Consider the following 144,179-nt stretch of genomic DNA (forward strand, 5'->3'; position numbering starts at 1 on the left):
TTAAATTTTCCGTTTGGGCCTTTTTTTCCCTTTTTTGGGCGAACACCTTACTTTGAAAGGCAAATGGCCTGTTTCCTGTTGGAGTTAGGTCAAAAGTTAGAGCGCGTGAGTCGTAGGGCTCGAGTAGACGAACAAATTTCGTATTCGCGACATTTCTCTACGACATTCCTACGGAGCGTGGCGGGCGATTGAAAGTGTCTAGGTGGCGCTAGAGAGCCACTTTTGGATTTTCTGGAAATTTGTTGACATGAGATTGTGGAGTGCCACACTTTTGACGAGTCTTCCAAATTTGGTGAGTTTTTGAGCGTGTTTAGGGGGTCAAATTGAGGGATTTATCCGTGAAATAAATAATAATAATAATAAGAAAAAAAAACATTCGAAATACAATATATAATTTCGCCACCAGGTAGTGGCCGCGCCCCCTTCGGGGGCGCGGCCACTGTGAGAGGGTCAGGGGAGGTCCTGGATGAGTGCGGGCCCTCCTTCGGAGGGCCCGCACTTTTGGCGACGACGAAATCCAAAAGAGACCTGCCGTTGGCTGGGCTTGGGGCCCAGCCGTTGGCGAGGTCCCTAATTAACCGTTCATAGCCACCCCCCCGACGGGCAGTCTCGAGGTCCCGACCAATGCTGCTTGCAGCTTTAATTATTTTTTGGTTCGTTTTTCTTTCGCGCCGGGATCCCAAATTTGACCCCCTAAACACGCTCAAAAACTCACCAAATTTGGAACGCTCGCCAAAAGTGTGGCACGCCACAATCTCACGTCAAAAAATTCCAGGAAAATCCAAAAATGGCTCTCTAGCGCCACCTAGACACATTCAATCGTCCGCCACGGTCCGTAGGAATGTCATAGAGAAATGTCGCGAATACGAAATTTGTTCGTCTACTCGAGCCCGACGACTCACGCGCTCTAACTTTTGACCTAACTCCAACAGGAAGGCCGCTATTTGCCTTTCAAAGTAAGGTGTTCACCCAAAAAAGGCAAAAAAAGGCCGAAACGGAAAATCTAAACCATCATAGGGCGAAGGTCGTATCGGTTAAATTGAGATATACAAAAATAGAGGAGATTGTTTACTACAAATATTTAGAGGGAAATTTTCTTACCTAGTCCAGTTTAATTTTTATTAGCCGTCAAAGCTCCCCACCCCCTAATCGCCTTTTTGGCTCCTGTCATCCATTAACATGGGGAAACGGAAATTTCTCCCCCAAAATCAACGATTTTAAACTCCCCGAACCACTCTTAACTGTTTGCAAACCGTGACTCTCAGCCACAAACCGAGGGCATCGCCACGCCCACAAGACCCTGCTGAACAAGAGGATGTAACATATGTGGGGAAAATTCCAAAACAAGTCCCCAGAATGACGAGTTAAAGTGATAGAGTAACATTCTTTTCGCCCCAGAATTTAATACTGTAGCGGATGGAGCCCAATCTGCCGTTAGTGCCAAACAGCGCCCCCTGGTGTCCACAGTTTACCTCTGACTGCTTCCACACCCACACCGTCTGAACGAGGACAAAAATTCCTACAAAAGTATGGTATTTTTATCCACATACTCCCCCGATAACTATGGATTCAGAGCAGTTGTTCGCAAAGTTCTGGAATTCATCTTCACTCTCTCACACTCTAGGTCTCTCAGTTAACGATCAAAGTGACGTGCAGCTGCTGTGACAATCTACAACAGGATTGCGCAATCCTGCTCCGGGGACCGGGGGAGGGGGAGGGGGAGCATCTCAGTGACATTTTCAGGATCACATAGGCCTAGCATGTCCGTTAGCATTTTAACAAACATTATCCGATTGAGCTGAAATTTGGTAGGTGGCCTAATGGGGCCGCTGCGGTCATGAATCACTACATAATTAGCTGGTTTTGAGGCCGTTTTTTTCAAAATAAAACTAATTAAAAAAGTACTGTTTTTTAAACGCTTAAAAAATTATCATTAACTGGTCTAGAGGATCGTGGCCACCCCAACGGGCTTGAGCCACAGTTTACGAAAGGCCAGGCCGCAGGCCTGGCCAACGGCAGCTCTCTTTTGTAATTTGTACACCGCCGACAAAGCCGGGCCTCCTAGGCCCGGCACTCCACCAGGTCACTCTCATGTCCCACACTGACCTCCGTAGGAGGCCTGGCCTGAGGCCATATAATTCATGTCGGTGGAAGTTTTTGAAAAACCGTTATTGTGCCATAAGTGCTGTGTCTTTTACACTAGAATTGAAGTAAGACCACATTCAGGATCGGGGCCATCTGGGGAGTACCCAAGAGACATTTTCAGGCAGCTCGGCTAGCTTGCGGCTTAGCATGCCTGTTAGCATGCGAGCAAACATTGTCGGATTGAGCCGAAATTTGGTAGGTAGCCTAATGGGGTTGCCGCGATCACAAATCACTAGCTAATTAGCTGATTTTGACGCAGTTTTTTCAAAATAAAAGTCATACAAAATTTTTTTTTTTTTTTTTTTTATATTTAAGCAAATATTTTGAACCGTTCATAGCCACCCCCCCGACGGGCAATCTCGAGGTCCCGACCAATGCTGCTTGCAGCTTTAATTTTATTTTATTTTTAAAAATGCCACTGTTGCAGATTCAAAGATGAGAAATGTCTCACTTCAAAACTGCCTAAAGATCTTCAAATAAAAGGCTGTATTTACTCTACTAGAATAACCTCAATTGTCACCGTCAGGTTTATCAGTCATCCACTGTTTCGACTCAGTCACTTTTCATTCACACAGTCATTCACTGAATTTCAGCATTCACTGAATTTTAGTTCTTGCATTCGTACATCACGTACTTTAAATACCTTCACGATTCGCTCACCAAATATTCATTCACTCACCCGATTATTCTTTGATCGTGTTTTTCTCGGATTGAAAACTACTTTTTCCACTTTTGATTAAACAACGACAGAACTATACCAACCCACAATATTACCCACAGAAATGTATATTTTACCAGAACATAAGCCTGATGCAAAACGCGCAAATACACACGAACCACTCACACAATCACTTTATGTTAATAAAATGTTAGTAGACTGCAGTTTTCTCTAATCAGCGCTTTCTAATCTACTGCGTCCCAGACGCAAACTAAGTTTGCTAGTATTAAAACTCCAAACTTAGCGGGCCCCAGGCCCTTCTTTACAGTTCCCCGAACTTTTTGACTATTACGAATCTCAGATCCTTATTTATAGTTCCCAGAACTTTTTAATTAACATGGATCTCCAGATCCTTAGTTAAAGTTTGTCACGGATACGGACAGGACCCAAGTGCAGGACTCTGGAGGCAGGCTGGGTTCAATCAAGTCTTTTATTATAATGACAGCACAGACCGATGATTCACAGGTTGCTCCTTGACGTGAGGAGCACAGCAGACTTGACTCCAACGACTGGACAGGACAGACGAGACATGGAAGACTAGTACTGGACCGGACGGACGGGACATCGCTAACAAACAAACCAACACTGAACAAACACACAGACAGGACATATATAGGGCAGGGTGATTACCAGAAGTGGCCACAGGTGAGGTGCTGACAGCCCAGACCTTGGCCCGCCCACTCTTAAAGGGGACCTCACCCTACACCCTGACAAAGTTCCCAGAACTTTTGGATTATTTAGGATCCCAGATCCAGAGGTCCCGGACCTCGAGGGAGTTCTTTTAGAACTACCCTCCCTCGGCGAACCCCAGGCTCCCGGTATAAAACCCCGTTATTCCGCTCTCAAGTTATTCAACTTTAATAGATTTTTACCGTTTATTCTATAAAATTTAGCGACTATCGGACGGCTTTCAACTTCATGTGCCACAGAGCCAATTTAGAGTCTCCAATGTGCAGCTTTCGATGAAACAGGAAACTGCTACCTTTTTTCAAATATACCCGGGCTGGCTCTGCAAAACGGTGGGTCGAAAATCGTTACTCACCGGACCAATTCGTCCAATCTTCCTTTCGACAAAGATGCTGTTTGTGGCGCCAATTGTCTAAGTATGGTTCCTTGGAATCCGCACAGACAGGGAGTGACAATCTTTCTCCCCGAGAAGAGAGAATAGACACACAATGAGTTATAAACCTACAAACTTTGAGAATGGATTAACACAGGAGTTTATTACATAAGACAGAAAAAGTACCGGCCTTTACAAGAATATTCCTGGGCTTTGAAGCATTTCACCCCGAAAGGATTCTGCTCCAGAACCACTTCAGCAGAGAGCGACAGAGAGAGAGAGAGAGAAAGAATAAGAAAGAGTGAGAATCAGAGAGACTCTGAGCTCGCGCCGGAAATGCTGCTTCTTTCATAGTCTTCCGGTCAGTCTCCGCCTTCCTGTGGCTGTTTGATGGGGGGTTGCTTGAAGGCTGTTTGAAGGAATTGTTTGAGGGATTGTTTAAGGGGGGCTTCTGTCCCCCCAGTGAGCTTCACACAAACAAAGAACTGTAATCAACCCCCATCGCATGTCACCGGCCTTCCACCCCCGAGGCTTATCTAAGCTATTCATGAGAAGCCAGCCCAGGCGGGCTCCGGTGACTTTTAACATGGTTCACAAAATCAACAATAGATTAGTGAAACTAAACTAAACCAACATGGTGACTAAAACTAGACTAAACATTTAGATTGAGTTTGGAAAGAGTCAGCTTACAAAAAAACAATTGAAAGTACTGCACGCAGTGTCTGTGATATTACTTCAAATCAAACTATCTTATCATGCGAGACATGACAGTTTGTCTACCAAAAACATACATCCTTGACCAGATTTAAAAGATGTGCGTCTAACAAAATCAGATTTAACAATATTTATAGATCATATAAAAAGAACACAGATAGTTCAAAAAGCAATGTATTTGCAGATAAAACAGCCAAAGAAGTGGTAAGATGAAACCAGGAGCTAGATATTTATCTTCAGAATACAGGAGTAGATGAAGAAGTTTTAAATATAGATATGCAAAACCCGGTTCCAAAACAGAAAAACAATATTGGATAAGAAAATAGAATAACAAATATATTAATTAAAAAAAAATGGAGCACAGCAGAAAGAGAGTATCTATTTCTGACCAGAAGGAAAACCTGTTATGATTTGGTTTGTGTGCTGTCCCCCTCCCCCCTTTTTGTGTTCTTTTTGCAGCAGAGCAGTGTGTGGCAGGGGGTGTGGCTGACTCCTCCTGGTGCTGCAGACTAGACACCTGCACGTCATTACCTAATCAACCACAGTATGAAGGCCTGGATGTCTCAGCACCACACTGCCAGATAATTCCGTCCTGTTCGTTTCTCCTGGAGTCTCGTTCCTGGTGACCTGCTCCTCGTCGGCCAGCTCCCTGCCTCTACTGCCTGCCACCCTCAGTTTGTGAAATAAACTGTTCAACTTGCCTCCTGCTTCTGTCTCTGCTTTGGGGTTCTTTAGTTAAACGCAACAGAATTATCTGGCCACCATGAACCCCGCAGAGACAGCGAAGATAGATAGATAGATAGATAGATAGATGACTTTATTAATCCCTGAAGGGAAATTGTTTTGTTGCAGCATTCTGGTTTATAAAATACAATGGAATAGAATATAAAAAGTAGGGAATAAAAATATACAAATATACAAATATAGAAATATAGAAATATCTGGGTAGGACATAACTTAAGAAATGAGCGTGAGTAACTATAATGAGGCTCTGGCGGAGGTAGACGTGTTAAAAAGTCTATTGCCGTGGGGAGGAACGACTTCCTGTAGCGTTCCTTCGAGCAGCGGGGTTGGATCAGTCTCTTGCTGAAGCTGCTCTTCAGCTTGTCCAGTGTTTTGTGGAGGGGGTGGGAGGGATTGTCCATGATTGCTAGCAGTTTTGCCAGCATCCTGTCCTCCACCACCTCCTCCAGGGTGACAAGCTTGGAGCCAACAACAGACTCTGCCTTCCTGATCACTTTGTTCAGTCTGTTGGCGTCCTTTGCCTTGATGCCCGCACCCCAGGACACCGCAGCAAAAAAGATGGTGCTTGCGACAACAGACTGATAGAACATCTGCAGCATCTTGTTGCAGACATTAAAGGACCTGAGCCTCCTCAGGAAGTAAAGCCGGCTCAGGCCCTTCTTGTAGATGGCCTGTATGTTGGTGGACCAGTCCAGTTTGTTGTCCAGTGTGACACCCAGGTACTTATAGGAGTCCACCAAGTCCACGTCCTTCCCACTGATGCGGACTGGAGAGGGCAGGGGCTTGTTCCTCCTGAAGTCCACCACCACCTCCCTCGTCTTCTCCACGTTCAGCAGCAGGTGCTTCTCCCCACAACACTTCACAAATCGGTCAACCAGGACCCTGTACTCCGCCTCCCCCCCGCCCTCAACACACCCCACAATGGCCGTGTCATCAGAGAATTTTTGCAGATGACACGACTCAGTGCAGTACTTAAAGTCAGATGTGTATGTGGTGAAGAGGAAGGGGGACAGTACAGTTCCCTGGGGGGCCCCGACGTTACTGATCAGACGACCAGACACACAGTTCTGTAATCTCACAAACTGCGGTCTGCCCGTCAGATAGTCATGGACCCAAGTGATGAGGGGAGCACCAACCCGCATGTTCTCCAGCTTGGCCTTCAGCAGTCTGGGCTGGATCGTGTTGAAGGCGCTGGAGAAGTCGAAGAACATGATCCTGACTGAGGAGTTGGGTCTGTCCAGGGAGGAATACGCCTTCTGCAGCAGGTAGATGATTGCATCATCAACCCCAACATGGGGCTGATATGCAAACTGCAGGGGGTCTTGCGATGGGCACACCAGTGGTCTGAGGTGTGCCAGGACCAGTCTCTCCATGACCTTCATAATATGAGAGGTCAGTGCCACCGGCCTGTAGTCCTTCAGTGCAGCAGGGCGTCCTTTTTTGGGCACGGGGACCAGGCAGGATGTTTTCCAGAGTACTGGCACTCTCTGAAGGCGTAGGCTCAGGTTGAAGAGGTGCTGCAGAACTCCACAGAGCTGGCTGGAACACGCCTTCAAAACGCGAGGGCTGATGCGGTGGTGAACGCTATGGCAGTGTCTGAGGTGGAAGGTGGATGAGTTGGAGGTGATGAGGGTGGGGCAGGGGGGTGTCCACCGCAGGAGGTGGTGGGGAGCTGTGGTGGCTGGAAGGATGTCCAGTTGGTGGGAGGTGTGAAAAGGTCTGTGGTGGATGTCAACAGGGGGCAGGGAGGTGTTAGGGGTGATGGGGGTGGTGTATGGCAGGGGGTGGTGGGGGGAGGTGGGGGGTTGTAGCTAGTAGGAGCAGTAGAGGGGCCGCCGGGCGTGGAGGTGTTGGAGTTGAACCTATGGAAGAATGTGTTCAACTCGTTGGCGCGTCGTTCATCCCCCTCAGCTGCATTCCCACCTCTCCGCTGGAAGCCGGGGATCTCTCTCATCCCACTCCAGACGTCCCTGGTGTTGTTTTCCTCCAGTTTGTGTTCCAGTTTTCGTCTGAAGTTGTCCTTGCTCTCCCTGATGCTGCGTTTCAGTTCCCTTTGTACCCGTTTGAGTTCTGCTCTGTCCCCAGATCTGAATGCCTTCTTCTTTTCATTAAGAAGGGCCTTCAGGTCGCTGGTTACCCACGGTTTGTTGTTGGGGTAGCAGCGGACCTCTTTAGTGGGGATGGTATTGTCTATGCAGAACCCAATGTACTCAGAGACACAGTCAGTCAGGCCATCGATGTCTTCGCCATGTTCAAGCAGGTCCTCGCTGAGACTGAAAAATTCCAACGAGCTGTTGTTTCACAAGGAGTGCTTGTCGGACAGCAGGGCGTCGCCCTTCAGGAAGTTATGTCCACTCTACAGGAACTCACTACGGGAATGCATCAGCTCGGTGGTCGTCTGAACGAAGTTGCTGCTCAAGTTTCCTCGCTTCAACCTCTCAACCAGGCGCAATCTCCAGATCCTGACCAAGCGGCGGATTCAAATCTCCAGATCCCAGCTCCCACCGGTCCCCTGACATCTCAGCCTCATGAGCCTTTCATACCCACACCTAGCAGGTACTCAGGAGAGATAGGGATGTGTAAGCAGTTCCTACATCAAGGCCTGTTAGTGTTTGATCAGCAGCCACTCACCTACTCCTCTGATAGATCTAGAGTAGCTTTTGTAATGAGTCTACTTTCTGGGAAGGCATCCGCTTGGTCTTAGTGAGGAGGTGAAGGACGAGCTGGCAGCCAGAGATGAGACCGCTAACCTAGAGGACTTAATTTCACTTGCTATTAGACTGGATAACCGCCTTCGTGAGAGACACAGGGATAGAAGGGTCAGGTCCAGGCACTCTGTCCCTACCTTCCAGTCCAGGACCCCTCACCCGCTGGAACTACCAGCCCCTCCTACCCAAGGGTACGCTAACACCACAGAGGAGCCCATGCAGCTCGGGAGAATGGGACTCACCCAGGAGGAGCGTCAGCGCCGTTTTCGGGAGGGACTCTGCTTCTATTGTGGCCAGGCCGGCCATATTCCTGCTCAACTGTTCCGCTCGGCCAACAGACCAGGCTCATCGGCCTCGGGGGGGGGGCGCTGGTGAGCCACACTCCTATGGATCCCTCCGCCAAGCGCATTCAACTCAGGGGTACTGTGTCTTTCAACACCATTTCTCTCACAGTTCAAGCTTTAGTGGACTCTGGTGCAGATGAGAACTTCATAGACTCTGAATTTGTCTCCCAGGCCAACGTTCCTACTGAACCTCTCTCGGAGGCCAAGACTGTATATGCTCTCGATGAAAGAGTGCTAGCCAGTGTAACTCACCGTACAGTCCCAGTGTCCCTGTTGGTTTCCGGTAACCATTGTGAATTAATATCTCTCTACATAGTACCCTCTCCGTCAGCTCCACTTATATTGGGCCTTCCCTGGCTTAAACTCCATAACCCACACATAGACTGGTCCACCCAATCCATTGTTAATTGGAGCTTGTTCTGCCACTCCCATTGCTTACACGCAGCTGTTCCACCCACTAGTTTCCACACGCCTTCTACTCCTAAGCCCATTGACCTGTCAGTAGTTCCGTCTATGTATCATGACCTCAAGGAGGTTTTCTCTAAGGACCGAGCGTCATCTCTGCCTCCTCACAGACCTTATGACTGTCAAATAGATCTGATACCTGGTGCTCCATTACCTACTAGTAAGTTGTATAATCTCTCCAAACCAGGGAGTCAATGGAGACTTATATTACTGAGAGTTTGGCTGCAGGACTTATTCGCCGATCCTCTTCTCCTGTAGGAGCAGGTTTCTTTTTTGTGGATAAGAAAGACAAGTCCCTATGACCATGCATAGACTATAGGGGCCTAAACGACATAACTGTTAAGAACAAGTACCCCCTTCCACTCATTGATTCCGCCTTCAACTCCCTTAATCAGGCCACAGTATTCACCAAGCTGGATCTTCGGAATGCTTATCATTTGATCAGAATCAAGGAGGGGGATGAGTGGAAAACGGCATTCAACACCCCCCTTGGACATTTTGAATATTCAGTCATGCCGTTTGGATTAACAAATGCACCTGCTGTCTTTCAGTGCCTTATTAATGATGTTTTGCGTGACATGCTGAACAGATTTGTGTTTGTTTATATTGATGACATTTAGATTTTTTCAAGTAACCTTAAGGAGCATGTTCAGCATGTCAGACTGGTTTTGCAGCGACTCCTTGAAAATAGACGTTTTGTGAAAGCTGAGAAATGCGATTTTCATGTGTCCTCTGTCAGTTTTCTTGGATTTGTGGTGGAGAAGGGGCAAATCAAGACAGACCCAGCCAAGGTAACAGCGGTGAATGAGTGGCCCACACCTACGACCAGAAAACAACTCCAAAGATTTCTGGGCTTTGCGAACTTTTACAGACGGTTTATACGCAACTATAGTAGAGTTGCGTCTCCTCTCACCAAGCTTACCTCTGTTAAGGCACCTTTTTCCTGGTCTCCCGAAGCGGATGCCGCTTTTGTAAGGTTAAAGCACCTGTTTTGTTCTGCTCCGGTTTTATGTCATGCTGATCCTTCAGCTCAGTTTGTGGTGGAGGTAGATGCCTCGGAGTCTGGAGTTGGTGCTGTTCTCTCTCAGCGGTCAGGCACCGATCAGAAGATGCACCCCTGTGCCTTTTTCTCTCGGCAACTCACTCCAGCAGAGAGGAACTATGATGTGGGCAATCGTGAGCTTTTGGCCGTCGTCATGGCTCTCAAGGAGTGGAGACACTGGCTGGAGGGGGCTTCTCAACCTTTCCTGGTATGGTCTGATCATAAAAACTTGTCCTACTTTCGCTCTGCCCACAGGCTGAATTCCCGCCAGGCTCGGTGGGCCCTCTTCCTGGGCCGCTTTAACTTCACACTCACCTACCGTCCGGGGTCCAGAAATGTGAAGCCCGACGCCTTGTCACGCCTGTTCACTCCTGCCATCTCTGCAGATCCACCAGAGGACACCATCCTACCCTCCTCATGCATAGTCGGAGCTGCCACTTGGGAATTGGAAAAGACAGTTCAGGAGGCGCAGGGAGACCTTCCCACCCCTGCTGAGTGTCCACCAGGGCTTCTGTTTGTGCCACCTACTGCCCGGTCGGCGGTGCTTCAGTGGGGACACGGCTCCAAGGTCGCATGCCATCCCGGTATCCACCGCACCCTGACCCTGCTTCAACAACGTTTTTGGTGGCAATCTATGACAGCCGACACATGTGAATTTGTCTCAGCCTGTTCCGTCTGTGCCCGCAACAAGGCATCTCATCGTCCCCCTGCTGGTTTACTGCGGCCACTTCCCATACCTCATCGCCCTTGGTCCCACATAGCAGATGATTTTGTGACCGGCCTTCCCCCGTCAGAAGGTAACTCCGTTGTTTTAACAATTGTTGATCGTTTTTCCAAGTCAGCCCACTTTGTTCCTCTTCCCAAGCTCCCGTCTGCCTTTGAGACAGCTAATCTCATGGTTGAGCATGTGTTCAGGCTCCATGGACTCCCTCAGGACATAGTTTCGGACAGGGGTCCCCAGTTCGTTTCACGAGTATGGCGTGCCTTTTGCCGTGCCATCGGAGCCACTGTGAGCTTATCTTCAGGCTATCACCCACAAACCAATGGCCAGACTGAGCGGGCCAACCAAGATCTGGAGGCTGCCTTACGTTGTGTCACGGCCAGCCACCCTGCCTCTTGGTCCGTTCATCTCCCCTGGATCGAATACTCGCACAATACCCAGATCTCCTCGGCCACAGGTATGTCTCCATTCATGGCGTCTAACGGCTATCAGCCTCCACTCTTCCCAACACAGGAGAGGGCTGTGTCAGTGCCTTCCATTCAGGGACACCTACGGAGGGCTCGACGCGTGTGGAGGGAGGCCCGGGCTGCTCTTTTGCGAACGAGGGCTCGTAACCAGATGCTGGCGGATCGGCGCCGCGTCCCAGCCCCTGACTACAGCCCTGGTCAGAAAGTCTGGTTGTCCACACGTGACATTCCTCTGCGTTGCAAGTCCAGAAAGCTATCTCCCAGATTCATTGGGCCGTTTGAGATTGAGCGCGTCCTCAATCCCACGGTCGTCCGTTTGAAATTGCCTTCCTCTTTGAACATTCATCCTTCTTTCCATGTCTCCCTCCTAAAGCCTGTCTCCTCCAGTGATCTTTGCCCTCCGGCCGAGCCCCCTCCACCCCCCCGGGTTGTCAATGACCACCCGGCCTTTTCTGTTCGCCGCCTGTTGGATGTCCGGCGTCGGGGTCGCGGGCTGCAATTTTTGGTGGACTGGGAGGGGTATGGGCCCGAGGAGCGCTCGTGGGTTCCACGCTCTTTCATTTTGGACCCTGATCTCGTTAGGGATTTTTATGTTCTTCACCCGGATAGACCTGGTGGGTCGCCAGGTGGCGCCCTTTGAGGGGAGGGTGCTGTTATGATTTGGTTTGTGTGCTGTCCCCCTCCCCCCTTTTTGTGTTCTTTTTGCAGCAGAGCAGTGTGGCAGGGGGTGTGGCTGACTCCTCCTGGTGCTGCAGACTAGACACCTGCATGTCGTTACCTAATCAACCACAGTATGAAGGCCAGGATGTCTCAGCACCACACTGCCAGATAATTCCGTCCTGTTCGATTCTCCTGGAGTCTCGTTCCTGGTGACCTGCTCCTCGTCGGCCAGCTCCCTGCCTCCACTGCCTGCCACCCTCAGTTTGTGAAATAAACTGTTCAACTTGCCTCCTGCTTCTGTCTCTGCTTTGGGGTTCTTTAGTTAAATGCAACAAAACCTACTCTACCAAAATCACTATATAAATAAGCAGCAATAATGAGCAATGGGCTTCGCCATGCCTCAACAGGAGGGATGGTACACTAATAATATTATCAATTCTTACTAAAAAAAATAAAAAATAAAAAATTAAGAATGTTTTTTTATGTTTTTTCGAGCAGTATGTATAATCTGTATAAAACAGAAGACAAAAAAGGAGGTGCAATTCCAAAACCATAATAATAGACACATTCTCTAATTGGGTAGAGATAATACCAACAAAAACATCCAGATACTGTAACAGTAGCAAAAGCACTTTGCAAAAATAATAATCCCAACATATGGAATAGCAAAAACAATTTACAGCGACAATGGAAGCCATTCGGTAAACAAATTCATATAGACGGTAACAGAAAATGTAGGAACAAAATTTAAAAACTCATTGTGCTTATCACCCACAAAGTGCAGGACTAGTGGAAAGAATGAATGGGACAATAAAACACAGGCTAAAGAAGTGCATGGAAGAAACAAATAGGCCATGGACTAAATGTTTAGACCTAGTTAAAATGTACATAAATATAACAAGTACAAACGGTTTAACACCATACGAAATCTTGTTTGGAAGACCTTACAGGTTACCACAATTCAAAAATCATCGGGAAACGAATGATGAAGCAAACCTAGCAGACTACATGAGAAACATCTTAGAAAAACAATCTGAAAAGACAATTAACACAGTTAATAGCAGAAAGGCAAACTTGGATACATTTATCACATTGTAAAAAGGTCATCACTGCTGAGTCACCGACCTCGCCTAACGAGCAAAAGACTGATAATACGGCGGACTCAGGCGTTTAGAGCCTGGGTAGGCCCGAAGGTCAGCAGACGTTACAAGCCGTGAAGTGACTTAGCAGAAGCAGAACTGAGCAGTAATGACAAAGTCAAGCGGTTGTGTGGTCCTCAGGACCCTAACCGTCGTAGCAATCACAATGATACTTTTTGCCTTAGTGTGGTTCCTGTGGGAACCGCCTCAACACAGCAAAAGAAACCAAACGAGACCAAAAAGACATGCCGCAGTTAGAGATACAAGAGATGGATGTGATGGGAATATCAGCTGGGGATCACACCTTCACATACCGCAAGTGTATTAGACCAAAAACAGAACATAGAACAAACCAGAGACAGTATCCACTAAAACCTGATGCAGTTGAAGGAATTAGGCCAGTAAAAGCAGCCTTACGAGAAGCAGGGGTCATTATCCCCTGTCCTGACTCACCTTGCAACACCCCATTGTTTCCTGTAAAGAAACAGGCACCGTCACAGGGATGGCGAATGGTTCAAGACCTGCAAGCAGTAAACAATGCGGTGGTGCAAAGAGCGCCTTGTGTACCAGATCCACACACATTGTTAAATAACTTGAGATCAGACGCAAAAGTATTTACAGTAGTGGATATAAGCAACGCATTCTTTTCAATACCAGTACATCCAAATAGTCAGTATTGGTTTGCATTCACCTTCGAAGGGAAAAGATACACCTTTACCAGATTATCTCAAGGTTATTGTGAAAGCCCAACAATCTTTGTGCTTAGCTAAATTTGTCCCGCCGAAAGGAAGTTGTTTTCATCGACAGTTCATCAAGAAAAAATGATTATGGAAAGACACAAACAGGCTATGCAGTAGTAACAGCAACCAAAGTTCTAAAAAGCAGCAAAAACTTCACAAAATTCAGACAAAGGACCATGCTTAGTTTGCATGAGAGCCAAGCCTTTATTCTAAAATAGTGTTTTTAACTGATGAAGATTTGATTTAACAAGTAAGACAAATGAAAGAAATATGGTTAATATAACTAGATTCAATTAAATTAAATTAAAGTTATCACTTCCAACCAGCAGGTTTAGTTAATACTTAGGAAATAGGAGTAAAAGTTTCGGAAAGAGATCCTGTGGGTCTCATAACAATTTATATCAAAGAACTGAACTAAAAGTCCAAATAATAAACCATCAGATGCAATTTAAACAGACCACCACCAGGGCAATACTTTCAAACTCCAAATTTAGTGATTTAGCTGAACTTTCTACAGGGAAAGAAAAGTGTGGGAACAAAGTTAATAAACCAATAAATGAACAGACCAGGAGATATGAAAATAACTAGTCTTATGGTTTTTTACCTGTTAAAGGTCAAACTAATGCGACGGGCAAAGCCGTTCCCTTTGAATTCAAATGATGATAATTATACCTATTGATGCATCCTCGGACTGTCATCTCAGCCTCTTGTCCTCTCGACCATCGCTCTCCAGTCCCTCATCAGACTCAGACGTTGTTTGTGGTATGAAGAGAACACCTCCTGCCTGATAAGAAGGTTCAGGACAGACCCTGGTTCTCTGCAGAGATTGATGTGAGACATCAGAAACACCACCTGCCTGATAAGAAGGTTCAGGACAGACCCTGGTTCTCTGCAGAGACACTAGACATCAGGAACACCTCCTGCCTGATAAGAAGGTTCAGGACAGACCCTGGTTCTCTGCAGAGACACTAGACATCAGGAACACCACCTGCCTGATAAGAAGGTTCAGGACAGACCCTGGTTCTCTGCAGAGATTGATGTGAGACATCAGAAACACCACCTGCCTGATAAGAAGGTTCAGGACAGACCCTGGTTCTCTGCAGAGACACTAGACATCAGGAACACCTCCTGCCTGATAAGAAGGTTCAGGACAGACCCTGGTTCTCTGCAGAGACACTAGACATCAGGAACACCACCTGCCTGATAAGAAGGTTCAGGACAGACCCTGGTTCTCTGCAGAGACACTAGACATCAGAAACACCTCCTGCCTGATAAGAAGGTTCAGGACAGACCCTGGTTCTCTGCAGAGACACTAGACATCAGGAACACCACCTGCCTGATAAGAAGGTTCAGGACAGACCGTGGGTTCTCTGCAGAGATTGATGTGAGACATCAGAAACACCACCTGCCTGATAAGAAGGTTCAGGACAGACCCTGGTTCTCTGCAGAGACACTAGACATCAGGAACACCTCCTGCCTGATAAGAAGGTTCAGGACAGACCCTGGTTCTCTGCAGAGACACTAGACATCAGGAACACCACCTGCCTGATAAGAAGGTTCAGGACAGACCCTGGTTCTCTGCAGAGATTGATGTGAGACATCAGAAACACCACCTGCCTGATAAGAAGGTTCGGGACAGACCCTGGTTCTCTGCAGAGACACTAGACATCAGAAACACCACCTGCCTGATAAGAAGGTTCAGGACAGACCGTGGTTCTCTGCAGAGACACTAGACATCAGAAACACCACCTGCCTGATAAGAAGGTTCAGGACAGACCCTGGTTTTCTGCAGAGACGCTAGACATCAGGAACACACCTGCCTGATAAGAAGGTTCAGGACAGACCCTGGTTCTCTGCAGAGACACTAGGCATCAGGAACACCACCTGCCTGATAAGAAGGTTCAGGACAGACCCTGGTTCTCTGCAGAGACACTAGACATCAGGAACACCACCTGCCTGATAAGAAGGTTCAGGACAGACCCTGGTTCTCTGCAGAGACACTAGACATCAGGAACACCACCTGCCTGATAAGAAGTTCAGGACAGACTGTGGTTCTCTGCAGAGACACTAGACATCAGGAACACCACCTGCCTGATAAGAAGGTTCGGGACAGACCCTGGTTCTCTGCAGAGACACTAGACATCAGAAACACCACCTGCCTGATAAGAAGGTTCAGGACAGACCGTGGTTCTCTGCAGAGACACTAGACATCAGAAACACCACCTGCCTGATAAGAAGGTTCAGGACAGACCCTGGTTTTCTGCAGAGACGCTAGACATCAGGAACACCACCTGCCTGATAAGAAGGTTCAGGACAGACCCTGGTTCTCTGCAGAGACACTAGACATCAGAAACACCTCCTGCCTGATAAGAAGGTTCAGGACAGACCCTGGTTCTCTGCAGAGACACTAGACATCAGAAACACCACCTGCCTGATAAGAAGGTTCAGGACAGACCCTGGTTCTCTGCAGAGACACTAGACATCAGGAACACCTCCTGCCTGATAAGAAGGTTCAGGACAGACCCTGGTTCTCTGCAGAGATTGATGTGAGACATCAGAAACACCACCTGCCTGATAAGAAGGTTCGGGACAGACCCTGGTTCTCTGCAGAGACACTAGACATCAGAAACACCACCTGCCTGATAAGAAGGTTCAGGACAGACCCTGGTTCTCTGCAGAGACACTAGGCATCAGGAACACCACCTGCCTGATAAGAAGGTTCAGGACAGACCCTGGTTCTCTGCAGAGACACTAGACATCAGGAACACCACCTGCCTGATAAGAAGGTTCAGGACAGACCCTGGTCCTCTGCAGAGACACTAGACATCAGGAACACCACCTGCCTGATAAGAAGTTCAGGACAGACTGTGGTTCTCTGCAGAGACACTAGACATCAGGAACACCACCTGCCTGATAAGAAGGTTCGGGACAGACCCTGGTTCTCTGCAGAGACACTAGACATCAGAAACACCACCTGCCTGATAAGAAGGTTCAGGACAGACCGTGGTTCTCTGCAGAGACACTAGACATCAGAAACACCACCTGCCTGATAAGAAGGTTCAGGACAGACCCTGGTTTTCTGCAGAGACGCTAGACATCAGGAACACCACCTGCCTGATAAGAAGGTTCAGGACAGACCCTGGTTCTCTGCAGAGACACTAGACATCAGAAACACCTCCTGCCTGATAAGAAGGTTCAGGACAGACCCTGGTTCTCTGCAGAGACACTAGACATCAGAAACACCACCTGCCTGATAAGAAGGTTCAGGACAGACCCTGGTTCTCTGCAGAGACACTAGACATCAGGAACACCTCCTGCCTGATAAGAAGGTTCAGGACAGACCCTGGTTCTCTGCAGAGATTGATGTGAGACATCAGAAACACCACCTGCCTGATAAGAAGGTTCGGGACAGACCCTGGTTCTCTGCAGAGACACTAGACATCAGAAACACCACCTGCCTGATAAGAAGGTTCAGGACAGACCGTGGTTATCTGCAGAGACACTAGACATCAGAAACACCACCTGCCTGATAAGAAGGTTCAGGACAGACCCTGGTTTTCTGCAGAGACGCTAGACATCAGGAACACACCTGCCTGATAAGAAGGTTCAGGACAGACCCTGGTTCTCTGCAGAGACACTAGGCATCAGGAACACCACCTGCCTGATAAGAAGGTTCAGGACAGACCCTGGTTCTCTGCAGAGACACTAGACATCAGGAACACCACCTGCCTGATAAGAAGGTTCAGGACAGACCCTGGTTCTCTGCAGAGACACTAGACATCAGGAACACCACCTGCCTGATAAGAAGTTCAGGACAGACTGTGGTTCTCTGCAGAGACACTAGACATCAGGAACACCACCTGCCTGATAAGAAGGTTCAGGACAGACCGTGGGTTCTCTGCAGAGATTGATGTGAGACATCAGAAACACCACCTGCCTGATAAGAAGGTTCGGGACAGACCCTGGTTCTCTGCAGAGACACTAGACATCAGAAACACCACCTGCCTGATAAGAAGGTTCAGGACAGACCGTGGTTCTCTGCAGAGACACTAGACATCAGGAACACCACCTGCCTGATAAGAAGGTTCAGGACAGACCGTGGGTTCTCTGCAGAGACACTAGACATCAGGAACACCACCTGCCTGATAAGAAGGTTCAGGACAGACCCTGGTTCTCTGCAGAGACACTAGACATCAGGAACACCACCTGCCTGATAAGAAGGTTCAGGACAGACCCTGGTTCTCTGCAGAGACACTAGACATCAGGAACACCACCTGCCTGATAAGAAGGTTCAGGACAGACCCTGGTTCTCTGCAGAGACACTAGACATCAGGAACACCACCTGCCTGATAAGAAGGTTCAGGACAGGCCGTGGGTTCTCTGCAGAGATTGTTGTGAGACATCAGAAACACCACAGATGAGGAGCATGAGGTGGAAACATAACCTTCTCACGAGACGATGTTTTGTCCAGGACAGTTCTCATGGGAGACGCTGACAGAGGAGGACAGGAGGAGCACAGTGATCCAACTAGAGATGTTCTTAGGTGTTGATATGGAATAAAGGATAAATGGGAAATACTTTAAATTAAAAGCAATGTTGAATTAAAGGTAAAAGATTATTTAATGTTTTCTATTTCTGTTATAAAAGGGGGAATGGCAATAAATATATATAAAAGCAATAAAAAAAACATGATGAGAGTTAAAAGAACGCCTTGGGGTGCCACCGGAGGAGCTGGAGGAAGTGTCTGGGGTGAGGGAAGTCTGGGCAACTCTGCTCAGACTGCTGCCTCCGCGACCCGGCCCCGGATAAGCGGTAGTCAATGGATGGATGGATGGAGTTAGAAGATAATCTTCAAAAGACACATTTAATAATAAGGAGCACTTAGAATAAATTCTGATCACAATAATGAGGTTTAAAGTCAGTATTTCTTTGGTGGTTGATCATTAATAAAATTATCGGACTGTCGAATCTGACGTGTGATGTTGCAGGTGGATCCTGAACTGATGTTGCTGCACCGCCAACATGATCAACTCAAATTGTTTAATGTTAAAAAAAAAAAATTCAGCTTCAATAACTGCTGAGGAAAAACAAATACTTAGTTTGCATTTAAATGTTTAGGGAAAATAATTGTCGAGACAGGAACAGATGCCTTAGATAGGAGGTACTTTTGACTTTTGACTTGGATCACGGGATCCAAGATGGCGCCTCTGTGTTGGGCTGGCCGTCTCCCTCTGCTAAGTGTGTTGCTGTTATGTCTGCTGTCTGCCTTATGGAGTGTGTCACCGCTGCAGGTGTACGATCGCCTGACACTTCTTAATATTCGCGAGTCTCTGGGAAAACTGACAATCCGCGGCTCTGATGATTATTCAAAAACGCCTCCGACTTTCCTGGCGTCCATACCACCACATCTACGACGTCTCTCCTGCTGGATACCCCGCAACAGTCGCCGCAGAAGACGTGGAAAACGAGGAGGAATTCTCAACAGGCTGAAATTCTACCTGGCTTCTTCCCGTCCTGAGCCCTTTTGCCGAAGAGCTGGATCCTCCACGGATTATCGGGGCTACGATCTGCGGAGTTCCGCGGAGTACAGACGCCGGTGGCTCCGGCCGGTTCTTGGGGACGCCGGGGAGCTGCTCCCGTGTTGTCGGCCTGTACGGACCCTCCAGCGGGGCGGTGTGCCGGGGAATCTCCGCTCGCTCACCCGCTTCTCTCTCCAGACTGACCGATGCTCAACTCATATGGCGCTGATTAATTCCAGATCTCTCACAAATAAGTCATTTATCTTTAATTACTTTTTCACAACACATGACCTGGATTTCCTCCTGCTGACAGAGACCTGGTTGAAACCAGGTGATAACAGCGCCTTCTCCGAGCTCCGCCCCCCCGGCTGTTCCTTCTTCAGCACCCTGCGAGCTGCTGGTCGTGGCGGCGGTCTTGCTGCAATATATAAGGAGAGCTTCAGATGCCGAATGATAACAGCTAATAACTTTTCCAGCTTCGAACTGCAACTGTTTGTGATCGACTTCGCCTTCCCCGTGTTGTGTGCCCCAGTCTATCGCCCTTCCAAATATAATAAGGACTTTATTCAAGAGTTCTCTGAGTTCCTGTCCGATTTTATACCAAAATTTGATAAATTATTGATCTGTGGAGACTTTAATATTCATGTTTGTTGTGCAGCAAATCAGCTGGCTAATGAGTTTAAAGGCCTCCTTTAAACTCCTTTGGTCTTGCTCAGTCTGTAAATGCACCAACACATGAGCAGGCACACCCTTGACCTCTCATGGACTTTCAGTTTCCCTCAGAGAAATAGTGGACACAGCGATCTCGGATCACTTCCCCATTGTTTTTGACTTTGCTGCCCCCCCTCCTACCAATAAGCCTGTTTCTCCAGCTCGCAGACGCCGTATCTTCACCTCATGAACGGCTGGAGAGTTTGCCGCTGCCTTTAGTGACTCTCATCTGCATGCTGACAGGGGGCTGGTTTCTCCTCCTTGTCCCGATGGCCTGCTATCCAACTTTCTTTCAACATGTTCTGCAATTCTGGACTCTGTTGCACCGTTTCGGCAAAAACACACCAAAACCAAGACAGATCCCTGGCTGAACGATCACACCCGTCTGCTCAGACAGCAATGCAGACAGGCTGAACGACGATGGAAAAAGACAAACTGCATGTATCTCTTGGCTGGTTAAGGGATAGTTTGGCTGCTTACCAGAGATCTCTCTCTAAGTCCAGATATCTGTCCTCCATTATAGCCAACAGTTCTCACCAGCCAAGAGTGTTGTTTACCACTATTGACTCTATTATTAACCCTCGCCCTGCTGTCTTGTCTGATGCCTCCACCGCAACCTGTGAAGACTTTCTAGCCTTTTTTACTGGCAAAGTGGCATCAGTCAGGCGGACTATCAGTAATACCCTAGGTACGTCCCCTGATGATGTGAGTGCTCCTTCTACGCAACCTGCTGTTTTCCAGCAGTTTGAGACCATTTCTTTACCTTTTTTCACTAAGGTGGTTCGTGGCATGAAACCCACTAACTGTCCCTTAGATATAATTCCAACACAATTTTTGAAGGAGGTTTTTAATTCTGTTGGGCCCAGTCTGCTTGTTCTTATAAACACTTGCCTTAGTTCAGGGTCCGTCCCAGCTGCCTTCAAACATGCTGTGGTTAGGCCCCTCTTTAGAAAACCGCACCTTGACCCCTCTGTGCTGTCCAATTTCAGGCCTGTTTCCCATTTGTCTTTTATTTCTAAGGTCTTAGAAAAAGTTGTTTCTATCCAATTACAGACATTTTAAGAGACAAATTGTGCTATTGACAAGTTCCAATCTGGTTTTAGATCCAGACATAGCACCGAGTCAGCACTACTAAGGGTGCATAACGACATTGCCTTGTCCTTGGATGCTGGGAACCCCGCTGTGTTGGTGCTGCTGGGCCTCACAGCAGCCTTTGATACAGTCGACCATGCAGTCCTTCTATCTCGCCTAGAGCAGTATGCTGGCATCCGTGGCACCGCCCTCCAACGGTTTAGGTCATACTTGGCAAACAGGAGCTTCTCTGTAATGATTGGTGACCTCTGCTCTTCACGTGCATCTCTCCCTTGTGGGGTGCCACAGGGATCTGTTCTCGGCCCTGTTCTATTTTCCTTGTATCTGCTACCTCTGGGATCAATGATAAGAAAACACAATCTGTCTTTCCACCTCTATGCTGATGACCTGCAGATATATTTACCCATAAGACCCAATGAAAGCACTGCTCTTACAAGGCTAATGGATTGTTTTACTGATGTAAAGCAGTGGTTGGTACACAACTTTCTGCATTTAAATGACACAAAAACAGAATGCATCTTGTTTGGCACATCACCTATGGCGAATGTTTTTAAAACACACTCTGCTTCTTAAACCAGTTGCTACAAATCTTGGGGTAACGTTCGACAACGGTCTTAAATTTGATAAACGGATTAGTTCTGTGGTCAAAGCCAGTTTTTATCAGCTCCGTCTCCTGGCCAAAGTGAAGCCGTTCCTGAATGAACAGGATCTTGAAAAGGCGATACATGCTTTTATTAGCTCAAGACTGGACTACTGTAATGCCCTCTATGTCGGCCTCAGCCAGTCTTTATGTCGGCGTCAGCCAGTCTTTATGTGGGCCTCAGCCAGTCTTTATGTGGGCCTCAGCCAGTCTTTATGTCGGCCTCAGCCAGTCTTTATGTCGGCCTCAGCCAGTCTTTATGTGGGTCTCAGCCAGTCTTTATGTCGGCCTCAGCCAGTCTTCTATTACGCGTGCTGTTGTCTCTCCACTGGCTTCCAGTTCATTTTAGAATCGATTTTAAACTTCTGTTGTTTGTTTTTAATGCCATCAATGGCCAGGGTCCCTCTTACCTGTCTGACATTTTAACCCTACGTGACCCTGGCAGGGCCCTGGTTCTTCAGGTTAGCGTCTTTTAGACATCCCAAGGTGGAGATACAAACAGTGGGCCGATCGCTCTTTTGCAGTCGCTGCTCCGAGACTGTGGAACAAACTGCCCCCGACATTCACGCCATCGCTGATCTTGGCCTTTTTAAATCAAAACTGAAGACTCACCTTTTTAAGCTGGCTTTTAACTCTGCCTAGGGCAGTGGATTTTATTTTACTCTGTATGCTCTGTTTTATGATTTTCTGGATGGCGTCAACAAACTGCAGCACCGCCGCACCTCATACAGACAGCACCTGTGTTCTATTTTATTTTTTGTTTTTATGTATTTATTCTCGCATTTACTTCTTAATGTATTGTTTTAACTTGCAAAGCACTTTGGATGTCACCGGGTGATTATAAAAGGGCTATAGAAATAAAGTTGATTGATTGATTGATTTCTTTCTTTCTCAGGACATGGCGCAGGCTTATCCATTGTTGGGGAATGCTGATCATAACTCTGAAACTGGCGAGGATGATGCTTTTCTTGCCCGACTTATTCCCAGACCCTGAAGATTACGAGTAACAGTAAAACATTAGAACTCTGAGTGTAAATGTTTGTGTTCTTACAAAAATGATCTTGCAGCTGAAAATCGACAGAGCGGAGTGGCTGATTACAAGTGACTATGAGAATGTAAGCACAAGTATGGTAAACAGGAAGGAAATGTTAGAATATTATTACATAAAGTTACCATATTTATGCTTAATTCACATTCATGCCAAATCATTTGAAGCGTTTCATTCGCCGTGCAATAAGCACGGCGTCTTTGCCGTTTAATATTGTATTTTGAATACTTGCAGGAACACGCTGACCGAGACTGATAAAACAGGAGACCAACGTCCTGTTGAAACTGCCACACACATACTGAATGTTCCGACTTGTGCTTGTCTAGTGATTTTCCACTACGGTGCTTTCCTTTCACCTTTCTTCCACTCCCCACCTTCGAACCCCTAATAAAAGAGAGGAAGTGGGAGAGAGTCTTCAGAATGGGTTGGAGGTTGTGGCTGAAGCACTCTCTTGTCCATTCTCCTCGCAAGTCAAAACAAACATACCCTTGTTGTCTTGTTCTTTCTTGCAGATTTAATAAATGTCTATAGTCTAAACCTGACACATTCCTTCAAGGCCTGGCTCTGGCGCCCAAAGATAGTTCTTAGACATCATCGTAAACTGCAATAAAAACAATCCTGATTAGTTTATTATCAGTAGTATCCCGGGGTGACAAGAACAGGAGACATCTGTGATAAGTCAGACACCACACATGTAGGGTCAGATTTTCTATAACACATATCTTGCTGGCCTGAACTGCCTGAAGCAGCACCTGCCTTTGAATGGGACGAGTTGTTCATCTACGCAGACGTCCCGGTCTGGACTGATCAGCATTAGCAGGCGGTTTCTCCACTTTTCCCAGACTTTGTGGAAAACAGCCAATTTGTCATCATGCCGTTGATGATAAACTATCCTGAGATAGTTTATCATCAAACCACACTTTTTGGCTGATTTGGTGAAATCTCTTGTCAGACATCGTAGCTGGGAAAATGCTCCGTACAGATGTCTCACTCCAGAGGCTGAGGGTGGATTCATTTTTTGACTTTTTATTTTTTTGCCAGCCGAAATGAGCAACCCTGTGTAAGCCTACAGTTCCTCTGTGTCCACATCGCTCCAGTCTGCCATTGAGCTTCTCCCATGCAAGTTTGTCGTGTCCACAATGTGCTGCAGGAGTTCACCGGTCAACAGGAATGCAAAGCTGGACGTTGGGTCACTGATTGGGGCAGCAGCATAGTGTGTAGGTCCGGGAATCAAACCTGTGGCTGTACCGGAGTGTTGCACAATTTGTTGGAGACCAAAATATTTTTCCATTTTTTGAAGCCCATTCCTGCTAATCTGCTTCATCCATCTCCCCTTTGTTCTCATCTTCACATGAGTCTTCAGATGAGTCAGTGGCTGGTCTGTTTCTGCCTCTGAGACTTCCTCCATGTCAGCCTTGGAGTCTTCAGAGTCCTGGGAGGAGGAGGAGGAGGAGGAGGAGGAGGAGGAACCATCCTTGCACTCAGATTGCATGATGATGTTCAGAGCCTCCTGTGTGCTAAAACATCTTGCATCTCTAAAACGATGCTCCTCCTCTACTGGTCACATTTACAACCATGGACTCAGTGCAGCTGCAGAAACAACCAGAGAAAGTCAAAACAAAGCCCCATTTTGTTTTGGCTCTCGCCTCATATAACGGTTTGTTTGTGACTGTTGAAGACCTTTGAAGTTGAATACACACACACACACACACACACACACACACACACACACACACACACACACACACACATAGAGCGAGAGAAATGCACACGCGCATACATACACACATACACACACACACACACACACATTTCACCCTTGAAAAAAATCGTAAAAAAGTGTAAAATTTGCTGCATGGTTTGAATAGGAAAAAGTAGCACCATTAAGTGAGCAACTATAAAAATTTAAAGTTGAAAGACAGTAGTACAAAATGAAATCTTAACAAAAAGGAATGCAGTAGTTTACGTCAAAATAATGGGGGGTCAAAAATTTTATTTTCAATGGGCCACGTTTTGGCCGAAGGGTTTTTTTTATAAGGCGGTTTTTGCGTAGCTTAGCCATTTTAGGCTCATTTAAGGAACTGACACCAAAATTCTCAAGTTCTTCCAAAATGACTGTCCTTTAGAAAGTTTGTGTCACGGATACGGACAGGACCCAAGTGCAGGACTCTGGAGGCAGGCTGGGTTCAATCAAGTCTTTTATTATAATGACAGCACAGACCGATGATTCACAGGTTGCTCCTTGACGTGAGGAGCACAGCAGACTTGACTCCAACGACTGGACAGGACAGACGAGACATGGAAGACTAGTACTGGACCGGACGGACGGGACATCGCTAACAAACAAACCAACACTGAACAAACACACAGACAGCACATATATAGGGCAGGGTGATTACAGAAAAGTGGCCACAGGTGAGGTGCTGACAGCCCAGACCTATGGCCCGCCCACTCTTAAAGGGGACCTCACCCTACACCCTGACAGTACCCCCCCCTCCACGACCGGCTCCAGACGGCCCAGGCATCTCAGGATGCTGCCTGTGGAAATCCCTGATCATGCCTGGGTCCAAGATGTCCCTAGCAGGTACCCAGGCACGTTCCTCAGGGCCATACCCCTCCCAGTCAACCAGGTATTGGAACCCCCGCCCACGCCGGCGAGCTGCCAGGAGCCGCCTGACTGAAAAAACCTCCTCACCCTCTACAATACGGGGAGGAGGAGGGGCTCTTGAAGAGGGGACCAGGGGGCTTTCCCGGGCAGGTTTAACCTTCGATACATGAAAGGTGGGGTGGACGCGAAGCGAGCGGGGCAAACAAAGGCGGACTGCAGAGGGACCAACCAGCTTAATTATTGGATAAGGTCCAATAAACCTTGACGCTAGCTTCTTTGCGTCTGAGCGGATTGGCAGGTCCCGGGTGGAGAGCCACACACGCTGCCCAACATCGTAAGTTGGTGCGGGAACCCGACGCCGGTCTGCAAGCCGCTTGCGCTCTGCAGAGCATTGCAAGAGCTTGCTTCTGGCCTTAAGCCAAGCGCGCTTGCATCGCCGCACCATCGCCAGAGCTGTCGGGACACTAACCTCCGACTCCAGGGCAGGGAACAGGGGAGGTTGGTAACCATACACACACTCAAAGGGAGACAGCCCAGTGGACGAACAGGGAAGGGAATTGTGTGCGTATTCCACCCAGACTAACTGCCTGTACCAAGCCGCCGGGGTGTCAGAGACCAGACACCGAAGGATGGACTCCAGCTCCTGGTTCACCCGCTCTGTCTGGCCGTTAGACTCTGGGTGGTACCCGGACGAAAGGCTCACCGTAGTTCCCAACAGCCTGCAAAACTCCCTCCAAAACCGAGACACGAACTGAGGACCCCTGTCCGAGACAATGTCCCGCGGGAACCCATGAAGGCGGAACACGTGTCTCAGCATGACCTCTGCCAGCTCCTTGGCTGATGGGAGTTTTGCCAAGGGCACAAAGTGGGCCATCTTGGAAAACCGGTCCACTACGGTGAGGATGGTGGTAAACCCTTCTGCGTCTGGGAGACCAGTGACGAAATCAATGGACAGGTCTGCCCATGGTCGGGTGGGTACTGGGAGCGGCTGCAACAGACCAGAGGGGCGAGACCGCGAGGTCTTGTTACGCGCGCAGACAGGGCAAGCCCGGACATACTCACGGACTTCCCTGCTCATCTCTGGCCACCAGAAACGCTGTCTCACCACAAACAGGGTGCGCTGAGTTCCTGGGTGACACGACAGCAGGTTAGTGTGGGCCCATTGAATGACACTAGACCGTACCGGGGGACACACAAACAGGCGGTTGGGAGGACAACCTGGCGGCACCGTCACCCCCTCGAGAGCCCGTCGAACCTGCTCCTCAATCTCCCACGTCACCGCCCCCACCACACAGGTCGGAGGTATAATTGGCGTGGGGGAACGAGGAGCAGGATCCGGCTCAAAGACTCGGGAAAGGGCGTCAGGCTTCACGTTCTTGGAACCAGGCCGATACGACACCACAAAGTCGAACCGGGTGAAGAACAGCGCCCACCGAGCCTGCCGCGAATTTAATCGTTTGGCAGACTTGATGTATTCAAGGTTTCTATGGTCGGTCCATACCACAAACGGGTGCTCTGCGCCCTCCAGATAGTGCCTCCACTCCTCCAACGCAGCCTCGATGGCCAGGAGCTCTCGATTGCCGATGTCGTAGTTCTGCTCAGCCGGGGTCAGCCGCCTGGAGAAAAAGGCACATGGGTGCAGCTTCCCATCCTTACTGCTGCGCTGAGAGAGCACTGCCCCGACACCGACATCAGACGCGTCCACCTCCACCACAAACTGCCGTCCCGGATCTGCCACACTAAGCACGGGAGCTGAGGTGAACCTGGCCCTGAGCTCAGAAAACGCCTGTTCAGCCAAGGGACCCCAAGAAAACGGGACCTTGGGAGAAGTTAAGGCATGTAGTGGCGCCGCGATGGAGCTGAATCCCCTGATAAACCGCCGGTAGAAGTTAGCAAACCCCAAAAATCGTAATAATTGCTTGCGGCTACCCGGGGTCGGCCAATCCGCTACAGCCCTGACCTTCTCCCTGTCCATCTCCACCCTCCCCTCTGAGATGACGTGCCCAAGAAAAGAAACGGTGGGAGCATGAAAAACACATTTCTCGGCCTTGACAAATAAGTTGTTGCTGAGGAGACGCTCCAAAACAAAACGAACATGCTTGACATGACTGGCAAGATCCGAAGAAAAAATCAAAATGTCGTCGAGGTAAACGAACAGAAACTTATTCAATGCGTCTCTCAGCACATCATTTACGAGATTCTGGAACACTGCGGGAGCATTGCATAAACCAAAAGGCATCACCAAATACTCGTAGTGGCCAGAAGGTGTGTTAAATGCCGTTTTCCACTCGTCCCCTTGCCTAATCCGGACCAGGTGGTAAGCATTGCGCAAATCCAACTTTGTAAAGACCTTGGCTCCCTGCAGGCGTTCAAAGGCCGAAGTCATGAGGGGTAGTGGGTAGCGGTTTTTAATGGTTATCTCATTGAGACCCCTGTAGTCAATGCACGGCCGAAGAGTCTTGTCCTTCTTTGCTACAAAGAAAAATCCCGCCCCTGCAGGGGAGGACGAGGGTCTGATTATCCCAGCCTCTAAGCCAGACTCAATGTACTCTTTCATGGCCTGATTCTCGGGTTGTGAGAGAGAGTAAATGCGACCCTTGGGGGGAGTGGTACCTGGCAATAACTCAATGGCACAGTCATAAGGACGATGCGGTGGCAGGGATGTCGCCTTCCCTTTGTTGAACACCTCCTTTAGATCGTGGTAGCAGCTGGGAACTCGCTCGAGGTCCGGATACACAGGAACCTCCACAGCTGCTACCTTAACTCCCGACACTGACCGACAATGCTCAGAACAATCCCCTCCCCAACTCAAAATAACCCCCGACTCCCAGTCAATATGGGGCTTGTGCAAACGTAACCAAGGAAGGCCCAGGATAACTGGGTAGGACGGACTTAAACCTAAATGAAAAGAAATATCCTCAACATGGGAGGGACCGAACCATAACCGAACAGAAAGTGTCTTTTTATCAATAGAAAATATTTTGCGTCCGTCTAAAGCAAAAGCCTTCAAGGGCACTGATAACAGTTCAGTGGGGATATTATGTCTCTCAGCCCACTTAAGGTCCATAAAGTTCTCATCTGCACCAGAGTCAATGAAAACCTCAATGTCCAAGGTGGTGTCGGCATACCTCAGTTGAGCCGGTGTGAGTCTTCTTAAAGGCGCAGTGGAGGAGTTCTTAAGACTCACCGGAGCCCTCCTTAACCCAGGTGAGCCTGTCCCTTTAAGAGGACACGCTGCAGCTCTGTGCCCGTGCTGACCACAGTGCAAACACAGGCCGCTGGTCAGGCGCCGATGCCGCTCCTGCTTGGAGATGCTGGTGCGGCCAAGCTGCATCGGCTCCTCCGGAGGTTGTGCAGCACTCGGGACCTGCTCCTGCTGGAGGGCGGGGCGGAGAGGGGCGTGCTCCTCCCGCGCGCTCCTGGATTCTCCTCCCTGCAGGTCAGTCTGCCTCAGGCGATCACGGACCGTCAGGCGATTCTCCATCTTGACCGCCAGGGCAATGAGGGAGTCCAAGTCGTCGGGGAGATCCCTCAGGAAGAGCTGGTCGCGAACCGGACTGGCCAGCCCGTAGAGGAAGGTGTCCCGCAGTGACGCATCGTTCCAAGCGCAGTCTGCGGAGAGGGTGCGAAACTCAATTGCGTAATCGATCACCGACCTCCTTCCTTGATGCAGCGCTGCCAGCGCTCGAGCCGCCTCCTGTCCGCCGGGACGCCGATCGAAGATCTTAGACAGCGCGGCTGCGAACTCGTCCACCGAGTCACACAGCCGGGATCGGTGGTTCCACTCAGTGGTGGCCCAAGCCTCCGCTCTGCCGGACAGGTGGGAGATGATGTACGCGACCCTGGACCTCTCTGTTGGAAATGCGCCCGGCTGCATCTCGAAGTGGAGACCACACTGGACCAGGAAGGGTCGCGAATCCCCGGAGTCCCCCGAGAAGCGCGCAGGGCTTGAGAGCGGTGACGACGACATCACGAGGGCGGCAGCGGCGGCAGCTGGCGGCACTGCGGCGGCAGCGGCAGCTGGCGGCACTGCGGCGGCAGCGGCAGCCCGAACCTCTGGGACCGAGAGGCGGGTGATGAGCTGCTGGAGGTGACCGGTGAGTTGGTTCAGGTGAATCTCCACTGACGTGTGTCGATGTGAAAGGTCGTGGAGACCCGCCGTTAAACCAGCCAACTGCTCGTCGTGTTGTGTGAGCCGGTCCTCCTGCTGACCAACTGCTCCTAGCAGCTGGTGACCAGAGTCCGCTGGGTCCATGATGGTTGGTTTGTTCTGTCACGGATACGGACAGGACCCAAGTGCAGGACTCTGGAGGCAGGCTGGGTTCAATCAAGTCTTTTATTATAATGACAGCACAGACCGATGATTCACAGGTTGCTCCTTGACGTGAGGAGCACAGCAGACTTGACTCCAACGACTGGACAGGACAGACGAGACATGGAAGACTAGTACTGGACCGGACGGACGGGACATCGCTAACAAACAAACCAACACTGAACAAACACACAGACAGCACATATATAGGGCAGGGTGATTACAGAAAAGTGGCCACAGGTGAGGTGCTGACAGCCCAGACCTATGGCCCGCCCACTCTTAAAGGGGACCTCACCCTACACCCTGACAGTTTGAGCTCTATTCATTGAACACAGCCAAAATGGTTTGAAAATCAAAATCAAAATGGCACAAAATGTCCCTAAGAGCTTTTAAGGGTTAAGAAAAGGAATGTCTAATAATACTAAAATATAAGATATTTTAGGTGAAGTAGATTCCTGTGTGGAGGGTGGGCCAATGTTGGCACAGGGTTGCCCACTCTGATATACATTACATGACAATGAAGCAGCCTGCATCAAATTGGAACATTTCTGTCTTGATTTGTTGATAGTGAATTCTTACAGGCTGCAATGGATTGAAAATGTGGTACTCACATATCTAAGAATATTTTATCAAATTTCAAAATGTTACATCTGCACAACACCTAATTCATGTAAATGGAGCTCTTATTTTGGTTTGCCATTTCAATTGCACAAGTTTCAAATGCTTATAAATTATAACTATTCTCCTTTTGCAATCAAAAGTATGTACTGTTCAGATGATAGTTTTTTTTTCAAGCATGTATATTTGGATCACTTGTTTAGATATCTCATGTGCTGTATTATCTTTCATCTTTTCTCTTACATAAATGCTGAATTCATGCGTATAACAACTTTGCCGCTTCAAGCCAAGATCTTCGCACAGCTTGACAAATACACAGTGAACATGATGAAGATCTTCAGCAGCAGAGGAGGAGCTGTTGGAAAGAAGGTCTGCTTGCTCATGGCTCCGATGGCTAAGGCAAGTGCAAATTGTTGCATTAATAAAGTCAAATCTTTTTTTCAGTTTCACACTTGGAGTAGGGTTCCTGTATTCTTAAAATAGTTCTTTTAAATGGAATTCAACTGTTTTATACAAATCACAATAGCACTGGTTTAGTTCATGTGGTCCTAACCCTTCTGATGTTTTTTATGTTCCACGTGTGACAATAACTTCACAAAGAAACATATTAAAACATCAGTATTTGACCACGGAAGAGTATTGGGGCCACTGAAGAAAAAAAATGGAGTAAAAAAAAAAACAAATCTTCATGGCACTTCATAAAAAGTCAAAAATCAAAGTCAAGATTTTTTTTTCACGGAGATGTCTGTCCATTCCTCATCATTTGTCCATGGATGTGAATCACTTAATTCTGACTAAATAGGGTTGTTTACTGCTTATGGACATAGAACAGGATTTCCTTGTGTCCTGTTGTCTTCTTCGAGTCTCGCACAGACAGGGAGGGACAAGCTTTCTCCCCGAGAAGAGAGAAAAGGATATACAGTGAGTTAGAGACCTACAAACCTTGAGAATGGATTAACACAGGAGTTTATTACATAAGATAGAAGAAATACCCGCCATACAGCAATATTCCCGGGTTCTCGGAGCATTTCACCACGGATGGATCCTGCTTCTGAACCACACGCGAGCGAGAGAGAGAGAGAGAGCGAGAGAGAGAGAGAGAGAGAGAGAGAGAGAGAGAGAGAGCCAAGACAAAAGCTGCTACTTGAAAGACGCGCCTGCCAAGTCCCCTCCCCCTCTTGGGTGTGGCTGGGCGAGGGCTGAGAGAGGTAGCTCGTGTTACAAGGCAAACCGCTGTCCTGCTGGTGAGCTTCATTACCAAATAAGGAATTGTGTTCAAGTTTTATTGCATACACTAAAATGAGGAATTTATGGTGAGCCAGTCTCAACCAGCCACTTTTAACACTTGATTAATAAGAACACAGTTTGTAAGCATCTAAGCATCTAAGATCCGTACCTTTGTCCTTCGTACTCAACAGACGTCCACAATGGACAACGCTGCAGCTGCACTGTGTCTTATAATCCTAATACTGATAACTGTACTGTGTTTATGAGCTACATTCTATTCTGAAGTCTCTTCACTGCTTCATTCAACTGTCTGTGATGCATTTTGAAGCAGTCACATGAGTTATCCATGGAAAAAATCTCAAATTTGATTTTTGACTTTTACTGAAGTGCCATGAAGTTTTGGTTGGTTTTTTTTAGCCTCCAAATTGGTTTTTTTCTGCTTTTGTAATTTGACAGCAAATGTATTCTATAATAATAATAACATAAACAGATAAACAGAGATTTCTGATATCCACCAAAGGTTGACATGGGCTCAGGAAAAAAAAAAACAATTCCAGATCACCTCCAAAATTTTGTGGAATCTTCAATGGCCTAATATCGATTTGTGATAGAAATTTCAACAAATTCCTTGTAATGCGTAATCTTGCTCACAGACTAATATTGACTGATGATTTTATTATGTCCTTGGTAGACATAATAATAACCAACAGGTAGAAATAGGTTGAAAAGTAGTGATGGCCAAATGAGGCTTCATGAACCACTGTCTTTATTTTCTGAAGTCACTAAATGGTGGTTTTTTTATCAGTTATTTCCCAGTTCTATGAGATACAAAAGAATACAAGTACACACTCAAGCTTTGTCATGCTTCATAAACCTGTTTGCCAGGGACTAGGCTGAGGATCTCCCTTTAAGAGTGGGTGGGCCACAGGTCTGGGCGGTCCTGTTCCACACCTGTAGCCAGTTTCTGTCATTACCATGCCCTATATATGTCCTGCCTGTGTTCTCTGTTGGTCTGTTAGTCATCTATGTCTGTTTCACTGTCTGGAGTCCAGGTCGCTGTGCGCTACAGGTCGAGGAGCAACCGACATCTCTCGTCGGTCTGTACTGTCCTTGTAAATAAAGACTTGATTGAACTCAGCCTGCCTCGGAGTCCTGCACTTGGGTCCTGTCTGATACCCGTGACACTGTTCTTATTTCAAATACATTGGTCATGATTATGCAGGATGACAAAACTGTCCAATTATCAACAAACTGCTATGTGAAGAACCATAACAGAGCTACAATGCAACTGTCCATACTTTTTTTTTGGGGGGGGGGGGGAAATAATTTCAGATCGAATTGCTCAAATACTGATAAACCTTGTGTATGCATAAATGTGCTGCCTCCTATATTGTTGTCTATCATAATTATTGTACTGGGAATAAGACAGTGTCCTGAAAAATGTTTTCAATTTCAGATGCATAATCCTTTGTTATGCCTTCTTTTTTAGAATGACAACATTGAAGTCAAGAGATCATAAGATCATCAGCATCATAAGAAGTCTGTGTGTCTACCTCAACGAGGACAACAACTCACTTGTCAAGGAGGACCTGGTCAGTATTAGATTTCACTGTAAGCTTTCAGTATTTAACTTCTATTTTGCCTTTATTTCATTTTTTTTTTTTTTTAACAATAGAGCATCAACAGTGAGGAAGCCAGGAGAGAGATGGCACAGACCACCGTGGGGATTGTCCTTTTGTCTTTCACCCGCACAGAAGAGAGGACAGATCTCTTGGTTAAGGGAAGCAGCGGTGAACTTTAAATATAGTTCAACAAACCTTGAGATTGGATTAACACAGTAATTTATTATAAAAGACAGAAATACTGGCCTAACAAAGATTAGTCTTATACTTAGCCGATAAACGCGAAGGAAAACAGCCAAGGATGAAACACGTCGGCTCAGCATGAGGAGGAAAAAACAGAGAGAGTCAGGCAGCCGGAGCGTCCCTATATAAAACACGCGCTGCTGTAAATCCCCTCTTCCCATTGGCCACCGCTGGAAGGAGGCGTAAGCAACGTGCTCTCCTATTGGCGGACCTTCACACAGACAGAACAAACTACGGTACCCATGATGCATTTCGGTATTTGTCCATCATCTACAGCTCAATAACAAAACAGTCCGCCGCCATTTTAACAGTTTGAATAAGTCCATGCAGGAAGCGTCACAGTTCGGAGGTCAAAGAAAACGTCATAACTCTAACAATAGCTCTCTTGATGTGATTCTATCACATCACAAATAAACATTAAAAGAGAACAGATTAGTTTCATCTTCTGGATCAAAATGACCTGGTTCACCTGTGGAAGTTAACAATGCCATATTTACTACATCCCGTTTGTCAGGGGAGATGGCAGTGTTAATCAAACGAGTAAGAAGCTCTCTAATACATGGAATGCAACAACAAATAGAAATCAACACAGACATTACCAAAGCTTTGTAATTACCAAACATGTCAGCCAAACCGTCCCACATGAATGTATCAACTCCTGAATGATGATGAATAATAATTTTTTTTATATTGAGTGTACGCAAACCTTCTAGAGTCCTAGTTAAGGTGCCATCTGCTGTTGTGTTATTAGGGATGAAAATACACTTATCACCAAACATAGCACATACTCCTTCAGCCAGGAGCATATCAACGGCAATGCGGGTCGGATAAGCCATAGTTGAGGTTTCTTGAAGCTGTTCGTGGACGGCTGCAAAACCCATTTCTGTCCAATTGCCTAAACGTTGAACATTATAATGAATATAATTAATCCTGTCTACATTTTTATTAGGTGTCACCGGAAAAACATTGAGATATTTGGTAGGTTTTCAAAACCTGCTGCTATTTGATCAACTAATTTGTATTCATCAGGCACTCCTATCGCATCTATATAAGTTGGATCTGATTTTCCTCTCCAATCTCTTTTGTGACGTTTGAAAATGACTTTTTGGTGCACCTCAGTGCGTTGTATTAGAGTAGAAATTTGATCTATGTTTAAAAGCAGGACTTTTACTGGAATAATTAAAGTTACAAATGCACATAAACCTCTAGCCTGTCTTGGGAGTCCATCATAAATTTTATTTGATCCACACCACCACCATATATCTGACCTAGTTAATGGCGTGAAATCAATGGGAACTTGAAGTGTTTTTTTCACACCAAGTTGAATCAAGAGTTCCTAATTTGTGTTCAACTTTGTCAGCATTTACTTTAATACAGGTGAAGTTTTGTTTAGCCACTGTGCTATGAAATAGGGTTTTTAAGTTTAGATATTGTAGTTATGAGAAAAGTTTCTTACAGGTGTTACTAGGTATAGTTTGATTCATTAAGTTGACTATACAATTTGAGTTTACTGGAGTCGGCACTACCTTAAGTAGAGGTCAAGCATGCATACACAAACATAAACCTTTAATTGTGTCCTGGGAGATTTTAGAAGCCTGCTCTGCCATTAGCAACTAATTATTTATATCACCTAAAATTCCGGTTATTTTGAAATAATCATTTACTTCTTTAACTTGAGTAATGGTCCTAATTCCTACACGTTTTGCTGCTGGAGAGATCCAAGCTTTAGCTCCTATTTTATTTTGGCAGAGGTAATCACACAATTTTATTGGGAAAGCTACATCTCCCTTATCTCTCAATTCCCATAGAAGGAAATTCCAACACACTCCAAAATTACCTTTAGGGAAAACAGGGGGAAAAGTAGTATGGTTGTTAGTTAGATCTACCTTAATTTCTATTGATTCACTATTTGAAGTTGGTGATTTTAGCGTGTGGCTGATGCAAGTGTGTTTACTTGATTTACATTCGTTAAAGAACTAATACCTTCACCTGCGGGATGGCAGTGACATGTACAAAAACCAGGATGATAAGACAATTAGTAATGTAAGTATCAATCTACATAAACATTTCCATGATTCACACATACAGGACCTCTGGCTTTGACCAGAACCTTCAAACAGTTTTTTTTCAGCCACTTCATCCTCTGTTCTTCTGTGAAGATGAATTCTTGATTAATTCTTTCCGTCTTTCTATATCAGTGCTGCTCCTTGGATCTTTGTGTTGTACAATGTTTTGCGATCTTCTGACCGGCTTGAACCTAACAATGTTTTCTCTTTAATCGTCAGGGGTTGCTGCAGTGCACCCCTGGGGATCTTTCGTCGTCGGTGTCGTCGCGATGATTTCCTCCTGGTGTCGATTCTGCGTAGGATGCTCCCTCGTTGTCATTTGGCCCCTCCTGGTCGTTGAATTCCTAGTCGTTGTCAGGAACGATGATCTCTCTGTCGGATGAATCTGCCTTGGTGCAGTAATGAAGATGGCACCACGCTCGATGTCCTCCGACCCTCACGGCGTGTGATGTCTTCTCCGTCACTCAGAATGGACTCCATCACCTTGGATTCCTGTAAACATTACAAAAAATTCTCCAGAGATGGGGGAAGACTCAAGTGTCCTTCCTCACCTGCTGTGAGCAGGAAGTGTCACCATTTACAGGCATTCTCCTTTTATCTTGTAAATAGCTGGTGTTGTTTACAATCCCACCCAGCTTTTATTACCCCTTTTTTGATGTGGTTTGGCGGGGCCGTCTGCTGAGGAGTTATCTCTATTTCAAAGGGATTGCATACACCATGTGTGTGTGTGTGTGTGTGTGTGTGTGTGTGTGTGTGTGTGTGTGTGTGTGTGTGTGTGTGTGTGTGTGTGTGTGTGTGTGTGTGTGTGTGGAGACAAGAGAATTGAAAGGAGCATTTGTGTGAGTTGTGTCATGGAAGTACAAAACAAGATGGTGGATCACAAAATACTACATTTCAAATGGCAGTTCTCAGAGAGCAGGAGAACTGTCCTTGGTCTCCACCATGTGTTGATGACAATGGAACAATAGAAGCTTAGCCGTAGCATCTGCTTCCTATGTGTCTTTGCTAAAGGACCATTTCTAGAATAAGTTTATGTAAATGCGATTTATCTTGTAAAACGTCATAAGTCATCAGCTGGTGTTCAGTCGCAGTGTGATGTTGTCTTTGATATATGTGTAAGATTGTGAATTAACCAGTTAGTAAAACAGATAAGCATGCAGACCCTGTGTCTGTGGCAGAGTCAACGTTGGTTTACACATTATTATCTGCTCCTAATATCATTATCAAAAGAATGCGATCACTGTAACAGAATTAACACATTTTCATGAAAGTTAAACAGTTCTATGCATGTCATCAAGTTTAACTAATCTCAATTAAACCCCAATTGTTACCACTGCCTTAAAGCAGTTCAGTTGTCGTCTTGCTGGAGGGAAACTGGTGTCTTCTCCTTTAGTTAGCAGCTCCTGCTAACTGTGGCTGCTGGTTCTGCAGGCTGAGGAGAAGAAGATGAAGTTGGTGTTTCAGGAGCTGTCCTTTACAGCTCCGAGTTGGTCCACTCCAGACTGAAGACCTGGTGGCTCCAAGCTATGACGGTTTTCCTGCTTGTTTGAGGAAAACACAAAGAAGTTATATGAGATGTCTTTTCTTGGTCCCGTCTTGGAAGAACCGGTCGGTTCCCTGGAAAGCAGACTCTGGATCGCTGGTCTCTGGATGTGGGAGGTCTGACCCTCATGGTAGGGTCAGCAAAGTTGAGGAGTGGAGGTCGCTGGTTTAAAAGTTGTTAGTTGGTTAAAAGTATTAGTTGTTAACGCTGGGTGAGTTGAACTGCTGTAACTCACCTCCTCTGAGCGAGGCTCCCAGGACCCCCTGTGACACGAGTGCATCCAGAGGTGTGAAAAGTCTGCTAGCTGAAGCAGTCTTAATTACACGTTGTAAACAGAGAAAAGAGGAAGGGGGAAGGAGATCCTGCAAAGCCTCTCCAACCCCCTACTAGGTGCGATAGACAATTACATTCCTGAGTCTTTTTTCATGTCATGGCTGCGTCTCATGACAAATGGAGATTTTTTCTGCTAAAATTAACAATCCAAATTAACAATCCTTCTGTGATCCTGTGTAATCCCAACATTCCCCCTGTGGCCTCAGAAGCAGTGTCGACAAATGATTCTGAGGGCACACATGTTCAGTCTACAGATAAGAAAGTTCATATATTAATTCATTCATGTGGTATCATCTGGACACCTGGTAAACAATTAGGCCTTGTCGGTACAATCTATCTCTGCTATACTATAGTACTACAAAACAATCCTTCAGGTTATGAAACAATTCAGAAAAACCACAATAACACTGGCATGATGTTAAATAACTACTTGTGTCCCAGTTAATGTTAGTGAGACACAGGGTTGGTAATTAAAATAGTTGAAGGGGGGTCACCTCAATGAGCACTGTATGTGAATGTATATTTATATGACTATGTGTAAGTCATACTGAATCCTTACTAGTGTTTCAACGTACCTATGTGTCTGACAAAATTGTGCACAAAATTTAATACAAGTGTACTTGTTAAGTGGACAGCGATGTTTTAAGTCCATCTGAGGTTAATAGCAGGGTGTCTTGCCATTACTTGTTTAGGAATCGAATTCCTGCTTTTGCAGCTCAAGTCTGCTTGTCTGCAAAGAACAAAGGAGTTCATTACAATAGCAACTGTACCAATGTTGCTGCGGGGGTTGTCTGTGGACAAGCCCTGGTTCTTGGAGACAGAGAGACAGTTAGAGGCATTCAAATTCATCACATGCCGCTAAAATGTCCCTCAAATTCATTTCAAATTCTTCACTTTTTTCCTTCATTCTCATACTAACTATCCCATCTTTCCACAATACCAATACTCTTTACTCTCATTTGCTGGGCTAACTTTTTCTACCTGCCTTGTTCCTTTCTTTCCATAATAGCCAACAAAATAACATACTTTTCCTTCAAAACACACTTCCTCTTCTCCTTCAATATAAATCACATTTCTATTTCTCGTTCTTTTACTTAAACCACTTTCTATTTCTCGTCCTTTTACTTAAACCACTTTCTACATGAAGAGGGGGTTTCTGCTTTACGTCTTCCCTTATCCTGTGTCTTTATCCCTTTTTCTCCTACTCAAGCACATGGAGATAACAAAGCACACAGCATCCATTTTTTTTTTTTTTTTATACTTTAAAATGCCACTTTTTCAGTTTCAAAGCTGAGAAATGTCTCACTTCAAACTGCCTAAAGATCTCAAATAAAAGGCTGTCTTTACTCCACTAGAATAACCGCACCGTAAGGTTTATCAGTCATCTAGTGTTTCAATTCGGACACTTTTCATTCACACAGTCATTCACAGTGTTATTCTCGGATTGAAAACTACTTTTTCCACTTATGATAAAACAACAACACAACTATATCAACTCACAGTATCACCCACACAATTGTGTATTTTACCAGAACATAAGCCTGATGCAAACGCACAATACATACAAACCACTCACACAATCTCTTCATGCTTACAAAATATTTAAAAAATGACTGCAGTTTCCCTTAAATAGCGCTTCCTAATGTAACGCGTCCCGGACGCGGGGCAAAGTTTGCAAGTGGTAAAACTCCAAACTTTGCGGGCCTTTCACCCTTATAGTTTTTTCTTTAAACTTTGACTACAGCGACCTTCAGGTCCTTATTTATAGTTCAAGGAACTGAAATTATTTCACGAGACTTTAAAATCTCTGTTTAAGGTTCCCCGAACCGGTTATATGTTTAGGATTTGATAGATCCAAAGGCCCCAGGCCTTCCTCAGCGTGTCTTTGACACCTGGTATACATAAAAAACTGCGTATTCCACTCTCAAGTTTTTGAACTTTAACATATTTACCGTTAATTCTATAAAATTTAGCAATATCAAACGGCGTTCAACTTCACGTACCACAGAGCCAATTTATCGTGTCCAATGTACAGTTATTCGGTTAAACAGGAAACTGCTCACCTTTCAATTTAACCCGGGCGGCTCAGTATTACGTTCAGAAAAAAATTGTTTTTCACTCGCCGGACCAATTCGTCCAAACTTCCCTTCCGTTAAAAATCGTGTTCGTGGCGCCATTTTGTCCTTTTGTCTTTCACCCGCACAGAAGAGAGGACAGATCTCTTGGTTAAGGGAAGCAGCGGTGAACTTTAAATATAGTTCAACAAACCTTGAGATTGGATTAACACAGTAATTTATTATAAAAGACAGAAATACTGGCCTAACAAAGATTAGTCTTATACTTAGCCGATAAACGCGAAGGAAAACAGCCAAGGATGAAACAGTTGAGCACAGCACGAGGAGGAAAAAACAGAGAGAGTCAGGCAGCCGGAGCGTCCCTATATAAAACACGCGCTGCTGTAAATCCCCTCTTCCCATTGGCCACCGCTGGAAGGAGGCGTAAGCAACGTGCTCTCCTATTGGCGGACCTTCACACAGACAGAACAAACTACGGTACCCATGATGCATTTCGGTATTTGTCCATCATCTACAGCTCAATAACAAAACAGTCCGCCGCCATTTTAACAGTTTGAATAAGTCCATGCAGGAAGCGTCACAGTTCGGAGGTCAAAGAAAACGTCATAACTCTAACAGGATTTATGTATTTGCCACAAAGGTGGTGAAGAAGAGGATGAGCCAGAGGCCGCTGGAGTGGTGGTCGAGGGTCTGGACCTCTTGAGCAATCTGAGGAGCATTTCTTTCGGATTCGCTATGCTTTTTGGTCTCATTTCCACACTCAACCTGAGTTGAGGAGCTCAAATACACATTTGAGTTCCTCCAAAAAGTGCTGATGACCTGGGATGGAAACAAACTGTCCCCAAAGGTCCAAACACTGAAGATCCAAATGCTCCAGTAAGAACTCACAAGTCCAGGGCTGGACAGTTGAACCAGCCTCATTTTGGCTCATTGGAACATTTTTTGTGCTAAAAGTCTGATGTTTTTGTAATGTTGTTCAAGTGTGTTTATGGTAAGATTCTAAAAGTCTGATGTTTTTGTAATGTTGTTCAAGTGTGTTTATGGTAAGATTCTAAAAGTCTGATGTTTTTGTAATGTTGTTCAAGTGTGTTTATGGTAAGATTCTAAAAGTCTGATGTTTTTGTAATGTTGTTCAAGTGTGTTTATGGTAAGATTCTAAAAGTCTGATGTTTTTGTAATGTTGTTCAAGTGTGTTTATGGTAAGATTCTAAAAGTCTGATGTTTTTGTAATGTTGTTCAAGTGTGTTTATGGTAAGATTCTAAAAGTCTGATGTTTTTGTAATGTTGTTCAAGTGTGTTTATGGTAAGATTCTAAAAGTCTGATGTTTTTGTAATGTTGTTCAAGTGTGTTTATGGTAAGATTCTAAAAGTCTGATGTTTTTGTAATGTTGTTCAAGTGTGTTTATGGTAAGATTCTAAAAGTCTGATGTTTTTGTAATGTTGTTCAAGTGTGTTTATGGTAAGATTCTAAAAGTCTGATGTTTTTGTAATGTTGTTCAAGTGTGTTTATGGTAAGATTCTAAAAGTCTGATGTTTTTGTAATGTTGTTCAAGTGTGTTTATGGTAAGATTCTAAAAGTCTGATGTTTTTGTAATGTTGTTCAAGTGTGTTTATGGTAAGATTCTAAAAGTCTGATGTTTTTGTAATGTTGTTCAAGTGTGTTTATGGTAAGATTCTAAAAGTCTGATGTTTTTGTAATGTTGTTCAAGTGTGTTTATGGTAAGATTCTAAAAGTCTGATGTGTTTTGTAAGGATTTTAAAGTGTGATTTTTTTTTTTTGTAAGTTAAAATGTTATGGTTCTGGAAGATTAAAAAAAAAGTTTATAAAAACTATAAAAGTGTAATGTTCTGAGAAAAGAGATGTTTAAATTTGTTTTTCATTTGAATGTTTGTGTTTTAAAACAAATATTACTTAGTTCTCATTTTGAAGCTCATGTTTTGAATATTGCACTTTGTTAATGATTTTATGGCATTGAAGCCATTGGCTTTTATATTCAAGTACTGTTATGTTCACAATAAAGTTTTAAGTTTTTCAGAATTTGTGTGTGGGTTCCTTAAACACATAAGGTTTATGTAAAATGTCCCCTTATCTTTATATGTAATGATTGAATAGGCAACACAATGTTTCAGTAAAAGGTAACATTAACTTTAATCAAGACTTAAGGTTTAGGTGAAAATTTACGCTATCCTTGTATGTAATTATTGAACGAGCTCATAAGGTTTATGTAAAAAAGCATCTTAACTTTATTCGTATTAATTAAATGGACACATTAAGTTTATGTAAACACTTGCGTTCACTTTAATTAGGGACCTCGCCAACGGGTGGGCCCTAGGCCCAGCCAACGGCAGGTCTCTTTTGGATTTCGTCGTCGCCAAAAGTGCGGGCCCTCCGAACCCCCTAAACACGCTCAAAAACTCACCAAATTTGGGAGACTCGTCAAAAGTGTGGCACTCCACAATCTCACGTCAAATAATTCCCAAAAAATCCAAAAATGGCTCTCTAGCGCCACCTAGAAAATTGCAATCACCCGCCACGGTCCGTAAGAATGTCGTAGAGAAAAACAGCGAATACGAAACTTCTTCGTCTACTCGACCCCTACGACTCACGCGCTCTAACTTTTGATCTAACTCCAACAGGAAGCCGGCTATTTGCCTTTCAATGTAAGGTATTCGCCCAAAAAAGGGAAAAAAAGGCAGAAACGGAAAATTTAACTCCTCATAGGGCGAAGGTCGCATCGGTTAAATTGAGATATACAAAAATAGAGGAGATTGTTTACTACTGAACTCTAGAGGGAAATTTTCTTACCTAGTCCAGTTTAATTTTTATTAGCCGTCCAAGCTCCCCACCCCCTAATCGGCATTTTGGCTCCTGTCATCCATTAACATGGGGAAACGGAAAATTCTCGCCGAAAATCAACGATTTACAACTCCCCGAACTACTCTTAACTGTTTGCAAACCGTGACTCTCAGCCACAAACCGAGGGCATCGCCAAGTACACGAGACCCTGCCGAACAAGAGGATGTAACATATGTGGGGAAAATTCCAAAACAAGTCCCCAGAATGACGAGTTAAAGCGACACAGTAAAATTTTTCTCGTCCGAAATCTTAACACTATAGCGGATGGAGCCAAATCTGCCGTTCCTGCCAAACAGCGCCCCCTGGTGTCCAAAGTTTACCTCTGACTGCTTCCAAACCCACACACTATTAAAGAGGACAAAAATTCCTACAAAAGTATGGTATTTTTATCCACATACTCCCCCGATAAGTATAGATTAAGAGCAGTTGTTCGCAAAATCTTCTAATATAATCCTCTCTGGCTCACTCTGCCGTCAGAGTGTCCGCGCTCGGCGCAGCTGTGAAATTCTCCACTGTGATTGGTCAGTGCATCACTCCATATATGGGCAGCTTCCTGTAGCTTCAGGCTCATCACTGCTGTGTGATTGACAGCCTGTCATATCCTGCAGTGTGACCTGAGAGTGACCTCAGCAGTCATTCTCAGGTCAGGTTACTCTTATGTGACCTGACCTCACTCTCATGTCTCATGTTCTCCTGTCATGAGGACATGCAAAACCTGTACGAGACCTGGCCTGAGGCCCTCACATTCATGTCGGTGGAAGTTTGTGAAAAACCTTTATTGCATCATTCACACCTTCGCACACTGCCGACAAAGGCCGGGCCTCCTAGGCCCGGCACTCCACCAGGTCACTCTCATGTCACACACTGACCTCCGTAGGAGGCCTGGCCTGAGGCCATATAATTCATGTAGGTGGAAGTTTTTGAAAAACCTTTATTGTGCCATAAGTGCTGTGTCTTTTACACTAGAATTGAAGTAAGACCAGATTCAGGATCGGGGCCATCTGGGGAGCACCCAACAGACATTTTTAGGCAGCTCGGCTAGCTTGCGGCTTAGCATGCCTGTTAGCATGCGAGGAAACATTGTCTGATTGAGCCGAAATTTGGTAGGTAGCCTAATGGAGTTTCTGCGATCACAAATCACTAGCTAATTAGCTGGTTTTGACGCAGTTTTTTTCAAAATAAAAGTCATAAAAAATTTTTTTTTTTTTTTTTTTAATATTTAAGCAAATATTTTGAACCGTTCATAGCCACCCCCCCGACGGGCAGTCTCGAGGTCCCGACCAATGCTGCTTGCAGCTTTAATTGAACTTGCATTTCATAAAAAATTATGCTATCTACATTAACAATACATGATACAAACATTGCATTTAATGTGAAATTTTACTTTTAACTTAGTTGGTGAAATTACATGGAAAATGTACATGTAATTAAAATACATAAAGTCTATGTTTTTGGCTTCATTTTTTTTTGAGTGTGGTCAAGTGATCAGTCGTCACATGGTCAGATGATCAGATGGTCACATGGTCAGGTGACCAGGAATCACACATTATTGAAAGCATGTCACCATATATAGGAAGTCGCCATATGTCCTCCCTTTCTAAACCACGGTTGTTTCCCTGACCGAGATGTAAATAGTAGAACCTGAGGTCCGTTTCACAAAGCAGGTTTATCGATTACCCCACATCAATTAACACCGAGTTGAGGGAAATGCGGGGTTTTCCGTTTCACAACAGGAGGTAACTCCAACCAGAGGAAGAGGGGTAACTCCAACCTGTTTCACAACGGGAGGTAACAACCAGAGGAATAGGGGTAACTCCAACCTGTTTCACAACAGGAGGTAACAACCAGAGGAAGAGGGGTAACTCCAACCAGAGGAAGAGGGGTAACTCCAACCTGTTTCACAACGGGAGGTAACAACCAGAGGAAGAGGGGTAACTCCAACCTGTTTCACAACAGGAGGTAACAACCAGAGGAAGAGGGGTAACTCCAACCTGTTTCACAACAGGAGGTAACAACCAGAGGAAGAGGGGTAACTCCAACCTGTTTCACAACAGGAGGTAACAACCAGAGGAAGAGGGGTAACTCCAACCTGTTTCACAACGGGAGGTAACAACCAGAGGAAGAGGGGTAACTCCAACCTGTTTCACAACAGGAGGTAACAACCAGAGGAAGAGGGGTAACTCCAGCCTGTTTCACAACAGGAGGTAACAACCAGAGGAAGAGGGGTAACTCCAACCTGTTTCACAACAGGAGGTAACAACCAGAGGAAGAGGGGTAACTCCAACCTGTTTCACAACGGGAGGTAACAACCAGAGGAAGAGGGGTAACTCCACCCTGTTTCACAACGGGAGGTAACAACCAGAGGAAGAGGGGTAACTCCAACCTGTTTCACAACGGGAGGTAACAACCAGAGGAAGAGGGGTAACTCCACCCTGTTTCACAACAGGAGGTAACAACCAGAGGAAGAGGGGTAACTCCAACCTGTTTCACAACAGGAGGTAACAACCAGAGGAAGAGGGGTAACTCCAGCCTGTTTCACAACGGGAGGTAACAACCAGAGGAAGAGGGGTAACTCCAACCTGTTTCACAACGGGAGGAAACAACCAGAGGAAGAGGGGTAACTCCAGCCTGTTTCACAACAGGAGGTAACAACCAGAGGAAGAGGGGTAACTCCAACCTGTTTCACAACAGGAGGTAACAACCAGAGGAATAGGGGTAACTCCAACCTGTTTCACAACCGGAGGTAACAACCAGAGGAAGAGGGGTAACTCCAACCAGAGGAAGAGGGGTAACTCCAACCTGTTTCACAACGGGAGGTAACAACCAGAGGAAGAGGGGTAACTCCAACCTGTTTCACAACAGGAGGTAACAACCAGAGGAAGAGGGGTAACTCCAACCTGTTTCACAACAGGAGGTAACAACCAGAGGAAGAGGGGTAACTCCAACCTGTTTCACAACAGGAGGTAACAACCAGAGGAAGAGGGGTAACAACCAGAGGAAGAGGGGTAACTCCAACCTGTTTCACAATGGGAGGTAACAACCAGAGGATGAGGGGTAACTCCAACCTGTTTCACAATAGGAGGTAACAACCAGAGGAAGAGGGGTAACAACCAGAGGAAGAGGGGTAACTCCAACCTGTTTCACAACAGGAGGTAACAACCAGAGGAAGAGGGGTAACTCCAACCAGAGGAAGAGGGGTAACTCCAACCTGTTTCACAACAGGAGGTAACAACCAGAGGAAGAGGGGTAACTCCAACCTGTTTCACAACAGGAGGTAACAACCAGAGGAAGAGGGGTAACTCCAGCCTGTTTCACAACAGGAGGTAACAACCAGAGGAAGAGGTGTAACTCCAGCCTGTTTCACAACAGGAGGTAACAACCAGAGGAAGAGGGGTAACTCCAACCTGTTTCACAACAGGAGGTAACAACCAGAGGAAGAGGGGTAACTCCAACCTGTTTCACAACGGGAGGTAACAACCAGAGGAAGAGGGGTAACTCCAGCCTGTTTCACAACGGGAGGTAACAACCAGAGGAAGAGGGGTAACTCCAGCCTGTTTCACAACGGGAGGTAACAACCAGAGGAAGAGGGGTAACTCCAATCTGTTTCACAACAGGAGGTAACAACCAGAGGAAGAGGGGTAACTCCAGTCTGTTTCACAACGGGAGGTAACAACCAGAGGAAGAGGGGTAACTCCAACCTGTTTCACAACGGGAGGTAACAACCAGAGGAAGAGGGGTAACTCCAACCTGTTTCACAACGGGAGGTAACAACCAGAGGAAGAGGGGTAACTCCAACCAGAGGAAGAGGGGTAACTCCAACCTGTTTCACAACGGGAGGAAACAACCAGAGGAAGAGGGGTAACTCCAGCCTGTTTCACAACAGGAGGTAACAACCAGAGGAAGAGGGGTAACTCCAACCTGTTTCACAACAGGAGGTAACAACCAGAGGAATAGGGGTAACTCCAACCTGTTTCACAACAGGAGGTAACAACCAGAGGAAGAGGGGTAACTCCAACCAGAGGAAGAGGGGTAACTCCAACCTGTTTCACAACGGGAGGTAACAACCAGAGGAAGAGGGGTAACTCCAACCTGTTTCACAACAGGAGGTAACAACCAGAGGAAGAGGGGTAACTCCAACCTGTTTCACAACAGGAGGTAACAACCAGAGGAAGAGGGGTAACTCCAACCTGTTTCACAACAGGAGGTAACAACCAGAGGAAGAGGGGTAACAACCAGAGGAAGAGGGGTAACTCCAACCTGTTTCACAATGGGAGGTAACAACCAGAGGATGAGGGGTAACTCCAACCTGTTTCACAATAGGAGGTAACAACCAGAGGAAGAGGGGTAACAACCAGAGGAAGAGGGGTAACTCCAACCTGTTTCACAACAGGAGGTAACAACCACAGGAAGAGGGGTAACTCCAACCAGAGGAAGAGGGGTAACTCCAACCTGTTTCACAACAGGAGGTAACAACCAGAGGAAGAGGGGTAACTCCAACCTGTTTCACAACAGGAGGTAACAACCAGAGGAAGAGGGGTAACTCCAGCCTGTTTCACAACAGGAGGTAACAACCAGAGGAAGAGGTGTAACTCCAGCCTGTTTCACAACAGGAGGTAACAACCAGAGGAAGAGGGGTAACTCCAACCTGTTTCACAACAGGAGGTAACAACCAGAGGAAGAGGGGTAACTCCAACCTGTTTCACAACGGGAGGTAACAACCAGAGGAAGAGGGGTAACTCCAGCCTGTTTCACAACGGGAGGTAACAACCAGAGGAAGAGGGGTAACTCCAGCCTGTTTCACAACGGGAGGTAACAACCAGAGGAAGAGGGGTAACTCCAATCTGTTTCACAACAGGAGGTAACAACCAGAGGAAGAGGGGTAACTCCAGTCTGTTTCACAACGGGAGGTAACAACCAGAGGAAGAGGGGTAACTCCAACCTGTTTCACAACGGGAGGTAACAACCAGAGGAAGAGGGGTAACTCCAACCTGTTTCACAACAGGAGGTAACAACCAGAGGAAGAGGGGTAACTCCAGTCTGTTTCACAACGGGAGGTAACAACCAGAGGAAGAGGGGTAACTCCAGTCTGTTTCACAACGGGAGGTAACAACCAGAGGAAGAGGGGTAACTCCAACCTGTTTCACAACAGGAGGTAACAACCAGAGGAAGAGGGGTAACTCCAGTCTGTTTCACAACAGGAGGTAACAACCAGAGGAAGAGGGGTAACTCCAACCTGTTTCACAACGGGAGGTAACAACCAGAGGAAGAGGGGTAACTCCAGCCTGTTTCACAACAGGAGGTAACAAACAGAGGAAGAGGGGTACCTCCAGCCTGTTTCACAACAGGAGGTAACAACCAGAGGAAGAGGGGTAACTCCAGTCTGTTTCACAACAGGAGGTAACAACCAGAGGAAGAGGGGTAACTCCAACCTGTTTCACAACAGGAGGTAACAACCAGAGGAAGAGGGGTAACTCCAGCCTGTTTCACAACGGGAGGTAACAACCAGAGGAAGAGGGGTAACTCCAGCCTGTTTCACAACGGGAGGTAACAACCAGAGGAATAGGGGTAACTCCAACCTGTTTCACAACAGGAGGTAACAACCAGAGGAAGAGGGGTAACTCCAGCCTGTTTCACAACGGGAGGTAACAACCAGAGGAAGAGGGGTAACTCCAACCTGTTTCACAACAGGAGGTAACAACCAGAGGAAGAGGGGTAACTCCAACCAGAGGAAGAGGGGTAACTCCAACCTGTTTCACAACGGGAGGTAACAACCAGAGGAAGAGGGGTAACTCCAACCTGTTTCACAACAGGAGGTAACAACCAGAGGAAGAGGGGTAACTCCAACCTGTTTCACAACAGGAGGTAACAACCAGAGGAAGAGGGGTAACTCCAACCTGTTTCACAACAGGAGGTAACAACCAGAGGAAGAGGGGTAACTCCAACCTGTTTCACAACAGGAGGTAACAACCAGAGGAAGAGGGGTAACAACCAGAGGAAGAGGGGTAACTCCAACCTGTTTCACAATGGGAGGTAACAACCAGAGGATGAGGGGTAACTCCAACCTGTTTCACAACAGGAGGTAACAACCAGAGGAAGAGGGGTAACAACCAGAGGAAGAGGGGTAACTCCAACCTGTTTCACAACAGGAGGTAACAACCAGAGGAAGAGGGGTAACTCCAACCAGAGGAAGAGGGGTAACTCCAACCTGTTTCACAACAGGAGGTAACAACCAGAGGAAGAGGGGTAACTCCAACCTGTTTCACAACAGGAGGTAACAACCAGAGGAAGAGGGGTAACTCCAGCCTGTTTCACAACAGGAGGTAACAACCAGAGGAAGAGGTGTAACTCCAGCCTGTTTCACAACAGGAGGTAACAACCAGAGGAAGAGGGGTAACTCCAACCTGTTTCACAACAGGAGGTAACAACCAGAGGAAGAGGGGTAACTCCAACCTGTTTCACAACGGGAGGTAACAACCAGAGGAAGAGGGGTAACTCCAGCCTGTTTCACAACAGGAGGAAACAACCAGAGGAAGAGGGGTAACTCCAACCTGTTTCACAACAGGAGGTAACAACCAGAGGAAGAGGGGTAACTCCAGCCTGTTTCACAACGGGAGGTAACAACCAGAGGAAGAGGGGTAACTCCAGCCTGTTTCACAACGGGAGGTAACAACCAGAGGAATAGGGGTAACTCCAACCTGTTTCACAACAGGAGGTAACAACCAGAGGAAGAGGGGTAACTCCAGCCTGTTTCACAACGGGAGGTAACAACCAGAGGAAGAGGGGTAACTCCAACCTGTTTCACAACAGGAGGTAACAACCAGAGGAAGAGGGGTAACTCCAACCAGAGGAAGAGGGGTAACTCCAACCTGTTTCACAACGGGAGGTAACAACCAGAGGAAGAGGGGTAACTCCAACCTGTTTCACAACAGGAGGTAACAACCAGAGGAAGAGGGGTAACTCCAACCTGTTTCACAACAGGAGGTAACAACCAGAGGAAGAGGGGTAACTCCAACCTGTTTCACAACAGGAGGTAACAACCAGAGGAAGAGGGGTAACTCCAACCTGTTTCACAACAGGAGGTAACAACCAGAGGAAGAGGGGTAACAACCAGAGGAAGAGGGGTAACTCCAACCTGTTTCACAATGGGAGGTAACAACCAGAGGATGAGGGGTAACTCCAACCTGTTTCACAACAGGAGGTAACAACCAGAGGAAGAGGGGTAACAACCAGAGGAAGAGGGGTAACTCCAACCTGTTTCACAACAGGAGGTAACAACCAGAGGAAGAGGGGTAACTCCAACCAGAGGAAGAGGGGTAACTCCAACCTGTTTCACAACAGGAGGTAACAACCAGAGGAAGAGGGGTAACTCCAACCTGTTTCACAACAGGAGGTAACAACCAGAGGAAGAGGGGTAACTCCAGCCTGTTTCACAACAGGAGGTAACAACCAGAGGAAGAGGTGTAACTCCAGCCTGTTTCACAACAGGAGGTAACAACCAGAGGAAGAGGGGTAACTCCAACCTGTTTCACAACAGGAGGTAACAACCAGAGGAAGAGGGGTAACTCCAACCTGTTTCACAACGGGAGGTAACAACCAGAGGAAGAGGGGTAACTCCAGCCTGTTTCACAACGGGAGGTAACAACCAGAGGAAGAGGGGTAACTCCAGCCTGTTTCACAACGGGAGGTAACAACCAGAGGAAGAGGGGTAACTCCAGCCTGTTTCACAACGGGAGGTAACAACCAGAGGAAGAGGGGTAACTCCAATCTGTTTCACAACAGGAGGTAACAACCAGAGGAAGAGGGGTAACTCCAGTCTGTTTCACAACGGGAGGTAACAACCAGAGGAAGAGGGGTAACTCCAGTCTGTTTCACAACGGGAGGTAACAACCAGAGGAAGAGGGGTAACTCCAACCTGTTTCACAACAGGAGGTAACAACCAGAGGAAGAGGGGTAACTCCAGTCTGTTTCACAACAGGAGGTAACAACCAGAGGAAGAGGGGTAACTCCAACCTGTTTCACAACGGGAGGTAACAACCAGAGGAAGAGGGGTAACTCCAACCTGTTTCACAACGGGAGGTAACAACCAGAGGAAGAGGGGTAACTCCAGTCTGTTTCACAACAGGAGGTAACAACCAGAGGAAGAGGGGTAACTCCAGCCTGTTTCACAACAGGAGGTAACAAACAGAGGAAGAGGGGTACCTCCAGCCTGTTTCACAACAGGAGGTAACAACCAGAGGAAGAGGGGTAACTCCAGTCTGTTTCACAACAGGAGGTAACAACCAGAGGAAGAGGGGTAACTCCAACCTGTTTCACAACAGGAGGTAACAACCAGAGGAAGAGGGGTAACTCCAGCCTGTTTCACAACGGGAGGTAACAACCAGAGGAAGAGGGGTAACTCCAGCCTGTTTCACAACGGGAGGTAACAACCAGAGGAATAGGGGTAACTCCAACCTGTTTCACAACAGGAGGTAACAACCAGAGGAAGAGGGGTAACTCCAGCCTGTTTCACAACGGGAGGTAACAACCAGAGGAAGAGGGGTAACTCCAACCTGTTTCACAACAGGAGGTAACAACCAGAGGAATAGGGGTAACTCCAACCTGTTTCACAACAGGAGGTAACAACCAGAGGAAGAGGGGTAACTCCAACCAGAGGAAGAGGGGTAACTCCAACCTGTTTCACAACGGGAGGTAACAACCAGAGGAAGAGGGGTAACTCCAACCTGTTTCACAACAGGAGGTAACAACCAGAGGAAGAGGGGTAACTCCAACCTGTTTCACAACAGGAGGTAACAACCAGAGGAAGAGGGGTAACTCCAACCTGTTTCACAACAGGAGGTAACAACCAGAGGAAGAGGGGTAACAACCAGAGGAAGAGGGGTAACTCCAACCTGTTTCACAATGGGAGGTAACAACCAGAGGATGAGGGGTAACAACCAGAGGAAGAGGGGTAACTCCAACCTGTTTCACAACAGGAGGTAACAACCAGAGGAAGAGGGGTAACTCCAACCAGAGGAAGAGGGGTAACTCCAACCTGTTTCACAACAGGAGGTAACAACCAGAGGAAGAGGGGTAACTCCAGCCTGTTTCACAACAGGAGGTAACAACCAGAGGAAGAGGGGTAACTCCAACCTGTTTCACAACAGGAGGTAACAACCAGAGGAAGAGGGGTAACTCCAACCTGTTTCACAACAGGAGGTAACAACCAGAGGAAGAGGGGTAACTCCAGTCTGTTTCACAACAGGAGGTAACAACCAGAGGAAGAGGGGTAACTCCAGCCTGTTTCACAACAGGAGGTAACAACCAGAGGAAGAGGGGTAACTCCAGCCTGTTTCACAACAGGAGGTAACAACCAGAGGAAGAGGGGTAACTCCAACCTGTTTCACAGCAGGAGGTAACAACCAGAGGAAGAGGGGTAACTCCAACCTGTTTCACAACGGTAGGTAACAACCAGAGGAAGAGGGGTAACTCCAGCCTGTTTCACAACGGGAGGTAACAACCAGAGGAAGAGGGGTAACTCCAGCCTGTTTCACAACGGGAGGTAACAACCAGAGGAATAGGGGTAACTCCAACCTGTTTCACAACAGGAGGTAACAACCAGAGGAAGAGGGGTAACTCCAACCTGTTTCACAACAGGAGGTAACAACCAGAGGAAGAGGGGTAACTCCAGCCTGTTTCACAACGGGAGGTAACAACCAGAGGAAGAGGGGTAACTCCAACCTGTTTCACAACAGGAGGTAACAACCAGAGGAATAGGGGTAACTCCAACCTGTTTCACAACAGGAGGTAACAACCAGAGGAAGAGGGGTAACTCCAACCAGAGGAAGAGGGGTAACTCCAACCTGTTTCACAACGGGAGGTAACAACCAGAGGAAGAGGGGTAACTCCAACCTGTTTCACAACAGGAGGTAACAACCAGAGGAAGAGGGGTAACTCCAACCTGTTTCACAACAGGAGGTAACAACCAGAGGAAGAGGGGTAACTCCAACCTGTTTCACAACAGGAGGTAACAACCAGAGGAAGAGGGGTAACAACCAGAGGAAGAGGGGTAACTCCAACCTGTTTCACAATGGGAGGTAACAACCAGAGGATGAGGGGTAACTCCAACCTGTTTCACAACAGGAGGTAACAACCAGAGGAAGAGGGGTAACAACCAGAGGAAGAGGGGTAACTCCAACCTGTTTCACAACAGGAGGTAACAACCAGAGGAAGAGGGGTAACTCCAACCAGAGGAAGAGGGGTAACTCCAACCTGTTTCACAACAGGAGGTAACAACCAGAGGAAGAGGGGTAACTCCAGCCTGTTTCACAACAGGAGGTAACAACCAGAGGAAGAGGGGTAACTCCAACCTGTGTCACAACAGGAGGTAACAACCAGAGGAAGAGGGGTAACTCCAGTCTGTTTCACAACGGGAGGTAACAACCAGAGGAAGAGGGGTAACTCCAGTCTGTTTCACAACGGGAGGTAACAACCAGAGGAAGAGGGGTAACTCCAACCTGTTTCACAACAGGAGGTAACAACCAGAGGAAGAGGGGTAACTCCAGTCTGTTTCACAACAGGAGGTAACAACCAGAGGAAGAGGGGTAACTCCAACCTGTTTCACAACGGGAGGTAACAACCAGAGGAAGAGGGGTAACTCCAACCTGTTTCACAACGGGAGGTAACAACCAGAGGAAGAGGGGTAACTCCAGTCTGTTTCACAACAGGAGGTAACAACCAGAGGAAGAGGGGTAACTCCAGCCTGTTTCACAACAGGAGGTAACAAACAGAGGAAGAGGGGTACCTCCAGCCTGTTTCACAACAGGAGGTAACAACCAGAGGAAGAGGGGTAACTCCAGTCTGTTTCACAACAGGAGGTAACAACCAGAGGAAGAGGGGTAACTCCAGTCTGTTTCACAACAGGAGGTAACAACCAGAGGAAGAGGGGTAACTCCAGTCTGTTTCACAACAGGAGGTAACAACCAGAGGAAGAGGGGTAACTCCAGCCTGTTTCACAACAGGAGGTAACAAACAGAGGAAGAGGGGTACCTCCAGCCTGTTTCACAACAGGAGGTAACAACCAGAGGAAGAGGGGTAACTCCAGCCTGTTTCACAACAGGAGGTAACAACCAGAGGAAGAGGGGTAACTCCAACCTGTTTCACAAAGTGGGGTAACGTCAACTCTCGGTCTCAGTTACCATGGCAACAGACGCTCTAGAACTAACCTGGTCGGGAGCAGGTTTTTGTCAGTGAACCTGGACTTTCTCTCTGGCTCCGCCCCCTTTCAGACGGACACAGGATTTCATCTCCTCATTCAGCGGGGGAGTTTTGGCGAAACAGTTCTGCAGTGCCTTGTTCCAGAGGCAAATTAGACGTCAACTTTATTCCCTCAATATGGAATGTGCTTTTGATAATGATCCGATTGATGAAGGTGCAGCATTACTTCGCCCAGAATTTAATATTGGCAGACAGATCATCATCAGACCATAGATGTACTGACATTTCCAGACACCTTCCTTTTTGAGCGGTACCGTTTTACTGCAGAGACCATTATGTACATCCACAGTTTAATCGCTCCGTACATTAGCAACATCACCAGCTGAGCCTTGCCCTGACGTCATAGCAGATAGTGTGTGTTGTGCTGCGTTTCCTCACAAATGGCAGTTTTCTGTCCAATATTGGAGACGCAGAGCACCTGAGTAAGGCCACTGTATGCAGCCAATCAGAAAGGTGTGCCTGGCCCTAAAAAGGTTTTTCGCAACTTTTGTTGTTTTCCCTGAAGAGAAACTTTCAAGAGTCATCAAAGGAGGAGTTCCACAGGATTGCAGGTGAAGGATGAGATCCATTAACTAAATATGAAATAACATTGTGTTAATGATCTTGTGCTGCAATCTTAGAGTGGGATTAGTCATTTTCCTGTCTTTCAGGATTCCTAAATGTGATAGGCTGCATCGATGGAACGCACATCCCATCAACGCTCCTTCACAGAATGAAGCAGATTTTGACAGGGGTTACCATGCCAACCCCGGCTGCTGACCCCTTACCCAGACCCTGAACCAGGCCCCCAACAGAACTTCAACCGGGCTCACTGCAGGACAAGAGCCCAGGTGGAGAGGACCATAGGCCTGCTGAAAGCCCGTCTCCAGTGCCTACGTCACCTCAGGGTGACCCTGAGAGGTCCTTCATAACACCCTGCCCTACATAGAGAGGACCCTGCCCTACATAGAGAGGACCCTGCCCTACATTGGGAGGACCCTGCCCTACATAGAGAGGACCCTGCCCTACATAGAGAGGACCCTGCCCTACATAGAGAGGACCCCGATGATGATGATGAGCCCATTGACTTGTCAGCTATGCAGGACGGCAGAGCTGTCAGAGACACCATAGGCCATCATCACTTCGGGGTCTGATCACCACCACCACCATCACCACCACCACCACCACCACCACCATCACCACCACCATCACCACCACCACCACCACCACCACCAAATAAAGACATGATGCACAATTCATTTGGTCTTCTTTATTTCCTACAAATACAAGAGCTAGTTTAGTTAATGTAGTTAGTAGTTAGCATAATTCACCTGCGACTGTACACCCACCCTTAACTTGTGCTCCAGTAGTTCAATTTACAGATGTGCCTTTCTAATCTGGTGGTCCAACTACTGCATTTCCTTAGCAGTGTTTTCCATCTTCTGGAGCAGGTGCAGTCTATAGATCTGTTTTACAGATAACTGGGAGGACATAAGGAGGACATTCAATTATTACAGTTGGACATGAATTCCCCAGAATGAACCTCTGGTGTTTACTGAACATCTGTCTCACCGTGTCAGTCCTTGCAGTGGATGTTGAGGGACCCTCCTGCTGCTGCCCAGCCAGGCCCTGTTTAAAATACTGTGTCAATACTTCAGTGTAGACAAAATATCACTCTTTATTCCACCACAATGTTTCAGAAATGTAAACGGGATGAGAACTATCATACCTCTACAGGCCTTTGTGGATCCTCCTCTGTAAAGGCAGCAGACAGGGTTTCCTGTACTCTTCATCCTACATGAATATGTTTCAGTATATTTAAACTACCATTTTGCAAGATCTTTGGAGTGTTGCCTACTTACAAGGTCTGTTGTGGCATGAGGGGGTCCAGCAGGCAGAGAGCACCATCCCAATCTGTTGGGTGACAAAAACAAAGACATGATGGGGAAATAAAGATGAACAAAAATAGGCTTAAAGAGATATATAGGCCTCGGCATATTATATATTATGAATGAAGTGGTATCTTGAGGGGTGAGGTCTGAAGAGGAGCTCCTCCAGGGATTCCCTCAGCCACTGGCCTCCCAACATTCTGGCTTAGGGCTCCTCTGCCTCTGTTAAAGGTGGAGGTGCTGGGCCACCACCCGTTTTACTGGGCCACCACCCGTTTTACTGGCCACCACCCGTTTTACTGGCCACCACCTGTTTTACTGGACCACCACCCTTAGTTATTTGACAGCACATGATATGGGTGAGAAGACATTTATGTGTTTGAAAACAGCATTATGTTGGAATAAAACACCTCACAGTCCAATGGCCACTTGATATTTACTGTACAATGTCACACATGATCGACATTACGTTAAGAAATGTATTGATTAACAATTAAATTGACAGCGGTCTTACCCGATTGCACAATGTTTTTATATTTCACTTTCAGCTGCTGCCAAGAGGCTTCTCCCCCGCGGAATTGCACCTAAAAGAAATAAATCAATAAGCTACCATCAATCAGTATTCCCTTGCAATAATATTGTGATGACAAAGACGTTTGAACTTACGCATTCACTTGAGCAGCAATCTTCTTCCACGCCGCCTCCCTCTCTTTAGCAGCCGCTGCAACGTTGCATTTCTTTTTTTAAATATGTTCATATTCGCCATATGATCGGATCAATACTTCCTGCTCCACTGGCGTCAAAAACTCCGCCCTCCGCGTCTCAGTTGTCATGGTGACTCGTTGAATCGGGGCTCCATTGATGTGGTCTTTTTAGAGTCGTGGTGCACGCGCTTGACTCCAGGTGAAACTACTCCGAGTTCATCAAACTGATCAAAATCCGGCGTTGTGAAACCGAAAACTCCGCGTTTTCTGTCTCAGTGTAACTCAACTCAGAGCTCGGGTTTAAGCTCAGAAGCCCTGAGCTTAAACCCGACGTTCAACTTGCTTTGTGAAACAGACCCCAGAACTATCAATTCTCCTCTCTGTGTGGCTGCAGCAGACGTGACCTTATGTAAAACATTTTCCAATACATAGGGCCAATTCCAGTTCAACTGATTTAATTGGCTTTGAAAACATGCCATTTATTGTTTATTCATCCTTTGCTAGTTTTAGAAGAACACATATTTATTGAGGTAAGTATTCTTTCATGTCTAGTGAAGAAGAGTGTGAATACTTGTTGTGTGTGAGGAGGAACTTAACATTGTAAACACATCCTGCTGCTGATGTTAAATGTGTGAATTACATCCCCCGTGAACCAAAGTCACTTTTTCTTATATGAAACGGCATTATCAAACTATTAAACGATCCTGTGACATTGAGTGATTTCATTTTGCATTGAATATATTTAGGACATGATCACTATGAGTGTAATCCTCAGTCAGATCCAGCCCACTGCCCACATATCTGCTAATAATGATCATCCATTGCACTCTGGCTCACCCAGAACTGAGTCAGAGCATGTAAACTCTGACAAGTGTGTATCTTACCAGAAACTTCTTTGATCCGGAGGACTGATACACCCACCATTCCCTCATCTGTCTGCTACTTTTCTTATCTGATTATCAAATGGCACAATGCCCATCTCTACGCCCTAATGCTGAAGTCTCTCAATCCACACAGAAGCGTTTGATCCCACCACTTTCTCCACTCAGGAAATGAGACACTGGTGCAATGAATGTGGTTAATGCCTGTTTGACTCTGATGAGCTCAACAATGACTGTGGCATTACCATTTCCTAGATGATGTCTGAAAATTGTCCTTCCAGCAAATCGATCAGCATCACTAATTGACGATTCAAAAACAGAACAGCATAAAAAAAAAGAAAGGTCTCAGATGAACAGCATCACGATCATCAGTGAATTAATAATTGATTAGCACAGGTTTCACTTGCTGCCTGCGATTCTTGTGTTTCACTGGTTTATTGTTTGTATTTTTTATTTCATCATGTTTGTGTCAGTCAATGTTTCCATCCATTGAAGGCCTTGTCCAGTCTGTCCTGTTCTGCTCCACTTTCTGTCAGTTGCTTCGGTTCCCTCTCTTTCCCTACTTGCTTGTCACCTTGAGTTTTGTCTGATCCACATGTTACAGGTGTGGTTTAACCTTCTTCCTCTCCTCTGCTATCTGTACTGACTGGTTTGATCTGTTTCTGTCGCTCCCATCTGTTTTGTTCAAAGTCTTGTTGTAGATGTCCTGTATACTTATAAATCTTGCGAGTCTTCTGATTACTGTTTTTATTTCGTTTTTGAATAAACTCCAGAACTAAGACTGAAGCTGAGTTGTGCGTTTGAGTCTATTGTCAGATCTTTCCATCATTAACTTTTTAACTTTGCTTTTACTTCCAACATCTGAATTTCATCCCTGATATTTCTAGTTTGTTCTCAATGATTAATTCCACATTTAAGTATATATTGTCAACCTTTCAACTTTGTCATTGGAATTTTAAATGTAATATTTAATCCCAACATTTCATCTTTCAACTTTATTTAAATTGTATATATTACTCTGATATTGGCATTTTGTTTATTACTAGGATTTTAATTTCATTAAAAAAATGTTGATTTAATTATAGACATTTTGATCATTTAATATTACTTTCACATTTTGATTTAACTCAAGATATTATGAAATTTCAGCATTTTGACTCCTTCAAACTCATGTTTTATATCCTGCATCAGTCTCAACATGAAGCTCAGTAAGTACAGAGATTCTACCAGTCCCATCATTGATAGTTTTCAACAGTTAGCGTGTCTATGAGTTGAAGCATCTTTGGACGACACACTGAATCTGAAGTGTGTGAGCGATTGTGTGAATGTACCTGATCACATTAAGTCGAACACACTGAAGGAAAAAAATTTTTTCAGTTTCACATTCATCCCTGATATTTTTACATACTTTTCAAAATACAAACTCAATTAAAAATACCTCCATATCCTTGTTTCATACTTATTCTAACCATTATACATTATCAGGCATTAGATCCAAACTCTGCATGAAGATCTGGTTTCACAGAGAAAAGGTGGTGTCCTGAAAAGAAGCATGAGAGAATATGAAAGGTCGGGATGATGAGACTGAAAATCCATGTTGTGAATATATAGCAAAGCTAGAATCGAGGAGGTCATCAGGCAAACACACAAGAGATGAAACACAGAAAATCATTCACACCAAAAGAAGGAAACCAAAGCACATCGGAGAGAACGTTGAGATGGAAGCACAAGAGATAAACGTCATCAACAAGACAAGGATCTACATTTTGACATCCGGGACAAAGCCCCGAGACGGTGCTGAGTGTTCAGGGAGAGAGGAGGAGAATTGAGGAGCAAAAAACATTGAGGAGAAAATCCAGTTCCATTAAGGACTAACAGTGAGCACACAGCGTTAACCAGGCATCAGACAATGTGCTGCCCTGTTAAACACAGATGTGCATGTCTGTGGCCATGGAGAGCGTCTACTTTGAAGGAGGAGCTCGTATTTCTACTGAACATGGCGACGTAGCAAGTACACTCCATCAGTAATGTGGACAATCAACCAGTAAATACACAGTGCTCCTCAACTTCAAGTACAAAATGTTTTATCACTGGAAAAATGCAAAGGTTTGAAAATCTAAATATTCTCCAAACTGTTATCATTTCTAAAGATTTCTTAGAGATCCTTCGGGCACTGCAGATTGAAACTCGACACGGCTCAATCTGGTACAAAGCATCTTTTCTCTAAGATGAACATTGTCTATCCATGGTCCCTGAAAAAAACCCAAATAAAATACAATTTAGATTCTTGCAATTTATTGCTTTTTGACACATCACTATGGTCCATTCAGACTTAGTTTACAAAAGGTTAACAAAAGTTTTTTATCTACAACGGTAGATTTAATCTCTATCCAAAAGTTTTCAATTGGCTTTAGGGATCTTTACAGTCCATTTTTGTGCAGTGAGAATTGATCCAAGAGCTTCACCTGTTATGACGGTGCCAAACAATTATATATGTCAAATGTCTCTTCAGATTTTGGCATTCTGCCGTTGTATTTAAATTCTCCAGGACCATAAACAGAGGGAGCAGCCCAACAATGTGATGGTACCTCTGCCATGCTTTACATCAGGTAGGCTTTGGACTTTTCTTTATAGCCTTTATTTCGCAGCCTATAAACAAACAGATTCTCTGGAATCTCATATAGCTTTACTACAGGTTCATGCATCTATAGAGCTCTCTCACTGAGCATTTAATTTTTCAGCTTCATCTGTAAGACGCTTTATTAGACACTTTTCTTAGGGTGCTGCTCGATTATTGTTCAAATGATGATTGAAAGATGTTCAATACATGTATGTAACCTTTATTGTAAAACTATCATTTTTTGGGTAACTCAGGTTTAATGAACCTTGTTAGTTCAGCAAAGGAGATTATTTTTCATTTTGGATTTTCTTTTTGTCAGTGTATTGCCAAGGGCAAAACATTGTGAGCAATGTATTCTGTGTCCTTGTTGTTTTCAAGTTACTTTGCAAACTTTATTGAATGTGCTGATACTATAGTAGTAGGCTATTTAACTGTGTTTGTGAGGTTATCAAAGTTTAGTCAAAAAATTAAGGGAGCAATTCTGGCCAGCACTGTAGTAGCAGACTTGGTGAGAAGGTGTTAGTGAGTAGATGTGTGACAATTAAAGGAGAGAAAAGAGATTCATAGAGAATCACAAAAGATAAAAAAGTGGGCTACAGCTGATGATGAACTGAACTCAGCCTGTGACTCATGAAAAACAATGCTGCGATGAGTAACGGACTTCCGTTTGCCAGTTGGCCAGAAACATGACTCCAAAAGACCAAAGACAATGCTGCTCTATAACAGCGCCGAAAAAACATTGTTTGCAGCGTTAGTCAACAAGTGTCTCCAGACATGTTTGTCACTCTGAACATAAAGGTGACGACTTGTCAGTGTTCCCACCAGCTTCTTTCTGCTGTTCCTATGAGAACAACAAAGATCAGGGATAGCACATTTGAGGTGACTGGAAAGAAATCTGTGTGTCAGCATTGTACTTTAACTGTGAAAGATGTACTTTATCTGTTTCTAGCTCTTAACCTCACACACTCATGGGGAGGTGTGGGATACAGGATTTTCTCTCTATGCATCACCTTCCTCAAAAGAAGACAGAAAATGATCAAGAACTACTCTTTTTTTAAAGGAATATTTCGTCCTTAATGTGAATTTTTTCTTGTCTTCCACAGCTCTGAGTGTCTTTCATAGCTCATTGTCAGGCTGAGTGCATCTATTGAGAGGGTACTTCACCCGGTCCTGTATATGATATTTTTATTCAGACATCCAAACATGTCAAACAGCCCTGACTTGTTCACTCCCATAACGCTACTTCTTATTTTATCTGCCGACACTCTGGTGGTGCCATGACCAAGCCAAAACACTTCATCCTTCCATCCTGGTTGAGGAGGTGCTGGGAGTACCCATCTCCACAGCTCCTGTCCCCAAACCCCATTATGTGTTGGAGGCATGTGTGTGTTTTTGTGCATGAAGATATGGGTGCATTATGTGTGTCAATGCCATTTAAAATTGGTGCGTAGCGAGGCATCGTGAGTTCTACAGCTGGAAGGCAGCAGGTTGCATGTCTGGAAAGGAGTGAGAAGAAATATCCCACCAAACACCCGATGTGATTTACACGTTGTTTTTTTGGGCTAAACCTGGTCAGTCTGTCATCTTTGATTGATCCCAAATACAGTCATGAAATTGATAGATAGATAAATAGATAGATAGATAGATAGATAGATAGATAGATAGATAGATAGATAGATAGATAGATAGATAGATAGATAGATAGATAGATAGATAGATAGATAGATAGATAGATAGATAGATAGATAGATAGATAGATAGATACTTTAATGATCTCCAAGAGAAATTCACACATTGGGTTGTTTTTGAACTGTTCAATGTAGTCCAAATTTAGCCCAAATGTAGTTGTTGGAATTGTGGTGTTATTGAATGGTTGTTCTGTTTATACAACAAACTGTTATATGCTGGTAACCTTTTTGATGTGTTTCTAATGACAGACATTCCAATCAATCAGACACATCAGTTGACAAACTGTCCAACCCTCTGACACTTGTATTCTTGTCAATATAGATTGCAACTGCTCCTTCTGCCTTGTTTTCCATGTAAACAAATGCATAACTCTCAAAGTTTATTCCTCAGTCATTATTTATCCACAAGTATTCTCAGGTGTTTGTGAAGTTTGCACAGAAACACCCACTGTTGATTATTCCACTTTGGAGGTGGGAAGGGATATTGTGATGTTTGAATTCGATAAGATTGACACAATTTTAGAAAGTGGTTTTGCTGGTGAGGTCTGAAGGTGGTTTGTCACTGTCTGAGGGAAGTTCAAATCAACCTGCTCTAAATCAAACTTAACTTGTATTATTAACTTGAGCTGAAGATATTCCAGATAAATGTTTTGGCTGATTCCATATGATTCCACGAGATCATTAGATGGAATAAAAGAGTGATTGAGGAGTAGTTGTTCTGAGTTTCTTATTCATTTGTTTTGTCATCTTGGGAGGTTTATTGGGTTCTTTCTTTGCAGGATGTCAGGATTGTTCCAGATGGTGTGAGTTTGCAAGGGATGAATGAAGATTCTTTATTTTTAAGAAGTTCTCACCAAACCTTTCAGAGATATGCTAAAATGGATTCCTTTAAAGCAGCCGTATTTTTGATGACAGGACTGACTTTAGAGATCTCTACAGGATGTTTTTTAGTATCATTATACGTTTAGACAATACTAATAAAAAGTGGGTAAAGTACTTCTAGTCAGAACTAACTTTAATTGAGGGCATTTAAGGTTTCCACACATTGTAAAGTTGTGCATTCATTGGTTCATTCTCAGAAGCCATTTCACATTTACCTCCAGAAAATCACTATATAAATTACAGATATAGCTAATGAGTCAATGTCTGTGAACCCACCCACTGTAATGAATTCATAAGGAAGTATATGTGCCGCCATATCAGTATGAGGAATTATGGCTGATCCCCTATTCTAAATGCAGCCAACATGGTCATAACATAAAAAATGCATCAGCCACATAAAAGTTTGAAGAGCTGCCAGCTGTTGTGCACCCCACCAGGCCAATCCAGCTCACATCGCCCCCAAATAGTCTGAGCAAATTGGCTAAGCTCATTTTAGGAGTAAAGTGCAGTTTAATCAGTCCATTAGAATCATAACGATACATACAAATCAAAATGTCAATGTGTTAGGTAAATTTGTACTTTATGTTTATTATTAGTGCTTGATAGAATGGGAATTAACATTTTGTAAGTTATCGTTGTTTCATGCATGTCTATTATAACCACTGTTCACTGTTTCACACCTGCAAGGCCACGAGTCTTTGTATTATTGAAACTGTACCACTCTGAGACTTTTCAAGGTCTCTGGCCTCTGGGCCGGGGGACATCCTATCTGAGACTCCTGCTTCAACTGTGTGAACCATATAGAAGTGTAACCACTCACACACACACACACACACACACACACACACACACACACACACACACACACACACAGGCCAGTGTTAACCTACTTTGTCTGTGTATGAAAATGTAACCGCCTACTCTAACTTTGAATAAAACGGGGCAGAGAAATGAAGATCGGGGCAGATCGGTGAACTTCAGCTCCTGAGGTGAATTCATTTCTCTGTCCTTGTACAAGCTGACTTATTGTTTTGACTCTTTATTGCTCTCGATACTGGGGTTGTCTCTCTTTTCATTCTTGCAGGTTTTGAACCTAACACAATGTCAACATGGGACAGACTTTCTCAGACCTGACAAAGTGGAGGAGAAACCTGGAAGCTCAGATCCTCATAATGCCATTTTCATTGGAGGAATCACTCTGGCATGTTCTTTGACTCTAACCACAGACTCAATTAACAAGTGAAGGCAGCTACCTTTTCCCTAATGTCAGTCTAAAAACCTTTCCCCAGAAACCAATCACTGGCGAGTGACTTTGCCTCATTCACCGTGACACATCTGTGCTAAAACACGAGCGAGAGAGAGAGTCGTGATGAGAGATTGGAGGTTCAGGCCGTAGCCCTATGAACTGCCTGGGTTTTTCTGCTTTCGCTCTCCTCCCCATCCCCGTCACCGTGCGGTGACCTTAAGCAATAAGCCAACAGGGGCTGGTGCCTGAAGCTGGAGGCTTTAGTATTCTACAAACCACCTGCTCATCCATCACAGTTTTAAGGTCACTTCCTTTTTTTAGACACTGTCAAAAGATACGCAGTCACATCCACAAGCAAGGGGAGAGCATCCTAATCAGTTTCAAATAATTGACATTTATTTATGGTGATCACATAATGTTTTCTTCCATTCAGCTTCATAACAAAGAAAAAAATTAATTGACAAAATCACCACAGTAAGTTTATTGCAAATTTTTTAGTCAATATTCAAAAAAACATATGAGCACCCAAGATAACGGAGCACAATGGGAAACATTACCAGCAAGTCAGTGTGATGGAGATGACGAGGAAGAAGGAGAAACATGAGGAGCTGGAAGGGGCAGATGAGAGGAGAGCAGAGGATGAGAACGTTGTCGCTCAAGTGAAGCAGATCAGTGAGGATGAAGAGAAAACAGCATTGAAGAAGATGAAGAGTATGAAGATTGTTAGTCCACACAACAGACCAGTGGAACCATAAATGTAAGTAGTAAACTGGTGTGCCACATGTCAAAAAACAGATTTATGACTCCTAACCCTTTGATGTCCGGCTCAAAAAGGGGCGGGGCTAAGGGGGAGAAGGTCATAAAAACGTGTCTATGGTCTTTTATGACAATTTTATGACTATTTGATGGTTACTTTGATAAATGAACAGGTGCGCCGGTAACGTCCTAAATTAAATTATGGAGAGTTTTTACTGAGTTAAGGTTATTTTGTTTAATCCAGAGGGAGTTTAAATAGTTGAATTCCTTTGTATAGAGGGGTTTAAATGTTTAATACCTGTATTAGGGGATGTTTTTAAACAGTTTAATGTTTAATTCTCGAAGAGGAAGAGGAGGAAGACGTGGTTCAAAGGAATGGCAGAGGAAAAGCACCCAGTTTGAGAGGTGGCCATGGGTCCCGTTGAGACATGTGGGGGGACGGGGTCGAGGACAAGGACCAAGACGGCAATGGCAAAGAGTCTCCAATGAGATTAGAGCAATGGTTGTTGATCATGTCATCAATCATGGCATGACAATGATTGAGGCAGCAAGAATGATAAACCAAACCTTAGAAGATCAACGTGGCCTCAATCATGAGAACTTTCCACAATGACAACCGGTGAGTGTTCAGCTGTACTACAGTAAACTTTACAGTGTAGTACTGTAGTACTCTTACTGTCATTGTCAAGTTATTGTACACTGTACTACAGTAAACTTTACAGTATAGTACTGTAGTACTCCTCTTACTGTCATTGTCAAATTATTGTACACTGTACTACAGTAAACTTTACAGTATAGTACTGTAGGCTCCTCTTACTGTAATTGTCAAGTTATGGTACACTGCATGCCAATGTGCAGCACAGAGTAGGAAATGTGACTATTACTGTAAAATGTGTTCTACAGTATGACGACAGGTTCTTCCTGTCAGATTCCTACACAATTGAGACAATTGAGACTTGACCAATGGAGGCAAACTCCTCACTGAGGAACAGGAACCAGTAGTGGAGGTAAACTCCTCACTGAGGAACAGGAACCAGTAGTGGAGGCAAACTCCTCACTGAGGAACAGGAACGGCTGTGGTCAACATGGTCCGGGCCAGAAATGACATTCGGCTGACAGAAATCCGACAGAACATCCTGGACCATGAAGATCTCTTCAGGAATGTGGAAGACAGAAGTTTGCACACCTTTGCACGTGTTCTGAAAAGGCACCAGGTGTCCCTCAAACAGTTGTACCATGTGCCTTTCGAAAGAAATGCAGACAGAGTGAAGCATGAGGATTGAGTTTGTTCAGGTATGTTCAGTTTCATGATGCTTGTTTGTGAAAAATTCCCATCATTGTACTGTAATCAATACTGTACATCATAGTACTATAATCAGTACTGTACAGTAATCCTCTTTCCAACATGTCTTCTTGTACATAGAGGGTGACGTCCTGGATGCACATGAAAATGATCACAAATTTGTGTTTGTGGATTCAGCAGGCTTCAACCTGGCCAAGACAAGGAGGAGATGGAGAGATTTACAGTAATTGGCCAGCGGGCCACCGTACAAGCACCTGGACGAGGGGGCCAACATCAGTATGTGTGTGGCGATGTCAGAAGATGGTGTGGTAGGGCAGAAAACTCTGATTGGTGCATACAATGCAGAGATCCTTGCATTTCTTGACGAGCTACAGTAACTCTAGTCTGCAGATCTGTTGGTGTAATTGATGTCATTGTTTGGGACTACGTCAAGTTCCACCACGCTCCTCTGGTGCAGACATGGTTTCAGGGACTACGTCAGGTTCCACCATGCTCCTCTGCTGCAGGCATGGTTTCAGGGACTACGTCAAGTTCCACCATGCTCCTCTGCTGCAGGCATGGTTTCAGGCCCATCCACAGTTCCTCACTGTGTACTTGTCCCTATACTCTCCTTTCATACTGTAACCCCATTGAGGAGTTTTTCTCCACATGGAGGTGCAAAGTATATGATCGGCATCCGCATCAACAAGTGACCTTCTTCAGGCCATGGACGATGTGATGACATCACAGCAGCCCAGGTTCAGGACTGACACCAGGCACGTAGGTTCTTTCCAAGATGTTTGGCAAATGAAAAGATCTTTACAGATGCTGATGAGAAACTGTGGCCCAATCCACAAGACAGGGTTGATGGGGACGACCAGTGATTGTTCCTTTGTTTGGCTTTTTTTTTCTTTACTGTACCGTATCCAGGTGTGGAACACATCAGTTTGTTTTGCAGGACTTTTTTATATATAGATATATAGAATATAGATGATTTTGGCAAAAAAGTAAAGAAAAACCAAAATATTTGTCACAATATGCTAATTTTTTGAGAATACCTGTAAATGTATACATTTTCATCGACAATCTGGCCGTGATTTTTCCATCAATCAAAGCAAGTTATTTTCACAGTGTGACTTTTATAAAAGTAAAGGATCCAAACACTTTGACCACCACTGTAACGTGTTCCCAAAGTACCCGGTCAAAATATTCAATATAATGAAAGGACTCCGGAACAGTCTCACTGATCTCACTCATAAATTATCATAATCTGTAAGAACAGGAATATTGGAGCATCATGGGTAAATTAGTTCATAGTACATCATGTAATTCAATTAAGTTTGTGAATTCTCCATTCTCACTCTTTTGCAGGATCCATCAAAAGAAGAAGAAGAACTCACCTCGGCGACAGATTGGGGTGGTGACAGTTGTCAGCAAAGATTCTCAACAGCAGGGTGTAAACACAGAGCACCTCCATCTCCACTGGCATCGTACTCCAGGAGGGAGGTGTACTGTCACTGACTCTTAGAGACATGAAGGACATACAAGAGTACACCCTTCACCTGCGTTACCCAAAATACATGGAAAACACTGATTTGGGTAATCATACCTGGATTGGGGAACAAAACGATCCCTCCCTCCAAAACTGCAGACTTTTGAAGAACAAACTACTCAGGTAATATGACTCAAGTACACACGTGGCAGGTATTTCTTGGATGTCTGAAAACAATGTGACTTGACTTGTTTATGGTTCTTGTTATATTCAATTGAAACGCTGTGGTAAGATAGTTATGTATTGTTCTTTTAATTCTATCAGTGCTGGACAGGATAGACCTCGTTCAAAGACTCGAGTTTTGTGTTCTGATAAACAGAGTTTTCAAATGAATTGTCATGTCATTTTCATCCATTGAGTGATCATTCATAGTTTTGGAGAGTTTGTTACTGTTAGATAATGTGTTTTTTTAATTGAATTGGTATGTTAAGTCGACTTCAATATGATGAATGACTAAAACTAAAGATACGCCTTCAGTTACGTTGAGTACTGCAAACTCAAAATAAACAAGTTACCATAATCTGAAGTTTTTAAAATTAGTTTCAATACTGTGAACTCACAATAAGTCATTTAATTAAATTGACCTAGTCTAAGTTCACATTACTTAGTTTCTGTAAGTTACTGATGTTGGGCCTTGAATCCATGCTCTCCTTCAAGCAGTTCTCCCCCAGGAGAACAGGCTGTAAGGACAATGTTGGGCCCTGAATCCATGCTCTCCTTCAAGCAGTTCTCCCCCAGGAGAACAGGCTGCAAGAACAATGTTGGGCCCGGAATCCATGCTCTCCTTCAAGCAGTTCTCCCCTAAGAGAACAGGCTGCAAGAACAATGTTGGGCCCGGAATCCATGCTCTCCTTCAAGCAGTTCTCCCCTAAGAGAACAGGCTGCAAGAACAATGTTGGGCCCTGAATCCATGCTCTCCTTCAAGCAGTTCTCCCCTAAGAGAACAGGCTGTAAGAACAATGTTGGGCCCTGAATCCATGCTCTCCTTCAAGCAGTTCTCCCCCAAGAGAACAGGCTATAAGAACAATGTTGGGCCCTGAATCCATGCTCTCCTTCAAGCAGTTCTCCCCCAACAGAACAGGCTGTAAGAACAATGTTGGGCCCTGAATCCATGCTCTCCTTCAAGCAGTTCTCCCCTAAGAGAACAGGCTGTAAGAACAATGTTGGGCCCTGAATCCATGCTCTCCTTCAAGCAGTTCTCCCCCAAGAGAACAGGCTATAAGAACAATGTTGGGCCCTGAATCCATGCTCTCCTTCAAGCAGTTCTCCCCCAACAGAACAGGCTGTAAGAACAATGTTGGGCCCTGAATCCATGCTCTCCTTCAAGCAGTTCTCCCCTATGAGAACAGGCTGTAAGGACAATGGGAAGGTAATAAAACAACATGGGGGAGTAGAGGGCCACAAGCCCCAGGTTGGAAAAGCCTCTTCATTGGTCAAACCCGACCCGGACACAGCAGGTGTCCAAAATGTAAATTTGGTTAAACTGCCTCCCAACCAACTGCCCCCACTTCTCAAACTGGTTTCCTACCAGGGACCAGGTCTCTGCAGCACCGGGAGACCAAGAGAGCACAAAGTGGACCACAGAGCCAAACCAAGGTTCAGCCCGCTGGCGAGCGCCGCTTGTGTCAACGGATCGAGATAAGCTCTCCACATAGCTGCAGTTAGCAACCAAACTGCTAACTTGTGCCGCCATGTTACATCCGTATTTTCCCTGGAGTTTGACTGGATGTCTCAACATCCAGTTAATTTAGTGGCCGTGTGGGTCATTTCAATCTCTCCTTACGCCCAGCTGGTGGCTGCATCGAGTCATTGCGCTCTCCGTCCACGCGCCCCTGGTGGTCGTCATAGTGACCGCCCCGAACCAGACGCCTGCCTCCCTCTGGTGTCCATTCAAGATCATTACACCCACTCACACTGACCCTCCAAGGTCCACCGACACCTGGTGGACACTCGTGGTCATTACACCCCCCCCCCCCCCCCCCCCACACACACACACACTCTTTTTTTGTACATAGTTTGATGTTTAGTAGATTAGATCTCCGTGTTTGCTACTTGAATGTGTTGATTTCTGAGATGATTTCTGAATTGTTTATGAATTAATACACTTTTGTAAATAAACGCCTGTTCGCTGAATTGATTGATTCCTGGTAATTATTGTGTATTTATTGTTGACAATTCACTGGTTTGTAACAGTCTGTGGTCGAATCTCACACCTTCCTTGTTATTTAAGATTGTTTTAGTTTGCACAAGAATTAAAAGTTAAATAACCCTTTTTACAAACGAGACTGATATTTTGGTATTAGCTATTTCCAATTTAGCTGGTGGTGTATGGAAGTAAAACTGTACCATCAGATTCTGAATTCGAATTTCTATCTCTGAATTTTTTTACTATCGAAATCAGACTTTGAATTTGAAAAGCTGTCTAAAACATCTAAAAATATTCAGTGTGTAAAAATTCAATGTGTCTAAAAATTCATCTGCAAAAAAAAATTCGGCTGCAAAAAAAAATTCGGCTGCAAAAAAAATTCGGCTGCAAAAAAAATTCGGCTGCAAAACAGCCAGAATGTCGGTGCCATCAGGACGATGCAATCGATACCTGTCTCATTCACCCAACATCCAATCAAGGGAAGCTTTGTTGGTCACGTGACCAGTGCAACACTGGGCAGGAGGCCAGGGTTTTCAATCAGCCATGGAGGCCAGTGGTAGTGACGCTTCGGTGAGTATTTGCCATTTATGTCTGTAAACCACACGTTGCAAATCACCAGAAGTTATGAAGCAACATATGTCGTGAACTTTTAATGATGTGTGAAAAGGTTTTCAAAGAAATTACATTTACTGTATGTAATGTTTTACATGCAGAAAATAGTTAAATCGTCTCCTGTTTGATTTTTTTTTAATGTCCATTGAATACTCTAATCTGCACAGTGCTTGTTCTGGCAAAAACATTTTTTAACAAACATAACCAGGTCATTGACGGTGGTGCTAGAAACACTATTGCAGGGGGAGGGAACCCGCGCTCCGGAGGCATGTGGCTCTTCGGTAACGTCTTCAGTAATGTTTTGGATAATATTGTTTTCAAAGCATGGAGTTATTAGTATGCAGAATGAAACATTTTTGTATACTGCTTGTTTCATGTTACTTTATTACATATTTCAATTAAAATTGTCTCCATTTGTAGGGCCTGGATATTCCTGACATTGACTGGGAAAACAGTGGACTTCCTTATGATGACCACTCCAGCATGGTTGTTCCACACACAGGATGCCCACTGACTGATGGACAAATGGCAGCTTGAAGAGCTGCAGTTCACCCAAGAGCTGCTCCAGTGCTTTGGCAGTGACATTTACATTGCTGCTGTTCAATTTTGTGAGCAATTCCTTCATGTCTGAAGGAATTAAGCAGAGAATCAGTTCTGAGTTTTGTATGTTGTAGCTTGAGTGTTGTAACAATGTAACAAAGACTTTCAATTGTGTAATATGGAAATAAAATCAGTGTCCACTTTATAAGTTGAATACTTGGAACATTGCATATGTCAAACTAGAGTAAGAAGGGCAAGGAATCTCACAGTGCATGGTTCAGAGAATCGGTGGGTTGCTGTTCAACAAATGCAACAATTCAGGCAAGTCTTGGAAGTGGGATCTATGCAGTCAAATTTATTTGAACAATTAACAAACATCAACACTACTTACTTTGGACAAACAAGAAATTCAACCATTCTCATTTGTTAAATTTGGATTGTATAAATGAAAAACTTATCCAGACATCCAGAGCTCTGAAACATGTAATTTAGGCTTGGAAACATGAACTTTTCACTTTACCTAAATACAGGCCCAATACAGTAACTCACACAAGACCAAATCCCGTATGGCAAGTAGCAATGCATGCCAGGATGTCGTTTTTAAAAGAGTTGTAGTCCGTATAATGTCCTGGGATGCACAAGGTCTCAGAGCAGGTGGAGGCCGTGGGGTGTCTGCCACTGATGATGTGGATGGTGAGACTTTGTGGCAGAACCTCCCGTCCAGTCCAGAGCTTCACCAGGTCATTTAATTCACTTGCAGCTGCTATAGAGTAGAGTAAAATAGATTATGATCACGTGTACTCTGCGCACACTCAGACATTGGTAGCATGAGGAGGCCTTAAACCTACCATTGGCGATGAACTGTCCTACATAGCTCGACGTGCAGCATTTTGCTTGAATTGAGCAATCGTCCTCATCATCACTGTCATCTTGAGGCCATGTGATCCGCTGAAGAAGAACCTGCATTGAAAAAATAGCATGATAATAACTGATCATTTATCTAGAAACTAGAACTTCAAAGATAGTTTTAAACAACTGAATATTACTGGACTTTAATTGAAGTGACATAGTTTGATTAGCAGAAAAGATGACACTGTGGTGTATACATACATTATCAAGACCTAACAACTAAATAAAACATTTCCATCAGCAAACATAAATTCAGATATGCTCATTCAATATGCCTTTAAGATATCATTTTTTGTTCAGGTTTTGTATTTCCTAAAATGATTTATTTAATATCTTAAAAACAAAGGCAGTACAACCCACCACCAATGCAGATTGACACCATTTTTGTTCATAATCATTTTATTATATCTTACAAAGTAAAACTGCACAAACGATACTTTTAGTCAGCACAAACCAGGACCAACGCAGCACAAACCACTTGACTATTTTCACTGATTTTCGCTGGGTGGGGTGGGGTGGGGGGGGCAGCTCACGTTTTGTTTGTTAAAAAATGTTTTTGCCAGAACAAGCACTGTGCAGATTAGAGTATTCAATGGACATTAAAAAAAAAATCAAACAGGAGACAATTTAACTATTTCCTGCATGTAAAACATTGCATACAGTAAATGTAATTTCTTTGAAAACCTTTTCACACATCATTAAAAGTTCACCACATATGTTGCTTCATAACTTCTGGTGATTTGCAATGTGTGATTTACAGACATAAATGGCAAATACTCACCGAAGCGTCGTCACTCCCGCTGGCCTCCATGGCTGATTGAAAACCCTGGCCTCCTGCCCAGTGTTGCACTGGTCATGTGACCAACAAAGCTTCCCTTGATTGGATGTTGGGTGAATGAGACAGGTATCGATTGCATCGTCCTGATGGCACAGATATTCTGGCTGTTTTGCAGCCGAATTTTTTTTGCAGCCGAATTTTTTTTACAGCCGAATTTTTTTTTGCAGCCGAATTTTTTTTGCAGCCGAATTTTTTTTTGCAGATGAATTTTTAGACACATTGAATTTTTACACACTGAATATTTTTAGATGTTTTAGACAGCTTTTCAAATTCAAAGTCTGATTTCGATGGTAAAAAAATTCAGAGTTAGAAATTCGAATTCAGAATCTGATGGCACAGTTTTACTTCCATAGTGGTGCCCCAATTTCATTATTATTTGATAAATAACCAATTTATTCAAATGAATAATTTCCATTAATAAATTATTTTTTTTTATCATTTATTACGTTTTAAGTAATTACTCAAGGAGTTGTTAATGAGTGAATGAAATTTTACTTCCGTTAATAATAAAAAATTTTCATAAGTTACTTCCAGTGATTTATTACTTTCAGTAATATATTAATTACAGTAATTTTAACGCTAATAACCAACCATAAATCACAACACGATGTTCTGCGACAACTTGCAAAAAAAACTGCAGCTGCTCTTCACCATGAGTCAACTTGCCACCAAAGTCTTGCACGAGAGCAACAGAACACTCAGCATGGTCATTGACCACTGACATACACTTCACTTTGTTACTTATCAATGTAAAGTCATCTTAACTAATCCAAGCAAGTTGATGCTTGAGTTTCCAGAAACTATGTTGGAATACTGAGGGAATGCAAAAAATGTTAATGTTCTTTGTTGTGAAGTCAGAAAGGGGCTTCATATTCCCTATGACAGATACCAAAAGTGATTTTGACATGTTCTGGCTGGTCGCTTCTCAAGAAAACTTCAGGGCCTTTGAGCTATCTCTAAATATACATTTTTCATAAAACTTTGCAGGCCCTGTTTTTAGTCAATTGAAGCATTTTGGGAAGGTTAGACTGTAAGATTTCAAAAGTGTAGGACCATCCCATTGGGCATTAGTGGACATGTTTAGATATAATAGGGGGTGGCAGTCGACCAGGAGGCAAGGACACAGAATGCCAGTTCACCATTTCATTAAGTATGAATCTCACTATGCGCTGCTTCACTGTACTTGTGGTAATAAACTGCAATAGGTATTGTATATGTTGAGTTTCTTTGCAGCATTTTGCCACATACAAGATCAAACATGATGTCTTCCATGTTCTTATCCACATGTTCCCATGTTCTTGTGCTGCACACAACTTTTGATAAATACTTTACAGTGCAGAGCAGGAAGACCTGAGCTGCAGAGAGACAATTGAACATAGTCTAAACTCACAATGTGATCTAACTTGGCCTGATCCTTACACTTGTCTTCTAATCTGCTCCTGTGAGATCACCACGAAGAGGTTTCACAGTTCAGAGATAATTTATCCATCTATGGCGTCCGAGCTGTTCAATGTGTCATCTGTTTTATATGTATAATAGTCTGCAGTGGTATAATGTGTGAGAGGTCCGCACTGATATAAAACCATCTACATAATCTACTTTTATGTCTTTATGTAAACTGTGATTCACACAATAAGGGCCAGGCCTCTAGATCTTTAGACGATACTCACGTTTTACTGAAATATCTCTGATATTTTTAATACATTCAAAGTCTGCCTCCCCCATCAATGTAAAGACATTAGATTATGAATCACACTTGATAGTTTGCTCATACTGGTGATGTTAAGTATTTATTATTCCTGATATGATGGTAATTATATCACACTGTATATATCATTGTGTTTAGGTAACACTCAGCCATAAAATACACTCATTTTCTTTCACTGTTCAACAGTGTGTCAGGACCATTTTACACAACATGATACAGTACTGAGATTTCACAATGCAGCATGTCATATACCCCACGCTGTGCAGTGCTTTATTCCCATTTACAATATACACAGTATGAAATAATACAATAATAATTTACCATTTGATACGTCAAGTTAGAATGTCAAAACAAATTACCATACTGAAAACTGGTGAAGGATTAATACATTATTGTTGAATGCAGTTATACAAATGAAGGGAGAGAGGAGGTGAGTCAGTCTTTGTTCAAAATAAAGTGATCGAAGACATTGCACCACACTGAGGTTTAATCATCAGCTGTTGCTGTCATTTGGCCAGGGCCACTTGGAGCTCCCAGGAAAGAAATGATCCATGTCTACATCTGAATGGAGGACCACATATTGTTGTGTCAATACTTTGCTATTAAAAGTGCAGACAAAGATTTCCCTTCAAAGCAAAGAAAGCTTGACCTTCAGCGATTCACAGCGCTTTCACTGCAGCATAAACACCTCTGTCTGTCTTGTGTTGTGTCTGCTTGGCTCAAAATCACTCCAATGTAAAACCTTGGGTGCAGATTCCACTCAAGCAAGTCTGTTTTTCACCTTCAAGTCCTGCAGCATGCTGCAGTTTTGCTCTGCTTCTTCTCCAGGTGGGATTGTATTAGAAAGCAGCAGTTCCATTATGAAAAATGTTATAAGAACTCATTCATTGCATCAGTTATTTCTGCTGGGGGTATGATGGCTGCAGTTCAGCACTGGTTTCCTCCAGGCTGAAGACCTTAAAGAGCATGTTGTGCTCTCTCATGAAAATGAAATGAAATGATCCAAAAATCTGCCTCAGATGTGCAGGACTTGTTTCCACAAGCACTCAGGTGAGCCTTTCTTTCTGCGCTGATTCAAACCAGTCTCGATCCAAATTGTGTAATACCTGTTTGTCCACAGCACAAAAGGTATTTAACTGTACTCGTTTCACAAACATTCTCTGAAATTGTAACACATAAAGGGTTCTAGGACGATGACAGGAGCCCACCTCTCTGCTTCAACCAGGGGGTCCCAGGCAATGATGACTAACCTCATTCATTTTCAGATGGGGTCCTGTGGCGTCATACCTGCCATCCGAGACCTCCAAGAGGTAGTCTGCTTCCAAACCTCCTCCCTCCTGGAGCCATCAGGTGGTGGCCATTGAGGAGAGGGGGGGGTTGTCATGGTTTGTGTTTGTTCTGGTGTTTCCGGCTGAGTTTAACTCTTCAGGCTAGTTGGTCTCCCCTCCTCATGTCTGATTTGTACTTCTCCGCCCAAATGTCTTTCACCTTGCCTCAAATACCACCTCAGACTTTTCTGTGACGAGTATGCATGTTCTTCCAGTGTGTATGGGTTTCCTCACACAGTCAAAAAAATGCAACAAAGGTCCCTGAGCAAGACCCCAGGCCCCCACCAGCTGTTGCTGAGTGCTGCTCTGTGATGGGTCCATTTTAGAAGGAATTTCCTCTCTGGGGTTTAAAACAGTGCAACAAAAAACAAATATCTTGTACAAAAAAACACAAAGGGTCTCCTAATATTTTCACGACTGTATGAGGGACTTGTCTGTGTGCTGTGTTGCTGGTTTGTCTGTGTTTGTGCTCCTGTGTTAAGGCTGCTTTCTGCTTGATGTGAGCGCCATGTGGCCGAATTACGCCATTTCAGTCGCCACGCCTCTCCATACGGTCCTTTTCTTGAACGTACGCCACAAAACTATTCTGATTACACTGATAGAGACGTGCGGGAAAAAAGGTGGGACTAAAGAGGAGGACTGAAAACTTAGTTTTAAGGATACGAGAAAGCATAAGGCTGTCCACATCGACACTGGAAACAAGATCTGACAGTGTCAGACTTCATCAGAGGGAACATTACATTTGGAGCGATATTTACACAGAACACATCAAACTAAGTGATTCACTGTCCAGAATTTTGTACAACTGTGGATTCCACATGTAGCCACTGTAGTCTGGTGGTAGTGACCCCATCCGGTAAGTTATTAGGTCCTGGTTCGATCCGACTGGGAGTAGGTTTTTTTCCTTCAAAAGAATTCTTTCAAATATATTATTTTATTTGATCGACTATTTCCCAGTGGATGATCAACATTTTCAGCACTGAGCACACAGGATTGGCACCTTTGATTTGACTGTCAACTGTTGTTGCTGACATGCTGGAAATGATGGAGACCAAAACAAAAGAAGCAGTGGCTTTATGAGGCTGTTCAGACAGATGTATTGGAGCTGATCTCTTATTTAAAAATCGAACTCAGATACAAGTTATTTTTACTTTCTTTTCTTGACTCCGGATTTTCTTGGTCACCTTTTTTGACAAACGAAAATGCGTCACTTGTTCAATAATGTTACCTGCATTAAAAACACAATGTCGAATCCCAAGTTCAATAAAGTCCTGTATTTTCTTAAGCCCACTCCAGCAGACCTTTTCTAAGCACATTGTCTTGCCAGAGTTCAAGTCTCTATGGTGTCAGAAAAAAATCGTTTCAAGTCATTTCCAGCTGAAATTGCAGTGCGAGTGACGGCCAGTGTCCAACAAGTTATTGTGTCCCCCCTGCAGTTTGGGAGTGGGAGTCGCATCGAGTATAAATAGCACTTATGTTCTCTCATGCTGCTTCCGCATGTCTAAGTTCCACATGTCACGCCTGTGCATCAAGCATAAAACAGCCTTTCGTGTTTCTGCATTCCTGCACCAGTGTTTCTGCACTCATGTGGTGCAGCTTCAGTGCTTGTGTGGACCTCTTTACTGATCTGCAGTTTCTCTGTGCCTTTGCTAACTGCTACTACAGGAAGACTTTTTTGGGGACGTTTGGTTTATTTTTGAAATAATAAAATAAGGTTCTCACTCTATGACGATGTTGCCGTGAGTCCAGCTCACCCAACACACAGATTACAATTCACCCAGACAATCTCGGCTGTAGACACGCCAATGGATTTCTGGATATTCTACACTGCATCATCTTCCTACAAGACATTCACTTGCACACACACAACCACGGCCACATCCAGGACTTGGTTTGCTCCACTGGTCTCCAGATGTTGCAGCCTGACTCTACTACAACCTGACTCTGGTACACCCCTCAACTTCACCAGGTGACAGCAAAGAAGCATCAACTGGAAAACCTCTCCAGGAGAACCAGACTCACAGTAAATCTCCAAATCTTTGAACAACACATCCAAAAGTACAGAGATGCCTTCAACTCCACCTGGTCAATCTGCTTCTCACACATCCCTGGACCTGGGCTCCCACTCCAACTCCATTTGGAAATATTTTTAAATTGTTTACAACCATAAGAAATCACACTGTCAGAGGACTTTAGAACTGTGGTGCATTACAATTCACTGAATGCCACCGTAGTGAAGTTATATATTTACATTACATTTGTATTTCAAATGACAAAAGAAAGGTTTCTGCATTTTGGTTTTAATAAAATATTCCAAAAGACAAGGGTTGATTTTTCTTGTTCATTTTGTTAGTCTTGGAACAAGATTGGTGTCAGACGCTTCTTAAAGGAGCTCCAAAGTGCTCACTTCACTCTTTGAAGCTGGGCTGAGACATGAAGCCTGTTTGGCCTTTTGACCTTCTTGCTTTTTTGCTCTCATTTAGCCTCAAGAGTAGATACAGACCTAAAACTTAAGCTGTGAGACCTCTGAATATGATAAAAATATAACCAAGTGATGCTTCTTATATTATCTTATAATGTACAAATGTTACAATTTCAGAGCTGTTTTTGTTGACTATGTGTTGCACTATTGACAAACGTACATTTACCCAATTTGGAGTGAGAGGGAGCTGCCCAGGAATGAGTTTAATGACACGTGCAACATTTCCCTGAAGAAACTCCACGAGGCAATATTGTGCATGACAAGTGATTAGTGTTGCATTTGCTGGGTTCTATTTTAGGCTGGCTTGGGGCAAGAAAAAAACCTGAGGCAGAACTGAGACATCAAACACAGAAAGTGGAGAACCTGTCATCAATCGTCAGTCCACCTGGATGCACTGTGAGAATCACCACTACTGCTTTAAACGGGAGTCAGTCATTTACTAATCCTCAGGGGAGTTTTTTGTGTGTTTTGTCCTTCTCTTCACTGGGCATGTTATGTATCTAAAGAGCCTCTCAGAGATGAGCCCCAGAAAGCTGAGCTAGAGAAGCTGGTGTGATGAGGCTGAGCAGAAGCCTCTGATGCTCTGCCTCCTGACAGTCCTACTCCGCCAACACATCCAGCAACAGATGGGCTCATTTAAAGGCAGACGTGCTGCGGTGAGGCTAAAAGTCAGGTTTTAGGGCACCTAACGGTCTCACTCTGGCTGCTGGACCGCACTCATTTTACCTTCAGGTGCAACCAGGTGCACAGAGAAGGTCTTTTTAGGGCAGATGGAAGATTTACAGCTTCTATTTGAAAACCTGCTACCATATCAGATGGATTCTTTCAGATACAGTAGAACCTCTGAGGAGGGGAGCCAGTAAGAGGGGACAACCTGTACTGAGAGGACACATATTTAACTGTTAACACACTGATGAGAGGACAACCTGTACTGAGAGGACACATATTTAACTGTTAACACACTGATGAGGGGACAACCTGTACTGAGAGGACACATATTTAACTGTTAACACACTGATGAGAGGACAACCTGTACTGAGAGGACACATATTTAACTGTTAACACACTGATGAGGGGACAACCTGTACTGAGAGGACACATATTTAACTGTTAACACACTGATGAGGGGACAACCTGTACTGAGAGGACACATATTTAACTGTTAACACACTGATGAGGGGACAACCTGTACTGAGAGGACACATATTTAACTGTTAACACACTGATGAGAGGACAACCTGTACTGAGAGGACACATATTTAACTGTTAACACACTGATGAGGGGACAACCTGTACTGAGAGGACACATATTTAACTGTTTACACACTGATGAGGGGACAACCTGTACTGAGAGGACACATATTTAACTGTTAACACACTGATGAGAGGACAACCTGTACTGAGAGGACACATATTTAACTGTTAACACACTGTGATGAGGGGACAACCTGTACTGAGAGGACACATATTTAACTGTTAACACACTGATGAGGGGACAACCTGTACTGAGAGGACACATATTTAACTGTTAACACACTGATGAGAGGACAACCTGTACTGAGAGGACACATATTTAACTGTTAACACACTGATGAGAGGACAACCTGTACTGAGAGGACACATATTTAACTGTTAACACACTGATGAGGGGACAACCTGTACTGAGAGGACACATATTTAACTGTTAACACACTGATGAGAGGACAACCTGTACTGAGAGGACACATATTTAACTGTTAACACACTGTGATGAGGGGACAACCTGTACTGAGAGGACACATATTTAACTGTTAACACACTGATGAGGGGACAACCTGTACTGAGAGGACACATATTTAACTGTTAACACACTGATGAGAGGACAACCTGTACTGAGAGGACACATATTTAACTGTTAACACACTGATGAGAGGACAACCTGTACTGAGAGGACACATATTTAACTGTTAACACACTGATGAGGGGACAACCTGTACTGAGAGGACACATATTTAACTGTTAACACACTGATGAGAGGACAACCTGTACTGAGAGGACACATATTTAACTGTTAACACACTGATGAGAGGACAACCTGTACTGAGAGGACACATATTTAACTGTTAACACACTGATGAGGGGACAACCTGTACTGAGAGGACACATATTTAACTGTTAACACACTGATGAGAGGACAACCTGTACTGAGAGGACACATATTTAACTGTTAACACACTGTGATGAGGGGACAACCTGTACTGAGAGGACACATATTTAACTGTTAAAACACTGATGAGAGGACAACCTGTACTGAGAGGACACATATTTAACTGTTAACACACTGATGAGAGGACAACCTGTACTTAGAGGACACATATTTAACTGTTAACACACTGATGAGGAGACAACCTGTACTGAGAGGACACATATTTAACTGTTAACACACTGATGAGGGGACAACCTGTGATGAGAGGACACATATTTAACTGTTAACACACTGATGAGAGGACAACCTGTACTGAGAGGACACATATTTAACTGTTAACACACTGATGAGAGGACAACCTGTACTGAGAGGACACATATTTAACTGTTTACACACTGATGAGGGGACAACCTGTGATGAGAGGACACATATTTAACTGTTAACACACTGATGAGAGGACAACCTGTACTGAGAGGACACATATTTAACTGTTAACACACTGATGAGAGGACAACCTGTACTGAGAGGACACATATTTAACTGTTAAAACACTGATGAGAGGACAACCTGTACTGACAGGACACATATTTAACTGTTAACACACTGATGAGAGGACAACCTGTACTGAGAGGACACATATTTAACTGTTAACACACTGATGAGAGGACAACCTGTACTGAGAGGACACATATTTAACTGTTAACACACTGATGAGAGGACAACCTGTGATGAGAGGACAACCTGTACTGAGAGGACACATATTTAACTGTTAACACACTGATGAGGGGACAACCTGTACTGAGAGGACACATATTTAACTGTTAACACACTGATGAGGGGACAACCTGTACTGAGAGGACACATATTTAACTGTTAACACACTGATGAGGGGACAACCTATACTGAGAGGACACATATTTAACTGTTAACACACTGATGAGAGGACAACCTGTACTGAGAGGACAACCTGTACTGAGAGGACACATATTTAACTGTTAACACACTGATGAGAGGACAACCTGTACTGAGAGGACACATATTTAACTGTTAACACACTGATGAGAGGACAACCTGAACTGAGAGGACACATATTTAACTGTTAACACACTGATGAGAGGACAACCTGAACTGAGAGGACACATATTTAACTGTTAACACACTGATGAGAGGACAACCTGTACTGAGAGGACACATATTTAACTGTTAACACACTGATGAGAGGACAACCTGAACTGAGAGGACACATATTTAACTGTTAACACACTGATGAGAGGACAACCTGTACTGAGAGGACACATATTTAACTGTTAACACACTGATGAGAGGACAACCTGTACTGAGAGGACACATATTTAACTGTTAACACACTGATGAGAGGACAACCTGTACTGAGAGGACACATATTTAACTGTTAACACACTGATGAGAGGACAACCTGTACTGAGAGGACACATATTTAACTGTTAACAAACTGATGAGAGGACAACCTGTGATGAGAGGACAACCTGTACTGAGAGGACACATATTTAACTGTTAACACACTGATGAGAGGACAACCTGTACTGAGAGGACATATATTTAACTGTTAACACACTGATGAGGGGACAACCTGTACTGAGAGGACACATATTTAACTGTTAACACACTGATGAGGGGACAACCTGTACTGAGAGGACACATATTTAACTGTTAACACACTGATGAGGGGACAACCTGTACTGAGAGGACACATATTTAACTGTTAACACACTGATGAGGGGACAACCTGTACTGAGAGGACACATATTTAACTGTTAACACACTGATGAGGGGACAACCTGTACTGAGAGGACACATATTTAACTGTTAACACACTGATGAGAGGACAACCTGTACTGAGAGGACACATATTTAACTGTTAACACACTGATGAGAGGACAACCTGTACTGAGAGGACAACCTGTACTGAGAGGACACATATTTAACTGTTAACACACTGATGAGAGGACAACCTGTACTGAGAGGACACATATTTAACTGTTAACACACTGTGATGAGAGGACAACCTGAACTGAGAGGACACATATTTAACTGTTAACACACTGATGAGAGGACAACCTGTACTGAGAGGACACATATTTCACTGTTAACACACTGATGAGAGGACAACCTGAACTGAGAGGACACATATTTAACTGTTAACACACTGATGAGAGGACAACCTGTACTGAGAGGACACATATTTAACTGTTTACAAACTGATGAGAGGACAACCTGTGATGAGAGGACAACCTGTACTGAGAGGACACATATTTAACTGTTAACACACTGATGAGAGGACAACCTGAACTGAGAGGACACATATTTAACTGTTTACACACTGATGAGGGGACAACCTGTACTGAGAGGACACATATTTAACTGTTAACACACTGTGATGAGGGGACAACCTGTACTGAGAGGACACATATTTAACTGTTAAAACACTGATGAGAGGACAACCTGTACTGAGAGGACACATATTTAACTGTTAACACACTGATGAGAGGACAACCTGTACTGAGAGGACACATATTTAACTGTTAACACACTGATGAGGAGACAACCTGTACTGAGAGGACACATATTTAACTGTTAACACACTGATGAGGGGACAACCTGTGATGAGAGGACACATATTTAACTGTTAACACACTGATGAGAGGACAACCTGTACTGAGAGGACACATATTTAACTGTTAACACACTGATGAGAGGACAACCTGTACTGAGAGGACACATATTTAACTGTTTACACACTGATGAGGGGACAACCTGTGATGAGAGGACACATATTTAACTGTTAACACACTGATGAGAGGACAACCTGTACTGAGAGGACACATATTTAACTGTTAACACACTGATGAGAGGACAACCTGTACTGAGAGGACACATATTTAACTGTTAAAACACTGATGAGAGGACAACCTGTACTGAGAGGACACATATTTAACTGTTAACACACTGATGAGAGGACAACCTGTACTGAGAGGACACATATTTAACTGTTAACACACTGATGAGAGGACAACCTGTACTGAGAGGACACATATTTAACTGTTAACACACTGATGAGAGGACAACCTGTGATGAGAGGACAACCTGTACTGAGAGGACACATATTTAACTGTTAACACACTGATGAGGGGACAACCTGTACTGAGAGGACACATATTTAACTGTTAACACACTGATGAGGGGACAACCTGTACTGAGAGGACACATATTTAACTGTTAACACACTGATGAGGGGACAACCTATACTGAGAGGACACATATTTAACTGTTAACACACTGATGAGTGGACAACCTGTACTGAGAGGACAACCTGTACTGAGAGGACACATATTTAACTGTTAACACACTGATGAGAGGACAACCTGTACTGAGAGGACATATATTTAACTGTTAACGCACTGATGAGAGGACAACCTGAACTGAGAGGACACATATTTAACTGTTAACACACTGATGAGAGGACAACCTGTACTGAGAGGACACATATTTAACTGTTAACACACTGATGAGAGGACAACCTGAACTGAGAGGACACATATTTAACTGTTAACACACTGATGAGAGGACAACCTGTACTGAGAGGACACATATTTAACTGTTAACACACTGATGAGAGGACAACCTGTACTGAGAGGACACATATTTAACTGTTAACACACTGATGAGAGGACAACCTGTACTGAGAGGACACATATTTAACTGTTAACACACTGATGAGAGGACAACCTGTACTGAGAGGACACATATTTAACTGTTAACAAACTGATGAGAGGACAACCTGTGATGAGAGGACAACCTGTACTGAGAGGACACATATTTAACTGTTAACACACTGATGAGAGGACAACCTGTACTGAGAGGACATATATTTAACTGTTAACACACTGATGAGGGGACAACCTGTACTGAGAGGACACATATTTAACTGTTAACACACTGATGAGGGGACAACCTGTACTGAGAGGACACATATTTAACTGTTAACACACTGATGAGGGGACAACCTGTACTGAGAGGACACATATTTAACTGTTAACACACTGATGAGGGGACAACCTGTACTGAGAGGACACATATTTAACTGTTAACACACTGATGAGGGGACAACCTGTACTGAGAGGACACATATTTAACTGTTAACACACTGATGAGGGGACAACCTGTACTGAGAGGACACATATTTAACTGTTAACACACTGATGAGAGGACAACCTGTACTGAGAGGACACATATTTAACTGTTAACACACTGATGAGAGGACAACCTGTACTGAGAGGACAACCTGTACTGAGAGGACACATATTTAACTGTTAACACACTGATGAGAGGACAACCTGTACTGAGAGGACACATATTTAACTGTTAACACACTGTGATGAGAGGACAACCTGAACTGAGAGGACACATATTTAACTGTTAACACACTGATGAGAGGACAACCTGTACTGAGAGGACACATATTTAACTGTTAACACACTGATGAGAGGACAACCTGAACTGAGAGGACACATATTTAACTGTTAACACACTGATGAGAGGACAACCTGTACTGAGAGGACACATATTTAACTGTTAACAAACTGATGAGAGGACAACCTGTGATGAGAGGACAACCTGTACTGAGAGGACACATATTTAACTGTTAACACACTGATGAGAGGACAACCTGTACTGAGAGGACACATATTTAACTGTTAACACACTGATGAGGGGACAACCTGTACTGAGAGGACACATATTTAACTGTTAACACACTGATGAGGGGACAACCTGTACTGAGAGGACACATATTTAACTGTTAACACACTGTGATGAGGGGACAACCTGTACTGAGAGGACACATATTTAACTGTTAACACACTGATGAGGGGACAACCTGTACTGAGAGGACACATATTTAACTGTTAACACACTGATGAGAGGACAACCTGTACTGAGAGGACACATATTTAACTGTTAACACACTGATGAGAGGACAACCTGTACTGAGAGGACACATATTTAACTGTTAACACACTGATGAGAGGACAACCTGTACTGAGAGGACACATATTTAACTGTTAACACACTGATGAGAGGACAACCTGTACTGAGAGGACACATATTTAACTGTTAACACACTGATGAGGGGACAACCTGTACTGAGAGGACACATATTTAACTGTTAACACACTGATGAGAGGACAACCTGTACTGAGAGGACACATATTTAACAGTTAACACACTGATGAGAGGACAACCTGTACTGAGAGGACACATATTTAACTGTTAACACACTGATGAGAGGACAACCTGTACTGAGAGGACACATATTTAACTGTTAACACACTGATGAGGAGACAACCTGTACTGAGAGGACACATATTTAACTGTTAACACACTGATGAGAGGACAACCTGTACTGAGAGGACACATATTTAACTGTTAACACACTGATGAGAGGACAACCTGTGATGAGAGGACAACCTGTACTGAGAGGACACATATTTAACTGTTAACACACTGATGAGGGGACAACCTGTACTGAGAGGACACATATTTAACTGTTAACACACTGATGAGGGGACAACCTGTACTGAGAGGACACATATTTAACTGTTAACACACTGATGAGGGGACAACCTGTACTGAGAGGACACATATTTAACTGTTAACACACTGATGAGGGGACAACCTGTACTGAGAGGACACATATTTAACTGTTAACACACTGATGAGAGGACAACCTGTACTGAGAGGACACATATTTAACTGTTAACATACTGATGAGAGGACAACCTGTACTGAGAGGACAACCTGTACTGAGAGGACACATATTTAACTGTTAACACACTGATGAGAGGACAACCTGTACTGAGAGGACATATATTTAACTGTTAACACACTGATGAGAGGACAACCTGAACTGAGAGGACACATATTTAACTGTTAACACACTGATGAGAGGACAACCTGTACTGAGAGGACACATATTTAACTGTTAACAAACTGATGAGAGGACAACCTGTGATGAGAGGACAACCTGTACTGAGAGGACACATATTTAACTGTTAACACACTGATGAGAGGACAACCTGTACTGAGAGGACATATATTTAACTGTTAACACACTGATGAGGGGACAACCTGTACTGAGAGGACACATATTTAACTGTTAACACACTGATGAGGGGACAACCTGTACTGAGAGGACACATATTTAACTGTTTACACACTGATGAGGGGACAACCTGTACTGAGAGGACACATATTTAACTGTTAACACACTGATGAGGGGACAACCTGTACTGAGAGGACACATATTTAACTGTTAACACACTGATGAGAGGACAACCTGTACTGAGAGGACAACCTGTACTGAGAGGACACATATTTAACTGTTAACACACTGATGAGAGGACAACCTGTACTGAGAGGACATATATTTAACTGTTAACACACTGATGAGAGGACAACCTGAACTGAGAGGACACATATTTAACTGTTAACACACTGATGAGAGGACAACCTGTACTGAGAGGACACATATTTAACTGTTAACAAACTGATGAGAGGACAACCTGTGATGAGAGGACAACCTGTACTGAGAGGACACATATTTAACTGTTAACACACTGATGAGAGGACAACCTGTACTGAGAGGACATATATTTAACTGTTAACACACTGATGAGGGGACAACCTGTACTGAGAGGACACATATTTAACTGTTAACACACTGATGAGGGGACAACCTGTACTGAGAGGACACATATTTAACTGTTAACACACTGATGAGGGGACAACCTGTACTGAGAGGACACATATTTAACTGTTAACACACTGATGAGGGGACAACCTGTACTGAGAGGACACATATTTAACTGTTAACACACTGATGAGGGGACAACCTGTACTGAGAGGACACATATTTAACTGTTAACACACTGATGAGGGGACAACCTGTACTGAGAGGACACATATTTAACTGTTAACACACTGATGAGAGGACAACCTGTACTGAGAGGACACATATTTAACTGTTAACACACTGATGAGAGGACAACCTGTACTGAGAGGACAACCTGTACTGAGAGGACACATATTTAACTGTTAACACACTGATGAGAGGACAACCTGTACTGAGAGGACATATATTTAACTGTTAACACACTGATGAGGAGACAACCTGTACTGAGAGGACACATATTTAACTGTTAACACACTGATGAGAGGACAACCTGTACTGAGAGGACATATATTTAACTGTTAACACACTGATGAGAGGACAACCTGAACTGAGAGGACACATATTTAACTGTTAACACACTGATGAGAGGACAACCTGTACTGAGAGGACACATATTTAACTGTTAACAAACTGATGAGAGGACAACCTGTGATGAGAGGACAACCTGTACTGAGAGGACACATATTTAACTGTTAACACACTGATGAGAGGACAACCTGTACTGAGAGGACACATATTTAACTGTTAACACACTGATGAGAGGACAACCTGTGATGAGAGGACAACCTGTACTGAGAGGACACATATTTAACTGTTAACACACTGATGAGAGGACAACCTGTACTGAGAGGACACATATTTAACTGTTAACACACTGATGAGGGGACAACCTGTACTGAGAGGACACATATTTAACTGTTAACACACTGATGAGGGGACAACCTGTACTGAGAGGACACATATTTAACTGTTAACACACTGTGATGAGGGGACAACCTGTACTGAGAGGACACATATTTAACTGTTAACACACTGATGAGGGGACAACCTGTACTGAGAGGACACATATTTAACTGTTAACACACTGATGAGAGGACAACCTGTACTGAGAGGACACATATTTAACTGTTAACACACTGATGAGAGGACAACCTGTACTGAGAGGACACATATTTAACTGTTAACACACTGATGAGAGGACAACCTGTACTGAGAGGACACATATTTAACTGTTAACACACTGATGAGAGGACAACCTGTACTGAGAGGACACATATTTAACTGTTAACACACTGATGAGGGGACAACCTGTACTGAGAGGACACATATTTAACTGTTAACACACTGATGAGAGGACAACCTGTACTGAGAGGACACATATTTAACAGTTAACACACTGATGAGAGGACAACCTGTACTGAGAGGACACATATTTAACTGTTAACACACTGATGAGAGGACAACCTGTGATGAGAGGACAACCTGTACTGAGAGGACACATATTTAACTGTTAACACACTGATGAGAGGACAACCTGTACTGAGAGGACACATATTTAACTGTTAACACACTGATGAGGGGACAACCTGTACTGAGAGGACACATATTTAACTGTTAACACACTGATGAGGGGACAACCTGTACTGAGAGGACACATATTTAACTGTTAACACACTGTGATGAGGGGACAACCTGTACTGAGAGGACACATATTTAACTGTTAACACACTGATGAGGGGACAACCTGTACTGAGAGGACACATATTTAACTGTTAACACACTGATGAGAGGACAACCTGTACTGAGAGGACACATATTTAACTGTTAACACACTGATGAGAGGACAACCTGTACTGAGAGGACACATATTTAACTGTTAACACACTGATGAGAGGACAACCTGTACTGAGAGGACACATATTTAACTGTTAACACACTGATGAGAGGACAACCTGTACTGAGAGGACACATATTTAACTGTTAACACACTGATGAGAGGACAACCTGTACTGAGAGGACACATATTTAACTGTTAACACACTGATGAGAGGACAACCTGTACTGAGAGGACACATATTTAACTGTTAACACACTGATGAGAGGACAACCTGTACTGAGAGGACACATATTTAACTGTTAACACACTGATGAGGGGACAACCTGTACTGAGAGGACACATATTTAACTGTTAACACACTGATGAGAGGACAACCTGTACTGAGAGGACACATATTTAACAGTTAACACACTGATGAGAGGACAACCTGTACTGAGAGGACACATATTTAACTGTTAACACACTGATGAGAGGACAACCTGTGATGAGAGGACAACCTGTACTGAGAGGACACATATTTAACTGTTAACACACTGATGAGAGGACAACCTGTACTGAGAGGACACATATTTAACTGTTAACACACTGATGAGGGGACAACCTGTACTGAGAGGACACATATTTAACTGTTAACACACTGATGAGGGGACAACCTGTACTGAGAGGACACATATTTAACTGTTAACACACTGTGATGAGGGGACAACCTGTACTGAGAGGACACATATTTAACTGTTAACACACTGATGAGGGGACAACCTGTACTGAGAGGACACATATTTAACTGTTAACACACTGATGAGAGGACAACCTGTACTGAGAGGACACATATTTAACTGTTAACACACTGATGAGAGGACAACCTGTACTGAGAGGACACATATTTAACTGTTAACACACTGATGAGAGGACAACCTGTACTGAGAGGACACATATTTAACTGTTAACACACTGATGAGAGGACAACCTGTACTGAGAGGACACATATTTAACTGTTAACACACTGATGAGGGGACAACCTGTACTGAGAGGACACATATTTAACTGTTAACACACTGATGAGAGGACAACCTGTACTGAGAGGACACATATTTAACAGTTAACACACTGATGAGAGGACAACCTGTACTGAGAGGACACATATTTAACTGTTAACACACTGATGAGAGGACAACCTGTACTGAGAGGACACATATTTAACTGTTAACACACTGATGAGGAGACAACCTGTACTGAGAGGACACATATTTAACTGTTAACACACTGATGAGAGGACAACCTGTACTGAGAGGACACATATTTAACTGTTAACACACTGATGAGAGGACAACCTGTACTGAGAGGACACATATTTAACTGTTAACACACTGATGAGAGGACAACCTGTGATGAGAGGACAACCTGTACTGAGAGGACACATATTTAACTGTTAACACACTGATGAGGGGACAACCTGTACTGAGAGGACACATATTTAACTGTTAACACACTGATGAGGGGACAACCTGTACTGAGAGGACACATATTTAACTGTTAACACACTGATGAGGGGACAACCTGTACTGAGAGGACACATATTTAACTGTTAACACACTGATGAGGGGACAACCTGTACTGAGAGGACACATATTTAACTGTTAACACACTGATGAGAGGACAACCTGTACTGAGAGGACACATATTTAACTGTTAACATACTGATGAGAGGACAACCTGTACTGAGAGGACAACCTGTACTGAGAGGACACATATTTAACTGTTAACACACTGATGAGAGGACAACCTGTACTGAGAGGACATATATTTAACTGTTAACACACTGATGAGAGGACAACCTGAACTGAGAGGACACATATTTAACTGTTAACACACTGATGAGAGGACAACCTGTACTGAGAGGACACATATTTAACTGTTAACACACTGATGAGAGGACAACCTGTACTGAGAGGACACATATTTAACTGTTAACACACTGATGAGAGGACAACCTGTGATGAGAGGACAACCTGTACTGAGAGGACACATATTTAACTGTTAACACACTGATGAGAGGACAACCTGTACTGAGAGGACATATATTTAACTGTTAACACACTGATGAGGGGACAACCTGTACTGAGAGGACACATATTTAACTGTTAACACACTGATGAGGGGACAACCTGTACTGAGAGGACACATATTTAACTGTTAACACACTGATGAGGGGACAACCTGTACTGAGAGGACACATATTTAACTGTTAACACACTGATGAGGGGACAACCTGTACTGAGAGGACACATATTTAACTGTTAACACACTGATGAGGGGACAACCTGTACTGAGAGGACACATATTTAACTGTTAACACACTGATGAGGGGACAACCTGTACTGAGAGGACACATATTTAACTGTTAACACACTGATGAGAGGACAACCTGTACTGAGAGGACACATATTTAACTGTTAACACACTGATGAGAGGACAACCTGTACTGAGAGGACACATATTTAACTGTTAACACACTGATGAGAGGACAACCTGTACTGAGAGGACAACCTGTACTGAGAGGACACATATTTAACTGTTAACACACTGATGAGAGGACAACCTGTACTGAGAGGACAACCTGTACTGAGAGGACACATATTTAACTGTTAACACACTGATGAGAGGACAACCTGTACTGAGAGGACAACCTGTACTGAGAGGACACATATTTAACTGTTAACACACTGATGAGAGGACAACCTGTACTGAGAGGACATATATTTAACTGTTAACACACTGATGAGGAGACAACCTGTACTGAGAGGACACATATTTAACTGTTAACACACTGATGAGAGGACAACCTGTACTGAGAGGACATATATTTAACTGTTAATACACTGATGAGAGGACAACCTGAACTGAGAGGACACATATTTAACTGTTAACACACTGATGAGAGGACAACCTGTACTGAGAGGACACATATTTAACTGTTAACAAACTGATGAGAGGACAACCTGTGATGAGGGGACAACCTGTACTGAGAGGACACATATTTAACTGTTAACACACTGATGAGAGGACAACCTGTACTGAGAGGACACATATTTAACTGTTAACACACTGATGAGAGGACAACCTGTACTGAGAGGACACATATTTAACTGTTAACACACTGATGAGGGGACAACCTGTACTGAGAGGACACATATTTAACTGTTAACACACTGTGATGAGAGGACAACCTGTACTGAGAGGACACATATTTAACTGTTAACACACTGATGAGAGGACAACCTGTGATGAGAGGACAACCTGTAATGAGAGGACACATATTTAACTGTTAACACACTGATGAGAGGACAACCTGTACTGAGAGGACACATATTTAACTGTTAACACACTGATGAGAGGACAACCTGTACTGAGAGGACACATATTTAACTGTTAACACACTGATGAGGGGACAACCTGTACTGAGAGGACACATATTTAACTGTTAACACACTGATGAGGGGACAACCTGTACTGAGAGGACACATATTTAACTGTTAACACACCGTGATGAGGACAACCTGTACTGAGAGGACACATATTTAACTGTTAACACACTGATGAGGGGACAACCTGTACTGAGAGGACACATATTTAACTGTTAACACACTGATGAGAGGACAACCTGTACTGAGAGGACACATATTTAACTGTTAACACACTGATGAGAGGACAACCTGTACTGAGAGGACACATATTTAACTGTTAACACACTGTGATGAGGACAACCTGTACTGAGAGGACACATATTTAACTGTTAACACACTGATGAGAGGACAACCTGTACTGAGAGGACACATATTTAACTGTTAACACACTGATGAGAGGACAACCTGTACTGAGAGGACACATATTTAACTGTTAACACACTGATGAGAGGACAACCTGTACTGAGAGGACACATATTTAACTGTTAACACACTGATGAGAGGACAACCTGTACTGAGAGGACACATATTTAACTGTTAACACACTGATGAGAGGACAACCTGTACTGAGAGGACACATATTTAACTGTTAACACACTGATGAGAGGACAACCTGTGATGAGAGGACACATATGTAACTGTTAACACACTGATGAGAGGACAACCTGTACTGAGAGGACACATATTTAACTGTTAACACACTGATGAGAGGACAACCTGTACTGAGAGGACACATATTTAACTGTTAACACACTGATGAGAGGACAACCTGTACTGAGAGGACACATATTTAACTGTTAACACACTGATGAGAGGACAACCTGTACTGAGAGGACACATATTTAACAGTTAACACACTGATGAGAGGACAACCTGTACTGAAAGGACACATATTTAACTGTTAACACACTGATGAGAGGACAACCTGTACTGAGAGGACACATATTTAACTGTTAACACACTGATGAGAGGACAACCTGTACTGAAAGGACACATATTTAACTGTTAACACACTGATGAGAGGACAACCTGTACTGAAAGGACACATATTTAACTGTTAACACACTGATGAGAGGACAACCTGTACTGAGAGGACACATATTTAACTGTTAACACACTGATGAGAGGACAACCTGTACTGAGAGGACACATATTTAACAGTTAACACACTGATGAGAGGACAACCTGTACTGAAAGGACACATATTTAACTGTTAACACACTGATGAGAGGACAACCTGTACTGAGAGGACACATATTTAACTGTTAACACACTGATGAGAGGACAACCTGTACTGAAAGGACACATATTTAACTGTTAACACACTGATGAGGGGACAACCTGTACTGAGAGGACACATATTTAACTGTTAACACACTGATGAGAGGACAACCTGTACTGAGAGGACACATATTTAACTGTTAACACACTGATGAGAGGACAACCTGTACTGAGAGGACACATATTTAACTGTTAACACACTGTGATGAGAGGACAACCTGTACTGAGAGGACAACCTGTACTGAGAGGACACATATTTAACTGTTAACACACTGATGAGGGGACAACCTGTACTGAGAGGACACATATTTAACTGTTAACACACTGATGAGAGGACAACCTGTACTGAGAGGACACATATTTAACTGTTAACACACTGATGAGAGGACAACCTGTACTGAGAGGACACATATTTAACTGTTAACACACTGATGAGAGGACAACCTGTACTGAGAGGACACATATTTAACTGTTAACACACTGATGAGGGGACAACCTGTACTGAGAGGACAACCTGTACTGAGAGGACACATATTTAACTGTTAACACACTGATGAGGAGACAACCTGTACTGAGAGGACACATATTTAACTGTTAACACACTGATGAGAGGACAACCTGTACTGAGAGGACACATATTTAACTGTTAACACACTGATGAGGGGACAACCTGTACTGAGAGGACACATATTTAACTGTTAACACACTGTGATGAGAGGACAACCTGTACTGAGAGGACACATATTTAACTGTTAACACACTGATGAGAGGACAACCTGTGATGAGAGGACACATATTTAACTGTTAACACACTGATGAGGGGACAACCTGTGATGAGAGGACACATATTTAACTGTTAACACACTGATGAGAGGACAACCTGTACTGAGAGGACACATATTTAACTGTTAACACACTGATGAGGGGACAACCTGTACTGAGAGGACACATATTTAACTGTTAACACACTGATGAGGGGACAACCTGTACTGAGAGGACACATATTTAACTGTTAACACACTGTGATGAGGGGACAACCTGTACTGAGAGGACACATATTTAACTGTTAACACACTGATGAGGGGACAACCTGTACTGAGAGGACACATATTTAACTGTTAACACACTGATGAGAGGACAACCTGTACTGAGAGGACACATATTTAACTGTTAACACACTGATGAGAGGACAACCTGTACTGAGAGGACACATATTTAACTGTTAACACACTGATGAGGGGACAACCTGTACTGAGAGGACACATATTTAACTGTTAACACACTGATGAGGGGACAACCTGTACTGAGAGGACACATATTTAACTGTTAACACACTGATGAGGGGACAACCTGTACTGAGAGGACACATATTTAACTGTTAACACACTGATGAGAGGACAACCTGTACTGAGAGGACACATATTTAACTGTTAACACACTGATGAGAGGACAACCTGTACTGAGAGGACACATATTTAACTGTTAACACACTGATGAGAGGACAACCTGTACTGAGAGGACACATATTTAACTGTTAACACACTGATGAGAGGACAACCTGTACTGAGAGGACACATATTTAACTGTTAACACACTGATGAGGGGACAACCTGTACTGAGAGGACACATATTTAACTGTTAACACACTGATGAGAGGACAACCTGTACTGAGAGGACACATATTTAACAGTTAACACACTGATGAGAGGACAACCTGTACTGAGAGGACACATATTTAACTGTTAACACACTGATGAGAGGACAACCTGTACTGAGAGGACACATATTTAACTGTTAACACACTGTGATGAGGGGACAACCTGTACTGAGAGGACACATATTTAACTGTTAAAACACTGATGAGAGGACAACCTGTACTGAGAGGACACATATTTAACTGTTAACACACTGATGAGAGGACAACCTGTACTGAGAGGACACATATTTAACTGTTAACACACTGATGAGGAGACAACCTGTACTGAGAGGACACGTATTTAACTGTTAACACACTGATGAGAGGACAACCTGTACTGAGAGGACACAAATTTAACTGATAACACACTGATGAGAGGACAACCTGTGATGAGAGGACAACCTGTACTGAGAGGACACATATTTAACTGTTAACACACTGATGAGGGGACAACCTGTACTGAGAGGACACATATTTAACTGTTAACACACTGATGAGGGGACAACCTGTACTGAGAGGACACATATTTAACTGTTAACACACTGATGAGGGGACAACCTGTACTGAGAGGACACATATTTAACTGTTAACACACTGATGAGGGGACAACCTGTACTGAGAGGACACATATTTAACTGTTAACACACTGATGAGAGGACAACCTGTACTGAGAGGACACATATTTAACTGTTAACATACTGATGAGAGGACAACCTGTACTGAGAGGACAACCTGTACTGAGAGGACACATATTTAACTGTTAACACACTGATGAGAGGACAACCTGTACTGAGAGGACATATATTTAACTGTTAACACACTGATGAGAGGACAACCTGAACTGAGAGGACACATATTTAACTGTTAACACACTGATGAGAGGACAACCTGTACTGAGAGGACACATATTTAACTGTTAACAAACTGATGAGAGGACAACCTGTGATGAGAGGACAACCTGTACTGAGAGGACACATATTTAACTGTTAACACACTGATGAGAGGACAACCTGTACTGAGAGGACATATATTTAACTGTTAACACACTGATGAGAGGACAACCTGTACTGAGAGGACACATATTTAACAGTTAACACACTGATGAGGGGACAACCTGTACTGAGAGGACACATATTTAACTGTTAACACACTGATGAGGGGACAACCTGTACTGAGAGGACACATATTTAACTGTTAACACACTGATGAGGGGACAACCTGTACTGAGAGGACACATATTTAACTGTTAACACACTGATGAGGGGACAACCTGTACTGAGAGGACACATATTTAACTGTTAACACACTGATGAGGGGACAACCTGTACTGAGAGGACACATATTTAACTGTTAACACACTGATGAGGGGACAACCTGTACTGAGAGGACACATATTTAACTGTTAACACACTGATGAGAGGACAACCTGTACTGAGAGGACACATATTTAACTGTTAACACACTGATGAGAGGACAACCTGTACTGAGAGGACAACCTGTACTGAGAGGACACATATTTAACTGTTAACACACTGATGAGAGGACAACCTGTACTGAGAGGACATATATTTAACTGTTAACACACTGATGAGGAGACAACCTGTACTGAGAGGACACATATTTAACTGTTAACACACTGATGAGAGGACAACCTGTACTGAGAGGACATATATTTAACTGTTAACACACTGATGAGAGGACAACCTGAACTGAGAGGACACATATTTAACTGTTAACACACTGATGAGAGGACAACCTGTACTGAGAGGACACATATTTAACTGTTAACACACTGATGAGAGGACAACCTGTACTGAGAGGACACATATTTAACTGTTAACACACTGATGAGAGGACAACCTGTACTGAGAGGACACATATTTAACTGTTAACACACTGATGAGGGGACAACCTGTACTGAGAGGACACATATTTAACTGTTAACACACTGATGAGGGGACAACCTGTACTGAGAGGACACATATTTAACTGTTAACACACCGTGATGAGGACAACCTGTACTGAGAGGACACATATTTAACTGTTAACACACTGATGAGGGGACAACCTGTACTGAGAGGACACATATTTAACTGTTAACACACTGATGAGAGGACAACCTGTACTGAGAGGACACATATTTAACTGTTAACACACTGATGAGAGGACAACCTGTACTGAGAGGACACATATTTAACTGTTAACACACTGTGATGAGGACAACCTGTACTGAGAGGACACATATTTAACTGTTAACACACTGATGAGAGGACAACCTGTACTGAGAGGACACATATTTAACTGTTAACACACTGATGAGAGGACAACCTGTACTGAGAGGACACATATTTAACTGTTAACACACTGATGAGAGGACAACCTGTACTGAGAGGACACATATTTAACTGTTAACACACTGATGAGAGGACAACCTGTACTGAGAGGACACATATTTAACTGTTAACACACTGATGAGAGGACAACCTGTACTGAGAGGACACATATTTAACTGTTAACACACTGATGAGAGGACAACCTGTGATGAGAGGACACATATGTAACTGTTAACACACTGATGAGAGGACAACCTGTACTGAGAGGACACATATTTAACTGTTAACACACTGATGAGAGGACAACCTGTACTGAGAGGACACATATTTAACTGTTAACACACTGATGAGAGGACAACCTGTACTGAGAGGACACATATTTAACAGTTAACACACTGATGAGAGGACAACCTGTACTGAAAGGACACATATTTAACTGTTAACACACTGATGAGAGGACAACCTGTACTGAGAGGACACATATTTAACTGTTAACACACTGATGAGAGGACAACCTGTACTGAAAGGACACATATTTAACTGTTAACACACTGATGAGAGGACAACCTGTACTGAAAGGACACATATTTAACTGTTAACACACTGATGAGAGGACAACCTGTACTGAGAGGACACATATTTAACTGTTAACACACTGATGAGAGGACAACCTGTACTGAGAGGACACATATTTAACAGTTAACACACTGATGAGAGGACAACCTGTACTGAAAGGACACATATTTAACTGTTAACACACTGATGAGAGGACAACCTGTACTGAGAGGACACATATTTAACTGTTAACACACTGATGAGAGGACAACCTGTACTGAAAGGACACATATTTAACTGTTAACACACTGATGAGGGGACAACCTGTACTGAGAGGACACATATTTAACTGTTAACACACTGATGAGAGGACAACCTGTACTGAGAGGACACATATTTAACTGTTAACACACTGATGAGAGGACAACCTGTACTGAGAGGACACATATTTAACTGTTAACACACTGTGATGAGAGGACAACCTGTACTGAGAGGACACATATTTAACTGTTAACACACTGATGAGGAGACAACCTGTACTGAGAGGACACATATTTAACTGTTAACACACTGATGAGAGGACAACCTGTACTGAGAGGACACATATTTAACTGTTAACACACTGATGAGGGGACAACCTGTACTGAGAGGACACATATTTAACTGTTAACACACTGTGATGAGAGGACAACCTGTACTGAGAGGACACATATTTAACTGTTAACACACTGATGAGAGGACAACCTGTGATGAGAGGACACATATTTAACTGTTAACACACTGATGAGGTGACAACCTGCGATGAGAGGACACATATTTAACTGTTAACACACTGATGAGAGGACAACTTGTACTGAGAGGACACATATTTAACTGTTAACACACTGATGAGAGGACAACCTGTACTGAGAGGACACATATTTAACTGTTAACACACTGATGAGAGGACAACCTGTACTGAGAGGACACATATTTAACTGTTAACACACTGATGAGAGGACAACCTGTACTGAGAGGACACATATTTAACTGTTAACACACTGATGAGAGGACAACCTGTGATGAGAGGACACATATGTAACTGTTAACACACTGATGAGAGGACAACCTGTACTGAGAGGACACATATTTAACTGTTAACACACTGATGAGGGGACAACCTGTACTGAGAGGACACATATTTAACTGTTAACACACTGATGAGAGGACAACCTGTACTGAGAGGACACATATTTAACTGTTAACACACTGATGAGAGGACAACCTGTACTGAGAGGACACATATTTAACTGTTAACACACTGATGAGAGGACAACCTGTACTGAGAGGACACATATTTAACTGTTAACCCACTGATGAGGGGACAACCTGTACTGAGAGGACACATATTTAACTGTTAACACACTGATGAGAGGACAACCTGTACTGAGAGGACACATATTTAACTGTTAACACACTGATGAGAGGACAACCTGTACTGAGAGGACACATATTTAACTGTTAACACACTGATGAGAGGACAACCTGTACTGAGAGGACACATATTTAACTGTTAACACACTGATGAGAGGACAACCTGTACTGAGAGGACACATATTTAACAGTTAACACACTGATGAGAGGACAACCTGTACTGAAAGGACACATATTTAACTGTTAACACACTGATGAGAGGACAACCTGTACTGAGAGGACACATATTTAACTGTTAACACACTGATGAGAGGACAACCTTTACTGAAAGGACACATATTTAACTGTTAACACACTGATGAGAGGACAACCTGTACTGAAAGGACACATATTTAACTGTTAACACACTGATGAGAGGACAACCTGTACTGAGAGGACACATATTTAACTGTTAACACACTGATGAGAGGACAACCTGTACTGAGAGGACACATATTTAACAGTTAACACACTGATGAGAGGACAACCTGTACTGAAAGGACACATATTTAACTGTTAACACACTGATGAGAGGACAACCTGTACTGAGAGGACACATATTTAACTGTTAACACACTGATGAGAGGACAACCTGTACTGAAAGGACACATATTTAACTGTTAACAAACTGATGAGGGGACAACCTGTACTGAGAGGACACATATTTAACTGTTAACACACTGATGAGAGGACAACCTGTACTGAGAGGACACATATTTAACTGTTAACACACTGATGAGAGGACAACCTGTACTGAGAGGACACATATTTAACTGTTAACACACTGTGATGAGAGGACAACCTGTACTGAGAGGACACATATTTAACTGTTAACACACTGATGAGGAGACAACCTGTACTGAGAGGACACATATTTAACTGTTAACACACTGATGAGAGGACAACCTGTACTGAGAGGACACATATTTAACTGTTAACACACTGTGATGAGAGGACAACCTGTACTGAGAGGACACATATTTAACTGTTAACACACTGATGAGAGGACAACCTGTGATGAGAGGACACATATTTAACTGTTAACACACTGATGAGGGGACAACCTGTGATGAGAGGACACATATTTAACTGTTAACACACTGATGAGAGGACAACTTGTACTGAGAGGACACATATTTAACTGTTAACACACTGATGAGAGGACAACCTGTACTGAGAGGACACATATTTAACTGTTAACACACTGATGAGAGGACAACCTGTACTGAGAGGACACATATTTAACTGTTAACACACTGATGAGGGGACAACCTGTACTGAGAGGACAACCTGTACTGAGAGGACACATATTTAACTGTTAACACACTGATGAGGGGACAACCTGTACTGAGAGGACAACCTGTACTGAGAGGACACATATTTAACTGTTAACACACTGATGAGAGGACAACCTGTACTGAGAGGACACATATTTAACTGTTAACACACTGATGAGAGGACAACCTGTACTGAGAGGACACATATTTAACTGTTAACACACTGTGATGAGAGGACAACCTGTACTGAGAGGACACATATTTAACTGTTAACACACTGATGAGGAGACAACCTGTACTGAGAGGACACATATTTAACTGTTAACACACTGATGAGAGGACAACCTGTACTGAGAGGACACATATTTAACTGTTAACACACTGTGATGAGAGGACAACCTGTACTGAGAGGACACATATTTAACTGTTAACACACTGATGAGAGGACAACCTGTGATGAGAGGACACATATTTAACTGTTAACACACTGATGAGGGGACAACCTGTGATGAGAGGACACATATTTAACTGTTAACACACTGATGAGAGGACAACTTGTACTGAGAGGACACATATTTAACTGTTAACACACTGATGAGAGGACAACCTGTACTGAGAGGACACATATTTAACTGTTAACACACTGATGAGAGGACAACCTGTACTGAGAGGACACATATTTAACTGTTAACACACTGATGAGGGGACAACCTGTACTGAGAGGACAACCTGTACTGAGAGGACACATATTTAACTGTTAACACACTGATGAGGGGACAACCTGTACTGAGAGGACAACCTGTACTGAGAGGACACATATTTAACTGTTAACACACTGTGATGAGGACAACCTGTACTGAGAGGACACATATTTAACTGTTAACACACTGATGAGAGGACAACCTGTGATGAGAGGACACATATTTAACTGTTAACACACTGATGAGGGGACAACCTGTGATGAGAGGACACATATTTAACTGTTAACACACTGATGAGAGGACAACCTGTGATGAGAGGACACATATTTAACTGTTAACACACTGATGAGGGGACAACCTGTGATGAGAGGACACATATTTAACTGTTAACACACTGATGAGAGGACAACCTGTGATGAGAGGACACATATTTAACTGTTAACACACTGATGAGGGGACAACCTGTACTGAGAGGACACATATTTAACTGTTAACACACTGATGAGAGGACAACCTGTACTGAGAGGACACATATTTAACTGTTAACACACTGATGAGGGGACAACCTGTGATGAGAGGACAACCTGTACTGAGAGGACACATATTTAACAGTTAACACACTGATGAGAGGACAACCTGTACTGAGAGGACACATATTTAACAGTTAACACACTGATGAGAGGACAACCTGTACTGAGAGGACACATATTTAACTGTTAACACACTGATGAGGGGACAACCTGTACTGAGAGGACACATATTTAACTGTTAACACACTGATGAGGGGACAACCTGTACTGAGAGGACACATATTTAACTGTTAACACACTGATGAGAGGACACATATTTAACTGTTAACACACTGATGAGGGGACAACCTGTACTGAGAGGACACATATTTAACTGTTAACACACTGATGAGAGGACAACCTGTGATGAGAGGACAACCTGTACTGAGAGGACACATATTTAACTGTTAACACACTGATGAGAGGACAACCTGTACTGAGAGGACACATATTTAACTGTTAACACTGTGATGAGGGGACAACCTGTACTGAGAGGACACATATTTAACTGTTAACACACTGATGAGAGGACAACCTGTACTGAGAGGACACATATTTAACTGTTAACACACTGATGAGAGGACAACCTGAACTGAGAGGACACATATTTAACTGTTAACACTGTGATGAGGGGACAACCTGTACTGAGAGGACACATATTTAACTGTTAACACACTGATGAGGGGACAACCTGTGATGAGAGGACAACCTGTACTGAGAGGACACATATTTAACTGTTAACACACTGATGAGAGGACAACCTGTACTGAGAGGACACATATTTAACTGTTAACACTGTGATGAGGGGACAACCTGTACTGAGAGGACACATATTTAACTGTTAACACACTGATGAGGGGACAACCTGTACTGAGAGGACAACCTGTGATGAGAGGACACATATTTAACTGTTAACAGTTAGTTTTATCTGACTGAATAGACTTTCCAAGCATGTGACTGAGTTTAACTTTGATTTCAGTGTAAAAACCTTTGGTGGCCCTAGACGCACTATGGAACAAAAACACCACACATATGAAATTTGCAAAAGTTATTGTTTGACTTTTGTTTTGTTTGCAGGGTAGCAAAACATGATATCTTTTGACGGAAGTGCAGGACTTCCAAAAACCTTGCTCTCCTGAACAATGCAGCACCCTGTGGGTCCATGTTGCTGGGTTACTTGAAGTGTTGCATTAAAGGTCTAGTACATTCTTAGAGTTTCTGTAAGAAATACCTCTGTGGCTTAAAGCAGATTTTGTTGCTTTTGCCACCAAGAGCAAATGGCCTTCAGAAACTGAGGGAAGGAGTCAACTGATGAAGGCCACCAGCACTTCTCTGAAGGAATTCAAGGCTCCAGAGGCTGAAACACTCTGCAAACCGCTCATCAAATCTGGACTGCTTTGTAGAGAGGGAGACTCCAGTGGGAAGAAGGTTCTTGGGTCTCATGAAACCACAGTGGGCCTTTTCATTTCAGACTGAACACTGTCTGGAACTCACCAAAAACACTGATGTTAACATAAAATGACCTCCTTCTTTAGAAAGCTCCACGGTAGGATGGAAATCACCCAAAACCGTCAGTGTGAGAGTCTTTAGTGTCAGAGCATTTACCAACGTGTTGGTTTTCCCAGTCCCTGGGTTGCAGACTGCACAGTAAAGGATTTCCAAGGACTGTCACAAAGTGCGATTATATTGCAGATTTCAAAATGAGTTTAAAGTGACCTGCAGAAGAATACTTGATGTTTCTGTTGCCTACTGTTGTGGCGAAAGAGCAATGGGGTTTATATTTTACATTTGACTTAAACGGTAAATAACTAGTGCATTGATCAATTCTCTAAAATAAGCTTAACCAAGAAAAAAACTTTAAAACCCAAGATAGTAAATAATCAGAACATAATTATTGCCATTTAAAGGAATCTGAGTTTCACATTAATAATTCAAAATAGGACTAATACACTTTACCAAACTCGAGTTAACTCAAATGGGAGTTACTTACCTATCTACACTGTGTGTATATCAATTTACTCTATTTTTAGAGGATTTCTTTTCTTACTGGATTGTTTTATTTTAAATTTTTACTTATTCTATTTTTTGTGCTCTTTTTGCTCTTGTTTAGATATCTACATATGTTTACATATTTTATTTTAATTCTTAAATTTTATAATTTCTGCACCTTTTTACCTTGAGCTGTTGTAAGTTTGTGTTTCCCCCTAGGGAGGAGTAAAATTCAATTCTATTCTAATTCTAATTCTACTTATACAGGTGTTGTGTTTTATTTTAACTGTACAGAGATTATTGTGAGTCAAATGCATGAATGAATTTATACCAATACTGTTTTGTTTTCAGTCTACTCATCCATATTTAAACAAAGCCGGAAAATAATTCATCTTGATTTTGACTGTGCTGCTCTTTACGAACCCTACTCACTGATCCTAAGTAACTGTATCCATTGAGAATGCTACATCAGAATCAGAATCGTCTTTATTGTCATTATAACAGGTACAATGAAATTGCAATGAAAGTAGGGGGAAAGAAGGACAACAAGAGGTGAGGAGAGGAGGGAAAAAAGACGGATTAAAAATCCACCTCAGGCACATTTAAGATTACAACATATTTCTCGAGACAGCACTTAGGATATTGGAAGGTAGTTTTGCAGCCCGCCACGAAGAGGAGCTGTCTCGGCACAGCAGCCCATCAGGCGCGCAACCATATCTCCCCCCATAGCCTCTGCTTGGAGTTGGGGGGGGTTCGCAGCGAAGGCAGTGAAAGGTACTGTTTGCTTGTCTCTGCAGTTACTCCAGTTTTGTTGTTGTGAGAAGGCCTTGAGTCCTGAACAGAGCAGCTTCCAGTAGGCCAGGTGTGAGGGGTTTATCAGGGAAGACGGGTGGGGGGGGGGGGGGGGGCAGAGCCTTCGTTCCACACTCACATCCAGGAGAGTTGAAGACAAAACACCAGCCTTGATGACTGGGTGTCTGGGAATCCGAAATGTAGATTAGGTTTGTTTTCATTTACGTGATTCAGCTTTATCTTCCGACCTTGAGTGTCTCTGGTCTTCATGCTGCTCCAAATCGTGGCCAAATTTTTTTCTAGCTTCCCAGCCAGGTTTTAAACTCCAATTTCGCGTAAACGTTCAAGAGTCGTACTCTTGAGTTGGTTTATCACATGAGTCTGAGCGTTCAGAGCTCGGTACAGTCCCTCAGTGACGATAGGCAGCCTTCCCAATGCAGCGGCTAGCGTCTTCTCAACTTTGTGATAGATCAGAAAGCCGCCAGCTCCAATCAGCAGCATACCTGCTATCATGAATCCCAATATGTAGAGGTCCTCCACATCCTCCATGGAAAGAATGGCCAAACACAGGGACCTCCAGGAGCCTCCAGGGACCTCCAGGACCTCCAGGAACCTCAGGAACCTCCAGGAACCCCAGGAATCCAGCATGTATCTGTCTGCAAACGTCCCATCAGGACATGCAGGCTCTCCTTTGCTGATCTTCGTGTCAAACAAATGTGGTCGATCGCATTGAGAGACCAGCTGATCAAGTCCATGGTTCTGGTTAAATTCAGATGGGGGTCTGAAGAGAATCTCTTGTTAGATCTGACATGAGACGGTACAGGACGGGAGCAGAAAGCAGGGAAGACGAGGGGGGGGGGGTAGAGAGAAGCGTCCACCTTCGTTGAGAGCGGGAAGAAGAAGAATGCTACATAGTTGGAGGGCAGCATCTCGTCCACATTGAGACATGCTTAGACTTCAGCTGTGGCTCTGTGGCTTTATACACACCTTCAGCATGATACATGTCTGTGGAAAACATGCAGGGCTGCAGCTCTAGGATCTGAGTGTGAGACCCCTGGTGTATGACATCAGCCATTCATGAAGTAAACAGGTGTCACCCAACTGATACACTATGACATGGGGTCTATTACATACTGTGAAAGAAATGGTGGTTACATGCCTGTGCTACAGTCTAAATGTCCAGATCACAGAGGTGTCAGTAAAATGGCTCAAGTTGGGCTGCACTCTCTGTCCAGCCTGCTACTGCTTAATGATATAATGATGAAGGCTGCTCTGATTTCTGATTGCACTCCTTGTCCAGCTCTACCCCTACCCTTTGACCCCAGCTCAGGCTCGGCGCCAGAATAGGTAGATATACAGGGCAACCAAGTTGCAAGGAGGGGATTGTATAGGTGTGTGTGCGTGTGTGTGTGTGTGTGTGTGTGTGTGTGTGTGCGTGCGTGCGTGCGTGCGTGCGTGCGTGCGTGTGTGTGTGTGACCCTGGATTGGCCCACGGTGTGAATGTGAGTGCATGTGCATGTTTATCTCTGTGTTTGTCCTGGGGTGCACTGAAGACCTGTCCAGGTGGATCCTGCCCTCCACCAGCATCAGAGGGGATCGGCTCCACAGCCCCTTCACAGGATTCAGGATCAGTAAAGAGGATTGGATGGATGGATGAATGGATGGATGGATGGATGAATGGATGAATGGATGAATGAATGGATGGATGGATGAATGGATGAATGGATGAATGAATGGATGGATGGATGAATGGATGGATGGATGGATGGATGGATGGATGGATGGATGGATGGATGGATGGATGGATGGATGGATGGATGGATGGATGGATGGATGGAGTACTACAATCAGGACTGGTTTGAATATCATCAGTGGTTTTTCTCTGACATATTTTCCTCTGCTGATAATGCTCATGGCATTAGAGTCTGATCCAAATGAATGTGGAATTAAATAACACTATTCTATATTTTCAGCTGCTAGCAAATACCGAGTAGAAAGCCGTTTCGATTTAACATTAAAGAGATTGCAAAGCCTTATCTAAAAGCCTAAATATATTGACAATGCTCTATTTTTAGAGACAATGAAGTGAGAAAGCACTTAAGGGTTGTAAACTCCTTTTCCAAGATGGCAGTGTGCTATTTGTAGGTACACTGTGAATGCTGGCCTGCAACAAGCACCCGCACAACCAGAACAGGACGTAGTTTTACAAGAAGATTAAACCAGATTGAAAAATAAAATCAGCTTTTCTTGGTGCTCCCATGTTGCTTGGCTCCAGCCAGGAGTGTGACCTCCACGCTATTGAACGATGTTGGTGTTTTCAACTGAAGTGTTCAATGAATCTCAGCGTCAGCAGAAAGGATGTCTAAAAAAACAAACAGGATTTAAGTGCAGCTATTGTGCCTTCTTGCACCTTTGGCTTGCATTGACCTCCACTCAGCCCCGAGAACCGAGAGGCAACCTGCTAATCCCACTAAAGGAAGGCTTTCAATCAAACCATCTCACTTAGTCTCCTCACTCCCCCCGTCAGCACCTCCCTCTCTTTCTCTGCGTTTCTTTACTCGGCTGCTTCTCCCTTGCTATCACTCCCACTTAAAACCCAGTACACGGGGGGCCTGACCAAGCGGATTGATTTCCAGTAAGGCAGTGTCTGGAATGCATTCTGGAGCTTTCCGGACGCGTTCATCCTCCTTTATTGCACTCTAATCTCGAGGGGCAACCGTGTCTGCTCCTCAGGCTTTGCTGCAGACATGCACACTCACACAAAGACACACACAATCACACATAAAGGCTTACCAGCAGAGAACTCATATAATACCATGCGGAGCTCACAGGACACTCATTTCAGTATCTGTCTCTTTCCTCCAAAGACCTCTGAGCGTACTTATTGCCTTCTTTGTCTTAATGAATTTTAATGGCCTTTCACAGTCAAACTGTCTTATTGAAGAACAGGAAGACTTTTCATTTTCAGAAAAACTGCTAGCTATCGGTTTCAGAGCTCCTGTTTACAATAGTCTTGAACGTTGACCCCTCAGGCTCCCGGTGCTCAGCCCACTCTGCCCATTGGAAGAAGAAAAAGCAGCCTTTACCCATTCCCATCGCAGGCTTTCCATCGAGTCATGTCCAATTAATGCAGGAGGTCAACGTTACAGCTCACTGGCTGACCATTGCTGCTCCTCCACTCAGCACGCAGAGATCAGGACCCGGGATAATGAGATTTCTTTGCACCTGGTGGTTACAGGGAGCAGCCAAGCTGAAAGAAAACAGATCGTCAGGATATGCTCAGTGAAGGGCCGGCTACTTCCATCGACCCTCACACAACATCATCCCTTCCTTCAGTCTCACCAGTCTCTCTTGTATCCTCAATAACCATTACAAAAACAGTCATTTCAGTCATTTGGTATTTTCAAATAGCAGGTTTTCCAATTTCAAAATAATCAAATTCACTTTGTCTTTTGTCTCTCAGCATCTCCAGTTGAGAGGGCAGCTAATTAGAAAAATACGGAATTCACCACCATGTAAATGACTTATCTCATTCCAATGCTTTCAGATTTCAAAAGATGCACTTTGTATTTGAAACCGGAAAATCTTTTATGAAGAAAATAATTTTAAAAAGACCATTTTCTGCAGTAGAATATTACAAAACAGTCATGGTGTCAAGTCAAAGTCATGTGTGTTTTGCCATCCTGACATGCTCCATGAATATTTTAGCAAACAAACACCAGCCCCAACAATCTTGTAATGCCACTTCAAAAAACCAGCTGGTGTAGTGACTGATCAGGGTAAATAGCACAACTCATCCGATATTATAAAAAGCTAAAACTTTAGAGCCAGTTACCAAATTTACTCAACACTGCTGCCTACTGACCAAATGTGTCCTACAAACATCTGAATACTTTACATAAAAGTAATAATGTCTGTTCAAATCTGTGCTAAGATAGGTTTCTGTTATAATAAAAACTTATTACATGAAATAGGTAATATTTCATACAAAACACTCCAATGTACAAACTGCAAACACAGCAAAAGAAATGATCACACACAAGCTAATAAGAGATGTGAAGTGGCAGGATCAATACCTTCACCTGTTAAAACAAACTGCTTTAGACAAACGTCCAGTTTCTTTGGATTCTGAACACACAGCAGAGAGGCTTTCATCCCGTCGTGGCGTCTGATTCTATTGAGTGGAAATGCTGGCATTGTGACACAGGTTGATGGGGTTCCGTTCCCTGGCAGCTCAATAATAATGAGATAGATGTATGACAGCCAGTCACAGGAGAGTGTCAGCCTATTTGTCTCTCTGTCGCCACTGAAAGATGGATGACCCCTCAACCCCCACACCCGCAGAAATATTCACAGTACTGTCATGTCACATGAAGCCCACCATCAGCCATCCTGCTCCTCCCCTCTCAGGACACATTCAGACTCCAGCTGATGAGCTGGTTTGGATATTTGCACTAGATGTGAACCAGCATTTAATGAAATGTGAAATTGAACTCATTTTTAATTACTGGTCTTTTTCTTAGCATTAGAAAGTGACAATTGATTTGACAACATCTAGAAGCATGACTGTTTTTAGGCTTTTAGTAGTGGAGGGGTAATTATTTGGGAGATTTACAGTTAAATTTGCAGTTTATAGTAAGTCTCCCAGCAGCTTTGACGAAAGCTCGATCTATTTGCATTGCTATAGTGAGCTGCACTCGTGAAATCATGGTGGGGGATTGATATTGATATCCCACTATTGTACACATGAACACAGTCGACATGCCTCAGCAGCTGCTGCAGTGCTGGTTGATAAAGGAATGAATCCACATATGAATGTGATGGCCATCACTTCCTTGGCCTCTGAGAGGCAGAGGGGAACATCCAGGGTTCACTGAGAAAAGGGATGGCCAGCTTGATGATACTTCTCCTCTGGATCACACATGTCTCTTTGATTGAAGCTGGATATCAAACATATTGTCTCACATCATAATATAGACTTCAGTGAAACAAAAAAGGTGGTTTGACAGAGTCGCCTCAGTCCAACAACACAAACTCAAAAGACCATGACGTGAAAAAACACAAAACACTGACAAATGAAAGTTGTGTACACATTTTCCACTTTTTGATGTTTTCATGACTTGTTTTATCAAGTTCATGGTTCATGGTGTTGTTGTCTTAAACAAATGTAACTTATATAGCGATTTTTACTGCTTGAGCCCAAGTTGTTTTACATTGATTCACACATACAAATAGAGGCACCCAGTCCATCCAGTGGGAACGGCTCAAGGGTTCAGTGTCTTTCTCAGGGACACTTAAAGATCTTGACATATACAGTAGGTAATTGAACCTGCACCTTCCCAAGTCAGAAACAACCTGCTCTTCCAACTGAACCACAGCCTGTCTCACATTGTTAATCTACGTAGATCTCCTGCGCACCTGACAATTTCAACAACTGGTAAATGTGAGATAAATCTGGATTCATGATTGCCCCCAATTCTTTCTGATTTTCAATCTGAAGGTTGATGAGGTGATATTAGAGTGTCCATTATATATGTATGGGTCAGCACTCTGGGTTTGTTTCTGAAGAAAAGGCATTTATTCTGGCTATATGAGTATGTATCTAACTGCGATGCAGTGAGAGGCGGATTGATTCAGACTAAGCACTGCTGAAGGCCTTGGTGTGAAATGCACGGCCCGCCACTGATTTAATCACTTTCATAGCGCAGCTTAACCACACTGCAACAAAGAGGTTTATCCCATTATATCAGCAATTAGTATAATATCTCAGTACAGTAAAAACCAGTCTGAATATATTGCAGATCATTACTTATGAAATGTAATTCATATAAAGCGCTTCACCAGCAACCACAGAAGAACTCATTGGTTTACATGATTTGCATGCAAATTTCAGTAAATAAGTAATTTTTTTTAATTGCATTAACATTCGTGTTGACATTCGCACACACACACACACACACACACACACACACACACACACACACACACACACACACACACACACACACACACACACACACACACACACACACACACACACATCCCTGGGGAATAGGGGTCAGACATGGATGAGCAGGGAAGGAGGAGGATGACCGGAAAAATAGAGGAAATAATTATCTCCATACATTTCAGTCTGTAATTTCCCTTGAGTGAATACAGCAGAGAGCTTCTCAGCCTTTATTTCAGCACATCACATCAGCCTTTCTCTGTAAAACCACTCATATCTCTTTCCAGAAGTTTCCACACACACAGCTTTGACATCGTGAAAAAGTCAAGAGTCGATGGAAGGACAACTCCAAACATTGTTTGTCTCCTCTGCAACGCATATTACACTCTGGTGGCTCCCATGGTTACCATGGTAACAGGAGGTTGTGCTGTGGAGAGTTCAGAGAAAGTGCGAATTGAGTTTGTCAGTGTAACATTTGTTAATGAGAAAATAATTATGGCATAGCTTTCCTCATCACATCTATGGAGGCTTCGCTGGGGGTCACTGCTTCAATAATATCCCCTCCTTTATGTAATGAACTCACTCATACGTCACTTTTTTGGTAAATATTTAGTTGGATGGATGGATGGATGGATGGATGGATGGGTGGATGGGTGGATGATTGATGGATGGATGGGTGGGTGGATGGATGGATGGATGGATGGATGGATGGATGGATGGATGGATGGATGGATGGATGGGTGGATGGATGGATGGATGGACAGACAGCACTGAGGCTGGTTAGAGGAGTGGCAGCAGCAGATTCCAGGAACAACATCTGCAGCTCAGTCCTATGAGCAGCTAAGGTTCTGCGCACTCCTCAAACTTCCAGGACTCTCATAGAGTGTGGAGGATTAAATGTGTTCATGTTGCACTTCAGTCGTGCATTCTGTGTTGTTGTTGTTGATGAGTCTGAACACTGTGGTGTCGCCAGTAATGTAACAATGCGATTGGAAGGAAAATAAGCAGAGCAGTCATGTGTTAACAGAATGTAGAACAGAAGGCTCAGCACTCACCCCTGGGGGGCCCTGGTGTTGATTAAAAGCTCTGTTTCCTTTTGTCTCAATGGTCACTTGTAGCTTGTCTCGTCGCTCCAACGTTCCCTCCTGTGCTCTTTGGATTTATTTGTGTTAGACTCCTGCCTGTTTTGATGACTGCTTGCCTTTGAACGTTCTGACTGGTTTTGTGCGCCCTGATCGTAAATAGCCTCTGTCAACTAACTGATCTGAGTCTGCGTTCGGGCATACTGCATTCTGTGACAACCAGAAATTACTGTGTGTTTGCCCGTTATTTTGTTTTGGTCTCAGAAACAAAAACGAAGTAATTTCTTTGTTTTTTCACTTTTGTTTAAAACATTTTTTTTTTTAAATGAATAGATGAATGATACACAGATTTTTCATTTTTTTGGGTGTAGTTTCAGATGAATTTCATTTATAAGAAAGAGCTCTGGTCTAAGTAATTTGGGTTGTTGTGTGCTGATATGACCTTCATAAAGGCAAAAGAATATCTGTCACTCCACATTTCCGGAGCAGTGAAATCTGACGACTGGAAAAATTACAAGTTAAAACTCTTTACTAACAGAAATGCAACAAAAACAGGATAGCGGTTTTCCCACAGTGTTCCTTTACGATCACGATTTGACTTGTGAGAATCTCAAGTGTCTTTTCAGGACTGAAGTCCTTCAGCTTCACATCAGTCAGAAGCATCTCATTCCTATGGCTGATAGTTTTTTTTCTTGCTATAAAAACAAATGGATAAATGTCAGCCATGGAATGCAATCGATCCGCCCACATGTTTGATCACAGTCTAACTGGGAAATTTAGTGAAAGAGTTTTCACCTGCTGGAATCCAGCCAGTCTTATACATTGAAATGCAATATTTTTTCATCAGAGTAACTGTTGCAGGTGCAATCCTGTAATCTCCTGGTCTGTACTAATTTCTTTATTTCTGTACCAAGCCTGCTGAAAGCCATTAGAGCTACAGTCAGTGATCGCTGGCAGAGCTCTGCAGAAAATTCATTCCACATTAACATCTGCCAGCCTTATTGAATGAATCCTTGCTCATCAGAGGAAAGACAAACAGAAAAATAATTGATGTGCTCAGTTTAATAAAGTTTCTAAAAGTCCAGCTTGGATGTGCTTTCACACTCTGGGGAAATATTCTCTCATTATGCTGTGCGGGTTATTGGAGAGGCTGGAGGTGGCAATAAGGTACATCTCATCCGAGGCTCCAGAGAAAATTAAACCTTCCATTGACACCAAAGCATGTAATGTATTCATCAGGTTTCACCCATGGAGGGAAATTAAACAAAGATTACATACTGTGTTTTTTCTTTTCTCTGCTCTTTTTGGAATGTATTGTTTCCTTCACAGCAATTAAAATAAGCAGTGTAGCTCCGGCTGGGTCTTTTTAATGACAGTGCAGCTGCTTGAGGTGTTTACACTGTGCAGAAATAATATGAAGACCATGACGGTGGCACAGAGGTTACGCTCTTTCCCCACAGCCCCACAGGGGTTGCAGGGTGGAGGGGGGGGGGGGGGGGGGGGGGGGGGTGTGCTTAAAAAGAGAGAAGAGAGAGAAGGTTGAGAGGAGAGAAAGAGAGAGTGGGGTTACGGGGGTGGGTGGGGGATAACATACAATACCCTTGTTATTGCTACATATGTTATTTACAGTAATCACACTGATCCAAATATTTTCCAACTGTTATGAAATTAAACCAACCTGAGCAGCTCTATCTAGACACTAACAGGATTTTCTAGATTAAACCAGCCTGAGCAGCTCTATCTAGACAGTAACATGATTTTCTAGATTAAACCAGCCTGAGCAGCTCTATCTAGACAGTAACACGATTTTCTACATTAAACCAGCCTGAGCAGCTCTATCTAGACAGTAACACGATTTTCTACATTAAACCAGCCTGAGCAGCTCTATCTAGACAGTAACATGGTTTTCTATATTAAACCAGCCTGAGCAGCTCTATCTAGACAGTAACATGGTTTTCTAGATTAAACCAACCTGAGCAGCTCTATCTAGACAGTAACATGATTGTCGAGATTAAACCAACCTGAGCAGCTCTATCTAGACAGTAACATGATTTTCTAGATTAAACCAGCCTGAGCAGCTCTATCTAGACAGTAACATGATTTTCTAGATTAAACCAGCCTGAACAGCTCTATCTAGACAGTAACATGATTTTTTAGATTAAACCAGCCTGAACAGCTCTATCTAGACAGTAACATGATTTTCTAGATTAAACCAGCCTGAACAGCTCTATCTAGACAGTAACATGATTTTTTAGATTAAACCAGCCTGAACAGCTCTATCTAGACAGTAACATGAATTTCAAGCAGGAGTATAAATTAGTAGGTAGGCAATATAATAAAACAAAACAAACAATAACTACAGCAACCACAAAACAATAACAAAAATGATTTTGATTGAAAGAACAATGGCAGAAATCAAGAAAAATCAGCAGCAAATCTCATCGATGAGGAGTGGAAGTGTGTGTGTGTGTGTGTGTGTGTGTGTGTGTGTGTGTGTGTGTGTGTGTGTGTGTGTGTGTGTGTGTGTGTGTGTGTGTGCGTGCATGTGCACGTGTGTGTGAGTAAGTGTGTGTGTGCGTGCATGTGGTTTGTCCACTGGGTGTGATTGGAACTGTTGTGGGGGACCTGCAGCACCACCCCGGGGCCCTAGGCCATCGGGCCCGGACGCCACTGGACGTCACTCCGGTTTCTCCCACAGTCCAAAAAACCTGCACTGTGGATCCCTGAGCAAGACCCTCGACCCCCGTCGGCTCCGCCTGAGCGCCGTGCTTTATAGCTGCCTTCTGATGGGTCCGCCATGAAGAAAGTTCTCCTCTCAGGATTAACAGAGTATGATTGAAAACATAATCATGATATTTCCCAATGAATGTCAACAGGTGGTTTGTGAAGATAGCAAGATATATTTATTTCAAATCAGAAGCCACATACGGTACCCTGTGACTTTATGATACCCTTCGTTAATTGTTTCCTCTGCAATCGATGGAGCTGGACCAAGGGCTCCCAAGCCCCACAAGCCAGGGCCCCACCCAGACCTTCCAGATGCAGAAGAGGAGTCCACTGCACACCCGCAAGCCAGTTTCCCTTTGTGAAGGTGCCTTGAGATGACTGTGTTATATTTGGTGCTGTATAAATAAAACTGAATTCTTGGAAGACGTATCATCCAACCTCAGTTCGTAGTGGAGTTTAGGTATTTAAACTGTTTCAGTGTGTAACCAAAGGTCCATATGTTGTGGCCAAGAGATGTTTATGGGACAATGGTGACCGAGAGGTTAGAGGAACTGACTTGAGTTCTATTTCCACTCCTGACTGGTCACTACTATGAATCCATGAGCAACACCCTGGATCCCACTGCTAAACTGAGCTTTGGCAGTCTACTGTTCAGAGCATAGTTCAGGTTTATTTTGAATATACCAAATACCAAGATGTAATTTCCCCAAGGAGACTGATAAAGTTTATTGCAGTCACACAAGGTCACATGGGATTCAAAGGAGGTCACTTCTGATTGACTGTGACCATTTGAAGTTTGATTCTATTGTCACATTTTACCCCTCCCTCAAACCATTGGTCTTCTTTCTGTCTTTAACACAGTGAGATTGTTCCTTGAAAAGTGAATACACAGCTGAGTCTAAACTGAGGAGCCAAATATTCTGTGTTTGTGCAGTGGTTGTTGAGTCACCCTGATATCAAGCTGATTGAACTGTTGGCTACACTGTCAGCAGCAGATCGTTTTTCTCAGTGTGTGGATGGAATAGTGTTTGTCTGATGGTCATACTGGGTTCAAAAGACACTGGGATGAGATATTTGTTGAAGACATGCCTCAGTTTGTTAGATCCACCCGACACAGAGGGAATTACACTGTTGCTACGTCTATTTACTCTTCACTCGACACCCACTGGGGGTTTCCAATTTCTGAAGTTATTGTTATTTTACTTAAAGTCCAACTGCAGTAGCCACAAGTTTGAAATGCTTCCTTGAGATGTTTGTGTTTCTGTGACTACTGTTGGTGGGAACTTATCAGCTCTGCAGCATTTTGATAACATCCAGTTTATATTCAGTTGAGTTGTAAGAGTCACAGAGAAGAATTTGTTCTGTTTCTGAGTTTTCTGTGTGGAGGCTCCTGTTCTTACCAATATGTACGTCACAAGCCAAGAGAGGAAAGTGAATGTTGTCAACATCTTCCCTCCTGAACATGATTTATTTGTCCGCTGAGTAGAGATGTTCAGTAAAAGCTTGAACTTATTTGGTTTTCATTTTGACCTATCAGCCATGAATGTACAACATCTGTACATGTGATTAGGAGTCATACCTCTGTAGAATGTGGAGCTTTGTGCTGGTTGGATGCAGTAAACACCAGGAGCCATACTTCTGTCTGCAAAATGTTATTGAAGCAGAAATATTTGGTCTTTACACATGGTTCGTGTAATTGTCAGATCTAGTCTGGGCTGAGGTTAGTTCTGTTAATGAGCATGTTGTTTTCAAGCGTTTCCTTTCAGCTTCCACTGTTGTGAGACTAAAGCTGAAGAGAAAAGTCACATGGTTCCACCTGGATCCAGATTCATGTCCTGAAGCGTGTTTATGAAATTAATTGAGTTTTGAATGTGAAGGCCTTCTCTGCTGGCTTACAAACGATTACAATCATTAACTTATCATAAGATTTTGTTTTCTATTAATTATTGACATATTCAAAACTGTCTTAATTTGGTTGCTTTTCTCCAGGTTGTGCAGCTTCCAAAAGTCACAAATAACAAATGTAATAGGACTTTGGAGTATTTAGTTCTCTTTGTTGCGATATTGCAGAGGAAAACATTTACTGTATATTTCTGTCTGGCAGGAGTGAAAAAGTTTTATGACCACTGAGCAAGAGAGGCTGGTTTGGTGAGATCGACAAGGCCATTGCTTGCATTTCAAGTGCTTCTAGCGCTAAGACCGTCACACACAGTACCACCAAATCCACAGCAATATTCTGGACAATATTCTCTCCCAGATGCAGAAGAGATTTCAAGACCACAAAAAAAAATCTACGTTTTCAGCCTGCCAAATTCCCAGCAGTCTCTGACATATCAATACCAGAAACAAATCCCCATACAGCTTGATCAGAGTCATGACCACTCTCTTGCCTGATCCACCTGAAGATAGAAGGGACTGTGAGGGAAGCATTGATTGATTTTGAAGAGAGATTTTGAAGAAGTCCTGTTGAGCTCCTAGATTTCCATCAGCAGAAGAACATGGGTGAGATCATGGACCATGGAATGTTTGCCAGTGAATGTCCCTGTCTGTATTGCTTCTGTCCAGAGGACTTTATCAGCTATAAATCCAATTAAAACTAATGGTAGAAACACAATAGGGTAGACTCGACTTTCAACATAAGCCTCCCTGACGATGGATGAGAACTTTTTGTTGGAACTGAAAACTGTATAACAGAGGCGTTGAACTGTTTTTGGGGAAAGAAAAGAGGATGTTGTGGTGTGCACCTGGAACAAGGTGCTCCCAACGAGAATGGAGTGGGTGTGTCGATGATGTGTAGGGGTGTGTTGGTGACGGGGAGGTGTTAAAAAGAGGAAGTGCAGTGACGCACAGGTGAAATGTTTGACAGGTGAACTGTCAAGCTGTTGGAGGCAATAAAGAAAACCCTGACTCGACTCCTTCATCCGTCTCATCATTCTCTGCCTCTACAATGTGTACAAATAAAGACTTTTGGTGAGTAAAATGCATTGTATCCATGTTTGTAATATTTTGTCATTTTTTTATATTAGTATTGATGTTCTGAATATGTATGTAATGAAGCTGTGGCTGCACAGAAGGAAATGTGTTGAATTGAGTTAATTGTGTTTCTTGCTTTAATGACATTCATTCTGGCACATGTCGTATGATGTTATACCATGTTGCTGTGTATAATCAGTGGTTTCTGCATTTTGCATATCACCATCAACATGCACAAATTGAAATCTCTTTCTAGTTTAGGAGATTGCTTTTTGATGGATTCTCATTATGGAAATATTGGCTACGGGTCAAATGAAAATGTCACTGCAGGCAGTTCAGAAGAAGGACTCACCGGCACATTCAACTGTGGGAGGTACATCATGGATTCTTGCCAAGAGTGTACACAGCAACAGAAAGTGACTGAGCACCCGACAAGGCGCCAGCCTGCCTGTTTACCAAAAACTTCAGTGTTACTCACAGGCCGCCATGACTTTACATCCCAGATATGTTCAAGGGAACAAGACATGACATTAGAGGAAAATTACCTTTAAGCTCCGGCCCAAAACAGTGGTTCTTTTAATAATTGGTTTGGGTTAGAAACTTTCTAAGTCATTATTAAGTAAATATTGGACAGAATACTAAGCTGATTTAACAGATTTTTCCATCAGGAGGCAAGAAAGTCATAATGTCCAGTATGTTGCAGCTTTTTTAGAGAGATCAGTAGCCGGTTACGTAACTATTTTCAATGTTACACCTGCTAAGGGTGAGTTTTGCACACAAGCTGCCTTCCTTCTGGATACATATTTTTCCAAATTACAAGAAGTAACCTACAGCATCACTAGAGAGGCTAAATGATAAATATTAACCTGTATTCACAGCAGCTGTAGTGCATTAATGTCAGTTAGTGACTATTATGGAGAACACTTTTTAATTGTAAATTGCAAGCAATGACATGATTCTTTTTGTGGTTTGAAAAACACAACACATCTATTTTTATTTAAAAGTGAGAGATACAGTCTGTACACCTAAACTTTGTGTGTATGGACATGTGGATAATCTACTGATTCTTTTCACTGTATGCTCAGCTTCGATGGTATATGAACGTATGGGTTTATTCAGAATCTTATACTGCAGCATTTCAAGGCCATTGAGTGACATTGAAATGTCTGAATGGACCTAAGTCGTATGATGTGACTCACCGTGCCTGAATAGACCACTTGCAACATGAAAATCAGCTTTGTGCATCTCTGAGTTTCATGTTATTAGAGTTTGAAAGGAGGCCAGGAGTCAAAACACTTCTGTAACTTCACGTGTGTTTCCGTGGTAACGCTTCATTGGCACATACTGTTCTCCCTCGCATCTCGACGTTCGCAACCTTCACACGACAAAACAGACATTCTGCATACAGCAACACCGTATGAGGGATTAAATGTTGGATTTGAGAGCTTGATCTTTAATGGAAAGGACATGCCAATGTAGAAGATGAGTGTGTGGCAGGAAACAGGAGCACCCATGAGCCACCTGTGGCATGGTGGTGTTCCAAGCATGTTCCTGGAGGATCTTCCCACTAATAAGGCTTCATGGAGACAGAAACCAAGTCAGGACGTCCAGCCCTGTCTGGACAAACAAATATCGTTGCATCTGAGTCTGTGGGCTTTAAATGTGTGTTATTATACACTGATGATGAGTTGCGCTCAAGTAAGGGGGACAGATGAGGCGGTGACAGCTATCCGTTGTTCTAATCAGTGATCAATTAGATCATCATTGTCTCCATATATGTGACTGTAAACGTGTGTATGAATGTGTGCATGTCCATGTCCATAGGCGTGTGTGCGTGTGTGTGTGTGTGTGTGCGTGTGTGTGTGCCTCCATGTAGGTGTTCATCCACATGTGTGTTTGTGTTTATGAGTGTGCCTCCATGCCTGCATGTGTGCACTTGTGTGTATGAGCACACGTGTGTGCATTCTATGTGGGGCGGTTGTGGTGCTGGTATGTTAATGCAGGGGAGACATTAATCCCCTCTTCCTCCCTACCAGAGATAGCTTGGCGAGCATTTGTCCCCAGGGACCGGTGGCAGGCTTCTGTCTGCCTGCCAATCTTATTTCCCGGATAGCTCACACACTTATTTCATTTGGGCTTGTTTCACAGCCCATGTTATTGATTTTTTAAACATCCTGTCAGCTCTGGGATGGAGGGTCCTCTCAGTGCTGTGATGAGCTTGTTGTGTTTGCTTGCTGATATTCAACTGTTTTCAGAGTACAACATCAATACAAGGATTGTTACTGATGTGAAATGAATATTCACCTCTTATACAATATAGATGTGTCCACTGTTATTCGGCCTTCTGACTCCTCAAGTTAACAGAAAACAAGGCAGTGAGCTGTTTCAGAAGAAATCCGAATGTACTATTGATCATAACATCCTATTACAGAGGCCAGAACATCATCGGGATTAAAGGTACGGTGCTAAACTGGTTCTGATCATATTTATCAGACTGGTTCCACTTTGTTCATGTTGTTTTTAGTCGCAACGATTTGCGGCCCTCCCGGTTCCGGGGAGGGGGGTAATCGGTGGTGAGAGAATTCGCCTAGCTTCTAACTGCCTATGTGCGGATGCTAACCCCGTTCACCGCGACAGCCAATCCGGTGCTAAGCAGCCACAGCAGCACGGTCGGCCGAGCGGCTACGCCCGTTAACGGCAGCTTCCCTCTTTGACTAATGGCACTTGGTGAATGTGCTAGGTTTGTAATTTAGAGGTTATGGGTAAACCCCAGGGATTACTTCTTGGACTAGGATGACCTGCTAGAACCTGTTGGGTGATGCTACGGAGCACAGCAACTTAACTTTTTCCCACCATGAGAGAATACAGGGGAACTTCACTTTAACTGCAATGGATACATTTATTTTAGGAATAATATTCAGCATGGGTTAGACAACAGCATCAGCATCAATGTTACATCGGATTAATAATGATACAGCCTGCTTGGTTCTATACTATCACTGAGCCTGTTCTGCACTTAAGATTATACGACCTGATTCACGGTTAGTGGTTGGGAGAGTGGGAGGTGAGGCAAGCAGCCTGGCCTTTAGCTGCCAATGCCTGCTCCCGGGCCTGTCCTGGATCGAACTTCCCTTGAGGGGAACTTTTCGACGTAAGGATCTCCAAACAGGGGTACGGTCGCCCGCGGGGAGATACTACTTCCGTTGACAGGGAGAGTGGACGGTTTTGCCTCGAAAGCCGAATGTGATGTAGCAATCCAATGGTCTGAGTTTCTTGGTCAGGTAATTCAGAGACGAACGTTGGCTTCCAGAGAAAGTTGGAAGCTCCAGTTAATCCACCTGCGGCCCTCGATCTTCGCCCCCTCCCGCCCGGTGAGAACTCCACGTCTGGCCCCAGGATAATCCGTCCCGTCGCCACCGCGTAATTCCCTCCTTGCAGATTGAAAGGCTGTAAATCCCGTCGCTCCGTCAGGTTGATTGCTAATCCTTTTTCGGGCACGTCCTTTTACTCCGGAGATTCCGTCAGAGATCGGCTCCTCGGCTGGGAGACCTCTCTCCTCGGTGAAGTACTCCAGTGAACTCTCACGATTTGCACAAGTTACAGGTTTTTTGTTCTTCCTCAACCCTTCCTTCTCGCCAACAACTCCCTTCTGTACTGGTAGTCCTTTAAGCAGCATTTTACTCACTCCAACTCTCCCTCCCACGGTCAAAAAGCCAAAACATCTAAAATAGCAGTTTAAACTCTCGCATACATGTCTCCCCTTGCACCCAGTATCAATTCCGCTTTTTCCTTCACGCCTCAAGTGTTGTTTTCCGTTACACCAGTACAGCTACCTCCTGCCATCACTCTTCCTGTCATTACACCACACCTTCTGACTTCCTTTGAGGTGCATGAATACAATGAGAGCGCATGAATCATTGGTAACTTTATAATTCTACTTCATTGCACACACATATTTTTCAGGCTTTCCTAAATTGCGTTATAATCGCACACAAAAAGCTTTGAACATTCTTATCATGCAACATTACATTTTTATATTTTGATCACATACAGGTTTGAATCATCGCAGTCTTTGTTTCAGTTCCTTCTCCCCCCCCCCTCACAACAGTTCCGGTGGTTTGTGCTGAGATCTCAACGCACATTCAGTCCCATTTGACACCCCCTTCTTGAGATCACAGCCTACCACCACTTGAGTTCAGACAGTTCAGAGAATGGATCTTCTTCTTCCTCTGATTCTAGTTCGACAACTCTCTTACGGAAAAGGTCCTCATCTTCATCCGGTGCAAACACCGAGATCAAGTCCTCCTCCTGCTCCGATTCCTCTTCCTCCATGGAATCGGTTTCAGGCTCAGGCGAGGACACGCTGTCGAACCAAGCTTTCCTCGGTTGACGAAACAGTCTCTTCCTCAAGCAAAGGTGTGATGTCTAAGTCACCTTCTTCCATAGTGGTAGTCTCTTTCTCTTCCTGCTGAGGATCTCCCCCAGCTCGCCAGCTGTCCAGCACCGTCAGTCCGTCCAGGGCCAGAGACTCTGCGCTGTCCTCATCACCTGATGATTCTGATTCATTGATGTCCTCGTAGAATGGGTTCGAAACCATCACCACAGCTATCGCTCTGTCCACAGCTGCGGCCATTTTCTCCACCTCCTCCTCCTCGGAAAACGATGTTAACTGGGTGTCTGGACTCTGGGTTCTGTTCTCTACCGGGTCCTCTCTTTCTAATACTGGGGGGTCACCGTAGCTGCTAACGGGCGATCCCATGGGTGTCATTCGACCCAGGGGTTTTGTACAACCTGCGAAGGAGGAGGGGACAAAGCACCTAGGAGCTCTTCCATCACCTCATCCAGGTACTGCTCCTGCTCCTTCCCAGCCTCTCCTCCTCCTTGGTCTGGAACACTGGGAGGAGTATTAGCACGAGCACGTGTGTGTTTAGGTCCTACTACGATGAATCTCCCGTCTGTGAGATGAGTGGTGGTCACTTCGGCCCCGTCCGGAAGCTGCCACAGCTTGGTGTAGATTGGCTAGTAAACTCCAGCAGGATAATTGGTCGGGAACGGGTGGATCGAACTCGCTGAGTGCAACATCACCTTTCCCTTGATCTCCATCTCCAGGCACACGGACGGTAATACCTCCGGCACGCCCCACTTATCCTTTGAGCAGAATATTCCTCTCGCCGCACCTTGGAAAAAGTGCTTAGAGTAGCAGTCGTCGCACCACCACATAGGTGGAACATCCCATAGTCTCGTCAATTGTTCAACAGTAGATCCGCATTAAAAGCATCTGGCATCCTTCTGAAAACAAAAACAAAAAAGGGGGATAACTTGTGATTAGGTTAATAAGGGAAAAAGCATTAGCGTTGCATTTAGCGAGCAAGCTAGCTCTCCAGGGCTGCTTACACTAGCCCTAGCGCCTATTTCCAGTGCGTCTCTGGTGCAACGCTCCGATCCAGGGGGACCTCAGCATTGGCGGTGCGGGTCCTGGGCTCCTTGGTGGACCATGATTTCTTGGGTGTAGAGCCTCATACAGCATGAACCAAGTCAAAGCTGGAGTCGACACATCCTCCAGGTACCAGCACAGGAAAGCGGTTGCTCCCCAGCCGGCACCCCAGAGTGTAATAGTGGCAACTCTCCACAGCCAGCGCCCTCTTCCTCTTTCTTGAAGCGCCATTGCCATTACTATGAGGTGTGTAATCACCGCTAGCACCAATATGCCTTCTAAAACCACACTGCCCCATCTCATGGGTCGGTAAAACAGAGTGGATCAGTCAAAACCAATCCACAGGACGACCGCTACTCACTTCTTCAGTCCGGTGGTAGATGTGTCGATTCGGACTCGCCCTAGGATATAGGTCATGAACATAGACAGGGTCCACTCCTCCTGCCCGAAGCATTACGTCATGTGTGATGGTCAGGAAGGATTTCCGGAAGTTTTCAGTTAGTTCTTTGCAGGCAGCGAGGGACTGGTAGGAAGGCATCATTAGTATGTTAGCCCACTCTCTTTGTGGGGCTTTTACTGTAAGCTCCCACAGCTCTTCCGGGTCGTCTGCCCACCTTTCCGGGATGTCGTAATTTGTCTGGAGCACCTCTGGCATGTAGGCTTCTCTCCCGTCTTTGGTCTTTACAGGTCCAAACTGTGTGTCTCTCGCAATCCTTTCTGATGCTTGCTTTACTGACATGAGAGGGATTGTTTTCTTTGTTCCTCTTTTCTTCGCAAATCGCAGTTCCTGTATTCCGGCAGACGTGCAGCAGGCTACTGAATCCAGGCTCTGCTCATCTTCCTCATTTTCCTCGCTGTCTGTACTGTCCGTTTCCGTATCATCATTTTCATTTGGTTCGCAGGTGTCCAGGGAGGGCATCCCACACCTATTTCTTTCTCCCGCCTGAAGAGGTTTGTTTCTTTTTGTCTGGGCTGAGGCCTCTTTGGTCCTAGGTCGGGACTCAGGTGATCTCACGAACAGGTGCTGCCCTGGCTCTCTCAGAGTTTAGCGAGGCAATCTTTGTGGTGCGGTAGCCTGTATAGGTGATTTCAGGGCTCCTGGCTCTTACGGTTGCCTCCGTTTCGGTGTACTGCAGCCTCGCAACCACAGGCCCTGCGCCTGCGTATAGGGAGCTGTGAGAAGGCATTACATTAGAGTAGTCCGGGTCCGGATTTTCGGCTCCGTGGCTACTAGCCGTATTGGGTGTTGACGAGAGCCTTTCCCTCGTCCTTCCTGGGATTTTCGGTTGTGCCTTTTTTTCATACTTGGCCGGTTGATTAACGGTGCTTCTGGTTTTTTCTACCTTCGGTTCCTCCATCAGCTTCAGGGGCTGCAGCACTCGGTGTCTCCGCTCTATTTCTTGGCCATGTGAAATCATGATCACGATTTCTTTTATGTTGTTACACACGGGCCGCTCCATGATCTGCATGCGTGCAGCTCTTGTCGCTGCTTGCTCCGCCACTTCCCAGGGTAATTCGTAAGATCTCAGGCCATCAACACTCATCACCACTCTTTTGTACTGCAGGTCACTCGCGTACTGGTGTCCTTCTTCTATGGCTGCGGCCAGCTCCTCACGGTAACTGTCGACACCTTTACTTGGTTTGTATTCCGGCATGATCACATACAGCATGGCAAAGTGGGGTAGATTCCCTCCGCTGGTCACCACCACAGACCGACGTTCTTTTTCCTCCATCCGATACATCGCTGCTCGTCGCTCTCTCTCTCCGTTGTAATCCGAATCTTGTATCCTACCCAGGGCTTTGCGGAATGTTGCGTTCCTGACACCATAAGTCCAGACTGAGGTTAAACATGGAGTTCCACAGGGTTCTGTCTTAGGTCCTACACTTTTTACTTTATACATGCTTCCTGTAGGTAATATCATTAAAAAACACTCCATTAACTTCCATTGTTATGCAGATGACACACAAATCTATTTATCTATGAAACCTGACGATAATAACCAACTTTCTAAACTAGAAGCTTGTCTTACAGATATAAAGGATTGGATGAGTCGTAATTTCCTGCTCCTGATAAAACTGAAAGTATTATATTTGGGCCAAAATATCTGAGAGACAAATTGTCTAAAGATACAGTCACACTGGATGGTATTACTTTGACCTCCAGTATCACTGTGAGGAACCTGGGAGTTATTTTGACCAGGATTTATCCTTTAACTCACATTAAACAAATCTGCAGGACTGCCTTTTTTCACCTACGCAAAATCTCCAAAAATAGAAACATGCTGACTCAGAGTGATGCAGAAAAACGAATCCATCATTTATTACTTGGAGAGTAGACTATTGTTACTCCCTATTATCAGGGTGTCCAAATAACTGCTTTAAAAGTCTTCAATCAATTCAAAGTGCTGCAGCGAGAGTCCTGACAAGGACCAGCATAAGAGATCACATCACTCCAATACTAACCTCTCTTCATTGGCTCCCTGTTAAATCTAGAATAGAATTTAAAATCCTTCTATATATATATAGCTCTTAACAACCATCATATCTTAAAGAACTGTTTGTCCCGTATCTCCCCAGAAGAACTCTTGGTTCTCAGAGTGCTGCTTACCGGAGGTTCCTAGGTTTTCTAAAAGTAGAATGGAGGCACAGCCTTCAGCTCTCAAGCTCTGTCTTGTGGAACCAGATCAGTTTCAGTTAGGAGGCTGAAACAGTCTCTACTTTTAAGACTAGACTTAAAACTTTTCTATTTACTAAAGCTTACAGTTAGGGCTGCTTTAAAACACCCCTCCCGGCATCTCTCTCTATCTCTCCCTCTACCTCTTCCTACCTCTCTCTGCATCTCTCTCTCGCTCTCGCTCTCTCTCTCTCTCTCTCTACCCGGATAAGTGTCTGTTTCTTGCCGATTACTCGAATCAAGGTTTGTATCTCCCCACCCAATCTATCTCTCTGTCTTCTCTATCCTCTTCTCTCCTCTCCCCTCTCCTCCCCTCCCATCCTCTCCTCTCCTCTCCTCTCCTCCACCTCTGACTCTGGTTTCTACAAAGGTTCTTCCTGTTAGAGGGAGTTTTTCTTTCTACAGTCATAAATAAACCTGCTGCTCATGTGGATCTGTTGGGTTTTTGTCTTTTCTCTGTAAAAGCACCTAGAAATTACTGTCTTGTTTGTGGTGCTATATAAATAAAGTTGAACTGAATTGGATTTATTGACCGGCGCTAACTGTTTGCACCCTCTCCGAGGCGCACTGAGCAGAGTTACCAGGTAAATGGTAGCAGCTCTGGGTGGATCTGTGTGCCAACCGACTAGTTGCTTAGCTGGTGGGTGTCATGGTTCCCTGGTGATTCGTCTGAAGGCTTCCGGTGTATGTATCTCTGAGAGGAAGTAGTGTGGTCCCAAACTGTCCGGTCTGTCCTGTTCTCATCTGTACAATGTGGTTGCCGCACACCACATTGTACAGCAGGAGGTCAGTAGGCTCTCAGTGGTGGAGCAGTAGAAGTTTGTTAGCAGTTTTTGGTGGAGATAAGCCTGACGCAGCTTCATGAGGAAGTCCAGTCTCTGCTGAGTCCTTCAGGGAGCTGAGGACAGCCCTGAGAGTGCCAGGATGAGAGTAGAGGAGATGCGGTCTCTGATCCTGATGTTTTGGGGAAGACACGGGTGACATGTATTGAGAAATCAGACGCACAGAGAAATGCATACAGGAATGAAGTGCACATCAACGACACGACACATGAGAGTGAAAACATATAACAGAAGGGGAACTGATAAGAGTGACTAATAAATGCCACTCATCACAGTTCAGTAATAAAATAATTTAGCATGTTGACATTAAAACAAGGATACATTTCATACATTATATATTTTGCAGCCCTACATAATATAGTGAGTAACTCTCAAGGTGCATTTTTGGGTAGCTAGTACCTGTAGGTGGTTTTAGCAGTTTCCTGTCTCTTTGTGCCTTGTGGTACAAAGTGGTATAAAAAGAGTGAACTGACTCATGCTTATGATTAGCTTGCTAACATCAGCTCATACCTCTACACCAAGGCTGGCCAACCTGCGTCTCATGCGCTGCTTGCAGCTCTTTACCTGTCATCCCTCTTGGGTCCATTAGATGAAATCATCATGTGAAACTTGTTTGAGTTGGGGTTTTCTTAAATCATACTGAAATACATCACTCAGCATGCTGCACCACAACATCTCTCTCACTCTCATTGTCACACAATTTAGCACATCTGCCTGAACAAGATAATAATGATGGGAGAACAATAAAGGAACATTAATAGAAGATGATGAATTAATAGGTATAACTACGCTAAATGTAGAAATAAAGCCTCATGGAAGTAACATCCATAATCCTCCTTGACAGCGTTAGCCACACTCCACAGCAAGTGTACATTATATTTGTCAGGTTGAGCAAGTTAGAGTACACAATGGCATGTAAACTCAGGTACAGAGACATTTCAGATATGCAGTGCGCAGGACGGAACAGAGTGGTACGGAGCGGTACGGCAAAGTATAACCGGAGCCAAATCTGGTACCCGTTTCCACTAAAGAAAGGAGCTTAAAAAGTAGGCGGGGCTTAAGAGCTCCGTAGATTTGTGACGTTGCAACAGTCGTCTCAGCCTGGTGGAAGATCTGGATCTTATGAATCCTCTGTTGTTGTTGTTTACATTAGTGATGAGAAACCCGACTCCTTGAACGGACTCACGGGTTTTTGAGTCCTTCATCCAAGTGAACCGGTTGTCTGAGTCATTTGAGTCATTTGATTCAGTTGCACATGCTCACTATTTCCACCCCTCCTGGACCTGGAGGCTGAACTGCGACATGAACCAGGGGGAGAATCATGTATTCATAGTAAAATGATGAAACACTCCTGAGGAAAATAAACAATAAGTACACATTAGTGTTTAGTGGTCCTGGTCTCCTTATTCTAGATTATGTGTGTTGTTTCTGAGGTTTAGTTGAATCAGAAAATAAATTAGATAAATGATTAAACTGAATAAATACCATCCAGAATGGCAGATATACAGTATATTTTCATATATACATATGATTTTATAGTTTTTTTTCCTTACAACATTCCGATTTTCTGTTTTTTACTAGTATCAATAAATAATGTGACGTTCATAGGGCAGAACTAAGTATATGGGACAGTATTAAATGTAACACAATACACGCTACAGTGGTATTTTAACATTGTTTATTGTGTATTTAGCCATGTATTATTTATGTATTTATCTCTACAAGCTTTGTGTTTTTTTTTTTTTTTTAGCAGAGCTGCAGGTTTTCAGGTGAGGGAGGGGCGGAGCCTCACCGCTCACCGCTCACGAGGTGAACGACACAGCGGAAGTGCTACTGACGGAATCAGTGAACGACTCTTTCGAGTTTCGAGGTGACTCGGTCATGTGAGCTGAACGATTGAAACGAGGTGAGTCGGTCACGTGAGCTGAACTTCTCCTACAAGCTGACTGGAGCTGCTGAAAGCCTCATGTGACTGTAAGGCTGTGCTTATCTGCTGTGCTTAGCAGCTAGCGTTAGCGGTTCGGCGGCAAGCTGCTTTTAGCAGCTCTTTTAGCAGCTCTTTTAGCAGCTCTTTTAGCAGCTCTTTTAGCAGCTGTTAGCAGCTCTGTTAGCATTACAGCTGCTTTTCTCACAGGGCCACTAAAGTGAGTAATGGAGTTAGACGAGCTGCAGAACAGTGACATTAATATTTTCCTCTGCAGCTGGAGGCAAGAATGACTCAGTGAACGAGTTAATGAATGTGATAATTCGCGAGTCACCGTTCAGTAAAGTGACTCGTGAGTTTTGAACGATTCGTTCAGATTCGATCATCACTAGTTTACATCCTCTACTTTGCACTTGTTGTTTAGTTCAGTGTTTTTCAACCACTGTGCCGCGGCACACTGGTGTTCCGCGAGATATAGGTGTGCCGTGGGAAATTATCCAATTTCACATTTTTTTCTAAAAAACATTTGCTCTCACAGCCGACAATGGCAGACATCAGTCTGGTTAATAACCACCACCTGCGGCTGCTACCATCTTATATCAAAGTACTGTGTCAGTGACAGTGATGGAGAAGTTTTTGAAAAGGAAGAATGCTAACTCCGAACTGGACCCTGGACAAAATGAGCCCGGGCCTTCAACTGAGCCAGATGAAGGCCCCAGTATGAGTGGAGGTAAAAAAAAAAAAAAGCAAAGACAGCGAGCCCGAGCAAAGCCTATGGCGCGAGGCAATATGACGAAAGCGATATTTCATTTGGATAGCTGAGGTTATCAGCTCTGTGTTCATCCAAACAGGCCCAGGTTTCACACTGAGTGAGTAAAAATTAAAAAAAAGAAATTGGGAAATACCTTTTTGTATGTATTTATTGTATTTGTATTTATTTGATTCCTGTTGATAAAACTTTGATGAGAATGACTTTATATTGTTAATATAGGCTACATAGTTTCAAATTTGAACATTTTTGGTGGTGTGCCTCGAGATTTTTCCAAAGAAATAAGTGCCTTGGCTCAAAAAGGTTGAAAAACACTGTTCTTGAGCAGCTGTCTTTGTGACCAGTGTGCAGGGACCTTCTGCAAATTACAAAGCGTTGCAAAAGGAAAGACAAATACCACAAAAATACCTGATAACGTGACTGATATTGACTGCAGTGTCACCAAAATCACTGCAGCTTCACTTGATCAAACTTGATTTAATAGTGATACATGCTTTCTTGTAGGGATGGTCCCATAAAGCATTTTTTACGAGTACGAGCATGATATGAGTAAAACTCACCAATATCCGTGCTCGTGCTGAATAAAAATCCTCATTTGGTAACTGACTGTCTTCACACTCTGTGATTGGCCAGTCACTGCTTCCACTCTGGTCGCTTTTTTTTGTTTTGTTTTTTTTTACCGTCTGCTTGCTCTTAGTCTGGCTGGTGACGTAAAGTCAGTTGGGAAACTTTGCTCGTACTGAACGTGGTGCTTTTGAGAAGAATGTATTCTTCTCAGTGAACAAGACTGACATATTATTTCCTGTTTGTCTCCACTGGATGTTTACATGAATCACCTGGTTCACACATCATTACAAAATAAACAGACCACTTACACACATATATCTGAACACACAAAGTAGCCTATATTGATATGTTTATTGCATATGGCTGTTCACAAAAATAAATATATAATGAATGTTACAAATTAAGCTTTATATACTGTATATAGTATATACTGTTTTTTATATATAAAATATTGAATCTCAATTCTGAGGCTGTTCTGTAAATAGTTTTCAAATAAACAACAAATAAAGCAACTTCTGATCAATCCATATCAATTTCAGACTTAAAATAATGTACTGATTTAAGCCCCACCCAGTTCCACTTGAACCATACCCATGTCCAGTTTAGGCCCCGCCCACTCCGAGTGCAGATACAGATACATATAGTGGTGTACTTGCTTATCCCTACTTTCTACTATGTCTTTGCTGTTGTAGCGGTTTTGCAATTTGCAGATGGTCCCTGTCCATTTGTGTAGTTGAAGAGGTGAAATTATTCCTGTTAATGCTGTAAATCTACGCCTTGACAACTGTTGGCTAACTTTTGTATTTCCACATGGAAATGTACCGTACAATATGTATTTTCATTTGTGTACGATCTGACTGGTGGGCCACCCCTTCTCTACAGCATGACACTCACATCCTTGAGACATGATGACCACTGTTACATCACATTGTGTTCATATTTTTGAGTCCTTCTTAATGTTTTAAACTTGCAAGGACTATGCGCCTGAACATTTCCCATGGCTTTGCTATGATGGAAACTCCACATTTCTTTCCTGACTTTCAAGCTCTGTTATCTCTATTTGTCTAACCTTTCCCTTCCCCAGTTTTTATTTCCCCTGTTGCTTTTCATACCTTGTGTGCTTGCATCGGAACCGACGGATATGAGACTGCAGGACAGGAATCAGCAATGTCGCTGTCTGTCTGTCAGTCCCTGTGGTACATTAGTCATCCCTTAATGTATTATTGATTCTCTCTCTATGTGTAATCACCATCTTCATGTTGCAGATGAGCCTTACTGCTAACAAATCTGCTCTCCCGTCACTGTATGGAAGCCAAAATCTCTTGGTTCATAGTTCTGATTATCACCAAGAGTCAACTGCAACTTCTGTAAGAATGTATAGTCATACCCAGAGGTACAGTTAACATAGCATTTGAATGAGGACTAAGTTTTGATGTAAAATTGATAAACATGATAACTATCGGTGATGATAGTGAGATGAGATTCTCTAGAAGCCCCATTGAGCACACACCATATAGCTTAATAATGAATGACCTTTTCATCAGGACCTCCTCAGGGTGTCTGTCCACCAGCTGGAGCTCAGTGGGAGCTTGATAATGTTACAAGACAATCGGCAAGTAAATCTATAACAGCACTCCTTTAAAAGATAGAACATCTTCCTGATAGAAAGACTCGGTCAGAGATCGACGGATGTTAATTAAAACGTTCCAATTGACAAAGGACAACAAACACCCACACTTTGCCTGTTAAACACATCCCACAAATGCAGCATCACTTAAAAGGAACATAATTAGGCATTCTAGTGTTAAAAGATTCACTGCTTCATTGTATTTATTGCTTTGTGAAAAAAACGAAACAATTTTGAATGTTATGTTCATAGTTAACAAGTTTCTATTATGTTCATGGAAAAATGAACTTAAGTCCAGTTAGTTCATTGCTAATGTCAGCTATCCCGGGAGTGAGGCTAACATGGATCAATGTGGATATTTTCAGGTGTCAATTAGACACAAAGTCTAAGTTACTTACCAGTTTCAATCAAGTGTGAACAAAAAGGCTAACATAACTAAAGATTGATTAGTTAATTATCAATTGGGGACAATAGTTCAGAACAGATAAGGTAGACACCCGATAGTCTCTAAATGTTGTAAATGATGTTACATCCTGAACAAAGACTGTTTCAAGTTCACATAATTTTTTTCACGAGACTTGGCTTCAGAATCTATACACTATTATCCACCTATGTTTTGTGTGGCAGAAAGACTCAAAATGTTGGATAGAGGAGGGGTTGAGGGAAGCAAACCTTCTGTTAACAAGCAGGGAATCAAAGGGAACCCAGGAATACAGGAATATGGCGATGACAGAGACAACCAGAGTCATAGACAGTACAGGGGAAACCATCCCAGAGATACGGAAGAACTGGCAACAGGACACAGAACTGAAGCACATTAGGCTACATTGACACTGCAGGTCTTGATGCTCAAATCTGATTTTCTGCTGGGATCCGATTGTTTTCCATGATCATTCCAAACATGACCTGCTGTGTGAACATGATTGGACTGGATGTTTTCAGGCCCCAGAGGACAGAAGAGTACGTGAAGTCACGCCGATCACGGTATTTACACATGGCACACCGCTCAACAACAGGGTTGCCAGATGTGAGCGACTGTTTCCAGCCCAAAACAAATGATTGAATTGAAAGTTTGTGTCTGACATGTGGGAATTTAATTATTCAAACAACAAAATTACATAAAAACACACAAAACAAGTAAACATAACAAGCCCAAAACAAGTAATTAAATAAATAATACCCAATCATAACCAAAAAGGAGTAGGACGAAGCCTAAGCTTATTTACTTCTACCTCTTTTCCACCTAATATCTAGTGTGTGTGTTGGGCCCTGTGCATCCATAGTTCACTCATTCTCATTAAGAAGGAGGGTGGGGTGAACCATGCTTCTTTGAGGACAAATGGTCATGGTCATGGTCAGCCCTGTAAAATTCGCCATTGATCACATGACCCGCACCTGGGGGCCCCCGGCCACACATTCCCCAAGCAGCAGCACTGCTCCCCAGCACGAGGGGGATCCACGGCCTCCATCACCAGCCAGGGCAACCCACCCCAGAAGCTCTGACACTAACCCCACCCTGACTGGCCAAGGCCGTTATCAACACAGCAGGGTGCAGGAACATGATGCACAGGTATACAAAGCTGCAACGTGAAAGAACAAACCCTCTTCAAGACAGCTCTGCGTCAGGCCAGACGCAGAGCTGCATATGGTGGATGCAGAGAGCCACGTGATAACGCACGTGGACCAGGCAGGACCTTTTTAACCTCGTTGAATGAGAAAAGGCCGTGGAATTCCTTTTCAGTTTCTTTTACTTGTTTTCCTTTCAACGGGACTCATCGCTCATGATGAGTCTTTCCTCTCCAAGCTGTAAGCTAACTTTCTTCCCATCCAGCCTGCAGCGCACCGGGACTCCCAACCTGAGGCTAACTTCTGCAGCTGAGAGCAAACCCTCTGGACTTCAGAACGCTGCAGTCCGGTCCGGTACCACGGACAAGTTATACACACAGCACCGCACCGCCACGAACGGTGCTGAACAACGGCACACCATGAACACTAAGCAAGCTTTTGTCTGGGCAGCATTGTTAGATTAGCCTGAAGCTAATACATGCAGTGTGTTTATTTTCTGTGTGTTTGTGTACACACATGAACGCGACGTGCACGCGCACTCGGTTTCCACCTCAGACACCAGAGATATGGTTTAGCTTCCTGAAGCTCACTTCAATCCCTGTGTGGAGAAGCGAGTTTCAGACCCAAAACCTGGCCAGAGATTTTCCTCCTCTCTCTTCACTAACCTGACCTCGCAAGCGTGCGTCCCGCGGGGTGCGGCGGGCTCCGCACCGTCTGTTCGTCACGTGACCTCAGAGGGCGTGAGCCTCCATTTTGGTCCGTTGTGCACACCAGAGCCGCCATCTTGATGTAAAGCGAGTAATCATTATTAAAATCACTGAAAACGCTCATCCCTAGTTATAAATGAAGAGATGGGAAAATTAAAAGAACAGACTATGTCCAGAATACGACGTCCTGTCATCAGGACGTAAGCGAGTAAGTGCTGAATGGTAATGGTGATAGCAGCAGGGTTTGCCTTTTCTTTCACGCCGTGGTATAACAAGAGTTCATCATTTTATGGCCAGCATCAGAATTTGAACTGTTACTTAATCTGATTGTTAGGCCTCGGATCTCCGATATGGCCTCAGAATGGCTGGCGAGCGGTTTGAGCAGTGAGTAAAATCAGGGATGAGTCAGCTTTGCAGGTGGTCCACATCTTTCTTTCTTTGATTTTCACACGTGCCCAAAACAAAAACTTACAACGTGCTACAAATGCATTGGAGGATGGAGGAGTGTGGCTTCTCCAGCAGCAGAACAGTGAATGATGTACAAAGGTGCCTTAAATACACTTCCCTCAACTGGGTGAAACCATTAAAACTCCATAGGTACTAAAAGTTAACATTAGTGTCTAAAAACCAAGTTAAAATCCTCCAAACCAAAACCCTAACTATAACTTAATGAAACAAAACTCCTATTAACCAATACCTCTAAAACCAAACACCTAAATAGTAAATTAAATCCTAAACCCTACTAACACTATGTGCAACACCCCCACTTGCTCCTCCTCTTGGTTCAGCCCGGAACCTTCTTCAACCTGTCCGTCCCAGGGGGAATCTTTTACTGGGACACCAGCCTGAACTGTTAAAATTGTTTTGATTTTGGGCTGTAGTTGTCCTGGCTGGGGCCTGCTAAAATTGATAAGAACAGGTGCAAACCAGCTTACTCCTCTATTTTGATGTCCCGTGACTGGAAAAGCACGGGCGTGGACAGGAGGAAGACCTTGGAGGAGATAGAGAAAAGGAGGCAGTAATTCTGAGCCCGGGGTCTTTTGCCATTTTCTTCTGCCGTATTCACTTGGGTCCGGTTTTTGGTTCTGAGAAGCAAGATCCACCTGTGTGGTGAACGGCTCTTTGAACCCAGAAATATTTCTGTAAGTTTTTATGTAGATTGCTTTGTAATAAAACTCATGTGTTGATTTCATTCTCAAGTTTCATGTTTGGTGCTTAAACTCACTGTGGTTTCCCATTTTCCTTACACGGGGAGCGAGCTGTCCCTCCTCGGGGGAGCGGGCCCCCAAAAGGACAGAACACAAGACAAGGTAAGTGGAAACTCCTCACACACCACATCTTCAAACATTCACAGCACACATCAACAACTAAAAGAATAAGATATTCTTAAATACACCTATTGCACATTGCTCCATTCATTGTTGTGTTTCTCCACAGGGGGCCGGACCTATCCACAACAGACCATTCAATAAATAAGTTAAAACAACAATTGTGTGCAAATTCATTTATATATGTGCAAATATCTTGATCTTAAAGTGCCGTGTGCTTCTTAAAGTGCTGATGAACATTATAAAGTGCTGATAAAGTGCTGTGAGTGCATCAAAATAAAGGAACGAGCTTCCTGTTCGTTTCACTTCCCCCTCCAAGGCGAAGCCGTCGTCTTCCGTGCTCCTGGAGAGAAAGTCTGCTACCACATTCGACTTCCCGGGCCGGTACTGGACTGTGAAGTCATATGGCTGTAGGGAGAGGTACCATCTTGTGATGCGGTTGTTGGCATCCTTCATCTTGTGCAACCACTGGAGAGCACGAGGATCCGTTTCCAATAGAAAGTGTCGTCCAAGCAGGTAGTACCTGAGAGTGTCAACAGCCCATTTTACTGCCAAGCACTCTTTTTCGACTGTTGAGTACCTGGTTTCTCGGTCCAACAGTCTCCGACTGAGAAAAACAACTGGTCTCCTCTCCCCCTCCTTCTCCTGGATCAAAACGGCCCCGAGCCCACTTTGTGAGGCGTCCGTCTGAAGAATGAAGGGTTGTAGAGAACTGGCTCTGCACAAATGATCTCTTTCAGATCTTTGAATGTCCGCTCGCACTCCTCTGTCCACCGAACCTTGTTTGGAGCTGCATTCTTTGTCAAGTCAGTTAAGACAGCAGTTTTTTCAGAGAAGTTTGGTATAAATTTCCTGTACCAACCAACCAGTCCAATAAATCCTCTCACCTTCCTTTTTGTGGTGGGGGCTGGGAATGTACGAATGGCCTCCATCTTCTCAACCTGTGGCTTGATCTTCCCGAAGCCGATGGTAAAACCCAGGTACTGCACTTCTCGATGGGCCACTGAACACTTCTGGGGGTTGATGGTCAGACCTGCTGCTCTGATCCTCTGCAAGACCTCCTGGAGGTGGTGTAGGTGCTGTTCCCATGAGTTGCTGTACACGACCACGTCGTCTAAGTAGGCAGCTGAGAACTCAGACACGTCCCTCAGTATGTGGTCCATCAGGCGCTGGAAGGTCGCTGGTGCCCCCTGCAGGCCAAATGGCATTACACGGAACTGGTACATGCCAAATGGTGTCTTGACTGCAGTCAGCTCCTTTGCTTCAGGGGCCAGCACTAGCTGCCAGTACCCCTTACTGAGGTCCAAAGTGGTGATGCAAGTCGCTCCTCCCACTCTCTCCAACAAGTCATCGATTCGTGGCATTGGATACGGGTCGACATTTGAAATGGCATTCAGGTTCCTAAAATCAATACAAAAACGCAAAGAGCCATCCTTTTTGGGTACCAGTACAATGGGGCTGCACCACTCGCTACTGGACACTTCAATCACTCCCAGTTCAAGCATGAGCATGATTTCCTTCTGTAGTACTGGAACCAACCGCTCAGGGATCCTGTAGCTCCTCTGGCGGACTGGAGCGTCCTTCTTTAGCCGGATTTTGTGCTGGATCAGAGAAGTAAAACCCGGGGTCTCCTTGAAAAGAGATGGATCAAGCAGTGGCTGAATGGCTTCCTGCTGAGAGGGAGAGAGGTGAGAGAGATCAACAGGAACAGTTTCCTCTGTACCTGTAGGGAAATATTTCTCTGCCACTTCTTCGTCCTGCACTGCCCGGACAAACAACTGCTGTGCAGGCTCTTGGCGCTCATGAAACTCTTTCAGCAGGTTAACATGAAAAACCTGATGCTTTTTCTGTCTCTCTGGCATATAGAGTTCATAATTCACCTTTCCCACCTGCTTCATCACCTCATATGGTCCATGCCATCTGGCAAGCAGTTTGTTGTCACTGGTTGGCAACAACAAAAGCACCTTTTGTCCTGGGGTGAAGACTCTCTCTCGTCTTTTGATCATACCACGTTTTCTGATGATTCTGTGCCTCCTTCAGGTTCTCCTGTGCCAGTTCAGTCATAGCCTCCAGCCGTTCCCTCATTTTGATGACGTAGGCTATGCTGTTATCACCCTGGCTCTCCGTCTGCTCCCAGTAGTCCTTCAGGAGGTCCAATGGCCCCCGGACCTGTCGCCCATACAACAGTTCAAAGGGGGAGAAGCCAGTGGATGACTGTGGGACCCCCCGGTAAGCGAACAGGAGATATGGTAGCCACTGGTCCCAGTCAACACCTGTGCTGGAGACAAACTTGCGAAGCATGTGTTTAAGAGTCTTGTTGTAGCGTTCTACCTGCCCGTCTGTTTGTGGATGATAAGGTGTAGTCCTGATGCCCTTAACCCCCAACAACTGGTAGACCTGCTTCAATAATTTGGACATAAAGTTGGTACCACAATCTGTTAACACTTCTTTTGCTACCCCGACTCTGGAAAAGAGCTGCAATAAACAATTTGCTACTTTGTTTGCCTTTATTGAGCGGAGCGGAAAAGCTTCAGGGTATCTGGTGGCAAAATCACAAATCACCAGAATGAACCGATTTCCTGCTGAACTTTTTTCAAGTGGACCAACAATGTCCATGCCAATCCTTTCAAATGGAGTACCTATTATGGGCAGAGGTTGTAACGGGGCCTGAGTAACTCCTTTTCCTGCTGTTAACTGACATGTTTCACAAGATTTGCAAAATTTCAAAATCTGTGTGTACATGCCTGGCCATACAAAACGGCTGCCAATTCGGCGCAGTGTTTTTTGAAAGGCCATGTGACCAGCCCAGGGGATGGAGTGCCCCAATTCCATAACCTGCTGCAGAAACTTGTGAGGTAAAGCAAGAGCTTCTGTTTTTCCAGTTATCTGATACAAAATACCATTTTTGATCTGGTACTTGGCCTCATCAAAACATCTGGTTTTCTCTTGATTGGTCGCTTTTTCAAACCAACCTTCCAAAGATGGATCTTGTCTTTGTAGTGCACCAATATCTAAAGGAAGGTCAAAATCCACTGGACTGAGTGGTTTTACCTAATAATTTTGCTTTTCAGGAGACCCATCAAACTTCTCGTCTCTTCTGGTTTCTTGTCTTTTTCTGCTTCCCTGGCTGAGCCTCAATCTGTTCCTCCCAAAATGGAAGCTCCTCAAACATAGCTTTAGCCTTCTGAGCTCTGGTAAGGACATTTACAGAGTTTGCCTGTTCCACTGTGGGTTTTGCAGGACCTACATTGATCGCTTCTTTTTCTGTTAGGTTACTCTGCAGCATCAGATCAATTAACGTTGGTAAATCATTGCCCAGAATAACCTCAAATGGCAGGTTTTCAGCTACTGCTACATTTAGCAGGTATGTTTGTGCTCCTACTGTCAGATACACATCAGCTGTTGGGTAAGAATGCTCATCCCCATGTATACAAATTAGTGGTGTTTTGTCTCTGGACCACCTCTCCTCTGGGACCAAACTAGACCGGACTACAGACTGAAAACAACCCGAGTCTAACATGGCTTCGGCTTTTTGACCATTCACTAATACTGATGTTGTGTGCCCCCTCCCTTCTTTGGTTGGTACTGCAGGTGGCCTTGGTACCGAACACACCAAAGAGGGTTTAGTTTTTAAAACTGGGCCAAACTGCTGTGTATGGCCTAAGTTGTTACAGTTGTAGCATCTAACGTTCTGGTACTGTGTCCTATTTGAGAATGTTTGAGTTGGTCCTGAGCGAGACGTATAAGCTGGAGATGGCTTGCTGACGTTACCCCCAGGCACAGAACCACACCTATCACCCCCAAAGGACTTACTTGGCTGGTTGAAGCGGGGCTCCCGTCCGAAGAAGCCAGCTCTGGACCCTTTCCGTGCTGATAGGAAGGTTTCTGCCAGATGAGCTGCTTCTTCTGCACTGCCAGGATCACGCTCCCGGATCCATACCTCGAGCTCTTGGCTGACCATGCGGAAGAACTGCTCCAGGATAATCTTCTCCAGTATGTCACTTTTTCTTGATTTTTCAGGCTGGAGCCACCAGTTTATCAAGTCCATCAGCCGAACGTATAGCTCATGTGGCGTCTCATCTGGCTCAATTTTGAGTGACCTGAAGCGACGACGATAGGTTTCTTCTGTTATTTCATATTTGGCCAGAATTGCTTCTTTCACCTTGTCGTAGTCATCTGAGTCCCGAATGTCCATCAGAACGAATGCGCTGCGTGCCTTTCCAGTCAATAATGGTACCAGGCGGACTGTCCACTCTTCTTCTGGCCACCGACAAACTTGGGCCATTCTCTCAAACATAACCAGGAAATGTTCAATGTCATCATCTGGTGACAAAACAGGCAGATTGGGCTCCCTCCGTGGTCTGTGGGTGTAGCTGCCACTGCCACCTGGGTCTGGCCCATCTTCATAATCATCATCAAATGACGGCTGCATGCTTCCACTACGTCTGTGCACATGTGGCTTTGAGTGCTCAGACTGCTGAACCTGCTGCTGGATCTGCTGAACCTGCTGCTGCATTGACTTCCAGCGCTGCTCCTGTAGAGACATTTCTTTATCCAGTTGTTTGTCTCTGACATCCTGGTTCTCAATCAGGGTTTTAACCAGAGCTGCCAGTTCCTCCACTTTGTCTTTGGGACCCCCAGTCGCATTCATTAAGCCAGGTGCTGCAGCAATCCCCTCATCTGGCTCCACAGGTTTCTTGCTTCCTCTGGACGTCATATCGCTCCTGTACTTGCTGTGCCGGGCTGGACTCCTGACACCAAGTGTCACTTCTTTTACTCACTGAGGCAGGGGTTCTTCTGACACCAAATGTTAGGCCTCGGATCTCCGATATGGCCTCAGAATGGCTGGCGAGCGGTTTGAGCAGTGAGTAAAATCAGGGATGAGTCAGCTTTGCAGGTGGTCCACATCTTTCTTTCTTTGATTTTCACACGTGCCCAAAACAAAAACTTACAACGTGCTACAAATGCATTGGAGGATGGAGGAGTGTGGCTTCTCCAGCAGCAGAACAGTGAATGATGTACAAAGGCGCCTTAAATACACTTCCCTCAACTGGGTGAAACCATTAAAACTCCATAGGTACTAAAAGTTAACATTAGTGTCTAAAAACCAAGTTAAAATCCTCCAAACCAAAACCCTAACTATAACTTAATGAAACAAAACTCCTATTAACCAATACCTCTAAAACCAAACACCTAAATAATGAACTAAATCCTAAACCCTACTAACACTATGTGCAACACCCCCACTTGCTCCTCCTCTTGGTTCAGCCCGGAACCTTCTTCAACCTGTCCGTCCCAGGGGGAATCTTTTACTGGGACACCAGCCTGAACACAAGACAAGGTAAGTGGAAACTCCTCACACACCACATCTTCAAACATTCACAGCACACATCAACAACTAAAAGAATAAGATATTCTTAAATACACCTATTGCACATTGCTCCATTCATTGTTGTGTTTCTCCACAGGGGGCCGGACCTATCCACAACAGACCATTCAATAAATAAGTTAAAGCAACAATTGTGTGCAAATTCATTTATATATGTGCAAATATCTTTATCTTAAAGTGCCGTGTGCTTCTTAAAGTGCTGATGAACATTATAAAGTGCTGATAAAGTGCTGTGAGTGCATCAAAATAAAGGAACGAGCTTCCTGTTCGTTACACTGATGAAGCAGTAATCATTACAAATCACAATTTCTATACACCATGTATTACAATCCTTGATTTGCTTTTATATTACAAATTTTCTGTTTTGCTTTTCTCTCCTAGGAACACTTGCTAGATTATCTTTTACAAAGACTTCGCTCTCGACTGGAACATATTCTTGGACGCATGCCTCTGGGGTCAGGCCATGGACTTAGAGTTCACTTGCACCCAAGAACTTGTGTTTTTGAATGCTGTGTCCAGCCAAGTAACTGTTTGTCCAGTGATATTAGATGCACTGACAGAGCTACACAGAGAAATAAAAAAAAAGAGGAAAGGATCAACACATTGCAGTTGTGCAGTTTGAGCAAGGACCAGTTGAGCGTCAACGGATGGGCGTCTCCCCAGGTCACCTTAGCAAACTTCTGGAACTGAACCCGTCTGTCCCATGTATAGCCAGACTTTTGGGATGTCCAAACGCACAATATACAGACGCATGGCTGAGTTAAATCTCCCATTAAAGGCCCTCTACAGCACCATAACAGATGAAGAGTTAGACCAGTGTGTGAGGGAGATTAAATCCAGGCAGCCTAACTCTGGATATGGAATGATGAAGGGCCTCCTGCAAGCCAGAGGACTGAGGGTGCAGTAGAACCGTGTCAGAGCCTGCAGGCACCGAGTCCACACTACTGCTGTCATACACCCAATGGTCCGTATTGGATGTATGGCTCCACGGACCTACTCAGTTCCAGGACCCCAGTCGTTGATGCACATCCATACAAATCATAAATTGATTCGGTAAATTCTTCAGTAATATTTTGGATAATATTGTTTTCAAAGCATGGAGTTATTAGTATGCAGAATGAAACATTTTGATATACTACTTGTTTCATGTTACTTTATGCACCATAAGCTAAAATGACACACTCCAACTGTTATATAGTTTGTCTTACTTGGTATGTTATGTACAATTGACAAATTAATTGTTTCTCTTTCAGCTACAACATTGTTGTCTTTGGAGGCATTGACGGTTTTTCCCGCAAGGTTAGCACAATAATTTGGACACAGTGTACCCATTTCTAGAAATATTAAATACTTGAGTGTTTCATAGAGGTGTCATTTAATTTGTGCTGCAGATAATGTATCTTGGTGCAGCTTCCAACAACCTTGCATCAACCACCCAGGCATTCCTCCAAGAATCTGTTGAGAAGTTTGGTTTTCCTCTCAGGTGTGGAGGCGGAGAATGAGGAGACGGACGAAGGAGTCGAGTTGCTTTTCCTTTATTTTCTCCAACCGTCTGACAGTTCACCTGTCAGATAACCAACCCCCAGTGTCACCGCACTTCCCCTTATAAACACCTCCCACTATCAACACCACCCACGTGACCGACACACCCACTCCATTCTGGTTGGGAGAACCTCCCCCTCAGGTGCACACCACACAGCCCCCCCCCGAACAATCAGAATGGTACTACAAGTTTTACAAAAGAATTTTTTTTTTTTTTTTAGTCCCACTTGGGTGGTCTGCACAGCCGACCATATCGGCTGCGTTGCACCGCCACAGGAGGAGGTGCAGGTACCGGCACCGGGGTCACTGCAGGTGCAGGCGCTGTGGCAGCTGACGACTTGGGGGGGCGCCCACGTCTTGGGGGTTGTGCCACCTCCACCGGCTGCTCCGGCATGGTGTGGGCCGGCTTCAGGCGGTCCAGTGAAACCCGGACCCGTTTACCCCCCATGTCCACCACAAAGTTCTTTGTCCCTGCCTCCAGGACATGAAAGGGGCCGTCGTATGGCGGCTGAAGTGGGGAACGGTGAGCATCATGTCTGATAAAGACATATTTGGCTGTCATCAGGTTTTTTGGGACGTATGACCGGGGAAGGCAGTGATGAACTGGGACCGGGTCGAAGGTGTGGACTGCCTCGTTGAACCTTGGTCGTCCCGCTGTGACCCCCCAGGGTTCCGATGGCTGTGGCAGGAACTCCCCGGGGACCCGTAGTGGCTGCCCCAACACCAGCTCCGCAGATGATGCCTGGAGATCTTCCTTCGGAGCCGAACGCAGGCCCAACATGACCCACGGCAGTCGATCAACCCAGTTGCTGTCTGTGAGTGTGGCTCGGAGCGCGGCCTTCATTGTGCGATGGAAACGCTCACACAGTCCATTGGCCTGTGGGTTGAATGCAGTCGTCTGGTGCAGCTGCACTCCCAGGCCTTTAGCCACCTCTGTCCACAGCTCGGAGGTGAACTGGGAGCCTCTGTCCGAAGTGACGTCCAATGGCGTGCCGAACCGTGCCACCCAGGTGGCTATGAAAGCACGAGCCACCTCTGCCGACGTCGTTGAAGCCAGCGGGACCACCTCTGGCCACCTGGTGGTCCTGTCCACCATGGTGAAGAGGTGAGTAAAGCCTTGGGAGGGAGGCAGCGGACCCACCAAGTCCAGATGCACATGGTCAAACCTCCGTTCCGGGACCAGGAACGGCTCTAGGGGGGCTTTGGTGTGACGCTGTACCTTGGACCGCTGACACGCCACACAGGAGGCTGCCCAGCTCCTGACGTCCTTCTTGAGGCCCGGCCAGACAAACTGTGCCCCCCCAGCTTCACCGATGCTCTCACGCCTGGATGCGATAGGGCATGAACAGCATCAAAAACCTGCCGTCTCCAGCCAGCAGGTACCATGGGGCGGGGCTGACCTGTAGACACATCGCAGAGGAGTGTGGCACCATCGCCGTGGAACCGCAAATCCTGCAGCTGTAGACCTGTGGCGGCTGTCCTGAAGGCCTGGATGTCAGAGTCTGCCTGCTGGTCGCTGGCCATGGCAGTGTAGTCCACCCCAAGGTGCACAGAGTCCACGTGTGCCCGGGAGAGGCAGTCGGCCACAGCATTGCTTTTTCCAGCCACGTGCTGAATGTCTGTGGTGAACTCAGAAATGGCAGAGAGGTGGCGCTGCTGCCACCCAGACCATGGCTCCGAGGTCTTGGACATGGCGAAGGTGAGGGGCTTGTGGTCCACAAAGGCAGTAAACCGCCGACCTTCCAACAGGAACCTAAAATGGCGGACAGCGAGGAAAAGAGCCAAAAGTTCTCTGTCAAATGTGCTGTACTTCCTCTCGTTGTCGCGCAGTTGTTTGCTGAAAAACGCCAGAGGCTGCCAGGCTCCAGCCACCCATTGTTCACATACTGCGCCCACTGCGTAGTCCGAGGCATCGGTGGTGAGCGCTACCGGTGCCGTGGGAGACGGGTGGGCCAGCATGGCGGTGTTGGAGAGCGCAGCCTTGGCCTTTTGGAAAGCCAGGATCCTCTCTGCGGACCAGTTCACGTCCTGCTTGGCCTTTCCACCCCTCAGTGCTTCATAAAGAGGCCGCATCAGCTGAGCTGCATGTCTGATGAAGCGGTTGTAAAAGTTCACCATGCCCAGGAACTCTTGCAGTGCCCTGATGGTCTTTGGGCGCGGAAAAGCAGTGATTGCTTTCACCTTAGCCGGTAAGGGCACCACTCCCAGTGCTGACACATGGTGGCCCAGAAACTCAATCTCTGAGAGTCCAAAACAACACATAGCTGGGTTCACGATCAGTCCATGCTCCTGCAGTCTTTCAAAAAGCTGACGCAGGTGTAGTAGGTGCTCCGCAGGCGAGGCGCTGGCCACCAGGATGTCATCCAGGTAGATGAAGAGGAAAGGTAAGCCCCTTAACACGGAGTCCATCAAGCGCTGGAAAGTTTGTGCTGCACCTTTCAGACCAAATGGCATCCGCAGAAACTCAAATAGTCCAAAAGGTGTGATCACTGCAGTTTTGGCTACATCCTGCGGGTGGACTGGTACCTGGTGGTAGCCTCTCACCAGATCCACCTTGGAAAATATTACCTTCCCTGCCAGGTGGACAGAAAAGTCTTGGATGTGCGGAACAGGGTACCGATCATGTGCCGTGACCGTATTAAGGCGTCGAAAATCCCCCCAAGGCTTCCAACTCCCATCAGATTTTGGGACCATATGCAGTGGGG

The sequence above is a fragment of the Blennius ocellaris genome, assembly GCF_963422515.1.
Source record: "Blennius ocellaris genome assembly, chromosome: 10".
In the NCBI taxonomy this organism is placed as follows: domain Eukaryota; kingdom Metazoa; phylum Chordata; class Actinopteri; order Blenniiformes; family Blenniidae; genus Blennius; species Blennius ocellaris.